Below are 121,235 nucleotides of genomic sequence, written 5' to 3' on the forward strand. Positions count from 1 at the left end.
TGTGGATTTGTCCTTGCCACAAGGTGTGGTGTAGTGTGGATTGGTCCTTGCCACAGGGTCCAATTTCTCATCCACTAATTAGTGGGTGTGGACTGATCCACACTACACCTTGTGGCAAGGACCAATCCACATTACACCACAATCCATAGCCGTTCTAAATTGTGGATAGATTGTGTGGACCAAACCAATCCACACCCATGGTGGCGTTCCATAGATGTGGTGTCTACACCATACTTTTTTATTCCATGTATCTCATATACATTTTATGGAAGATCTACATAATCGATCATAAATGTCTAACTTTTGCATTTTATATGGTAAATAAATTGAAAAAACAAAGGCATCAATATGTAGGCAACAATTACACTTTTTAAATAATTAAATAAATATTATTTAAATATTAAAAAAATATTATTTTATTAATAAAAATAATTAAAAATAATTTTTAAATAATGAAAAATAATATTGAGAAAGAGAACTGTCGGATTTGTGTTAGAATTAACATTAAAAATTATTAAAAGATTAAATAAAATGAGAGTAATTGGACTAACGTAATACAAGTGCGTTACACTGAAATCTTCCCATAAACTGTTCATGCCATAGTGTGGACCATCCAAAAAAAAATACTGTGAATGATAAATTGGGGTGCCCAAAACCTGTCCATGCTATTTTGTGGATGGAGACTATCCACACATAGCAAAATATCATATCTCGTGGATATGACAAAAATGGTCTCATCCACAATATTTACACACTATCAAACACCACTTAAATTTACAAGTTAAAATTAAAAATAACTAAAACATATAATATATTTATTAATAAAATAAATTAAAAATGAATTTATAAATTTACGACAAAAATATGATATTTAAATCAAATCAGTTTTACTAATAAATTACACACCATAGTAGATTAAGGGATGGGATAGAGCATGGTGCACACGAATCGAGATCCATTGACCTTAGACGTAGATCGGTCTCCCTTTCCGTACTAATGATGAGTGGCCATTCCAATTATCAATTTTTGGTTACCAACAATTCAACCTGTGTCTTTTGGGCAATCAATATCAGAGTGTTCAGCTTATCTCTTAGCAAATTGCACCCGGTTGAACTACCTATCACGGTTAAATATGCTAATTCTCACTGTGGGCTCTATTTGAGACCCAGTTATACTGAACATTGGCGTGTTTAACCATGATAGATACTTCAGCCTAGATCGTGGAAACCAGGGATGCCACCCAGCTGTACTGGTCGCACCGCCTATACTACTCTGCTCTATACATGGTTGCACCTCAACGTTCCCTATTATTAGAAGCTTTTTTTAAGGGAGGTTCAAAAAAATTCATGATATTGGGATTTGTTTTTCTTTTTTTTTTTTTTTTTGGTATATTAGGTGATATAGTATCAATATGCTGTCCAAAATAGATTCCAATGTATATTTTAATAGACTAAGGCTATATGATGAGTATATTTTGGATAGGGTCGTTATCACTTTTTTTAGTGTCTTGAAAGTTTTTCAACCTATAATGTTGATGATTTTTTTCTTTACTAGATAAGATTAATTGAATGCAATGGTTATTCAACAAACTGTAGAACTAAAAATAGCGTTGGACACAGCGGTGGAACCAAAGTGTGAACCAAGGGGAGTCATGGCCCTTATATGATTCAGAAATCCCCACATTTAATTATTTTTCCATGCTGGCCCATCCATAAGTTTTGCCCCCCCCCCCCCTCATAAAAATATAGGGATAACAATCATTCAATCTCTCACTATAAGCCCCATATATTTTACAACCTAAATAATCTTACTAGACTTAGAACATGGTCTGTTTCTCCAGATTTTTCTTACATTTGTACTGACTATCTAGCGAAATGAAATTGAATATGGGGTCACACAGCGGTGTGAGCAGCAGATCTCACTTGCTAATTTGCTATCAATGACGCCAGGTGGTAGATTTTTCTAGACGTGAACAGCGCAAAGAGGTGGTATGTTACACGTCATTATATCTCCTCCACCCCGTCATCATCGTCATTATATATCCCCGTCAAAATCAATCCCTCTTGTTATATATTATCCCACCATTTATAATACGCAGGCCAACCGAACCACTGCCAGAAAGACAACGACGAAAATTAATCAAGGTTACTGATAACTTGCCAGATGTAGTAAAGGGTGGCACTTTGCTCTAATACTATTATTTATCCAATTATTTCTTTACCAGCTGTAATCTTATGTGTATAACATTAATTCTTATATCTGGCTTTAAGAGAAAAAAACGGTTTTAACTATTAAATCTAAATACTTTGATAAAAGTAAGATTAGTAGTTTGAGGCGATTAGTTGCATGAGGATCATCTTATCCATTTCATTTGATAGTTCCGTATTTGGTTTTCTTTACGTTTCAATTTTACCCCTAAGCAGATTCTTAGCTACTAAATACTTCTATTATGCCATTCAATTTGATAGTTCCGTATTTCCGTTTCTTCTTCATATTTTTTTCTCCATATCATCCGGTCATCTTTTTTTTTTTCTTCTTTATATATATATATATATATATATATATATATATATATATATATATATATATATATATATATATATATATATATATATATATTTGTATGCTTTATCAATGTAATCCAAGTTAATTGTGCATTTATACATAGCATTTGTGCCACACCTGATGAAAGTTTCATTTTCATTACCCCCGTACAAAAGTATAAAGTTGATGTTCCTATTTTGTCGCATATTTGCAATTCTATCTTTGTATTGGTTGACAGTCTTTCTCATGACTCTTCCTTGCATTATGGGAAACAACTAATGAAGTCGCCCCAATTGCAAACATCTAGTGGAGCATGGGTCGTGTGGAATTATCATTGATTACACAGTCATCACTTTTAATAATCCAGACTCTAGGATTCAAGTTAAACTTGGTAGGAAAAATATAAGGTTTGAATTCAGGTTCAAGCTCAACTTAATTTAAAAACATAAACTCAAATTCATTAACTTGATCCAAGTTCAACAGTTAACCAAATTTCATATAAAAATAAAAGGAATCACATATATAAAATTATTTATTATTATATATAATTAAAAATATTATATATAATATAAGTTCAATTATGATTTCAAGTTTCACAAGTTGAGTTTCACTGGATTTGAGTTTGGGTTAATTAACAAACGAGTCTATGCTCACCTCAAAGCTTGATATAGGCCAAACTCAGCTCGAATATCTTGTAAAAAGATCAGCCTGTGTATATCACTAATGAATTCCAAAACAGTACAAAATATCATTTTGGAGGTGGGCATTTCCATTTTTAGCAAGTAATTAATAAAACTCCATTTAGCCTAAAGAATCATCCGATTGCAAACTACATTAACACCCCTTTCCTTCTCAAAAAAGAATGTACATCTCTTTCCAACAGTTACAAAATGATTTCATTGGGCGGCTTGATATGGACAGCAATTCCACCATTTTCGTGAAGTGGATGTATCATTTATGGCCAATTGGCCACCGACCAAATATGGTTTTGGCATGTCAAAGAGTTTGATGGTTGGATATGGATAGAAATGTCATATCAATTATATAAATTAAGTGTTTGATTGTATTGAATTCATTATCTTAAATCTAAATCTCAACCAATCACATTAAAATTTGCTTGTTTTTCATTAATTTATGTTTCATAAAGTATAGTTTTACATTTAGGCCCTGTTCACTTTTTTGTGAGTTACTTATTCCGGTAAATGTTTCCTAGGAAAGATGTACCTAGGTAAGTGCATTTATCCATGATCTTTATTTCTCACGTAAATAAGGCAATGACCATTTTAGCCTTAAAATTATATTATTAGAAGGGGCATTTTTGTCCTATTCAAGTGTTAGAAATTTTATCACTTATCATCTGTAGAGATAAGGTAAGTGATACTAGGGAAATAAATTTTTCCTTGTTCCCACATAAATCTGGAAAAAAAAAAAAGGAGCATAGGCTTCTTGGTCAATGAAAATCAAAATCCCATTGACCAACTTTCCCCCCTCTCAAAATCCAAAAAAAAAAAAAACACTCCCTTAACAATATATACTTACTATCACATCTTTGTTGTATGATGATGCAATGGATGCAACATAGATTTTGCCATAAATTAATTATTCATCAACTTTTGTTTCAAAAACCTAAATAGTGGACACGTGATGTACGTGCAAAAATAAAGGATTAGGAAAATTATTTGAATATGTGATTGAGTAAATAGAAAGTGTATCATCAAAAGGTAAAAAGAATTCCTCAACTTTTACACATGGAAAAGAAAATTTAGAGAGGAAATTAAAAAGCAGTTAAAGTGGTTCTGATGAACTTTCTGTCTCTACTCCAGCATTCTTAGTAGCATAGCCAAACCAATGGGGAAATTGCTATATATATATAGTTGGAACTGCTAGCTACTTGACGCTATGGTTTTGATGCAAGATTTAGCTTTGATGATCCAGCTGCTAGAATGGGTCTGCTATCCATGGATTCAGATTGTAGAAATAAAGAGGGGATTTATAGAAACTGATATTATCTTTATCAATCATTTACACTAATACCATCAAATCCAGCATTTACCTAATTAACATGGAAGGGCTTATAAGTTATAACCAATAAAGTTTGACTCCAAGTTCTAATCCATTGGCTGATCTTAGTCTTCAATGAAATAAGGTGTCCTGTTGCCTCCACTTCAACAGTAACACCAGGAAAGCAAACCCAGGCCCAATTCGGGCCTACATCTTTTATATAAAAAACTAGTGGGGTTCTGTGTGATGCACTAGAAAACCCAATATTTAATATGGCAATAAAAGGGATTCAAAAGAAATGTAAACCGTTATCTCATTTGGACTAGAAAATTTAATAATGGAAGAAATTATAGAATAATGAAAACCGCCACAAATATCTAGAGAATCTAATTGAGCCACCGTCAATCGGTTTGTGTTTTCCTAGTTATTATATGTTTTTTTATTAGAATAAATTTTCTAATTTAATAAGTAGAATATTTAATTAGTATATTCAATAATGTGAAGTATTTATATACTTTCTACTTTCATATATTTTAAATTAGTTGATATACTCAATACTTCATACTATTCAATATTTTCTTAATTATTACATTTTAAATTAATTATTAGATTCAGTAATTAAAAATATTCAGCATTGAATCAACAATATTTAAATTTGGAGAGAATAAATACTTTTAATTTATTTGTATTAATATTTAGTTGTTTTAACCCATCCATAATAATTGTTTACTTATTTTCTAATTCTCACACATATAATCCCATATTTTTTTAATTTTTCTTGAGATTAAAGCAATGCATATAACTAAATAAGATCATATATTTTAATTTACACATCACTATTATAATACATCTAATCATATATTGCTAACTAAATAAGATCAAATGTATATTTCACTAAATCTAGAAATTATCATTAATAAGCATAATTTAAGGTTAATTAGTTGAAATTATGTATCTACACTAAAACTTACTATTAATTGCAATTATGGTTATTTAACAGAATTTTAATTCACGGTTAATTAAAACTGTGCTATTAATTATTTAACAGAATTAAAATTGTGCTATTAATTATTAAAATCTTAATTATTTAACACTAAAACTTACTACTGCTACTACCACTACTCATAATTTCAAAATAAGTATTTCTCATTTCTAGTAATTATTTTAATTTTAGAATTTCAGAATTTTCAGTATTTTGAAGTTTCAAAATAATTATTGAGTAATTAATTTGAATTTCAATAATTTTCTGAATTTTCAGAATTATTATAAGTAATTATTCTTCTTCAACAACAATGTAAGAGATGCTAATATATATTTTTGGTATATTTATGATGATTTGTTTGTAATTTAAATATTTTGTTATACTTAGGATGATATTATAAATGGACCCATTCCAATTGGATGATGGAACCGCTATGGCAAAATTTCTGATGATATTATATTTATATTCAATGTTGTTTTATTTATGATGATATTATAAATTTTTCCTAGGCAAAATTTCTTCCATTTTCAGTTTGACTTTGAAAAGATTGGGTTAATGTTAATGTCATTAATTAGGTTGACATTATTTAAAGTTAATTAATTAGTTACTTAATTTAAGTTTTCATTTAACTTAATTAAATGAACTAATTAGGGTAATTATGACATTCAATTTAATTAGGTAATCAAATAAACAAATTATTAATTAGCCAACTTCAATTAATTAAAATAAATTGTTGACTTATTTTAATTAGGTAACTTTACATGTAATAGATAATATCTAGAAAAAGTTAAAGGTGAATTAGTTATTAGGTTAACAAAACTTAACAATTAAGATAATTAATTTAAGGTAATTTAAGTCAAATAATTATATAATTTTGCATGTAGCATATGCAACCATAGATGATTAGAGACAATAATGACATAATTTTATTTAATGGGCCCGTCATGTTTATGCAACATTGTTTTAAAAAAGGACCATCTAACATAGGCCGGTATGTGAGAATGGGTTGTTTCAAAAATGGGTCACATTTGACCCGTATTTATCATCCTCTTCCCCCACAACTGTTATATATCATATGCCCGGTTTTAATTAAAAACCATTGCTTTGTCAAGCGACGAAAGTAGCACATCGGCTTAAGTTTCTTTTGTCCAATTAACACTTGCAAGCAAGATTTAATATTGAAAAAAATAAATGAAAAGAAAGAAAACATAGCTTAGAACAATTGAAGAGCTCTTTTGAAATTGACCGAAGTGAAAAAATAAATGATAAGTAGGAAGATGCATTCTCAAAACTGATCAACACCTTTTTTCAGTGTCTTACCGAAGAGTAGAAATCTCTCTTTCAAAGTAGTTGCTTGGACTGTGGCAAAAGCATACCATTCAAATCAGAGAATGGAAAACCGAGCAAATATAGATGATAATGGTCGCTCGATCTAGATGGGATAATGATCTCCCAAACCTTGAAAAAGCTTTTCCTGAATGAATGTAGCTGGAGAATACCGCTTGGACGCTGCCAAAAACAGGAAAAGAAAATACTGTGGTTATTACTTTCAAGACTTTGGTAGGAATTGAAGTAAAGGAACATTGTGAAACGTGGGAAGATGATAAACATGTAAAAAAAGTGGGTTGAAAGTGGCGTGCAAACAGATAACTTTAAAGTGGATGATGGAAGCCAAAAAATTGATAAAATAGGAGATAAATTTATAATTTGAAGACATTCCACATCCGATAGGCAAGAGTGGGAAATAAGGTTGGCGATACTCTTCTTCTATTGGTTGTTTTAAAAAAATAAAAATTTCAGAAAAAGGGGGAAAAATTCCTACACTGCCTTATTTTAGTATATATGTAGATTATTGCACATATATAGTATTTTATGATAAATAGAATATAATATGTATACAAATTTATTTATATATTATATAATATAAAATATAAAATATATTACTTTTTTTGTAAAGTAAAATATATTATAAGTGTTATATATATATATATATATATATAATATAGTAGTTTATACATATGTATAAAGTACATATATTTAAATATAGAGTAAAATACAAAAACCTCCCCTAAAGTTTCTGACAATCATAAAAACCTCCCCTAGATATTTAAATAATTCGACAAAAACCTCCCTTCTCTCAATGACCATGACCAAAAACGTTAAACCATTAATAATTTTTCTCAATTACCTATTTGACCCTTTTACAAATTTATATGCATCTATTTTTACTGAAATAATACCCTTCTTGGCATGTTATGCTCTTTCCTCTTGTGTTGTCCTCTTTACCCCTAAACTCCACTGTCTAAAGCACTTATGTTTCATGTCTTACATTTTGTTTGTGTTTTTTACATGAACCTTGATCAAAACCATGGAAGCAAAAGCCAAGAGGAGAGTTGTTACTGACAACGGGGATGGTGGAGAAGACATGACCATCCCTGCACAACACCAAACCCATTATTCATCTCTCTCTGTTCTTCTCCTTCCTCATCACCGTCCCTATACAGCACTGAATCGCCCCCATACAGCCTGAATCTCCATCGCCAATACAACACCACCGTCACAATCACAGTTGGAATAGTACTGGATTAATTTCATGTTCTCGGGATAAAAAGAGAGCTGGATTAATTTCATGTTTTTGTTGGAATGCAACACCAAACCGCCCCCACACAGTGGTGGTCCCAATGGCGGTTCACAGCTTGGTGTTGTGTAGGGACGGTGAGGAGAAAGAAAACTAAAACTTTCTTGAGGAATCTCTCTTCAAGTTCAATGAGGCATCTTCAAACATGCTTACCATGAGGGCGCCCTTACCATGAAACAATTCATGATGAAAAGACCATCTTTGATAAGATCTATTAGCAAAAATAGATTTATAGAAACAATCAAATCAACAGAGGAAAACCAGCCTTCCTCCTCTCAAGAGTTCATTATAATATCCAAATCATGAGCTAAAACAGAGAGATACTTGAACAGAATGATGCCAATCAATCATGAAATATACGATGAAGAAATATGAATTTTCTTTTCATGAAACCCACCAATTAGTAGGCAAAGAAATTTTGAGTTGTTAATACTCAAGAGAGCAATAAATCTGGAAAAAAACGAGAAACAAGGGTTTCTTCTTTCGGGTTCATTGAGTACTCATAGGTGAAGGCAACAGACAATGACCCTGTCTTTCAAGCAACAACATTACACAAAGAGGAAAAACCGCCGAATGAAGAGAATCTCCCATTGAACTACTGGTCCTCTACGCACATGTACATACTCCTTTGCCCCAACACCCAAATCCTTAGTATTTGCCTCTACGAAACATGCCAACAGGGGTGTTTTGATAAAAATATATGCAAATAAATTTATAAAATGGTAAAATATGTATTTGGGAAAAGTGATTAATCGATTTAACATTTTCCGTCATGATCATTGATAGAAGGGAGGTTTTTGTCAAATTATTTAAAAATTTGAGGGTTTCGATAAAATGAAACTATAGGGGAGGTTTTCATGATTGTCAGAAATTTTATGGGAGGTTTTTGCATTTTACCCTTGAATATATAAAGACCAGACATGAAGTTTTAGGCCCAAACACATCCAATTTGTGGGCCAGAATTTTCATGCCAGGCTTGACTGGGCTGTGCCGAGGCAGACAGAAATTATCACCTCTAGACTCTAGTTGCATGGTTACTAAAAACCATAAAAAATAACTGCAGAAGCAACGTCATGTATTTATTATATTCAAGAATGGAATTATGATATGGAAAAGATATGATATCCGAAAAAACCTCTGACCAATCAACTGCAAATTGCCCAATCTCGATCCTATACAGCTAGGTTTTAAAACTGAATCGGTGATCGAACCAGTCAAGGGTCCGGTTATTGGTTCAAACGATCCGACCGTTTGACTCAAACTGTAGGCCCATTCTGACAAAAAATTAAAAAAAAATATTAAAATTTTGAAAATTAGTCAAAACGATTTGAACGGTTAACTGAATGATTCAGCGGTTTGCTGACTAAAATCAACAGTTTTGAGGAAAAAAGCAAATTTAGAAAAAAATGAAACCAATCATGTGACCGATTCCTAATTTTTCCAGTCCAGTTTTAAAAACCATACTACACAGATCTGGGCCAAACACCCCATCTTTCTTGGCCTGGCCTAATGATCACATCATTCATCGTCTTATTCTGGATTGGGCCGGGCTTACGAAAAAGGCCTAATCCCAGGCCCAGAAATTTGCGGAACAAATGGACTGGGCTTAATAATGTTCACCTAGATTCTATAGAAAGATGGCCACAAAGCACAAAATAGAGAGGCTAATAAATAAGGTAGTCGTTATCCTGCTTTCTGTTAATAAATTTTGTTTTATTATAAAAAAATAAAGATATGAAGTATTGTCCTATAGAAAGGATCCAAGAAGATAAATAGGACAAACATTTGATAATGGCCTTCTTTTAGATTATGTTTGGTTTGAAGAAAAAAGTTAGGAAAATGAAGGGAAAGGCGAAGAAACCAATACAAGGATTTTAAAAGTTTTTCTACCTTTCTTTAAACCTAACATAACCCTATCGAGATAATTTAAACCAAGTGTAAAACCTCATGAATAATCAGTGTTAAAAATTGTGAACATCCAATGTCCATCTTAAATGCATGGGCTACGATGTATGCAACTTTGACAGCTCCTACATACTTAATAAAATTCAAACCCGCCCCCCAACCCCTTTAGGGTTCAAAAGATACCAATCTGACCTGATCCGCATTTTTTCAATTGTATTTTTTATAATGCATTTTGAAACCTAAGACGCATTGAATTAGAATTTGGTGTATGGGTTCCGAATTGTCACTTCGTAACGAAAAAAAAAACAACAATCAAAACAAATATAAAAAAAATAAAAGGTTATTTACTAAAATACCCCCATAGCTTTATAAATTTCTTAAAATCTACCCTATAGTTTGTGTTACATCCCTATACTTTGTAATCAATTCACTTAACCGATTTTCCAGTAGTTGAAAATGGAAAATGACAATTTTAACACTAACATTCATTCAAATAAATTTAATCAAAAGAAACTATAAACAAAAATATCATTTTTTGCCTTTAGTAAAACACAAACAACCACTCCATTTTTTCTATTTGGTCAATTTTGTTTTCTATATAAACAAGTGTTAGAGGTCTTAGAATAAACAACCATGGATCCATACAGATCATACCCTTGAAAATTTTCCACTTAGTTTAGGGGTACTTTTAGAATTAAAAACCATAGGCCCATGCCCTCAAACATTTCCACTTAGTTTAGGTGATCATGTTACAATTTTCATATGTAAGGTTCAAAGTATTGGCATAGGTTGATATATCGATTTGGTGTATCAGCCTATATCGGTGCTTTTTTATGTTTTATTTTTTTTTTCAAAACCAATTTAGAGGGGTCGGTTTAAGTCTCGACTACCCTCTGAACCATGGTTTGACCCAATACAGTCCCTGGTGGGGTGATACAACAACCCCTAAAGGGGTGTATCAGGAAGCCATCGACACAAGGCTAAACCTTGGAATAAACAACCGTTGATAACACCTACCTGCTAAAAGGCTTAAAGTATTGGTGTGAGGCTTATGCCTTGAAGCAAGGCTATTTGAATTTGCCTCAAGGCTAAAACTTCACAACTTTTGTATGAAGTTTAAACCCTTGTCAGAAAGAGGTGTAAGCCTTAAAAACCTATAATAATTGAATTATTTGATGATATGTTTTTTAAGTTTAAAACATATGGAAGGGTATTTTGGTAATTATGGACAATAACAAAAGATTAAAATGAAAATCTAATAGATCAAATAGAGTTCCTACATTATTCTCTTAGGCTCCACTTGTTTACTGATATCCAAGGTTTAAAGTATCGGAAACGTAAGATGTATCGGTAAGATAATTTTAAAAGACGTATCGGGATACGCTTTGGATATATGTATGGATACGGACGAAAAATCAAGTTACACATAAATATGCTAAAAAACTCAAATAAATCCTAAAAGGTATATTAATAATATAGTCAAATTTTAAATGATTGTAAATAAGTTATTTAAAAGTAAAAAAAAAAAAAACTGTAATTTATTGATATCATGACACACTTAGTAACTATTGACAAATGATGGAATAACTAAAACATGAAAAAACAAAAAAAAAAACTAAATTGTATATTGATATATATTAGTTTTAAAATAATCAATATAATTTATCTTAATATTTATTGATACATAAATTTTAATAATTAATTCTAACATTTATTGATAAGCATACACTAAGAAAAAAGAGAAAATTTACTTAAAAATAAAAATGCATAAACCTATAGCAAGCAAATGGGCGTGGTTTAGTGGTGAACCTCTAATTGTTAAAGCCTAATGTGCAAGGTTTGAATCTTGCTATTACTAAGTTTGTAGTTTAATACTAACAAAACGAATTTAATGAGAAAGAGGGTTATTAATTAACAAAATTAATGAGAAGAGAATTCTAATTAGGCGCAAAAATTGAAATTGAATTTTAAAATTATTCATTAATTACAGGAGTAATTAACTAATTAATGAGAGAGAAATTGCACTTAAATATAGGAGTAAATATAAAATTAATGAGAGGTAATTTGGCTCTAAATATAATTTAATGAAATTAATGAGAGAGAAAGGGGATTTGTATACTGCTTTGGAACTGTATCGACCGATACAAACCTGAAGCAGTCCAATACCGAACACTGGCACTAAAAGTTATTTAGGCAACTTTTGCCCAGGAACCACTTACCTGGGTGAGCGCACTATTCAGGTGAACAAACAATGCCTTAGTGTTTTAGAGGAGTTCAATGCAAGAAAAGGCCAAAAAGAACCTTCATAATTCTTTCTTCATTCTTGGTCAAATCAATCAGGATTTTTTTCTTATTATTCTACACTTTTGGGTGATTGTAAATCTAACATCATAAGCTTGTCATTTTTTCTATGTTCTCCACAAGAAAAATACTATATACACAAAGTTTGCCTCTCAATTTTCTTCTTAATGTCTCATTTGTTAGGATTAGCCTGAGTGTAGAGTAAAATGAGTGGTTGGGGCAATGTGCACTTTATGGCTGGTGTGGAGCAAAATGATTGGTCCCACAAACCAGTAAAGCATAGGGGTATGGAACTAACCTCAAATTAGCCTTGAATTTACCCTACCCAATTTGTTATCATGTAGGTATGGTTCCAAATTCTTTGAAGCAACTCCACCTATGCCAGTTCTAGGGTCTAGGGGTTTACCCTCCCAAAACCAATCTAGAGAACTATCCATGGTAGAATCGCCCTTGGTTGACATTGGTGAAACCAGCCTTGTTATCGAGTTTGCCTTGGAAAAAGATCTCATAATACTTTAAGGATGTGAGTATTTGAAACCAAGCACTCATTGTTACAAAGACCATGGTCTATCTTAACTATTGAATCACTTAAACGATTTTATCATTTTTTCAATATAATATTTGTATATAATAAATAATGTAAAAAATAATATTTATAAAATTTAAATTGTAATAATAAGTTTTGATCTATATATTATTATATTATGATAATCTATAGATTAAACTAATCAATGTAATCAATAATGAAAAATACAAGTTTTGAATTATATACTATTATTTATTGATAATCAAGTTTTTGAAGAGGGGGGGAGGGGGCAAACCAATAATAGGTTCCCACTAGTAGAACTTGGAAACGACCCTAGAACTGTAAAGGTCATAATTGACCCTAGAACAGATCTTGATAGGGTAGGTTCTGGTTCCAAAAATCTATTACCTAACCAATTGAATCTAACCAATGTAATCGAACTGAACGTACCCATGCTCACCCCTAGTAAAATAGCTATAAAATCAAACTAATAATTTCTCACTAATTGAATAGATGAAGTTGGTGTTCCATTTGCACCCCAAACATTTCATTTTACTTCTTAAAAGTTAACAAGTTTTCAAAGGTCAAAGCATTTGGTAAAATCACAAAAGAACCTCTAATCGTTGATAATTCGAGATTGGATTCAGTCCTCACAAAACGGTGCTCACATTGTACTAGTAACCACTTGTAGTTGTGCATTCTAAATATCTCTCAATGAATGAAAACATACAAGTGAAGAGATGTTCCATGTATGCACAATATGTTTCAATGAATGAAAACATACAAGTAAAGAGGTGTTCCCAATACATTGTTGCAAGTGGTTGTGAGGACGATGTGAACACCATTTTGTGAGGACTAGATTCAAGTTTTGACCGTTGACCATAGTGGACGACCTTTCCAACTTTATTTTGACAAAAATGTTCTTAGCCAAATGTTTTAATAAGTAAATAATTAATTAGTTATTACTTATATATTTAATTCGTTATAATTAATTATTTAAATAAATATGTAACTACAAATTTTAAATTATTAATTAAGTATTAAATAATAATTGAATCGCAATTAATTTAAGTGCAATCGAACAAGCCTTAAGTGTTCCGAGCATCTAGCTATTATTTAGTTGATGTAGTAGGTTGGATGGATTAAATTCATGTTAGTCTCAACACATGAAACTATACCTGCTCACGGGTCGGGCTTCAGGCCTGACTTTACATTATGTTGGGCTCGGGCTTCGGGCCGGATCCATTCAAAATTTGGCAAAAACCAAGCCCGAACCTAGCCCATGAACAGGTCTATTGAAATCTAAAATAAGAGGTTCTTACCAAAAAGAAATGGCAGATGTACTAAGAGCCCATCTATACTATTATAAAAGCAAATACTTGTCTTTGATTTTGATGCATGTTATAAAATTTAAATTTGATTTTATAAAACCACATTATATCTTTATCCTTTAATTACAACCTATGCTTATGACATTGCCTTGCACTAGTATCTAGTGATCACGAAATGTGTGTATATACAACACGTACGGCCAGAACATCTCTTCTATTTTTTTATTGTCAGTTGTTCTTGATGTTTGATGTGTGTTATGTGCCTATGAATGTGGTTAGGGTTTTGTGATCTGCGTTCATGGGTATGACTGATTCTAAACACCAATAGAAGAATGGACAAATTTCTTAAACTACCCTTATGGTTTAACTAATTGACCAAGTATACTCTTACTGTGTGATTATTGTCTAACACTATCCTTATTGTTTTTTATAATTGATTAGTTCCACCCTTATCGTTAACATCTGTCAATATTCCATCAAAACCCAAGCAGACGTGACATTTAAATTTTTTTAAACCGATATTACCCTTGTCCCCTTCCTCTCGACTAGTAGGTCCGGAACCCCCTTCCTCCTCCGACCTCTCTCTCTTTCTCTCTCTTCCCTCTTTCATTCTCTTTCTTCATTTTCTCCTTCTTCTCTTTCCAAAACAAGACACCCTCCTCCAACCTCTCTTCCCTCTATCTAAATCTGTAAGATAGAAGAGCAACAACTGTCACAACAACTACAACAAATGGAGCCACCAAAGAGATCACGACAACGGAGAAGAAATCATGAAGACCATGTTCGAGTTGGAAAAATCCTCTCCTGCTGAAATATTCTCTCAACCCTCTTTCCTTTTCTTCATCTCAGTAAACCCTGGATGAGATCACGTTTCTTCTCCATAATCATAATCTCGGATCTTTAAAACCCTAGATCTCTTCCTCATCGTTCATTTTACTCTTTTCCCACCATTTCCCTCTTCCCCCCTCTCTTTCTCTCTCTAAGAGAACAAGTCAAGAGTCGCAGAGAGAGAGAGAGAGAAGTCCTTGATTGAACTAGTTTGATTTGGGGAGAGATGTGTTAGATTAGGGTTTAGGTAGGGAAAATGGAGCTCTACAGTTTGAAACCCTCCCCAAGACTTGATCTTTACACTAACAAAGAAGAGGAGTGAGTGCAAGAAAGACCCTAAGCCTTCTAAGAATTCTATTAGTGGGGAAAATGAAGCAGAGGTAAAAGTAGGAAAAAAATCTCCTTTTTTTCCCCTGTTTACAGCCTATGTCCTACTCATTATTTGCTCTATAAGAAATCTTCGGCACTAAGCTCTAATTCCACACCAAGGAGGTTCTTTTAGAAGCCTTTTCCACCACCACCTCTTGCCAAGCATATCTAGGCAGTGTTGGCTCTTCTTCAAGAACCTCCCTTTCTTAGACCTCTCCATTTTTGTTTCTACAACCTTCAATCCTCTTGGGTGGGATTTGAACAGGTTAGAGAACAAAGTGTGTTGCTAAAGAGGGAGAGGGGGGAGAAGGGACGCAACAGTGGCAACGGTGATTTTGTTGTGCGGAGGTGAATAAGAGAGAATGAGAGAGGTATAGGAGAGAGAACTGTTTTCAAGAGATTTAATGGAAGGGTAAAATTGAGCTTTTAGCCCTTCTATTAATATTAAACGGCAATGGTAATTTTTTGAGACAGTATGAGTAGTGCTAGACAATAGTCAAACAGTAAGGATATACTTAGTCGATTAACTAGACCATAAGGGTAGTTTACGAAATTTGCCCCAGAGGAATAACGCACAACATAAAGTGCAAGAGAAGGATTTAATAATTTACCCTGCTATCATGGCTGTTGATGTGTTGATTATTGTAATATGAGACCCATGAATGGTCTCACATACTATTGTAGGCTACATAGCATGCATTATTCTAAGTTATATGATAGACAATTCCCTCGGTATACATAAATTGATAAAAGCATGTGATGTAGTGCAATCCGGTCACTCCTACCTGGCACTCGTGTGGCTCCTAGAAGGCACCGGAGATGGGGAAGAATAAGAAGAATCCCTTGGGGGGCTGCCCGGCGGGGACACTCTGATGCTTAAGTCAGTACTCGATAGAAGCAAGGAAAAAACGAAAGGCTAAGAGTGTAGATAGCGTATTACCACTATGTTCAAGAGGTCAAAGATTCAAGAAGAAGTTTCTCTCCTGCCAGGGCTGCGCAGGTGACTGTTGTGGCGTACGTCTCGCCCGAGTGAGTGACACGTTTCCAAAGTGGCAGGCATGCCTTTGCCTGCTGAGAGACGTGGATGCAGACTATTGAAAGGACAGGGACTGTGCCGTCAGTAGAGGATATGGCGCAGTCTGACCGGTACGGCCTGTCAGTCGGAAGCTTCCTGAAGAGCGCTAGTGCGGCTCGTTCGCAAGCTATTTTGTGGCGAGCTTGAAACACTCCAGGATTACCCTTAATGGAATTGGTCCTCGAAATGACTCATCCGCTAGGGAGCTCGGGCGAGCTAATAACTTTAGCTCGCGAGCTGTAGTTGCTTCGAAGTCTCTTTAAAGATAGCACAGGGAGTCTGGAGTTCGCATCGCGGTGGACTCCTCCCCTCGTGAGCTGTAACGTAGCGAACTGCTTCGTGGGCCCGTCACTTTGTCGCACCGGGCTTCAACGCTGGGCTGTCGCTCATGCTAAGTCAGCGTTCACGTGTCACATTTTCATAGGTTGGGTCAAATCATCCTTCATCAGCATGGTTTTCAAACTCGGATCGGATCAAACCAAAAAACCCAGGATTTGGTCAGGTAACTAGTTCCGTTTTACTTTAAAACCAATTTTTAGATAAAAACCACTGATTTGATCAACGACCAGTTGATTTAGGTGGTCGAACCATAACTTTGACAACGTTTTTTGCGCCTTATTTATTTATTTATTATTTTCAGTCAGAATGGTCCATCCGTTTGAATCAGATGGTTTGACTGTTCAACCCAAGGACTGGTCCCCAAAGCGGTTCCTTGTCCTATCCAGTCTGACTAAAAGCACATTCGTAGCCATAGGATGGGACCGATGATAATGATACATCATCTGGAAATCTTTCCAATACATGACTGAGATGTGCTGTGGGCAGTTGTAGGGTGCCCCCTTGGGGCTGATGTGAACTCTCTAGATGAATACGTTCAAGATTGTAACAGTCAAATCTGATTGTTTTGTTGACGTACACATGGTATAACGAAGTTCACATATGCGCCCTCACTCTGCACGCCCCACAGGACATCTCAATGTGCATTGAGAACTTCTCCCGTATTTGTCATTGGGAGATGTTCCCAATACACAATTGAGATTGGCTGTAGGGAGTTTTTGGGGCACACTCGGGGCACAAATGTGAATTCGAGACCAGATCTGCTCCTTACACTTGGCACCTCACATGCACATCCTATTATGCATCGGGAACATCTCCCGTACTTATTGGCTATTATTTATGGGAGATGTTCCCAATGCACTGTGGATGTGGCTGTGGAGATTGGATCTACTCCTCACACCTGGTGCCTCACAGACGTTTTACATGCACATCCTACCATACATTGTGAACATCTTCCGTACTTATCAATTATTATTCACGGGAGATATTTTCAATGCATGATGAATGTGCCTGTGAGGCGCCCATTTGTGAGGTGTAGATCTTGTCACTATGAATTCGGTATAACATAACGTCTACGAGGCCTCTAACCCGGGACGGGATCTGACATCTCCCGTGAATAATAATTTATAAATACCCCAATGAATGATAAAATGTGCATGTGAGATCGGCGCGAGGAGCAGATCCGGACTCCTCTAACCCAATGGATATGGTTGGCGCCAAGAAATTTTGTTTCCCGCGAAAATGATATAGGGCGCGAAAGCCCCACATTCGGTTTAAGTACTATTCAGAATAACCGAAGAACTCGCCTACAGCTCTTTCACATCCTCTCTTTCTCTCTCGGTGCTCGCTAGTCGCTACTACGCATTCTGGCCATGGCTACAGCGACAACCCTCAAAAGGAGAAGAACGCAAGCCCCAGCTCCTCTCTGTCCTCTGTCATTGACAGATATAGAGGAAGGTGAAAAAGATTATAGTGATGTCTATTGCGAGGAATGCCGGTCCGGTGATGCATCTGACGAGCTTCTCCTCTGCGACAAGTGTGACCGGGGGTTTCACATATTCTGCCTCCGCCCCGTCCTTGTTTCGGTGCCAAAAGGGTCTTGGTTTTGCCCACCTTGCTCTCGCCATAAGAAGTTCAGAAGTACGCCTAATGGCTTATTGCATATCTTTCCATATAATTTGTTTTTTTTTTTTTTTTTTTTTTTATGTGTATGTATTCACGTCAAAGGGCTAATGGATTTCGTTCTGATTTGCAGAGTTTCCTCTAATTCAAACTAAAATCGTCGACTTCTTTCGGATTCAGAGGTCTTCGGAATCGACCCAGAAGCTGAATAACGGTATGGATCGTTTTAGTTGGATTCAATTTTCATAGGTTTTTTATTTTTGTAAAAGTTCTGGATGGATGGACTGAATGGTATGAGTTGCTTTAGATGTTAGGAGGAAAAGAAAGCGCGTCGGAAGTTTAGTGATGTCCAAGAAGAAGAGGAAACTTTTGCCGTTCAATCCCACCGAGGATCTTGCAAGAAGATTGGAACAGATGGCATCTTTGGCAACGGCATTGACAGCGACCGGTACGAAATTCAGCAATGAGCTTACTTACATGCCCGGAATGGCTCCCAAATCTGCAAATCGGGCAGTTTTTGAGCAGGGAGGAATGCAGGTAAAAGTTGATAAGTGTCACGGATTTATTTTATACACAAACATGAATAGTTGGATTCAACCACCTTGCTTCCTGAGTAGTGAGTCCACCCAATTTGATGGGAACATTCAAAACTACAATAATCTCCGCCGCCCTACTGGGACAAGCAAAATTTGCTACCACCCACAGTTTTCAGTTCACCGGACAACAGGCAATCAGATAAATTCTGACTCCACCATGTCTGGTTGAACCAACTTTGGATGCTATAGATACCTTGGAGAGACCTATTATATAAAATTACAACAATGCACGACTGGAATTTGACACTGGCTAGGAACTAAATTAAGGTAATTTACGTCAATTGTCTTCACATAGTCAGATCACAAATAAAGAATACTAACCTGTATATTATAATATATTAGTATTTTGTTAAGCAATTATAGTGATCGGTTAAATTTTATATATATATATATATATATATATATTTATTTTTGAGGAAAATTGATGAAGATTTTATTAAGCAATTATAGTGACCGGTTATAGTTTTCTTCTCATATATCTGTTTGTTACTTCGAGTTAAATCTCTGAGAAATCATGCATTTCAGGTCTTGTCACGAGATGATGCCGAGACATTGAATCTGTGCAAAAAGATGATGGAAACAGGGGAATGGCCTCCACTTTTAGTTGTTTTTGATCCCCAAGAAGGGTGAGTTCATATTTTTATTTGACAGGGATTCTCAGTTCTGTGAATTTTCCTTGCAGTTCTATTTTTCACTTTGAAATGTTGGCTTAGTGAGCTTACTGTCGGTACAGGTTCACAGTGGAAGCAGATAAATTCATAAAAGATTTAACGATAATCGCAGAATACACTGGGGATGTTGATTATTTGAAGAATCGTGAACATGATGATGGTGATAGCATGATGACCCTAGTTTCCGCTGCCAATCCATCGCAAAGTCTTGTCATATGTCCCGATAAGCGTGGTAACATTGCCCGCTTCATTAGTGGCATCAATAATTATACTCCGTAAGTTATCTCCTGTTTAGCATAAAAAATTTCTTCCCATTCATCAATAGTTTTGCCCCCATTTAATGCTTCCTTCATGGGTCTTCTACTTTCAAACATTCATCTGCTGGGATGATCTTACCTGTTTGATAAATGGACTTTCTCTACACTGCTCGCATCTTCATGATTATATTCAAGAATGTAGTAATTTATGTAATTAGGATTTATTTATCTGGTTGGATCAACTCCTGGGTAGTGATCTTTTAGGTGAAAACTGTTGTATATAGCATTTGCGATTGAAAAGAGCAAGAGCATAATGGGTCTTTGCTTTTACTGCAATTTGACTGAATTCGATGTTTTATATGAAGCAGGGATGGAAAAAAGAAGCAAAATCTGAAATGTGTGAGGTTTGATGTCAATGGAGAATGCCGGGTTTTACTGATTGCAAACAGAGATATAGCAAAGGGAGAGAGGTTGTATTATGACTATAATGGACACGAACATGAATATCCAACCCAGCATTTTGTGTAATTATTTGTACATTGGTTATACCACTGCCCAACTAAGCTCGCGGAAAAAAAATGAATTAGTTTGGTAAAATGCCAACAAATGTTCTCTGAGGACATTCATCGTGTGCTGCAGTTCAAGCTTTGGAGATTCAATTTATCCAAATCAATCACTCATCAAACAGCACTAAGAGCTCAAGTGGGTGGAAAGTTCCCCCGATTGGTCATTGTATTGCCCACCGATTCTTGTTTTTTGTTGTATCTTTTTGTTAATCAAAGGTTCCTCATTCAAAAAGAAAAAGGATAAAGTGAAGTTGGTTTCAACTGCAAAGAATTGCAAATTTTCCATTAAATCTAGAAGAGAATTGTTATTCATCCCTCTTTCTCTCGCCAGGTGTTACAACTTTTTCCTAGTGATTAAAATGAAAAGAGGATCAGTGATATCCGGAATGATTCCTTCGTGAGTTGGTATATTCGGTATATATTGTTTGTTACAAATTCAAAGTTCGAATTCAGTATTTGTCTTATATTTATCTAATGTAAACTTAAAACCAATATCTGTTCACTTGATATGTCCCATTTGATTTTGACTCTTTGAGTGTGATCGGTTGCGTGCTGGGATTCTCAATAATAGGAAGATTCTGCCTCAAGGTGTCTTTCTTTCTAGCTTTCTTGGTTGGAATAGGGGAGATGGTGTCTTGTTTCAGGGGTTCATCGTCTAAACTAGCTATTAAGCATTAACATAAAATGCTAAAGGTCTAGCCTCCAATAACCAACCACCTGGCCCTAAGAGAGATTTCTCCAAAATGTGTCTTTTTTTAAAAAAAAAAAAAATTTCCTTCAAAGCTGTCTGGTGTCTGGTCTTGTAGCCATGATTTTTATGTGTAGGGGTTCTTCAACATGAATATTTTTGGTTTCTGTTTTCTAAATATGCTATTTCATCTGAAAAGCAAAAGCAAATTCTTGAACACATGTTTTCTCAAAGAAAAGTGAAAGCATTTTCAGTTTGATTACTTAAATTCTCCCCACTTTTGAGACGTACAAAAACATGCTTTCAAAAATAGAAAAAGAAATAGAAACATATTTTCATTTCCAGAAGTCTAACTTGTGTTGACACATAATGAAGTTTCTTGTTGGATCTTTTCTATTAAAAATGTGTAAAAATAAAGTGTTTTTAAGCTTTCGTATTTTGAGTTAATTATTATTTTATAAAATTAATTATATATTTCCATAAACTTTTAAAATAAACATATTCTGAATTTAGCTTGCTCGATTTCTCTTGAGAAAACTCGAAAAGACATCTTTTGTGTTAAACTTAAACATCCAGTCATCCACCGTTTGTAAAGTTGAGGTTTTCTTGTTCCTGTGTCCCACATTGCTCGAGAAGACTTTGAGAAACTAACAAGGTTTCAACTTCTCTAGTTTTCTATAGTTTGATAGACTTCTAACTAATGATTTACAATTCCTGGAATTGATAGAACCATTGTGGATCGTCAGAACCATCGCTTGGTCTCTAACTTATTTACATTTGAGCCCCAATGATGAAGAAGAAATCATAACAACATTAACTAGGTTCATTAAACATTAACATTTTTCCAAGGGTCCATTTGGTATGTGGGAATAGGGGTCTGAAATTGGAATCAGAATGGGCCATTCCCATGTCAACTGTCTGGTTGGGAGGAATTGTAATCCCATTCCCATTTCTGGAGGAATGGTGGTTCCCCACTTGAGAGATGATATTCCCTCTCTTGTAAATAAAATCCTATTCCAGTTGATTCCAATTCTTATGGGAATAGACCATTCTGATTCTGATTCCAACAGATTTTTTATTCCAATTCCAATTAGGAAGCAAATGGGCCCTACTTTATTCTTCAATCATTTCATTTCCTTTGCATCAAAATGCCAATTTTCTTTAGAGTCTTGGAGCAGTTCACTGCAAGATATTAGCAGTCCAATTATGCTCATTTGTTTGAACAATGTAGGTAATTCAATTAAGGGAAAATTCCTGATTAGTACCATTTACTTTGGGCCTAGTGCCACTTTAGCCCCCGAACTTTAAAGTGCGACAATTTACTACCTGAATTTTCAAAATGTGCCAATTTAGTACTACTATTAGCCATCTGTTAACCAGTTGCTAAGTGACATTTGAAAAAACACAAATGCTATTTGAGTGTTATCTAATTTTCTTTATCAACCATCCAAACATTGACAAAAAATGAACAATTACAAATTCTTGCCTCTTCTATTCAAGAAAGTTGGTGTCACCAAAATGTTCATTGAGATGTGACCCCAACTTTCTTGAATAGAAGAAGAGAAAAGGATTTGGGACTGTTTACTTTTTGTCAATATTTAGATGATTGATAAAGAAAATTAGATGAGATTCAAAGAACATTTGTATCTTTTCAAATACCTTTAAGAGATGGCTAACATTAGATACTAAATTGATATGTTTTGAAATTTGGGTACTGAATTGTTGCATTTTAAAGTTTAGAGATCAAAGTAACATTAGGTCCAAAGTAGAGGATAGTAATCGAGAATTTTCCCTTCAATTAAGAGGAAAGCTCAGCTTGAGGAGAAGAAGACAAACAATTAGCAATGGATTAGTATAGTACAAAGGGCCTGACCAATTGGACGAATGAATTGCATTCCAAATTGTTGTAGTGACTAGACTAGTGACAATAAAACCCTGCGTTGTATAGATCTAAAACCTTTTCAGCTTTTCTCCCAGACTTTTGTTATTTGGTCCTGTTGGATCATGATATAAAGCGGTGCGGGTGGTCCATGGGGGGCGCACCACTTAATCAGTCACGGTACAATTTCAGCCCAAACTCAGCCAATGGATATACACGTGGCATACAGATCTTTGATCCCGCGGACTACTGCAGGGAGACCATACATCTTCGTCGTGTATTAGGAACATCTGATGATATACCAAAAATTTTGATGTCATCATCAGGAAGATATTCCTAATACATGGCGGAGATGTTCTGTGGGACATTGTGAAGGACAATTTTATGGGGGCTGATTTGAACTCTAGTGCAAGGGAGGGGACAGAAAATAACTCTTGAGAGAGAGAGTCAAAAGGTCAGTGCGGGGCTGCGGGCTTGGGGCCTTGGGCTTGGATAATGCTGTTTGCAGTTTCTTAGATGGTTGGGTTGAGCCCACGAATCTCAAATATGACCTATCCATCTCTGAATTGACTATTGAGTGATGAAAGACTAATTTGTACTGGGAAAGAGAGAGATAGAGTAGAGAGAGGACCACTGGCACTTGATGGTTAGAGACAAAGTGGAGGCCCAACTTATTAAACTTTTATCAGAGAAATGCAGCTATCAAAGCCCCCACACCACACCAACAACCAACTCCCCCCAATGTCGCCCATTCTCTGGTCCAAAATATCGATCCCCCATAACCTTGATTGCCCTTCAAATCTTAAAAATATCCAGCCGTGGTACTTCTAATCTGGCTTCACACACCCACATCATTATCATGATCAAAGTAAAACATATATATGCAGTGGTTTTCTGCCCTGCTTAAAAAGAGAAACTATCTTGGCTTTAGTATTTGTTTCTTACACCATACAATGTCCCTTCTCAATGTTTGTTTGGATGAATCCATGGACTCTACATACTAGGCCCAAAGTCAACTGGATCCAATGATTTCTTTCCAGTGAAAGGAACAATGGTTGGATGGCTGCACACATTCAATGGGTTGCATCCTTTTGGACCATCAAAAGAGAATATAGCTAAAATAAACTCGGAAACCAGCAGGGCTGAATGGTTGGATCAATAAGTTTGGCAAAAATGCAACAGCCCAAGATGCCAAGACCTCATTTTTATGGATCTGCGATCAAATTGATTAGAACAATATCGACTAAGCAAGCTAAACAACAATACCGTACAATGAAAGGGGAACATTTTCTTACTTCTTTGAAAACAGCTCTGAAATACAACCAGATTATGCAAATTATTTACCCAAATTAAGGGTTCATTTGATTCTCAATCAGAACCGAAATTAAAATCTTTTGAAATCGAAACTGGAATGGTGATTCCTATAATCTGTTTGGTTCTGACAGAAATCACAATCAAAATTGAAATAAACTGGAATGGGATTTTATTTTCAAGGAAGGGAGAGGGGAACGACCATTCCCTCAAATGAGAAAATGTCATTCCAAGAGGAATGGGAATGAAATTCCAATTCCATGAAATAAAACATCTGGATCATTCTAATTCTAATTCCAATTCCAAACCCCTATTTCGCGAACAAATGAGCCAGGATTTGGGAAGCACGAACCATTTAAACTGAAAACAACTGTAAACCAGATATTTGAAAGAAATAAATAAATAGATAAATTAGAGATAACCCGGTATTAGTATTTGATTGTATATTATTTCTAAGGACTTTTATTAAATTAACATGAATTTGATTTTGATGGGACGACAATGCTGTAATAAGAAATTAGCAAGGCCTCTTATATGTTATTTAATGAGGGATCGAGTTGTTTCATAGTTCATATCGATACATACTGTCGGCTGGGGAGTTAGAAATTTCAGAACATATATAGCCACACACACATAATAATAAATATAGTAAAGCGCTGTGGATTTGGTCGGTGATGAGCCATATTCAGGAGTGATTGGAGGAGGAATTCATGTGGACCGCACAACCCAGACGTGAGTCTGATTAAAAATAAAGTAGTACAAACAACAGAACAGATGAATTGATTCATCCACTCCTCACCCACCCAACCTTTTGCTTTTTTATCTGTTTTTTCTGTCACTGAATTTACATGTCTGATGAATGAAGAAGCACGAGCAGCCACCGCATCTGAATTCTGATGGGATATAGGGTCTGTTTGTTCCCAACTCCAAATATGAGTTGGAGAGGAGGACCCACAACACAAATTAAAGAGGAATATAGATCTAGTGGAATTTGCCAATTTGGGAGTCTTTTAATCTTTTTTTTTTTTTATATATAAAAAAGATAAAGATTAATTTAAGCTCTAAGGTTAGATTAGAATAATCTGTGGCCAAACATGCATTGGAAAACCCCCCAAAATCATGAATCCAAGATGTGTTGCTTAAGAAGGAGACAAGACAACCCAACGAAATCTAACCCTTCTTAATTCATGCTTGTTCTTTTATTTTGATCTAATTAAGTCGTTTCTAATCCTTAATATAGAATGGTTAATTTCTATTTTGTGCTGGTTAAACTGAAATTCAGAAAATGCACTTGAATACTTGACTGTGCCGTGGGACTAACAACCTGTCGCATTGTCTCTCCTTTGTATGAGTCCAAGCATTCCAATTACTAGATGGGTCTTCAACATAAGGCTATGTTTGGGTTGACAAAAGGGGAGGGATTCTTGACAAATTTTGTGAATTTCATTAGGATGAACTTCATTTTCTTTATTATTTTCTATCAAGCCAAACAAAGCACGGCCTAAGAGGTTGAGTTGGTCAAATAAGAATCACGTAATAATAATAATTATGCTGATATCTGTGTGATCCATCCCAATTCTCTTATTTAATTAGATGGATGGATGGATGATGGATTCATTTGTATTTCTTAAATGAGATGATGTTAAAAAGGCAGAACTGTTAATCAGAGTTTAATTTACAGGAGGTCAAAACCGTCCCTGAAATTGTTAGAGTTATAATGCAGTCAATGGATGTCGGATGCTTTAAGGAGAAACAGCCAAGGCAGGAGTCCTAAAATAAAGCAATTGGGAAAGGGGACCATTTTTTTTCTTTCTCCGTGAAGAATTATTTAATCATCATCATCATCCTTATTTATTATTATTATTATGGCGCTCGTTTTCTATACGCATCTCGACTGAATTGGATATATATAGATTGCATCAAAGAAGCAAACATGATTATTATAAAATGTATCAACCCAATTAGTATTAACTATTAAGCGGCAGTTGGGAAACAAAGCTAGGACTGTTGTCAGGCTGTTCAGAGTCTTTACAGGGAGGGAACATCACATTTTACTTTTAATATTTATTACCATTAATTCATTATTATAATTAGACATTATTAATAAACAATTACTGAATGATGCAATGTCTTGTATACGCATATTTCACACTTTGGTTTTTCTTTTTCTTTTTCAAATTTTGGGGTAATAAAAGAAAACCATTTTGGCCTTTGTTCAACACTAGTACAAGGAAATTCGTGCATTCGTATTACTTGCTGTCCTCTGGATTAATTAATCTCTGAATCCTCCTCTCCTCTATATATTTCCAAGTTTTTGTTGGTATATCAACTTAACAACCCACCAAAGCAAAGAAAAAGATGGCAGCACAAGGAAGTTTCACCGGACATGCCATGTGGCATAATTATTTGATGCCAAGTGGCAAAGTTGTACTTTTCTTTTACATTTATTCTGGTTTCGAGGGCTATTGCAGGTTTACTACGTGAACATATCAAATGATCAATTAATTAACCAAAGTGTCATTTACTTGGACAACCCTTATTAAACATCCTCCAAAGTTCATTTCCGTTCGTTTGAAATACGTAGGCCTGTTTTTTTTTTTTTTCAAAAATCGAGTAGAAAATGTGAAAAGGAACGGTCCTGGGATTCTTTTTTTATTTAAAAAAAAAAGCTCATAACAGCTCTAAACCTGGGGTAAAATTCATATGTTGGTTTGGTTAATTATGTTAAATGGACGTCAGGGTCAAAAACGTCATTTCTTATTTCCATCTGCACCAACAGTTACAAAGTACAAACTATAGAGGGAAAATGATATGTAAAGCAAAAGTATAGGGCAGGTTTTAATAAATATGTACCTCTTTTAATGAAAATAATAAGTAATAATAAACAACAATCGTTGGGTGTGGGGAGTGAAACCATAATTCAAAGTTAAGGATGCACTGGGGCATAACGGTCACAACAGAGAAAGAAAGCCCATGTCCTGACCTGCACGGATGCACCTGTTCCTTCCTTGTCGTTATATGCTACGCCTGGGTTTCTTACGGAGGCGGCAATTGGCAAGTGGAATTCCGTTGTTCATTACTACTTATGAGGAATGCCAGTGAAGGAAGGTTTCATGCAACTTTGTAATTTCATGCAACTCTCACATTTGATTTCTTCGCCCTGTACTCTAGGCTAGGCAACTAGCTAGACACAGTGGCCTGAAAAGAACACCGACACCGTGGAGGTGGAGCGAAGTATTTATGAATTGCATATATATATATATATATATATATATATATATATATATATATATATATATATATATAGGAGCAGCATTCATCTGTAACGTTGAAGGTTTTACAGAGAAATTAAATTAAAGCAAAGAAAAACAGAGAAAAGGGAGGGGGAGCGGTGGACAGTCGTGACAGCTGACGCAGCTTTCAACATTGGCCGGTGCAATCCGCACAGTTGACCAGCCTCTCGATCACGCTTTACATTATTTTTCTTGTCTCGAAGCTGATAATAAGCCTGAAAAATAAAATTTTAGAAATAGTAAATCGGTTATCGCGCGCGCGGATGGTGGTAGTGAGTGTGACTAGTGAGGGTGCCCAAGGTCACGTAATTTTCATAAAGTCTTCGTTTGTTTCTGCGTGGAATGCAGTGTTAATTTTTTTATTATATATTATTATTTTCGTTCTCTTTAAGTCTTTGGTGGAAAAAATCAGAAAACTTGTTTGTTTTCCGCTCCACCTATCCTGTTTTTCGTTTATGTCTTTCTTAAGATCAAACAAACGCAGCTACGACAGAGAGAGAACAATAAGCTCCTACCAATAAAGTGATAAGCTCATTCGGTTATTCCACGGTTAGAACTGACACTTTTTTGATCCACCTATACCCATCCATCTCTCGTGCGGGTCAATATGGATTAAGCAACCCATTGATCTCTCTCTCTTTCGTTCCACAATCTCTCTAGTATTCATAGGATCGTAGTTAGGGTTTGAAATTGAGGGAGGGAACAGGGAGACAATGATGCAATTGAAGTTTGGAGCAATCCGCTCCTCACAGTGCTACAACTAGGGGTGCAATTTGGGTTGGGTCAACCCGAACCCTAGCTGAAAAATTAGGGTTGGGTTAAAGATTAGATTAGGGTTAGGGTTGAAAAGTATGAACCTGATTTAACTTTAGGTTGGGTTAGGATTGAGGCCCTGACCAACCTCAACTTTACTTATCTTTGTATTTGCATAGATAAATGTTATATAAATATATTTTTATGCATGTAAATACTTGTGGATAAGTATATTTACTAAATACTTATGTATAGTTATCTACTACGTTTTATATTTTCATATAATGGAAATATGTATTTATGCATGTAAATACTTCATATTTGCATGTATAGTCACTACAAATAGTTATGTATATGCATATTTATCTATCAATACATTATGCATGTATATTGGATGTCAAAGATTTTAAGTTTAAAGGCATTCTTTTCTAAAATATGCTAACTATGCTCTTTTACATATTATAATGCTCAACTTAATATTTGAATTAACATAAACCCTTAGAGTCTAGGAAGTAAGTAAATTTGGAAAAAGGAAGTAGAGAAGTCGGGCCAATCCAACCCCAACCTAAGCCCAACTCAATCCTAACCCAACCCAAAGTTTTAGGGTTAGGGGTTCAACAACTTGGGTTGGGTTAGGATTGACCTCAACCCGACCTAACCTACCTTGACTTGCACCCCTAGCAGCAACTCTATACCTCTGTCCTTTTTCTCACCAATCTATATCTGTTTGCTAAAACCCAGTTCTAAATAGAGTTCAACTCAAATATTGGTGGAGTCCTATTAGAACTAGGGAGGTCTTCACTCTCCTTGACCTCTCTCTCTTCCATCGCCCCTTCGTCAACACCTTTTACAACCTAGTCACCAACATCTATGAGTGGGGTTGGGGCCAATATTCCACTTTTCCCCTTCCATCCTTGGCAAATCCCATAGGGATGCTACTTGTCACACCTGAGGGAAGGGAGATCCATCATATGGATGGTCGAACCATGTAGGGTGGTTGGGCGAAATTTCAAAAAATTTCTTTCTCCCTTCTAGGAATCCTATTCCCTGATTTAGAAAAACCATATTTTTCAATGTTCGTTCTTGAAACAAACTGGATTAAACCTAAAACCAAGATTATGGGAGGGATATACCTGATACGAAATCAACAGTAGTTCCCAATGTAGGTGTTCACGCCCAAAGAGTTCACCAAATCTATCATCCACTGAAGATGACACAACTTAGGTTGAGGCAAGATCAACAAAGAGATTCTTTAGTAAGAACCCCAAATTTTCAACAAGAATCATGCAGGGATGTGAGCACGACTTCAAGATTGTTTATTCCAGCAAGAAACAATATCAAGATCCAGTCCTGATCACTCTAAGAACTTGAAATCGAACAAGGTAGGGCGGTAAGAGCAGGGGGAGAAAGTAGATTGCAGAAAAAGAATGAATCTCTCTGTAGAATTCACCCCCTTAAATTCATATCCTTTCAAGATCATCTTCCTAATCAAATTAGGAAAGGGTTCTTTGATCCAAATCTTTATTTGGATCTGGACTTTCAAGTGGACAAGACTTATTATCCTCTTGTTGATTCCTATCCAAATATAAACCCAAATTTGCCCCTCTTAATTAATCTCATTAAACCTAGTAAGAATTGGGCTTTAGGGCCATTAAGCTTTTAGGCTTACTTCTTTTTAATTGCTGGCTACCTTAGCTCTCTTTGTATGACGTGGCACCCTAACATTGATTTCCACAAAAGCCATATGGGTTCAGCCTGGCCTCTATTACAAGGCTTGGCCAAGTTCACTACTGAAGACAATGAACCCCTCAGCCCATCAGTATAGGCTCCTAGTAGGCCCAACATTTATGCTAAATAGTCCCTGGGTCCAACCACCTTATGAAGGCCTAGGGGCTATGGACTTAAGTGAGATTAGCTCATCAGGTAAAAGCCCTAAATGGTCTTACACTTAACCTCTTAGCCCATAATGATCAAACACTGCCCGACAAGAGAGGACTTCTCCCTTGGCTACAAGGTGCAGTGTTGCACTCTCTACTCACATGGATCTCGGGAATTAAAACCTTTTGCAAACATTTTGTGAAACCATAATATATATGTATATCTCTATATAAATATATTTTGCAAAAACAAATCTCAACAAGTTTGAAATCAAATGTCGGTAGTTTAGGTTTCCATCAGAGACAGTGCATTCCCCGATTGTTCACTTTGTTCGACAAAGGGGCTGATTCTATCACTATGATCACTCACTCAGGTGATTTCTCAGACTGCCCCAACATACCCAAGTTTTGACCCCCACTAAGGATCTCACTGATTGGCATATCAAAGACAATACCATCCAACACCTAGTGCAGTACCATAATTGAGTCTAGGGGTTAGGTGTAACTTTCCAATTTTGCCCATCTGTCTCCAAGGCCCTTGGCATAACTAGAAAATGGTCCAGTTCATGGTTTCAAGCAAAACCATATGTACCTTGGTAGTTGAGACAAGCCACCCCAACCGAGTTGGAAGCACATTAGTGTCAGCCTTGGTAGGATAAACCTTCCCAGGTCTATCCCACAACTGTGAAGATTCTAAACTAACACGAGTCTCTTAAGTGTCCAGTTTAAGGGTATTACATAGAAACACACAAAAATAACACGAATCAATTATGCACTTTATTCATTTACAATAAATGTCAAAAAGTACATCAATCTGATTGAAGCTAAGGGTATGCACTATCTAACAACACCGTCATTCTTTTGAAAGCCAGTTCTCTACTTGAAGGGGAAATCTGATTGAAGCTAAGGGTATGTACTTGGCTCTCTACTCGAAGGGGAGATCAAAATAAGATGCATCGTTCAAAAGACCTTTGAGGACTGTTGAGCCATGAGATCCATACTAAGAGGTTTCATGTTTCCATCGATAAGAGAGATCTGTCCATGGATGTTGACTTCTAGTTCTAGTTTGAAATAGAGGCAACTAGGGCACTATTGATTTGGTTAAAGATGGAGTTTTGTGCATCTTTTGTGATGGGCTTTGGCACTGATAGAGTTGTCGTCAGTTGTTAGAGTTGTTGCTGGCATAGGCTCACCCCCTTTGGTTCGAACTTGAAGCCAAACCCCCATGAGAGAGAGAGAGAGAGGAAAAGGGAGTGCCGCTGCGTCGAGATTGGGAAAGTACAAAGTGTTGGAGCAAGTTGAAACCAAGAAGCTGTCCCCGATGTCGAGGATGGTGTGTTTTGCTGGCGAGACTTTTTGAAGCTAGTATGCAATACTCTCTCTAATGTTCTTCATTATTGGCCTACTTCTGCTGATTTAAGGTGATGAGAAGACAACTTAACAATCTTTGGCCTCGCTTAGGTCAAAGCTCCAAATTCATGGTGGAGGAAAAGAAGAGAGGGACGAAGGGATGCTTGGAAATCCTTGCTCCACCGAAAAATTGCCAATTTCTAAATCGCATTATCTAGTTCTTTTCCAACCCCTTGTTGCTTCCTTCCTTGGCTTCATGCTCGGATGTTGCTCCAAATAAAAAATAAAAACCTCCTCCCTCCTCTAAAACGTTAGAACTGAAAATCAATGTAAGAGTCCCACTCATGGGCAATGATTTTTACTTGACTTACAGAAAAGGGACAAAGGGTAATATTGGGTTTTAAAAAAAGTTTATACGTCATCTAGTGTCATGCGTGTATGGATTTTGACAGAACATTAATGGATGCTAACGACAGGGGTAGAGCTAGTCAATTGTCAGAAACAGTAAGGGTGGTTTAAGACAATAGTTAAATAGTAAGGACATTATTTGACAATTAGCTAAATAGTAGGGATAGTTTAAGAAATTTTCCCTATTTATATATAAAAGACATAGGGCCAGAATCTAGCCCGATGGCTGGGATTGTGCTGGTTCAATGCGTGATCACCTCTAGAATGAAGGAGAGTTCATTAGTTGCTACAATCATGAACAATAAATTTCTCTCTGCCTGATCAATTCAAATTGGGGTGGGGTATGTAGCTTGAACCGGTTCCTACAAGAGCAGAGGTCTGATGGGGAATTTACCTTTGACATAAGACTGGGATGGTAGGTAGACAGCTTAGTCAGGAGGGGTTTATAGGTTGGGAGAGTCTTAGAGCAATTAATGCTGATGGTTTCTACTATCTTCTCTCTCTCTCTATACCTCTCTTTGCCCTCAATGTAGTCAGCTAGAGAAATTTATAATCTCCTTGCCCCCTAACCCATAGGCTATGTTCGATTTAAAGGAAAAGATAGGGAAAGGAAGGGAAACCCATGCAAAGTTTGTATTCATTACCTTTAATTTCCTTACTACCTAGGTGCACATCAACATCTTTAAGTATTTTCGGAATTGCTAATGGCATCTTTGCATTCTTCTTTAGGTGTTTCCAAAAATAAATTTTCTCCTCATGCAACCATGCTGCATTAATTATGATTAATCAATGTAGGTCACAAACTCTCTTTGAGGAGATCAAATAAACCCCCCACAAGATTGCCTCCAACAACATCTCACAACACATCCCTGCCGTATATTGGGAACATCTTCCAATGATAATATCAGAAGTGATGATGTCATCATTTGGAGATGTTTCCCGTACATGGTGGGAATGTGCTGTGGGACGTTGTGGGGGACTGATTTGAGCTCCTCTTTGAGCATTAATGACATGGTGACATGGCATTCCATGTGGCATGGCCACGTAGCATTTTAACTTGCCAAACCTGACCTGGGTCATCATGTCCTTTGAAGGGGGTGGTCTATCTAGTTTTGTCAAACAGACATGACCATAAAGTTGCCCCCTAACTAATGCTACGCCATTAATGCTTCAATCCTCCTTTAATATCAATGTTTTTCTTCTCCTGCGACTGAAACACTTGGGCATGCTTTTTTTGTCAGATGGGTATCTCCATTTCTAGTCCCGAAAATTTCAACTCAAGCAAGCTTTTGGATTCTTCCATGACCAAAGGCACTTCTTAGCAACAAACAAATTAAAAAAAAAGTTGTAAAGATATAGCCTAGAAGCTTTATTTTGTTATATTTGATTTGATTTTACTTTGTGATCTTCTATTGATGAAGATTGTTTCTTTTGAGACTGTCGGCCGTTTTTGAAATGCTTAAATCTGCAAAAAGGTTTTACTGCAGAACTAAATTATTTACTGGTGTTTTGTTTAGAAAATTGGAGGTCCATTCTGTAAAGTTGAGTTTAGCAAATCACAAAGTACTTGCAATGGGCTGCAAATGGTTTGCGCTTAACCAAATTCCAATTTGAATTCGACCCCATTAAGGGTGACATGAATTTGATCCATTTATAGTTGGATAAAATATGGATCTACCCTTATCCAATCCAATATAATCAGATTCGATATATATATATATATATTCATAGGTACTTAAAAATTATATTATGTCTATCATTGAAGTTTGTCTCAATGTTGTATTTTCACTAAATTATCACATGTTCAAGTTTTTATACAAGTGATTTTCAATTCATTTTTGTTTATAAAATATAATATGAAAGTCAAATTGAACTCATTTTGTTAATAATATTAACATTTTGATAATTTTTTGTCTAATTTATTTATGTTATTTAATATCTGATTATAATCTGAATTTGATTCAAATCCGTTAGATAACTAATGGATACGATCCGATTTGAATTGGAATATAAACAAATCAATTTGGATATATGCATATTACTCAATCCGATCCGTTTGCAGCCCTTGCATGCCTATAATTCATAAATTTTATTTTAGTATGTTAATTTTGATTCTTATTAAGATTTATTAAAATTAGTTTTCAGTAGCTCTAGCTTTGTGCTTTCTGTATATATTCATCTTTGCAATTTGTTTTGTATTTCTTTGCACCTTTTTCTTATCATTTTCTATAAATTTATCATTTTCAAGGCTGACTCGACCAAGATCTATCACATGGCAGCCAATAAAAGAGACAGAGACATTTTCTCTTAAATTTCTCGTTTTCAGATATATGGGATTTGATCCAACGGGATCTTACCGCGTAGCAACCATAAGAAAGGACAAAAAACCAGTCTTAAATTTGGGTGTGCGGATCAGTATGAATAGATTAGTATGCATTTTATATATGGAATGGAAGTGCTACTTTTGCTTTACTAATTGCGTTGCCTTGATTTCCCCATCGTAAAACAAAATCACAAAAGAATTGCTAAACGTGGCGATTGATAGGAAGATAATTAAAGAAAGTAATAAGAACATTTCTAACCAATTTTGTAAAATCAGTATTCTCTATTTTCTGTCAATCCAAATGCAGCCTTATAAGAAAAACATGAAATTTTGAAAGTTGAACCGCAGCCGTCAATATAGAAACCAATGGATCGATCTCGGATAACATTCCAGTCAACCTTCCCGTGTTGACCCTTTTGGTTGTCTTAACTCTTAATCAGTATCAATAAACCCCTAATTATATGTTATTTACTCTAAAGCCCCATTGTTTGCTCTCAAGTCTCAACGAGTACCCTCATCTCAAGTGCCTTTTACTCTTTTGATAGAAAAGCGAGAAAGTGTTAAAAAGAAGCATTTATACCACTTAATTAAGGTGATGTTTCGCATCCATTTCAATTTTCCAGAAACCAGTTTCACATCAGAATCAATGATTTTTTCTTTATTTGGTTGATTAATTATGCCAATTTTAAAGAATTCAGCAAAAAATCAATCTCTGAAATTGGCCTGGGCAAGGGATCATCATATTCGGTGATTCCCTGATTTTTAGGAGATCTCGGTTTATATTGAACCCGGATCTTTTGTCCACGAGAACCCTGTTCATTTTTATCACAGTCATACATGGAGAACATCTAATCCTCTGCATAGTATTATGCAGGGGGAGATACTCCCAATTCACGGGAGATGGTGTATTGTGGGTAGACGTGGGCAGAAGATCTGGAGTCGCTTTTAATAGGTGATGTAATCACCGATGCCAAAAAAAATCACAATCGGTTTTTATTGGGTGAAGTAATCACTGATTTTTAGAAGATTACTGATTTCAGTAATCACCGATTTTCAAAAAATGAGGTATGAAGAATTATATATAACCCCACTTCTTCCTTCATGGTTTGAATGGGATTATAAAAGAATTTTCTAGTAGTCTTCAGTGGTTAATACTTTTTTAGACTTGGGATTAAATGCGGTTGTTGCCTTGTAGGTTGGGAGGTTATGACCATGGGAATGTGCTAGTCCTTTGTGTACTTCTTATGAAGCCAATAACTAAATATATACACATAATTAACGACACACACTATTTTTTTCCCTGAAATCCATTTGTAGTCAGCAAAAACATTTATTAGGATATACGCTTAAGTTTATTTCTGAAAAGTTTTGTTTTCAGAAACTTACAAGTCTATATACACAACTGGAGTTCAAATCTCCACTCCACATGGGGCCACCCCACAGCTTCTTATAGAATATCCTCTTTCTATATTAAGAATATTTCTGAATGATAGTATTAGAATCGATGATATCATTATTAGGAGATATTTTCAATGCATGATGGAAAATATATTACCAAACATTGTAAGATGGAGATGTGAATCCACACAAGTATCAATACAAAAGTAGTATAGTGGTGGACATTCCACGAATATGAATTCAACAATGAATGGGTGATTATCCTTAGTATTTGAGCTATATCATATTCACCAATAACATTTTCAGACACTCACCCTTAATTATTATTTTTTCATGCTGCCTACACATTTTTCTCATTATACTAGTCACTTTTGTGTCTAAAATCACTTCTAATCTCTTACTTGGGAACATCTCACCACGAATGACAAAATGCACGCCTGTACTGCCTTGTGTGTGGGTATTGGGTATGGATGTCAGTAGAATATCTGAGTTTGTCTAAAATATGAATTCACATTTGTGATCCACAGCATATCCCAGAACATTTTTCACTGACAACTTTGAAAGATGTTTTGAGAATTATTTTTAATACATGCTAAGATGCATGTGCATGTGGGGCACCCTTTATGTATCATCGGAAGATGTACTTAATACAAGGTCGGGATGTGCTATATGGCATTGTGGAGCGCAGATATCAACTCCCTTCTATTGGGCATGGATGTGATCTCCTAAAATGGAAGGGATTTTAGGGGCAATCTGGAGCATTCATCCAATAAGAGTCCCTTTGGATTGGCCATGTGTCACGTCTATCAATCCATATCAGACCTACTCCATCCTTGAATTAGGGTTTTTGTTGGATTAACAACACCTTCTTATTCTTCTCGAGTTTTAATTTAAATTTGTGCAACAAGGAAATAACATTTTTTTTTTGTTTGATAAGTAGAAAGAACTTGTATATAAAAAATGGGAATATCTTTTAGCCAAAATCTTTCTCTCTATGGGGAATGCTAGTTTACACACATTTGAAAATAAAAATAATAGAGAGCAAGTACATATATATATATATATATATATTTATTTATTTCTATATATATATATATATATTTTTTTTTTCTAAAAGTGGATTATAAAAACATTTAATTTTATCAAACATGTAAACTCTTTCACTAAATGGACACAGGGGATTAATTGCAGAGCTCTGTCGGAAGAGCATTATATTCCTCCATGGACGGTCTCAGACAGCAATTGCCAAATTGCAGACGTCTTCTTGCCGGTATCCATTGATGCTCAATTCTGTTTGTCCTTAGATCAGCAAATTAGGCTGCTCACTCGCTTACTAAATTTGTACTCTCTACTTCTCATATATGTACTTGGTCTACGATTCCATCCTTTCTGGAGGATTGTATTGTTTCTGATATTTTACTGACCACTTAATGCAATCTTCCACCTTATTATTCTTAAAAAAAAAAAAAAAGAATGATCAGCAATCTAAACCACGTAGGACACTTTTTTCTTCGGGTGTCAATTGACCGGTTTTGGGTTGGATGTAATTCGAATAGAAACTAATCAAATTGGATTTGAATGGTCCACTATAGAAATTGGGTTGGATTAAATTTAAATAAATTTGTCCAAATTCTTATTGGTTTAAATTGGACTTAAATCAAATCTTCACAAAAGAATTGAAAACCAGAACCTTTTTGTGTTTTACAGGTCCTGGTTGACAAAGCATATGTGGGGGAAATTTTGCAAAAGAATCGCTTTGGAGATAAAAAAAAAAAGAGTAATAATCTATGGTGAAGAAGATTAATCTATAAAATAAATAAACTAAAAAAAAACGTTTTGTGAAAAAAGCTTTTATTTAATGTTTCAGATTTTTTTTTTATTTTAATATATTTTTTGAAATTTTAATTTCTACCAGCATAGTTGTTGGATTATATAAAAAAATTAATATTTCATTCGATTTGGATCAAGTTAAATCCAATCCAATCTGTTTACATTCTAATCGGTTGAATTGGATTTGGACTGAATTGAATCCGTCCATTTGTAAATAGATTTATATTGGACTGGATTAGATTGGACCAAATCCAGTCCAATTGACACCCCTAACTTTTTCAAGTGGCAAGGTGGTTTATAGCTCAAAATGACCCTACACTATACGTCTTGTTGCCAATTCTCTATTAAAAAGGTCACCAATTGTCCAAAAATAACTGATTTTATTTTTGGTAACTGCTATTTTGAAATATTTATATACTTTTAACGATCAATGTTATCACAGAATTAATGGTGGTACAGTTTGGAAAGAGTACAAATAGAAAGATGTACGGTGCAAATATAAATACAAATATGTTACCACGGTATAAATAATGTGCAGAGGTTTTGGTTGCAAGAGATCCCGTCGCATGCCATTCGGCAATTAAAGAGTTTGTCTCTTATTTACAATTGTTTATTCAGTAAATGACAAAGTGCAAGCAATTCAGCCGTTATCAAAACGGTCGGCTTAATTTTATTAAAAAAAATTAATGGATGGTAGGGTATGGTATAGAGTATCAACTTGGATCAGATTGAAGGATTGGACAGGTGGCTATTCAAGAGTTCCCCTACGAGAAGAACGATGATGGCTCAGGTGTTTAACACCACCACGTGTAGAGATGACGTGGCAAATCGAAAGTCTAAACCATCCACCGCACAGGGTATTAGATTATTAATGATGATGAGCAAACGTGATGATAAACGAAAATGGTCATGATTCTGAACTAGCTTTTCCCATGACCCATTCTCAGTTTTTACAAAAGAAAGTTCCCAGCTTAAAATGCTCCTTTCACGGGGGCTTTTCACGTTGTACATACCAGTAAAATAATAAGAAAAGCACCTCTCAATCTCAATCATCTGTTACTAAACTCTCTCTCACCGTTCTTAATGCTGTGTTTGGTTTAAAAGAAATTATTTCCTCTGCTTTCTGTTCTGTCATCTCATCTGTGTCTCGTTTATTTCCTGCCTGCTTCGGAATGATTCTAAAATTGCTCCCTGTACTCATTAAACAAAAAAAAAAATAAAAAAAGGAGCAGAATCACAGGTGTAACTCCGTCGCTGCTGATGTTTCATTGATAAGAAGAGGCAGGCCTGAGGACTGAGGAGGTAGCGTCTGTCAGTCAGATGGGGATCGTAAGTCCAATACATACATACATACAAGTCAAGTATCATCTCACTTTTCCTATTCGTGCAAAACAAGTTCCTAACTGTAAATATGAGGGGCATTTTGGTCATTTAATACGTGAAGGATCCTAATGTAATTCAGCGGACTTGGGTGGAGGATGTCATGGTAATAAGGCAAAGTTCAAAGTTCAAACAGCGTTTTTACGCCATTACGACGACTGAAGTCTTTATTTATTAGCGTGTGTGGGGACCCAGGGGCAAACTCGTAAATAACTGAGAACTGAAAATAAGAGAGAGAGAGAAAGAGAGAGAGAGAGGGGGTTTTTCAGAGGAAGAGGAAAGAGAATCGAAATCGGATGAGATTTGGGGGCAGGGAGAGGAAGCACAGTAGTACGCAGTTACGCACACACAAAACACCTCTCCTCTCGAAGTCTCGTTTATCGGGCCGTCTGTTCACGGATATCGAAGCTTTTTTTCTTGCTTTTCTCTCCCATATATATATTTATTTTGGGGGTTTTTTAAATATTTTATTTTATTTTTTTAGTCTTCTTTGATTCTTGGAGAGAAGAGAGAGAGAACGTTGCAGTCTTGCAGAGCTGAAATCCCCATGGATGAATGGATATTTTGGGTTTGACGGATATTTCATGAAACCCAGGTGAGTAAAGCCTACAATGAAATTACCTTTTTTTAATATATCTCTTTTACTCTTTCTCTCTCTCTCTCTCTCTCTTTCTTTCATTGTCTTTTTGTCTTTCTAAATTTTGTTCTTTGTTGTAAGAGTTGTCTTCTTGAATTATCTTTTTCTGTTATTTGTATCTTCAAATGCTGTTATCTGATTTCTATATCTACTTGTACGCTTTTGGTCCCACTCTGTGATTTGATCTATGCGAACTGACTAGTGTTGGAGATTGTTGATTTGTTACAAACTAGGGTTTCGATTATTTTTCTTATTCTGAATTAGGATTTTATTTTATTTTATTTTATTTTTATCCATGGGAGATTAGGTTCAGTGGGCTTGGATTGGGATCCGTGTTGAATGTTTTTGCTCTTCTTTTCTTTTTAGTTTATGGTGTGCTGATAATCGACTGATCTTGGTTATTGTGTTTTCTTCATTTGCCCTTTCTATTCTGGGGGGGGGGGGGGGAGGATTCAGGACATAGCATATGGTAACAAAAGCTGACTCTTTTAAGGTAAGCTTTCATGGGTTGAACTCAAAGAATGATGGGGAGTTGCAGCGAAGAGGAAGAGGATCGTTTTTTTGATTCCCGGGAGGATTTAACGCCCTTATCTGATTCCGGCTCGGATTGCCCGGAAAATATTGACTCGAATTCCGGGCTGCTTGGTTGGGCATCGGGTGGCTTTCTATACGAGGTTTGGACTAAGAACCCATTGAGCATTCATGAGCGCCGTGATAAGTTCCTAAAATGGATGGGTTTAAGTTTAGATCGGACTGTGAGGGATGATTCTAAACATCTCCTTACTGACGAAATCGAAGTTGAATTGGATAGAATTACCGAAAATAGCGGGGCCGTCCTGAGACACTCTGATTCCGAAGATGGGTTTTCTTCAAGTCGGTCTTCCATTTCTTGTTGGTCCAATGATGCTCCAGATTTGCCAGAAGATGTGGTCTTGGAGGAGAATTTTGTTTGTAGGATAAAGAACTTGGATGATGGTACGGAGTTTATTGTTGATGAATTAGGCCAGGATGGTATGTTGAGCAGGCTTCGTGAAGTGGGTTCAAATCGATTAGTTACTGTAGAAGAATTTCAGAGGGCTTTTTGGTTTTCCCCTTTGGTTCATCACTTCATGCGCAGAGAAGTTGCAGAACCTAGCAAGCCGGTGGGAATAAAAAGAGAGTGAAGAAAGGATGGCTAAGGAGATTAAGTTCAATTGCTTGCATTGTGGACACACAAGGGAGAGGTGGTGATTTGGATCCCTGTGATCCTGATCCATCTATCAAGACAAAGGTTCAGAGAGTTAGGGCTCGTTCTTACAGAAAGCGATCCAAGGAATTATCTGCTCTTTATATGGGACAAGAGATCCTGGCCCACGAAGGTTCAATCTTGACCATGAAATTCAGTTTTGATGGGCAGTTTCTGGCGACAGCTGGTGAAGACAGCATTGTCCGTGTTTGGCAGGTAATCGAGTGTGAGAGATCAAATGTGGACGACATTGAGGACATTGATCCTGCGTGTATATACTTCACTGTAAATCATTCTTCTGAACTAAAGCCCCTTGTATTGGACAAAGAAAAAATTGCTAAACGTAAGAGTCTGAGGAGAACATCAGAATCAGCTTGTGTCATTTTACCTCCAAAAGTATTCCGGATATCAGAAAAACCCTTGCACGAGTTCCATGGACATAATGGTGAGGTCTTGGATTTGTCATGGTCAAAGGATAAGGTTAGTGAACACCTCCATGAACTACTAGATTTCTTCTTTTATCCTGTTACACGATTTATCTCATTGTCTTTAAAACCTCTGCAGCTTCTGCTGTCATCATCTGTTGATAAAACTGTTCGCCTGTGGCAAGTAGGATGTGACCAATGCCTCAAGGTTTTCTCCCATAATAATTATGGTGCGTCCTTGTTGCTTCTGTTTTCTTTCTGACAGTCTTTTGATTAATGAGGAATGGTTTAAGAACTTAATATTGATTTATTTGTTGGATCATGATCTTGACATTTTCCCAATATTTTGTTAATAATAATTACATCTTGTTTGTCTTTTTTTGGTTCATTATGATTTGATGCAGTGACATGTGTTCAGTTCAACCCCATGAATGATAATTACTTCATTAGTGGCTCAATAGATGGAAAAGTCCGCATTTGGGGAATTGCTGATTGTCAAGTTGTTGATTGGACTGATATAAGAGAAATAGTCACTGCTGTATGCTATCGTCCTGATGGACAGGTTTGTCAACTTTCTTGGTTTATTGTCATCATCTTTTTAATTGAAATGCTGCCTCAAAATTCTCAAGGGTTTATCACTTAACGACGTCTACGCTTTATCTTCCCAGGGAGGAATTGTTGGCTCAATGACTGGCAATTGTCGTTTTTATGATGCATCAGGTACACCTGCGCCATTGCTGTAATTTCCATTTTGAAACTTGATAGCAGAACCATGTACATACTTGTAATGATTTATTTTCAGACAATCTGCAAGTGGAATTGAATCATTTATACATTGATATTTGCATGGGTAAATTCTCATTATTTGATGCTCTTGTAAGATATAACATTCTGGTGTAGTATATATTTGAACTGATTTTTTTTTTCTTAAATGCAAAGTTATGCATAGAATGTTGTAGTTATGCTAACTGTAAAGGCTTTGTATGCATATGTGAAGACAGATTCATATATGTATTCTTCTTCCTGTATGTATTTTCAAAAATTTATCCTGACACACTGGCTGGCAATAAGCAAATCAATTTTCTAGCCTTAGCTACCAAGATACTGAGGAATCTGTCAATGCAACAATTAGAACACAGAAAGACCAAACAGTGGGGACTTCTGCATGAAGGGCATCAGTTTGCTTTGTGGGGACTTTCTATGCATTTCCTACGGTAGAATGAAAATTATAAATCCAATTATAAATAAGTATCTCACGTTTTTCCATAATTTCAAAGTATAATGTAACATCATAAGAGGGTGGAAGCACTCTTATCTCAAATCAACATGGATCTTGATGTAGCCCAATGGTTGGACAAGATTCATGTAGTAAACCCCAAGTTGTTGGGACTAAGGCTGAGAGTTAAGCTGTGGGTAGAATAACCTGCCTCCTCTCTTGGGAGCTGTAGGTCTTGTAAGCATCCCAAGTTAAAAAGGAATGATAGTGGTCAATTATCTTGAGGTTTACTTAAAGTGTAAGGATGAGTTCATGGAGATGCTTTTCTTCTCTATTTCTTTAATGAACATTTTATGGAGTGTTCTGTTTAAACTTCTTATTGCTACAAAGAAACTGGTTTTCTTACTATGAGTATAATCTTGTCCTTTGCCTATTGTGCTTTTAAGTGCAACACTCTGTATGTCCATCAAATATACCTTGTAATGCTTATTGGAGAAAAAGGAAACTCACATGTCATTTAAGTCCAGTTATTCTTTTCTTTTCTTTGTTAACTTCAAACTGGAGTGACACTGGATATGCCTTTTTTCCCCTAATGAGAAGATTTGCAACTACAACATCAACTCATTTATGTTTTTGCATGGATCAGATAATCATTTGCAACTAGTCAAACAAATTTGTTTACAGGGTAAAAAGAAGTCTCCTGGCAAGAGGATAACTGGCTTTCAGGTGGTTATTCCCCTTCTTGTTTGTATCAATTGAACTCTGTCATTTTATCATACAAACATCTTAACAAACTAATTATTTTCTGTTGTGTTATGTCTTGCACTCTTCAGTTTTCCCCTAGTGATCCAAGCAAATTAATGGTCACTTCTGCTGATTCACAAGTCCGAATTCTTGATGGCTTTGATGTGATCTGCAAATATAGAGGTGGGTGTTTAGTATATTAATTTGTATTAAATTCTCTATTGACCATGTTACTGCCTTCACACCCTAGATTCTGCAACTCAAATTTTACTGAGCTAAAGGGCAGCCCAGTGCATGTGGCTCCCGTCAATGTGGGGTCTGGGGAGGCACAGATGTAGGCAGCCTTAACCCTGCATACAGAGAGGCTGTTTCCAAGATTTGAACCCTGATCAAATTTTACTTAGATGCACGATGGAATCTTGGTTGAAGCTGAAATCTGTGGTGATCACCCAGTTTTAATTTTCTTCAACTTTTTCCTTAATGTTTTATCTGCTATTCTATCCTCAGGCATTCGGAATGCCGGAAGCCAGATATCCGCTTCATTTGCATCAGGTGGAAAACATATTGTATCAGCAAGTGAGGATTCTAATGTTTATATCTGGAACTGCAATAGTCAGGATGGACCTGCACCCTCCCAAGTAAAGAGCATTTGGTCATGTGAACGTTTCTTCTCCAGCAATGTGTCAGTTGCAATACCTTGGTGTGGCATGAAATCTAGTAACTTTGTTTTGTCTACTGCATTGGGAGCTCAATCAACCCTTAAAACACCAGAAAACATAGCAGGAAGTAGCCAAGCAAATGGAGGCTGGCATCATTGCCTCTTGGATGAGAATTCACATAATGTATTGTCTTCATCTTCTCCTGACCGTTTTTCTCTTAGTCATGGGTTCTTTTCAGAGGCTTTGCCCAAGGGCTGTGCAACATGGCCAGAAGAAAAGCTTCCCATGTCAGGATCTCTAGCTGTGTCATCCACAATGTGTAAATCCCTATATAAATTTCTAAAGGCCTCTTGCCATGGTGCACTCAATTCTCCTCATGCATGGGGTCTGGTGGTTGTAACTGCAGGATGGGATGGACGGATCAGATCATTCCATAATTATGGATTGCCAGTTCGTCTTTGACATTCAAGGTTCAGTATGGTGTTTAGAGATGATCATTGGGCATTAGAACATGCATGGTGCCCCCATGGTTGAAGTGGATGCAGTCAGCTTCTCATTTGCCTGGCCGAAGTATGTGAAAGCACAGTTCAGTTTTCTGCTTGTTAAATTTCAACATGCGGCGTATGGCATATGATGCTAGTTTGGTGGACTCAGGGGCTGGATTTCAGCAGCATCCGGAGCTGCAGCTGGGTACCAATATGGATGATTATATAGGAATGTGCAGTGTAGATGAAATTTGAGAATTGGTTCTCTGATGGACCACTTGGCGGGATATGGAGTTGTATCTTAAATTAGATCACGAAAGGTGGCGACATACCCATGGTTCTATAATCTGACCTGGCATCAACAAGTGGCAGGCGTTTGTTTATCTGGATATTAGATATCCAGCTTAATTATACAATTCATTTATTTTTTCTCTTCGAGTTGATGGCTGCCTGCATACAGAGAATCCGGGGTCGTGTGAGGGCCAGTTGAGATACATATAATTAAGTTGCCCATGGCTTGTGGGGCCTTCAGCGCATATCTTTTTCTTGTAGTGAGTGGAGACTGGAGAGGGGTGAGATGTTGGGTTAAGTTTTATCCATTGAAAATATGGTGGGGACCTCACCTTTCAAAATATGTTGGCTGGTCTGAATGATCCACTTATTTGTTTCCAAAGTGTGCAATTACCCTGTTGAATCAGCTTCATGGTGGGTGGGTCATTTTCAAGTGGACTTTCCTCTCTGGAGCCCCGCATTTGATACAGATGTGGACAAAACTGTGCAACTTCTCGTTGATCGCATTGTATCTGGAAGGCGATTAAATCAATCACCAGGTTCCTCCTATCTGTACTGCAGGTAGTCCTTCCTCATTTTATCTCACTAATCAAATTGAAATGCATAATGATTATATCATTATTTTTTTTTGTTGGAAAATCTTGAATACTAGTGATCGTTACTTGATGTCAGATTTTAGTATATGTATATTTGTAATTCACATTCAGAAGGGGATTGTTGTCAGTTCTCTCATGATGATGTGCCATGCTTTTTGCTTTTTTGTTAAGCTCTCCTCAACAAGAGGAAAAATAAACAAATTAATGAAGCATATCACAAGCTGGTGGTTAGTTCATATTTAACATTTACAGTTTCATCGAAAGATCATTGTGGATTACATAATCAGGAATTCATGTATAGGTGAAAACGCCCAGCCGGTCTGGTTATTAGGCTATTCCATACATTGATTCTTTGTGCCAATTAAAGGACAAAATTATCATGTGCACTGGTTGGTTTAGAAAGGTAGTCCATGTTCAGTGGTTTCTATTTTAGTGTCCAATTGTTCCTTGGTAACACGCACAATCAGGGAAGAGATTGAGACTCTGTATTCTGTGCCTCCAAACGTTGGACCCGTCACACCCATGTGCTTGCACAAATCACTTTCAAATGTTGCTTTGTGGGATTGGGCCAGAGGCACGTTTGTGACGAGCACATGGGATTGGCCCAATCCATGATTTGTTATGGTTGGCCTGCGATTAATTTGATGGAACCGTTTTTACTTTTCGGTGGTGTTATGATCCTGGAGTTAAAAAGAAAAGATATTATTATTATTATTATTTTTTTCCAGCAAGAGCAACTAGGTTTATGTATGATTAGGGGCCTTCACAGCTTGAATGTTTTTTTGGTTTTTTCTGTCTTTAAAATCACTGCATGGCAAAAAAAAAAAAAAAATGAAGCATGTTATTGAATTATGTCTTTTGTTTTGAGAATCAAAGCAAGTCGGTTTTGCTTCAAAAAACATTCCATGTTTTAAAACCAACAAAATAATGGTTTCTAACACAAGAAGATTTGGAGTACATAATCTATGAAACATGATATCAATCATGAGATGAAAACATGTTCTTTATGTCAGAAATTTAAGAGCACGTTCCTTTTTTTTTTTTTTTTGAAGCAACACGTACACAAACAAGAACATGCTTTATTGCTTTATGTGTTATTATTTGGAGGACCAATTCATTTAATAATCGGATGGTTTTGATTTATTTTTTTGAAATATACTAGAAGAAAAACAATTACATTGGAGAACACTCCCTTGATATGTTTAGGTCCTTGCATGATACCGTTGGTGGTGATACAATTAGAGCATGAAATGGGCTGGATCTGGTTGTGGCTCAATCCACACTTGAATGTGAGAGACGGGTCCAAATGCTACTTGTATTTAATCGGGTTTGCTTTGAAATAAGGATCTTGTGAGGGTCTAAAATAGCTAAAATATGGATATGGATATGGGAATATGTGAGATCAACCCACTCTATTTCATGCCCTGAGCAGTAGTATGATTTGCGACCGGTCTTAGCCTCCTAATTTTGGTCAAGGACGGCAACATGCGCGTATCCAACGTAAGTTCTTTCACGGGTTGAGTTTGAACTAGGGTTTTCTTGGGTTGAGGCATAGGGTAGCTGTAGCTCAATTCACGGCTGAAAGCAGCAGTCCAACCAAATCCAATCATGTCTGACATTTTACAATATATCCCTTTTATGTTTATAAGTTGATTTTTTATATCATGTATATGTATATGTTAGTGGGACCCGTGTGGTGCACAGGATTAGTTAAGCAAAAGCTAAACAATAAAAACACATGATACATTGATATATATATATATATATATATATATATATATGCATGCTAGCGGGACTCGTGTGGTGCACAAGATTTGTTAAGCGGAAGTTGAACAGTTGAAACACATATCGTTTTATATTTTTTACTTTTTAAATAATTAATAATTATTTATATTTTATATATTATTTTTAATAAATTTTTTACAATACAAAAATAACAATAATTAATTTCATATAGGGTTGTTCATTAAATTGATGAAACTAACCAATTCAACCAACTCGACTCAAGTTGATCGATTTTTTAGTATTTTTGATCATTTTTGGTTCAACAATTTTCTAACATGACTGGATTGGATCAGTTTCACTTTAACCATTTGTAAATTGAAAAAAAATGAAACGACTCGACCATATATATATATATATATTATATTTTTAATATAATTTTTTAATACGCAAAAGTGAAAAAATTCTCATATTCGTTAGTCTAAAATATTTTATATCATAAATTTAATTTTTAAATTTATTATTTTCAAAAATGCTATTATATTTTTTAAAATTATATTAATTTTTTCAAGTTTAAATATTTTGAACCGAATGACCAAACTGATACAACCTGAGTTAGTTGGCTTTCACTAATGGTCAACCGGTTTTAGATGATTAATCTCCAATGACTATGAAAATTTATAGCAAAAATACATGATTATTGAAAATATATTAATAATGAAAATATAATAAATAAATATTAAAATACATTAAATATTAAAAATATATTTAATTAGTGAATAATTAGTGTAATATCAAATAATAGTTTAAGAGGAAAAAGGGCCCCGATGGTAAGGTTGAGACCTACAAGGCTCGTCTTGTGGCAAAATGGTACACTTAGAAAGAGGGAATCGATTATGAGGAAACCTTTTTGCTCGTGGCCATGCTTAAATCTATTAGGATCATGTTAGTTGTAACAACATACCATGAATACGAGATTTAGCAAATGGATGTCAAGACTGCATTCCTGAATGGAGATTTTACTGAAGATATCTATATGCAGCAACCACAAGGTTTCATAGCTGCAGGTCAGGAACACATGGTATGTAAACTCAACATATCCATATATGGAATTAAGCAAGCTTTTAGGAGTTGGAACATCTGGTTTGACTCTACCATCAAACAGTTTGACTTTGAGTAGAATCCAAATGAGCATTGTGTTTACAGGAAGACCAGTGGAGATAAGGTTACATTATTAGTTCTATATGTAGATGACATTTTATTCATTGAAAATGATGTAGGAATGTTGACTAAGGTGGAAGTATGGCTTTCACAACAATTCTCCATAAAAGATATTGGAGAAGCTTCTTATATCTTGGGACTTCGACTCTATAGAGATAGATAAAAAATGATGATAGGATTATCCCAGTCTATTTACATTGACAAGATAGTCAAAAGATACAGTATAGAGAACTCTAAGAAATGAAATGTTCCTTACACATGGAGTCACTCTCTCCAAGGGTATGTCTCCTAAGACACCTGAGGAGATTGAGGGCATGAAAGAAGTTCCTTTTGCCTCTGTCGTAGAGAGCATTATATATGCCATGCTGTGCACTCGACCAAACATTACTCAGGCCGTGAGTGTGGTAAGTAGATTCCAATCTAACCCAAGACAAGAACATTGGACTGCTGTGAAAAACATACTAAAATACTTTCAAAGAACAAAAGAGTTTTTTCTAGTATTCGATAGTAGTTCACTTTAGATCATTGGGTATACTGATGTCAATTTTCAATCTGACCCAAATGATAGAAAGTCTACATCTAGATACATTTTTACGATGTTGTACTGTGCAGTTAGTTGAAAAAGTAGCAAATAAGGGTCCACTGCAGATTCCACAACTAAAGCCGAGTACATTGCCGCAAGTGAAGCTGCCAAGGAAACCGTATGGATGAAAAAGTTCATTGAAGAATTAGGAATAGTTCCATCTAGCACATCGCTTATTCCACTATTGTGTGGCAACACTGGAGCCATTGCTCAGGCTAAGGAGCCACAAGCCCATTCGAAGTCAAAGCACATCGAGATGAAGTATCATGTACTACGGGAGATAGTTGACAGAAGGAACATCCTAATTTAGAAGGTAGCATCAGCGAAAAATGTAGCAGACCCATTGACTAAGCCACTAACATAGAAAGTGTTTGAGAAACACGTGGAAAGTATGAGACTCTGGCTTGTACCCGATGGAACTTAAGTGCAAGTGGGAGTTGTTAGATAGTATATGCCCTTAGCTCCAATCAACATGATGTGCATTATGACATTTACTATAAATAAATAAAATACATATTTGATTCATGTTATTGTGGTGTGTTTCTATATAATACCTTTAAACAAGACACATATGAGACTCGTGTTAGTTTAGAATCTTCACAGTCGTTGGATGGATGTAGGGAGATTCTGTCAAGGTTGACACTGATGTGCCGCCAAGTTGGTTGGGGTGGCTTGTCTCATCTGTCAGGGTGAGACCTTAGGTACATGTAGTGTGAATTTTCTTGAAACCTTGAATCAGACCAAAATTCCACTATTGCCTTGGACTTTAGAGATAGATGGGCAAAACTGGATTGTTACACCTGACCCTTAGACTCAATTATGATACTACATTAGGTATCAGATTGGGTTGTCTTTGATATGCCAGTCAATGAGATCCTTGGAGGGGTCAATGTTGGAAAGTTTTTGTATGCCCTTAGGTTCAATCAATTCTGATGTACTTTTGATATTTAATGTAAATAAATGAAGTACATGTTCGATTCATGTTGTATGGTATACTTCTGTGTAAGACCCTAAAATTGGACACTTAATGAGACTTGTGTTGGTTTTAAATGTTCACAACCGTATATGGGGAGATTTATCCTGCTAAGGATGACACTGGTATGCTACCAACTATTGGGGTGGCTTGTCTCAGTCGCCAGGGTGAGGCCCAAGGCACACGTAGTGTAGGATTACTTGAACCCTTGAACCGGGCAAGATTTCTAGTATTGCCCTGGACCTTAGAGATGGGTAAAACTGAAAAGTTACACCTTACCCCTAGACCCGATTATGGTACTACACTAGGTGTCGGATTTGATTGTCTTTAATATGCCAATCAGTGAGATCCTTAGCGAGGGTCAAAACCTGGGTATGTTGGGACGGTATGAGAATTCATCTGAATGGGTGATCATAGTGACGGGATTAGCCCTTTTGTCAGACAAAGGTAATGATCGGGGATGCACTCTCTTTGATGGAAATCAAACTGTTGGCAGTTGATTTTAATTATTGGAATTTTGTTTTGCAAAATTTATATATATATGATATATACCTCAGTATGGTTTCAAAATATTTGTAAATAGTTTTAATTCCCGGGATCCATGTGAGTAGAGAGTGCAACACTGTTCCTTGCAGTCGAGGAAGAGGTCCTCTCTTGTCGGGCAATGCTTGATCATTATGGGCTGAGAGGTTAAGTGTAAGGCCATTTGGGGTAATACTCGATGGGCTAATCTTGCACCTGCCCATAATCCCTGTGTTTTTATAAGATGGCTTGACCCAGGGACCACTTAATGTAAGTGTTGGGCCCATAGGGTCCATGTGATGGGCTCAAGGGGTTCACTAGGCTCTCCAGTGAATTTGGCTAGGCCTTGTAATAGAGGCTGAGTGAAACCCATGTGGTTGGTGTGTAGATCAATGCTTAGGTCCCACGCCATACAAAGAAGCCCAACTGGGCAGTAGTTTGGAAGACTTTTGAGCACTTGATTCTTATTAGGCCTAAAGTCAATTTCGAATTGGGTTGATTTTATCAGTCATTAACAGGGGGCGGATCTGAGATTAGGATGAGCCCAAAAGCTTATCTAATCTGCAGATAAGATTAAGAAGAGTTCTAATCCAAATACAGATTTGGATAATGGCAACTCTTGATATGATTGGGAAGTTTTCTTAATCATTAAGCAACTGGAGGAAACCCTAATTCGAATTACAAGAATTCGAACCCCAGGGATTTTCAAAGAACACTCTGTAGTTTCGAGATAGAATCTCAGAAACCTTAGAGAAGAAAAAGCAGTTCGCCATCTTCTTCTCTAGCCCTCTCCTCCAGTAGCCGCCACCATCTACTCTAGTTCGTTTTCTCTGTCAGAAAAAGTTCAAGAAAGAGTTATTGATATCAGTCTTTGTTGAAAGACTGATTCAATTCGGTGCTTATTGCTTCCAAAGGATTCTTGTGAATGATTCAGTGTGTAGGATGCAATCTGTTGGTTCTGTTCCACAGTTGTTGTGTCATCTTCAGCAGGAGCGGATCTTGGTGTCTTCTTTGGGCGTGAACACCAATTTTGGGAGATATTATTTCTCTGGATTAGGTATAATCACTCCCTTCTCTTTTGGTTCATATCTGGTTCAGTTCTGGTTCAAGTAGGATCCTTGAATCTTGATTCTAAAACAGTGAATACGATTCCTAATTGAACCAGAACCGATTCCTAGTTGAACCACATCTCAGTTAGACTGATTTTGCCTTCAGTTCTTTTTCTTCCTGCTCATGCTGCCCTATCATGTTCGATTTTCAGTTCTTGGATCTGATCAGGATTTGATTTTGATATTGTTTCTTGTTGGAAGAAACAATTTTGAAGCTGCGCTAACTACTTCATTTGATTCTTGCTGAAGAATCACAAGTTCTTGGTGAAGAACTACCTACTAATCCTGTCTCATCCTAAGCTGTGCCATTTTCAGTGGAGGGAGGATTTGGTATAGTCTTTGAGCGTAAATACTTACGTTGGGAGGAGCTTTTTGTGTGGATTCTATATCAGTTATATCCCTCCCTAATTTTGGTTTCAGATTTGGTTATAAGAACGAACATTGAAAATGTAGTTTTTTAAATTAGGAATAAGATTATCAGATGGGTGTAAAAATTAGCCATCCATATGATGGATTTTCTATCCCTTCATTATGTTGTTGGTTCTTTGCTAAGCAACAAAAACAAGGAAGCTATGCTATAGTAATATACTTACCCACAGAAGAAAAAGGACAACCTTGCTATGCCACCCGAATATACTTGATCAGTAGGGGTGCAATTTGGCATGCTGAGTTAGGCTTTTGTAAAAATTTGAATGGGTTAGGCCCAAAGGCCAGAACTAAAAGCAGCTAACTTGGGCCAGTCCAAGTTGCACCCCTATTCCCTATTCATCAGTAGGTGTTCCTTGTAGGCTGGGCTATAACCTAGCTTGTTCTCCTTTCCTATGAACTTCTGCTTATTTGAAGAGCTTATTTCGTTGAAGAATTTTGAAGGATTCTTCATATACATCCCTGCAACTTTTTTGTAGAAAGCCTTCTTGTTCAGGACTTTTCTTCTCTCCTACTGAATGGGTATTTCGTCTTCATTATCGTTCATCAATCAAGTCGAATTGACAAATAACATGGAAATATGAGCAAGTTGGGCAAGTCAGGTTCCTGTTGTATGAATGCCGAGTTGTGTGGGAAGAGTTAGTTGGGCCAGACTAGGAGAAGCATAATCTGAACCCACGTCTCTTTTTATGAACTTGAGAATTTTTCTCATCACACAAATGGCTAACAAGAGAGAAGAAGCTAGTTACTTCGAGGGAATCAATATCTCCAACAATTGGGATTTAAGGGTTCATTTGATTTGCAGTTGGAATTGGAATTGAAATCCTTTAGAATTTGAATCAGTGTGGTCTATTCTCATAGTCTGTTTGGTTCAGACAGGAATGAGAATGGGAATTGGAATAAGTTGGAATGAGATTTCATTCCCAAGGGAGAAGGAATGAATGACCATTCCACCAAAAATGGGAATGGGGCGCTGGTTCCACCCAACCAAACAGTTAGAATCGGAATGGACCATTTTGATTCCGATTCCGATTCCAGATCCCTATTCCAGCAAACCAAATGGGACCTAAGTTTTTTGAGTTAAGAACAACTTGGGTCCCTCCATCTAGAGCCTCTCATAAACAGAACAATCCCTCCATGAAGGTCGCCCATGTAATCCCCTACAACCCAATAACCAACTAACTCTAAAAATCCGTTGACCTTTAAATGGATTTAAATATACATTTTGACTCTTTTACCCTTTATTTTCTTTCAAAATTTCAAAAAGAACAAAACAGAAGACAAATTCATATTTATTGGCCTCCCTTATTTATCAATTTCATGGTAACCTTGAGGGTAATCTTGCAAAATTTCCTCAAGCTCTTCGATTTCCAATATGGTATCTATTCTATATCCTCTTCTTCAACGAAGCATTTCTTCCCACATTTGTATTGTTTTGCCAATGTTAAACTCCCTTGCTTTAAAGAATATCAACATTGCCAATGTTAGTCATCATGCTTAGGTGATAAGAAGTCCTTGGGTAGGAGTTTTTGATACAGTTCATGGACTACAGTCTACTCTTCTGCATCTTGATATCCTCTATTAAAATAGAAGAAACTCTGTAGTCAAATTTCCTTTTTTGTTGTTTTTTTAAGAGAATGGATGAACTTGCTGGAAGCATTTTATGGTTTTTTTTTTGAATGATAGTATTAAACAGAAGCAATCATAGAAGTATAGTTCCAGCCAAGAGGGTACCACCAGGGATCTTGGTCTACAGAAAACTTATCCTATTGGGCTAATTTGTGTGCTACATTATTAACAGATCTAGGGATATAGTTAATAGTAACAGCTTCAAAAAAATAAACCAAGGGACAACTGAAAACTTCCCTGATAGGGCCTCTACAACTAATTTAGAATCAGACTGAATAAACAAACATTTCCAAGCCTGTTTTTGCCGCCGCCCCCCCACCCTTCCCAAAAAAAAAAGAAAAAAAAAAAAGAAAAAAAACAAAAACAAAAAGCAAAGGCTTGTAGAGTGGCTCCCAATTTGGCTCCAAACTATGCTTAACAGCTTCAAAAACACCTCAACATCCTTTCGTTGGGATGGGATAATGGGAGATGAACTCTTTCCTCTCTATGCTAAGTAGATGACCAAAACTCTCATCTGTTAAAGGGCATAGAAGGCTAAAATAGAATTTAAAAAATGTTAAATGATTTCACAACTTCTAGGCTGCAAATGAAATCAAATTAGAATCTAATACCTTGATCCATCGTTGTGTAGATTGAAATTGAGTATTATTAGTTGAACTAGGTGTTAGCTATCAAAATTCATGGGTTGAGCCTAGCACGAAAAGGATTCCTTCCTTGAAGACCATCGCTTCATCTTCTACAAGCTAAGAAAACAAGAAGGTAACGACCTCTGCATGTAATATGGGATCAAAATTCATCTCGGATCACAACTCCAAATCCTGACTCATATACTATTTGTCATCTTTATGGGGCTGTTAACAAAGATGTACATACTCTTGCTCCCGTACTCTTTTTTTTTTTTTTTTAAACCCAAAACAAGGCAATTTCATTGCATCAAATCGACATCTAATACAGGCCTGAAAAAATCAGGAGGGTGAGACCAAGTGATAGTCCTAGAGATAGAAGAACCAAATTTAGAGACAAAATGAGTTGCCTGTACGAGGAGCGAAGGAGATGATATAATGAGCAAAAGAATTCAGAAGGTCCCTTCAAGATGAAAGTGAGAATCACCTATTTCACGGGCCATAAGTGACCCAGCTCTGAAAGCACAGGCTTCTGTATATTCAGGGTCCGTGCGCTCCATTGGGATGGCTCTAGCAAACAAAAAGCCACCAACATGATCTCTTAATCTCTTATCACAATACCAAGCCTAGAAACAGAATTACCATTTGCTCCATCAACGTTTAATTTGATATATGGAGATGAGGGAGGTTCTCGATGAGTTAGAATACTGGTGTGAGGTGAGGCTGTTAGAATTTTGGGCCTAAAAGAAAATCAGCCCATTGATCGATCTGATAGTGTGCTGCATTAATAACTGATTCTAGGGCTAACAGAGATTTTTGGGCCTTAAAGAAAATCAGCCCAAAGAAAAAGGACGACTAAATAATTTATGTCAGATATAAAGTGATTTGGGTCTTATATAGATCCAAAGATGTGGTTCCAAATTATCAAAACAATGTTGTTCCCAAGTCATTAAAAAACCCAATAGGCAATAGCTAGACAAATCCTTCGTGGTTGGAAGCAATTTAAACAATGGGAATCCCTCTGAATTTTTGAGAATACCAGCTGAGAGCTGATTGATTATTACTTTTATGATGCGAGATTATTAAGAGGGAAATTAAACCATGAATAAAACATGGGTTCCACTATAATGCGGGAAAGACGATACCGGAAAACATGTCTCTCTTTTTTGGTATTTAACGCAACACAATAACAATTCTAGAAAGTAGGTGGTAATAGCGGGATTAGATTCCACATATCGGCTGGAGTACCCAGTTATAACGTACCAACTGAGCAATTTTCCATGCCCCCGCCCGTAAGCTAAGACACTCTATTCTGTTCCTACCCCGCCCCTAAGGGTGGGGTGGGTCTGGGGTGAGGCACCCATTCTTTGTTGGGGATGGAGAATTTTTAAATTGTTCCTACCTTGAGACAATCATTTAAAAATTTTAATTTATGAATATTTTATAAATAGGATTATAAGAATTTGAAGGTATTTTATGAATTAGATTATAATAATTTAGGGGTATTTTATAAATGAAATTATGGGATCGTAGGATTATAAGAATATAACAATTTTCCATGTAGATGTTACGGCCAGGGGTGTCAATTGGATCAAATTTGGTCCAATCTGATCTGCTCCTACACGAGTCCATTACAAATAGATCAGGTCCAATCTAATCTAATAATACTCTGGAATATTTTGAATCAATACAATTGAATGTTTGGATCATTCAATCTGTTCAAATTGGTTCCAATGCTAACCTGATCCATTGACACCTATATTCTTATCTTTTATCAATGAAACTGGATATTAGTTGAATCCGATCCAATTTAATATAAATCCATTATGGATGAAGAGATCCAATTCAATCCAATCCAATAAATACTTTAGACCATTAACTCTGGACCAGTCCAATTTAATATGTACTATTAATCTTTCCAATTCATCCAAATTGATTTTTATTTGAATAGAGTCCACCATTGACACCCTGACTGCGGCAGTTGAAGTGGAATGAGACTCCATTACTGTTACTAAATGTTTATTGGCGAAAAGCTTAGAACCTCCTGGGCGCATTAATAAGTAGTCTAATAGTGGATTGCAGACTGCTTTTTCGGAGCTTCTCTAGGTGCTTTTTTAGGACTCCTCATCGCAAAATTTGCTGTTTTGATTCCTTTATACAGTAGTAGTGTAGTACTAACACGTTGTCCTCTGTTTCTGATTTTTATTTTTATTTTTTACATGGAATCTTAACAGCTGATCTGATTGTATATCTGGGTCGAGCGTGGTAATGCAATTCTTAGGTAACCTAAAAAATAAATAAAATTGACGTTTATTTTCTTATAGATAAAGGGTATTTGTATTAATTTACTAAGGTGGCATTGGCAAATATGCATGTTTTAATTCCTTCACCAATTTTCCTTTGTTTCAACCACTAAGATGTATGCCTCTTTTCATATATAATATATATAGCTGCTGCGGAGTTGTGTGGGAGTGGGAGTGGGAGTGGGGTCTTTTCTTTGGTATGCCGTCCAATGTGCACTCAACTCTCTAAGTATTCCAATCTGACGACATGTTTTGAGATTATGGGTGACTCTGCTTATTGGTGCATGATCAAATCAATCAATACCGTCAAATCCCTCAATCACGTGGCATGCTACAACGTGCAATTTATTTATTATTGACGATGATATGATATGCCATGCGTTCCTCTATGATACCGAAAATTTATGATACGATAAAAATTTCTAACAAATCATTTGATTGATCAAACTCTTCCGGTATCATTTCTTTTTGGAATCATTGATTTTTCCGGATACCAGGATTCTGACTCATGTGAAAACATGCATTTAGATTTGCCTTTATTCTGCCTTGTGTCGGTGGAGCGAATCACCTCTGGACTCTATTGTTCATGTGATAATAATCATATTTCTTTCCGTTTTCTCTTTAAAAAAATTTTGCATTGTCTTCTTCCTTATATTTTATATATATATATATATTCGACGAAAAATATAAAAACATGTGCATAATACAAGTGCACATAAATATTAACTATATGGTATTTACATATTATTTAATTTTTATGATTCACACAGAACCCAAGACATCTATCTGTTAGATGCACATTTATTATATATACATATATAATAATATTATTTAAATATTATTGAACATCAGTTTTTTAACTTCGTTAGACTACAGGAATAAATTTCATATTTAATACATAATATATTAGGGGCCAGGTCAAACTATGTTAGACCAGGCCCGGCCCTAAAATTTCCTAGCCCGACACGAGTCAGACTGGACCTGAATCCACATCAGAAGTGGACCTATATAACCCACAATAGATTCAACTTATTTAGCAAAAAGAAAAAAAAAAATCCAACTTTAAACTTTATACATACTATTGAATTTGAATAAGGACAAACTGAATACGGTTTCCAGATCAATGTAAAACGGGTCAAAATCGAATTCAAATTGAAATATTTGATATCGGTTGGATATTAAATCGAATTTAAATATTAGTGTTCATAATCAGTTTTAAGTTCGAATATAGCCTGATTTAATTTGAATTCAATCCGTTTACATGCCTAGGTATGTGTACAAATAATGATTACAAATAAGCATCTACTTCATAATAATATAGATAGTGGAAGAATCATACTTATGTATATAAAAATGGATTTGACTATGATATGGAAAAGATATGACATCCAAAAAACATCTGACTTGGTAGTGAATCCGGTGCTGTTTATCAAAATTCATGGTTGGGTCTTGATTGGTCAGAATTCTTTCTGTTATCATATCACTTCCATTAAGACTGTATTTGGTTTGAAGGGAAAAGTAGGAAAAGGAAAAAAAAAGTAAGAAAACCATTATAAATCTTGTATGAATTTTCTTACATTTCCCTTCCTTTTCTTACCTTTCCTTCAAACCAAACATAGCTTAATAGAATAAATTTATGTTGATTTTTTTTTCAAAAAATCCAGAGAGTACAATAAATCACATGGCATAGGGATTTTACTGAATCTTTTCTTTAGTGAAGAGAGGGAGGAGAATGAGAGTCAGTCCACCATCAGCATCGTCTCTGCCTTTTTGATCCATGGGAATTGGGACGGGGGGACCCTCCAACCATTATTTTTAGCGTTAATCACTCTCCAACCCAATGCAGAATTGTGTATGATATAGACGTGTTCTACAATTAATCAGAAAAATAATCATACTCCAAACAAAGGTGGAGGACATGTGCTTCCTGCTGATTATGATATGGACGTGTATAAGAGTGAGTACATGCATGCATGTTTTTTAAAATTGGATCAGACCGGACGATTGGATTGGAAAAATTGGGAATCAGATTTCCCCCAAAATTGTTGATTTTGGTCAGTGAATCATTGAATTGGGTAGTTAATTGTTCGAATGATTTAACCGTTTATTATTATTATTATTATTTTTTATGATTTTTATTTTTGTTTAAATGAGCCAAACATTCAGTTTGGATGATCAAACCATTCGACCCGGTAACTGGACCCTTGACCGGTTCAGTCACCGGGTCGGTTTTAAAAACCACGCATACATGACCCATAACTAGGAGAAAATACCAAATCAATTGATGTGATGCCTTTGATCCAACAATACTTGTATTTTATAGAGAGACTGGATATGCTCCTCACAGAGAGGCCTCACACTGACCTTACACGCACATGTTATTCATGGAAAATGCTCCTAATGCATGTGCCTCTGAGATCCCGACATGTCTCTGGATTGGACTGTCCTGATAACAGGAAATGCGAGCTTCCATTATAGACACCACACAGTAGATGCTAGAAATAGCCGGCACGGGTTCACCTTAAATGAGTTCAGGTATGCTGCGATCATGGTGGCATGCAAGCCCAATGAAATATGGGCACATCAATATTTTGAATAAATTGAAGAAATCAAATCAATTGATTTTTTCCTTTTTATTCTATGATTAAAAGCCTCTATTATTCTATAATGATCAATAAAATCCAATTAATATTCACAAAGTTTTCCAAGAGAAAAGAATAAAAAAAAAAACAATTTTTTTCGAGGTTCGGCGTTCAAAATCAGAGTCACCATAAAGGGCCGGGGGAGGCAAATTGATTAGGAGTTGCTGAGAGTAGGCAGAGAATGTCGTAGGTTTTGGGATGTAGTCATCTGCAAGCAAAGGTGGTCGGTCTCATAGGGAATCAGGCTGGGGAGACGAGAACTACAAGGGGATCGAACACCGGCACCGGAATTGTAGGGGTTTACAACGCCGATTAAAGGGAGGGGGTGTAGTCGGTGGAAGAAGGCGTATTTTCGTAGTTTTCTAGTGCTAGGAAAGGTGATGTGAAGGCAGGAACATATATAAAGAGAATGGAAAGTAAACAACACCCAAAATGAGGAAATAAATCTCTGTCAAATCATCAAATTATCAAATCAAATGATTAATTTTGATTTATGACCAATAATTAGAGCACAGGAATCAATTTTTATTCTTACTTGACATATACACATGCCCAATATAAAAGTAGTGAGATAAAACTGTTTGGGAACTCTAATCCTACCTTCCCCTATTCAGAGGATATATATTTTTTTAATTTATTTTGATTTTCGGTGCCATGCACCATTAATAACTTCTCCTTGATTTTTTTTTTCAAAGTGCTGATAGTTGAATTTTATTTTGCATAAACATTAGAATAAACCAGCTAACACACCAATCAACCAACCCTAAATTGGTCCCTATTAAAAGTTGATAGCGACCTATTGTCTACTATCCCAATGAACTTCCTCAGTTCCTCTGCCACATTAAGAGAAAATAATATGGAAATTTATAATCAAACATATTTTCGTCTTAGGAACAACACAAACAATGAAAATCGTCAACTAGTTTTCACCGCATAGAAGAAAGAAAGGGGAAGAGGGCTTTATTCTAGACTAAGGAACATATATAGGACTTTAACACACTGAATATAGTACATGGAACACGGGACTTCATTCTTTCGTGCTTCAAAAGAAAATAGATATTACTTTTAAAAAAGGCTTATGCAAAAAATATGATATTTTATTGTTGATGAGGGCTGATTTGGCCCGACCTATTAGTTAGTTGACATGTGGATGCGACCTGCTAACTGGACAATGACTTGGCATTTTCTGTCATCTCAGTTGGCTAGGTCACCTCGGGCACCTCGAGCACATCGGCCAGGATTGAAGTCCAAGTAGCTCAGGATGGCCCAATTTGCCGAAGTGACACGTAGTGGACTTCTAGAAGTCCACCTCCTGGTGTGGAGCGGACTCCTAATAGTGCGGACCAAAGATTTCAGAGGTGTTTCGTGAGACCTACGACAACTCACATATATAAGGGCATCTACCCTAATGGCACAAAGTAGACGATTTATTGCATTCTAGCTTATTTGATATCAAACTTTCAACTCGCATATAGAGAATATCAAGTTAATCATCGGAGTGCCCACACTGAATTAGCCACCTCGGATCCTCTAAGCTCTGCTTCCTGGCAATTCGACCGATTAATTAAACAACCAACGTCTAAACTACCTTCCAATTAGGAGCGTCCAAATCACACACCATCAATATGAATATAAAGAGATATTAACATAACCCTGGGCAATTGTTGCAAAGAAATGGGATCCTTGTGATCAAGTACGGGTGGAATTATTTTATTAGATTAATAGAGAGGATAGTAGAATTTGGGTAGTAGGAAATCGCGACTGCCATTGCACCAAGGCACAACTAAAAGCGTCCAGTTCCTGATTTTCCCGACTGCCCAGCTCAGGTATGAAGAATAGTGAAAATCTCTACCTAATCATGTTTGATTGGTTAGAAACAAAATAAAAAAAATTCAACGGCAATTTGTTGGGTACGTCCATTATTGTTGTATCATGGAAAGGTATGTGTCACATCCTATAAATATGAATAAGGAAATTTGTTGGGTACGTCATTTTGTTAAGATTAAATTTAGGATAAAATTTTTAAACTATCTTTACTATTCTATAACTAGTAAAAGGAAATTTGTTGGGTACGTTACTCAATTTCTGGCAATTTTGACTAATACTTTCCTAGCGTCTGTTAACGGAAAGACAAAAAGATTTTATCCTTATTCTTATTCAAAATTTTAAAATAAAACCTTTATCGTCAAAGTCTAAGAATAAGCATCTTTTGCTTTTTCCGCTGAATATTCTGTCAGTCATGTGATGCTACAAACAACGGTTCACTGTCCTGTTCCGCCACTGCCGCTGCAACTCAAACCAGCGGCGGTTGCAGTCCCTGTCTTCTCCTTCGGTCTCCTTTTATCATTTTCTCCTGCCTCTCCTTCATCCCGTTTCTCTCTCTTTCATCTTCCCTCCTCTCTCCCTCTTTCTCTTTCTTCTTCTTCCTCTCCTTCTTGTTGGTGACCCTTCAACTCATCCTCTACCTTTGTTTCCTCGTTATAGAAGAGAACCAGTCCAGCTAGGAGAGAGAGTAAGCAAAGAGAGTGATAGAGAGGGAATAAGAGGGGAGAGAGCTATGGTTCGCCAATACCGTAGGTCGCAGTGGCTGTGGTTGAGCTTCAGAACGAGTGAGCAGAACAGAGGAGTAGTTCTAGGACGCGATCATGGCTGCGGCGTCGATTTTTTACAGATGGAAAATAGTGAGCAGAACGAGTGAACTGTTGGATTTTAATCTCATAAGAGATTAGATTCAATGGGTTTGATTGGTCAATTACACGAGAAGTTGCACCTGTACACTTGGTTGAAAAAATCAGTTTTTCTCTTACAACAAAAAAAAAAAAACCCAGTTTTGAACTTGTCCCACATTGGATAATTACAAGGTTTGCTTTCAGTATTTCAATAGGAGCTGAGACACTTTAGAGGTGCACTTTGCTCGCACTTTTCTCGTACCCGCGTGGCTCGTGATGGGCGGCTCTGGTTTTGGTGCGTTGATGAGATCAACGGTCACGATTCGACCGGGTGTGATCAAGAGGCACAATTCAAAGTTAACAGTCACAAACTGCTAACAACTTTTTAAACAGTCACAATGGTTGAAATTGTAACTGTTCAATGTGCATTATCTAAACCAACACTTACCTTTTCCTCATAACTCTTCACAAATTATTTAAGGAGCATGAATTAGACTCTAAAACACACAATTTCGAAATTCACTATCTCTTTCTCTCGGTCCGATCTGCTACAGTCTCACAAAAGGTTTCTTTAGAGACTCTTCAACTTTGCTGGTTATAGATTCTCGCCCAATGCTCTGTTGTATCCTGGGAATGAATTTGTCTGTAACCCAACAACAAACTCAGTGAAATGAATGGGGACAAATAACGTTCTAAAGACACTGTTTTCAGATGTGACTCAGAGCTTCTCCTTCTAAGTTCCAAGACGCGATCATGGTCGCCGGCGTTGATTTTTACAGATGGGTCAGGTTTTATACAAATATTGGCTGCCGGCGTTGATTTTTTACAGATGTAAAATAGTGAGCAGAACGAGTGAGCAGAGTGAACACCAGCTTATCTGAATTCAAGATGTCAACATCTCGATATTCCGGCTAGACAACCTCACATTGTCCGACACCTCCGTTAACAAGAACATGGATTTCTCCTTGGGATCAATTCCCCACTTCATCGCTGCCATGGAATCTTTCGTTTTTGGCTTATCGAATTTATCAGAAAAATCCTCCACAACAATCGCATTTATTGCTGCGCTGGATAACGCCATCGATATAGCCAACCGCTTCTCTTTCCGGTTGATCTTGATGCTCCAATCCTTTGGCTTCGAACCGAAAATAACACCTCCACCAGGCCTGATAGGTGTTCGTTGAGACCCACGCCCGGCCCGTCCGGTCCTTTTCTGTGTTTAAGGTTTCTTACCACCTCCACGAACTTCTCCTCTCGTTAGAGTCGAAGCTGTTCCCCTTTGGTTCTGTTGATCAGTGATGATAACGACGGCTTGGGCCGTCTCTGGCGGTACAGTTTCCAGGTCAAGATGGGTTTCACCGATCTTCTCACTTTCGAAGGAGAGGATAGAAAGCGTTGCAGCTTCCGATAGAAAGCGTTCCACGTCAAGAGGTTTTAGTCACAGAATGGCTTAAGGTTTGGAAATGAGAGGGGTTTATTTAAGCGGAATTTTCTTAAACTACGCTGTATCGTTTAGCTAATTGATGAATTCTATCCTTACCGTTTATATATTGTCTCGAATATCCCTAGTTTTTCTTATAAGTGACTAAAACCTCTCATACCGTTAATTTTTCGTCACACTTTGCCTCATGTGGCACCACGTGACTATAATATTTTAAAAATTTTTTTTAAATACCCTCCTATTTTAAAAATCGAAGATAAAAATAGAGGAATGTGGATTGGAACTTGGAAAGCGACGACAACCCACTAACAGCAACTCATGAATACATCGGCTACGTCCATTTTCTCGAGTCTCAGTTTTCTTTCCTCATTGTTGCTCACCTTTACTCTTTCTTTCTTACAAGGTCTTTATTACTGTTGCTTTATTTCTCCTAAAATCCTTTAAAAGAGCTTTCTCTTTTTACACTTGTCCAGCTTTCCTTCTCGTTTGACCTTTGCTAGGATTCGATTGTGAATGATGATGGGTTCTATGCGATTCAAAGTTATATGTGGATCTTCTCCATTCGTGCTCGGTTTTTTAGCTAGGTGTCTAAATGGGTTCCTACTGCTACTGCCCCAAGATAGAGAGGGAAAGTGAGGGAGGTCTAAGGACGATGAACAAGCCCTTGGGTATGAGGACGTTGAACAGAGAGAGGTAAGGCATTCCTTGTGTATAATCCCACTGTAGAGCCCTTGAGTATACCCTCTTAATCCTTGAAGCATTAAGGATATCCTTTACAGCCAAAGGTATTTTAGCGGGAGCCACCTCTGAATAATTAGATTTATTGGCTCAAAATAACTTCATCAAATTCATCATCATAGGTGAAGGGATGGGAGATTCATCATATGGATGGCCGAACCCAGTAAGAAGGTTGGGCGAAATTTCAAAAATTTCTTTACTCCTATCCGGGAATGCTATTCCCAGACTAAATTTAGAAAAACTGCATTTTCAATGTTCATTCTTGTAACTAAATCGGACCAAATCTAAAACCAAATTAAGGGAGGGATATACTTGATACGGAATCCACGCAAGAATGCTCCTCCCAACGTATGTGTTACGCCCAAAAAGAGTACCAAATCCTCTCTCCACTGAAGATGACACAGCTTAGGGTGAGGCAAGATCAGCAGGTATTTATTCACAAAGAACTAGTGATTCTTCAGCAAGAATCGAATGGAATAGTGAGCACAACTTCTAAATTGTTTATTGTGGCAAAAAACAATATCAAGATCGAATCTTGATCCAATCCAAGAACTGGAGATCGAATAGGGTAGGGCGACAAGAACAGGAAGAAAAAGAGTTGAAGGCAAGAGCAGTCTAATTGTGTTGTCTTCTCTCTGCATTCAGTGAATATATCTTTGGAAGTTTGCCCTGCTCTCTTATTTATAGCCTTAAAGAGACAATTTCCTAATCTCATTAGGGGTTTTTTTTTATCAAAATCTTTTATTTGGATCTGGACTCTTTTAAGTAATAAGGATAATCCCTTATCTTATCTGCAGATAAAGATCAACATTCCTAATCAAATTAGGAGTTTCTTTAATCCAAATCTTTATTTGGATATGGACTCTTTAAGTGAATAAGGTTAATCCATTATCTTATTTGTTGATCCAAATCCCAAATCCGCCCCTATTTAATTAATCTAATTAACCTAATTCGAAATGGGCTTTTAGGCCCATTAAGCTTTTAAGCTCACTTCCACTTTAATGTTGGCTAGCTTGGCTCTCTTTATATGGCGTGGAACCCTATCATTGATCTACACATCAACCACATGGGTTTAGCCTAGCTTCTGTTACAAGGCTTAGCCGAATTCACTACTGAATACCGTGAACCCCTGAGTCCATCACTATGGGCTCTTAATGGGCCCAACATTTTCACTAAATGGTCATTAGGTCCAACCATCTTATGAAGGCCCAAAGATTGTGGACATATGCTAGATTAGCCTATCAGGTATAATCCCCAATGGTCTTATACTTAATTTCTTAGCCCATAATGATCAAGCACTGCTCGACAAAAGATGGCCTCTCCCTCGGCTGAAAGGTGTAGTGCTGCACTCTTTACTCACACAGATCCCGGGAATTGAAATCCTTTTGCAAACAGTTTGAAACCATAATACATATATGTATATCTCTATATAAATATATTTTTTTTTACAAAAATAAATTTCAACGGTTGAAATCAACTGCCAACAGTTTAGATTTCCATCAGAGAGAGTGTATCTCTGATCATTCACTTTGTCTAACAAAATGGCTGATTCTGTCACTATGATCACCCACTCAAATGAATTCTTGGACTGTCCCAACATACCCAGGTTTTGACCCCCTCTAAGGATCTCACTGATTGGCATATCAAAGACATCACAATCCGACACTTAGTGCAGTATCATAATCGAGTGTAGGAGTCAGGTGTAATATTCCAGTTTTGCCCATCTATCTCCAAGGTCCAAGGCAATGCTGAAATTTTGGTCTTGTTCAAGGTTTCAAGAAAACCCACACTGCATGTACCTCATGTCTCACCCTGGCAGCTGAGACAAACTACCCCAATCAACTTGGTGATACATCAGTATCAGCCTTGATAGGATAAATCTCCCCAAGTTTATCCAGTTTAAGGGTATTATACAGAAACACACAATAATAACATAAATCAAATATGCAATTTATTTATTTACAATAAATGTCATAATGTTACATCATGTTGATTGGAGGTAATAGCATATACTATCTAACAATAAGAGCAACAATGGAGAACACACAAAACATCCAAAAAGGGCACTTGGGAAGCTTATGGTTGTAGCCACAAAGGCTAGTTTCGAGAATTTATCCATTGCTTATGATGATCCCCAATGAAATGTTGAGATGAAAAACCCCAAAAACCAAGTAGACAATACAAAAAAAATCAACCTAGTAATCCTAAAGGTAGAACAACGATCGCTTACGCTTTGAAATCCAATAGAAACAATCTTGCCATTTGCACCTTTGGGTTTCTTGAACATGATGATGAGTTTTGAACTCGTTCTGCATGGTTCAGTGGCAAGAATCTAGAACTAGTGCCAATAACTTTACTTTGGGTACATGATTCTCCCTTTTTGGGGCCATTTATGTGAGGTTGGGTTTATACCGAAAGCAATTGATGTCTTCATCGTAGTTTTATCAAAATTTTCCATTGAAATTCTAGGTTTTCCATAGATTCCACTTGAGTAACTAGGACATGAGAGAAGTAACAGCCGGGAATTGAAAGAAGAAGCTGCCATGCAATGGGATGGAGAGCCTAATAAGCAGTTGCTGTCCAAACACAAACCATTTATGGGTATGAAATATATATGTGGATATAAAAAGCTGTTTGTGCGAGCTTAAAAAAGGAGTAAAAATAAAACACAAAATAAAAGAGGCATCAAGAACAAAAACGTGAACTAGTTACCTTCTTTAAAGATTTTCTTTTGAAGGGCTTCGGCGGACTTTTTTTTCTGACTCACTGGGCAAGTACGAAAGTGGAGTTGCAGGACCCCGGACTCGACCTTGAAGGATGGCCTCTCACGATTGTGCAAAGGACAATGAAGAGCGAAGGATGAGTAGTTCCACCTACCTTGCAGCGATGGTTAGGACGAAGATTGGAGGGGGAAAGTAGTTCCTCTTCATCGAAGAAGGAGAAGAAGAAGAAGAGAGAGAGGGGGAGGAAAAAGATGGTGCCAGTTCCTGTTGGGAGGATGCATACCACCATTTTCGTCACTTTTGAGGTTTGAATTACCGATGTTAATGTTTCATTTCAAAAAATTTTCATAAGAATAATGAGTAAAATAGTCGTTTTCATTCTTTCGTTAATAGACGTTAATAATAAGGGAGATTTAGTTAATTGTCATATGTCAAGAAATTTGTCCCAACTTTAATTGGGATTGTCATGTTAAAAGTGGTGGGACAGACTGTATTGGGTGTAGCAAGATTTGATCTGATGTGGGTCTCTTTTTATGTTCCTGCAGGTGAATTAATCTATTTGTATTTATATGTGTACCGTAATTGAAGGGGGGTGTTCCATGTCTTTTGCTTTTATTTGTTTTTCAAATTGCCATATCAGAAAAAAAAATTCTTGAACTATGTTTTTTATTTTAAAAAGAAAAAAAGCAAATTGGTTTAAAAGCAATTCATGTTTTTGAAACCATCAAGACGATGGTTTTTAAATAAAAAAGGGATGTTGGAGTACAAATATGTATGACCACAGAACCACAGAACCATGATAACATTTGAATGGTTGAAAGAGTTTGTGCTCTCTGTTTGTTGGTTTTGATTCTTCAACAACAAAATATGTATGACCAATCGGATCCACAGAACCGTCTCTTGCAGCAGTCTCCGGTCACGAGGGTGCATGGACGAGTTGATCTATGGTGTCTTCAAACTGGGTTTGGCAATCACGCAGTGTGGCCACAAGAAGAAGATCACCGTTGACCTTAGGGATAAGCTTCATGGGCAAAAAAGCGAGTCTTGAGAGCTCGATAAGGGCAACTTGGAGGGAGAGCTTGAAGAGCTCTTCTGCATCTGTGGTTTTCTGGGCGGCCAGTGAAGAAAAGCTTGAGAAGCAAGAATTAGGGTGCTGTTTGTGTATCTGAGGTAAGGTAAGGGAAGATGAACAATACTTTTTGAATATTTATTATAAAGGTAATTAAGGGATTAAAACAGCAGAAAACTAAGGAAAAGAAATCTTTGTCTTACAGTAATAGTACAAGGGGGTTTTTGTCGCAAAACAAAGTACAGGGAGAGGAGGGGTCTTTGTAATTTACCCTATTATTTTTTCAACCCCCTCTCCCCAGAAAAATAAAAATGGGCTCTTTACTGTTTGAGTTTTAAGCAAGATGAAAAATGCTGAGATCAAAGTCACTGACCTAAGGGTTATTGGTAGGGTTTTATTACATATAAAACCAAAATCACTGAAAATTCATCAAAACCACCTGATTGATCAAACTCTCAAATGTAAGAAATATTAAATTGGACCCATAAGACATATTAAATTAAACAGTACCAATGGTCCAAAATATTTATTGGATTGGATTGAACTTAGTCCATTCATAATAAATTTTTATTGGATTAGGTTGAATTTAACTAATATATGATCCATTAATAAAATATAAGAATATAGGTGTAAAAGGATATGATTTAAATTAAAACTAAACTAAATCAAAACAAATTTGAACAGAATGAATGGTCCGGTCATTAAATTGGATTGGTTGTACAAGATATTCATTGAATTGAATTGGACCTGATCTATTACAAATGGATTCACATTAGACTAAATATATTGAATCAAATGTTGTCCAATTGACACCACTAAATTCGTAACTACCAACTCTCACTTATAATAGTCTGATTCTGATCAATAAAAAATTACCATGTACGTAAATTTTGATAAATTTTCATTAATTAATTGATGATCTGTGTACACCTTAATACAAAGAAAGCGTCACTGCTTTGTGGGGAGTTCAATTCAGCATGTGAGGGCTGAGGGGTGTGTAAGTAACTAACACGTCTAATGGAAAACCTGTTCCATATTGAATGAGGTGATAAGTGGCAACTCATCATCCCCTCGTGAATATAATAATTGTGTTGCCACTCCACCTGTTCCTATTGTCAAGTTTTATATGGTAAATTAATTAAACAAGGAAGAAATACCAACGGAGTGGGCAGATGAAAAAAGTGGAGCCGCAATATTAACAAAGTTATATATATATATATATATATAGTATTTATATTTATATATACGAGTGTGTGGTTTAGGATTTTTGGCACTAAATAATTATATATAAATATAAATATGCAGTGAAATAATATAAATATGCAAGATGAGAGAAGGGCAGATAGCAGGCATGGACATGGGAGGACGAGAAGGGTTGTTGAGCTTGCCCTCTCAGGTATATTAATTTTACCCTCTCAGTCTCTCACACACATATGGGTATTTAATATAAAACAAAATAGAAATTTAACGTCGAGACATTCAATAATGTGGACACCTCTCTTTTTTCTTACAGCAACTAAACTAGGTAAATACAAAGAAATGTTCACGTTGTCGAGACATTCAATAATTCGCAACTTGCTTCCCTATGGTTTAAAAAGGGAAACTAGTCTCTCCTGTTTTGTGCTTATTCGGATCATATGCCTATCTTTCTTTCTCTCTCTCCAATGGCCTTCACTATGGTTTAAAAAGGGAAACTAGTCTCTCTCTCTGCGCCCTCTGCCTATCTTTCTTTCTCTCTCTCTCTCTCTCTCCTCTCTCCTTTCGTTTCTTTTCTCACACTCTCCTTGTCTCTTCTCTAAGGACTCGTAATTATAACTTCCCCCAACAAGGTCAGGGAGATGGGAAGAGCACCCTGTTGCTCTAAGGTGGGTTTACACAGAGGTCCATGGACTGCTAGAGAAGACACATTGCTCATCAAGTATATTCAAGCCCATAGTGAAGGCCATTGGAGATCTCTACCCAAGAAAGCAGGTAAATAGCTACTAGCTATCTAGTTTCATTCATTAGTCATGATTCTCTTTCTCTCCAACTCCAACATTAGATGCTTTTGGGTTTGCTTTGATAAATAATGCTTCCAAAGCTTTTATTGACATTTTTTATTCTTCTACATCTGTATCTATTAATCTATAAAATGGGTTTCCTTGTTGAATTCTTTGCACCCCCATCACAGCCACCAAAATATTCAAGGAAATTAAAACAAAAAAAGAAAAAGAAAATTGCCCATTGTCTATATATGTTATCAATTCTCAAAATACTTGTGTCTTTTTCAAAAAAACAAAATATTGGAGTTGGACAATATTTCTATAATAATAGAAGGTTGCAGCAACCAATCTCCTGCTTTTATCTTATTATATATAGATAGTGAATGAATTTCGTTAAAATTCATGAAAATTAAGCTGATGAGATAATAAAATCGGTTTCTGCATCAAGGACTCCTAAGATGTGGAAAGAGTTGCAGGCTAAGATGGATGAATTATCTAAGACCAGATATTAAGAGAGGGAACATCAGCCCGGAGGAAGAAGACCTCATCATCAGACTTCACTCACTTCTGGGCAACCGGTGGTCTCTCATCGCAGGGAGACTACCTGGTCGAACTGATAACGAGATCAAAAACTACTGGAACACCCATCTCAGCAAAAGATTCAAAAGCCAAGGAACCGACTCAAACGCCAAAACCAAGGCGGCAAAAAGATCCACCGGAGAGCCCAAGAAGAGGAAGAGCAACAACCAGCAAAAGAAGGAGAAGAGCATCAGCAGAGGGAATAATGATCAAGAGACAACCAAGACCAAGATCCATCTACCAAAGCCCGTCAGGATCACCTCACTCCCCATCTCCAGGAACAACAGTTTCGAGTACAACACGCCATTAAGCCTGCAAGGAGGAGAGAAAGGAGTAGTAGTTTATACAGAAGATTTAGAGCTTCCATGGCCCTATCTCAGGGATGGTGCTACCACCCTTATTGAGGGTGATCAAGGTCATAATCTCGTCGTCGATGGGTGTGATCTTGGATGCCAATCTCAGATTCCAGTGAAGGATAATGGCATGTTAGAGAAGCTCTACGAGGAGTACCTACAACTCGTCAACACAGACACAGAGGAGGATCATCAAGCTGAACTAGATTCCTTTGCGGAATCTTTATGGGCCTGAGAGCTCGAGAAACGTAACGGAAAGGAGGAGAGAGGGAAACAGACAAGGCAATTAAAGCATTTAGTGTACCACAATCTAGCTAGGACACATGTCCGATCATGGAGACATCTTTCTAACGAGAGCGAAGCTCACCCCACGTCAAAAGTGGTGACGGAAGCCTCGCCTACTTACTCTTAGTCCTAGAAGGCTAGACTAATCTCCTCCTATTCTTCTACACAATCAGTTCACGCGCTTAATTACTTTCCTCCCAGGCTCCCACCTTTCTAGATGTTGGCCATCAATTTAGCATCTTTAGCCAAGTAGGGAGATGGGGGCAGCTGGATGTAGCATGGTTGGTCCAGGTGCCATAATTATCCATAATAAACTTGCCTAAGTGAGAGAGAAGAGGACCATTTGGAGATACAGGGCCAGTGTGTGTATGTACTCATATACCAATGCCTTAATGTCTGATGATGATGATGTTTTGTAATTCTTTTGGGGGGATATTTATGGTTTTTCTTATTATATATTTTTATTAGCCTTCTGAATGCTCAAACCCCACCTATTATCTTTTGTATTTTCTCACTTATGATTATATTTTCACTGTTCCAACTTAATCGTACAAACATGAGATGGAATTAATTTATCCATATATAAAAACCCTTATTATTCTTTTAACACCTTCACAAATCACTATCATAATGCAAAGCAGCTTATGAAATATGATGGAATTAATTTTTTAATTTTTTAATTTTTGTTGTCAGAATAGGCCGTTCATTTAATTCGGACAGTCGAACCATCAACCCGAAAACCAGTGGCCATAACGGTTCAATTTTTGGGTCGTATGAGTCACACGCTTGAATGACATAACACGCATGATATTGCTTAATGGACCTCACACACTTAATTTTTTGTCTGTAATTTTTGTTGTTAGAATGGATCATCCGTTCGAATCAGACGATCAAACCGTTGACCCGAAAACTGATGGCCAGAACGGTTCTATAATTTTTTTCTTGTAATTTTTTGTTCTCAGAACAGGCCATCTGTTCGAACCATATGATCGAACCATCGACCCAAAAACTGGTGGTCATAACGGTTTCGTTTTTGAGTTGTATGAGTCACATGCTTGAATGACATAACACGTATGATACTACTTAATGGACCTCACAAACTCAAATTTTTGCCTATAATTTTTGTTTTTAGAATGGACCGTCCGTTCGAACCGGATGATCAAACTGTCGACTTGAAAACTAGTGGCTAGAATGGTTCCGTAATTTTTTGCTTGTAATTTTTGTTATCAGAACAAGCCATCCGATTGTCGGAACGTTATTAACAATATTTATCAATAATAGTAAGTAATTATACTATTTAATTAAATAATCATTAATGATAGTTTTAATATAAGAATTCAAAAATTATAGTGGATTGCATACTGTAAACCAAATTAACTAATGCATGTTTCACTTATCCAATGTTAAAATAAAAATGGGAAAAACTGAAGTGCCAAAGTATGCAAGAATTCCAGAAGGTTTCTTGGTTACCTAAGTTGAGCGAATGGTCTTATTGTGTTGGGAGAAGCCTAGAACCCGAGTTGAGCGAATGACTTATTGTGTTGGAAGAAGCCTAGAACCCGAGTTGAGCGAATGACTTATTGTGTTGGAAGAAGCCTAGAACCCGAGTTGAGCGAATGACTTATTGTGATGGGAGAAGCCTAGAGCCCGAGTTGAGCGAATGACCTTATCTCTAAGCTTCTAAGAAACGTATACCCAGTAACATATAAACAATAAGAGAGGGAGGTTGGCAATTCGAGACTGAAAAAAAAAAAAAGAAGAAAATACATAGAAGTATACATGAGTTGAGAGACTACAAACAATAAGAGAGGGAGATTGGCAATTCGAGACTGAAAAAAAAAAATAAAACAAAATACATAGAAGTATACATGAGTTGAGAGACTACAAAGAATAAGAGAGGGAGATTGGCAATTTGGGCCTGAAAAAAGAAACAGAGAAATGTACCTGAGTTGAACGACTAACCTTATCTCCACAAATGGCTTGAGTGAGTGATTCGATCTTGATATATAACTTAAGTTAGTAACAGGATGGAGACAGTAACAAAATTGAAAACATTCTCTAATGATTTTTCAAAAGTCAGTATTCTACCGTTATAGGAAACAGGACTGGCCTCTTAGAGATTTCTTAGAATTAAATCAGAGCAGGCCTCTTCAAGATTTCGTAAAACTCATTGTTCTACCGTTACAGGAAGCATGACCAGCATCTTAGAGATTTCTTAAAGCTACTCAATGTTCTCCATTATAGAAAGAAAGATCTTAAAGAATAACTTGTATCAAAATCGGGAAGAAGTTAGGTTAGGTTAAAACCCTAGAAAAAGTTGACCCTGTAAATGGAGTTTCGAAAAGTAAACCTGGTTTATATGAAAGACAAAGTGATGAGGGCAGATTTGGCCCTCCAGTGGAATTCTGACACATGGCACCTCATGCCAACTAAGCGTGGCCTCTTGACAACTCGCCATAGGTAGCTCGCCACAGGCAGCTCGCCATAGGCAACTCACCATAGGCAGCTTGCCACAAGCAGCTCGCCATAGGCAGCTCGACACAGGTAGCTCGCCATAGGCAGCTTGCCATAAGCAACTTGCCACAGGCAGTTCGCCATAGGCAGCTTGCCACAGGCAGCTCGCCATAGGCAGCTCGCCATAACTCACCATAAGCAGCTTGCCACAGGCAGCTCGCCACTTGTAGAGTAGCTCGGTACAGGAGTAGTTTGACGTATCACAAGAAGATCTCTTGCCTGACGACCTGGCCTAGACATCGACCCACCGACTGACACGGGCGCCGACCTGATGACCTGGCCCAGACACTGACCCGCCGATTGACACAAGCACCGACCTGACAACCTGGCCCAAACACTGACCCGCCGACTGACGCAGGCGCCGCCGTGACAATCTGGTCTAGGCGCCAACCTGACGACCTCAAGGAGTTCACCACCGCACCCCGGTTCTGATGAAATGTGACGAGTCTTATCGTTTGGAAGCTTTTCACCCACCTAACCCACAAGGACTCCGGTATATAAAGACCTCACCCCCCAAAGGGGAAGGGGATGGAAAAAATGTGAAGGTAATCCCTGCTCTCTAGCTCTCTTGTTTCTCCAATATTATCTTCAAAGCTCTCTACAATTAGAGTGCTAACTTAAGCATCGGAGAGCCCCCGTCGGAAAAATACCCTCAGGTCCTCTGATTCAGTTCTCGTAGGTCCCTCAACTCTCGCCGCCTACAAAGAGGAGGAAAATATGGAGTTCCCGTAGGTCCCTCAGCTCCCGCCGCCTATAAAGAGGAGGAAAAGATGGAGTTCTCGCAGGTCCCTCAACTCTCACTACCTACAAGGGAAAGAAGACCATCTCATGCAGAGGGAAGTCGGGTTGTGCTGCACCAGGGAGCTCCACCATTCTCTAAGTCACAGGCCGCCTAGTAGGGAGTTCGCCACTAGGTAGTTCTCCGCTAGGCAGTTCACCACCAGGCAGTTCTGCACCAGGGAGCTCACCACTAGGCAGTTCGCCACCAGACATTTCGCCCCCAGGCAGTTCTCCACCAGGCAGTTTGCCACTAAGTAGCTCATCACCAAGGCACGACACCACCGGGTCAAATAACGAGGTACTTAGCCAAAAAAATTTATACATCACAAAAAATGGTACGTGGCCAAAAATGGTTACATCAATTGGCGTTGTCTGTGGGAACACGCTACAAAAAGCTAAGTTCTCATCATACAAAAGCTAAGTTCTCATCTTACCAAAGCTAAGTCCTCACTTTTTAGAAATTGAAGCTATTGCTTTATAGTTTACATTTTTTATGAACCCAAAGACTATGCAGGGAGCTAACGGACTAAGTAGCTTTACCAACCTTATTTTCAATTCAGATAATGCCTCATCAGTCCTCTCCGCAAGGTCTCCCTACAAAGATGAGCTCTTCGTGGCTTCTGTGGGAGTTGACAGCCAATAGACTACATAGGCGCCCTTACCGGTTGAGCCTTCCAAGGCTCCCGTGTGAGTTGGCAACCTAAAGTTAGTAGTGCTGCCCCCGAAGGTCGAGCTCCTAGTAGCTTCTTGTAGGAGTGGATGACCGGCATTACGAAGCTGATACAGCACAATCATAGCTCGACACCTCACAGGCAAAGGCTACGGGCCACATTACTACTTAAGACCCAGTCACCTCTCCGGCATGGGCAAAGTAAAAAAAGAGTAGACTACGAGTCACTCCCAAAGCCTAAGGGCCACATTACTACTTAAGGGCGAAGTAAAAAAAGAGTAGACTACGAGTCACTCCCAAAGCCTACGGGCGACATTACCGCTTAAGACCCGATCGCCTTTCCAACACAGGCAAAAGTCAAAGAAGAGTAGATTACGAGTCACTCTCAAAGCCTACGGCCACACTAGGAATTGGATCAACACTTACTAGCTCGTCGACTTACGGGCCAAAAAAAATCCTCCCTTCGTTGAGTTACTCTCAGCTCTGGAGTGGGGGGCAATTGATGAGGGCAGATTTGGCCCTCCAATGGAATTGTGACATATGGCACCTCATGCCAACTAAGTGTGGCCTCTTAAAAACTCGCCATAGGCAGCTCGCCACAGGCAGCTCGCCATAGGCAGCTCGCCACAGGCAGCTCGCCATAGGCAGCTTGCCATAAGCAACTTGCGACAGGTAGCTCGCCATAGGCAGCTTGCCACAGGCAGCTCGCCATAGGTAGCTTGCTACAGGCAGCTCGCCACTTGTAGAGTAGCTCGGTACAGGAGTAGTTTGACGTATCGCAGGAAGATCTCTTGCCTGACGACCTGGCCTAAACACCGACCCGCCGACTGACACGGGCGCTGGCCTGGTGACCTGGCCCAGACACTGACCCACCGACTGACACAGGCGCCGACCTAACAACCTGGCCCAGACATTGACCCATCGACTGACACAGGCGCCGACCTGACAACCTGGCCCAGACATTGACCTGCCGACTGACACATGCGCCAACCTGGCCCAGACACTGACCCGCCGACTAACGCAGATGCCTCCCTGACAACCTAGCCCAGGCGCCAACCTGGCCGCCTGACACAAGTGCCAGCCTGACGACCTCGAGGAGTTCACCACCGTACCCCGGTTCTGATGGGATGTGACGCGTCTTACCATTTGGAGGCTTTTCACCCACCTAACCCGCGAGGACTCTGGTATATAAAGACCTCACCCCCCAAAGGGGAAGGGGATGGAAAAAATGTGGAGGTAATCCCTACTCTCTAGCTCTCTCATTTCTCCAATATTATCTTCAAAGCTCTTTACAATCAGAGTGCTAACTTAAGCCTCGAGGAGCCCCCACCGGGAAAATACCCCCGGGTCTTCGATTCAGTTCTCGCTGGTCCCTCAGCACTTGTCGCCTACAAAGAGGAGGAAAGATGGAGTTCCCGCAGGTCCCTCAGCTCCCGTCGCCTACAAAGGGGAGGAAAAGATGGAGTTCTCGCAGGTCCCTCAGCTCTCATTGCCTACAAAGGAAAGAAGACCACCTCATGCAGAGGGTAGTCGGGTTGCGCTGCACCAGGGAGCTCCACCATTCTCTAAGTCACAGGCCACTTAGTAGGGAGTTCGCCACCAGGTAGCTCTCCGCCAGGCAGTTCGCCACTAGGCATTTCATCACCAGGGAGCTTGCCACTAGGCAGTTCGCCACCAGGTAGTTTTCCACCAAACAGTTCGCCACCAAGGAGGTCATCACCAAGGCACGACACCATCGGGTCAAATAACGAGGTACTTAGCCAAAAAATTTTATACATTACAAAAAATGGTACGTGGCGAAAAATGATTACATCACAAAGTGCTTACCACACGGAGAGAGATAGACGCTTAGCCATTTCAAATTAGAGAAAATGACGAGGGCTGGGGAAAAAGAAGATGGTATGGCAAAGAAACGTTGAGCAGAGGGAGAAAATGGTTGGGGAAATTTTTTCCTCCAAGATAGGAGAGAAACACAAGTGCTTAGCCATTTCAAAATAGAGAAATTGATACAAAATGGGAGAGAAGAAACAGAGGTGCTTAGCCGTTTCAAAATAGAGAAATTGATGAGGAGAGGAATTAGCAAACGTTGAGTAGGGAGGAGAAACGGTGGGATAAATGATGTAGCAGTATCAACTATGGGGTTATTTTCAAAAAATAAAATAAAAGAATACCACACATGTGAAAATGGAGAGGTCAGGAAAACTCATGTAAAGTTTGTGATGAGACCACTTGCCTCTGACAGGCCTAACACAAATTTCTGAATTCTACGCGACACACGTTTTTCATGTGACAAAAAAAAAAAAAAAGATTCTGTGGGTGAAGAGAGGAATTAGAAGCATAAAAGTAATAGTTAGAATCTCTTCCGGTGTCAATATAAAAATCGCTGCATATAATAATAAGTAAGAAAGAAGTATAACCACGTATAGCCAATAAGTAATAATTGTTTCGGACCGTTAGGCAAACAAGAGCAGGCACGGATCCGATGACAACCCATGGGCCTGAGTACAAAAATAGCTGCCATGAGTGGAGTTTGTATCTGGGGCTGTGCAAACACTTACACTTGCACTCCATAAAGGAAATTGGGAATGGGGAGAGTACGCCCTCAGGCATAGAAAAACAAATGCATTTCTTTGGCTGTGCTTACTCAACCATGTGCTTTCTGAACTTGTCCCTGGTGATGTCGTCATTTTCTTTGTAATAGTAATTATAATGGTCCCGTTTACAGTGGCTGACAGATATGGGCCCCCAGACCAGGCCCATATAAATTCACATGTTGCAATTAAAAGATACAGTACGCGCTCATGAGTTCATTCCACAAGTTTCAACTTCAACTTTGGGTCCTTATTGCCAACTACAAATCAATGTTATTTCATCACACACGTAATTTTATGTTAGATGAACTCGTGACTAACTTCACTTCCTAAACTTTGGTTCGACTTTTGGTCCCGTTCTTGTCTTGTTCCACTTTAATTAGAAACAAACACTTACCGCAAATTTTACATTTATATATATTTTTGTTTTTGTGGTTTGTGGCCTTCATTTCATCGATAAACCAAAATAGAGTTTATTAGTAATTTAATTATAGTGTAGGGCCTCACTTTTCTTTTTATTCTTTTCTCATCATGTGGGAGTGGTGGGACCATGGTTCAAAGTATTCAAAAATTTTTTAATTTAAATATACTTATTTTTAACGGGCCATATTCTTTTTCTTGTTCTTTCTACTTGGGCCCATGTGTTGATAATTAAACTAGGGGAAATCTATAATGGCGGAAGACATGGTAATCAATCAAAACCTCAGTGAATAGCCATCTGATTGGTTAACTTGTTTATGAAACGATTGATTCCCTTCAAGTTTTCAGACATGGAATCTTTCCGTTATCAATGTCAAACCATTGCTTCTTTAAAAACTCTTTAAATGTAAGCACATATGCTTCGCTCAGTTTAGAAGGAGTACAAATATAAATATGTATAGTATAAATACATATAAAATAACATAAAATACAAGGTTTTATATTTTAGAACTTTGTATTTATATTCTTCTCAATGAATACAAATGCAGATATATACAGTATAAATACATACAGAAAAATATAAAATATAAAGTTTTACACTCTACGCATATGTATAGTACAAATGCATATAAAATAATACAAAATGCAAGGTTTTGCACTCTACGTATTTGCATTTGTACTCCTTATTGATATAAAGTATGTATTATAAATAGGATTTTGAATCCAGCAAAATGCCATTTGAAGAGATTTAGGGGGATTTCTATATTTTCTACTGTTTTCAAACTGCCATTGACTTGGATGGCCAAACCGTTCGGCCCGGGAACCGTTTAGACAACCAGTTCCATTTTACCCCAAACCCTGTCCCTGGCCAAAAACCGTTGAAGTGGTCAACGATCCATTGACCCAGGCAGTTGGACTGTTGACCCGTTTGACCCATTCAATGGTTTTGGATGTTATTTTTTTATTTTAATATTTTCAACTTTTTTTATAAGAACACGTTCATTCAAACCAGTGACCAAAGCGATTCCAATTTTGGGTCAGTTTTCGACCGGTAGTATAAATAGGGGTGCAAACAGATCGAAATCGAATTGGATCAAGCAATATCCAAATTCGAATCCGATTATAAAATCCAATATCCGATGGATATTGAAAATTAATATTTGAATTTGAATCCGATTAAATATTTGAATATTCAATTTGATTCAAAATTGATTAATTAATTATTTTAGATAATTAATAAATAATTTATTGATATAAAGTAAATAAATCATTTATACAACTTAATTATTATATATAATTTAATTATTATATATAAGAATTAAATAAATCGACTGAATTTGAATATTTATCGAATCGAATCAGGTTATATCCGAATTTGAATCTAATTAACAATTCGGTAAGAATAGAATATTCGAATTCGACCGATTAAATATTTGAATTATCCAAATTCAATTCAATTATATCGAATATCAAATTCGAAACCAAATTTTCGAATAACATTGACACCCCTAATTATAAACATATTAACCAACCAAATAATATTTATCCAAATTCACAGGTGGAATTTGATTTCCCACATAAAAACATCTACCGATAGCACAAATCTATGAGATATCTAACATCCGTTACTGGTATATCGGTTTCCCATCTCTAATTCAATCCCGCACAGTTGCCTGTTGGGCTGAGGTAAAAGTGTAAAGAAATATAATATAAAGACATGTTATAAGCCTCCAATAATTAATCAACAAGCGATACATAGACACAAAACACCTGATGATTCCTGTGGAGCAATGCAAATTTTAACTATTTTATTAAAAAATTAGAATGAAATAGAAATGAAAAAATAAAATTAATATGACAACATAAAAATGATGGGGAGTGGGGGTGTGGGGATCCCCGTGGAGATAGGGATACCCATTGGAATGGAGAAATCCCCTGTCCCTGCCGGACGAGATGAGGACGAGGAAGAGGTTGGGGTTTTTAGTGGAGGCAGGGATGGGGGATGGATTCCCATCCCTATCCCGTCTCATTGTCATTCCTTATTTCAGTGCGGATGGTGATTCTAGTTCTTTGCTGTCTTATATTGTATAAAAGGCTCAGTTTGAAAGGAGTACAAATGTAAATTTGTAGTGTGTAAAACCTTGTATTTTGTATTATTTTACATATATTTGTATCGTATATATTTATATTTGTATTCCTAAATTGTAAAAAAAAAAAAAATTCCTGTCTGCTTCTAATTCTCTGAAACAATCTGGCCAAATTGAGTCCTTACATGGCAAACTCAATTTTGAACACCTGTGATTCTCTTTAAGACCTCTGTTTCAGTGGACGATGTCTCAATACATTTGGATTGACAAATACAATGTTCATGGTGGACTTGCAATTGGGGAAATCAGAAAGATAGATATTTTTGCAGTATTTTAAAAAACTATTCAATGATTAAACCATTTTTGTCTCTAGGTCATGGGTCAGCGGTTCAATCATCTGAATCTGATAAATCAAAACCATGACACGCCATCATGTATATTAACAAACAATACATATCCATTCTACATGTAAAATATGTGTGCTGCATTCAGACTACCCTTGATTTTCATCGGGCATCTGCTTTCATCGATTAAAAAAAACAGAGTAAAACAACAGATCTCAAAAAGCAATACCAATTCAGAAACCTCTTTTAAAAGAAAATGAAACGGAATAGAGACAAGATAGATTGAAAGAATTATTTTTTTTCACCCTTTCCGTTTTTTTTTTTCTTGGGTTAGTTAATTTGGAATTATGATCAAGAAATTATAACATTTATGGACACAACAATTTCCAGACTGAAATATTTGAGCCATGTTTCCATTCATTTTAGCATTTAAATCAAGAAATTATAACAAGGGGCAGCTCTGATAAGTTTCAGCCCGAAAAACTTTACATCCATTCTATGAATTGAAAACAAATGGATTTCTTCAATTGTTTCAACTTTCAACCAAATTAAGATAAAGAGAAGCCCTAAAATTCAGTGACTCTTTTTCTTTCTTGAGGTCAGCCATATAAATCTGCTCTTGGGTTTCAACCACGGTCGCTGCAAATCAGAGATTCATGCAGTGCCCGTGATCCCTCATCTTCGATCTTCTAAGGGCAAACTGGATATTTAACAATAGCATCATCCTCGGGCTTTCACCCAAAGGAGTGTAGGCCGAATCTGCATCTGTACCCCACATAGTGGAGTGTAGATCACCTGCCAACACCCTATCAACATGATCTGACATCACACATTTTATACAGGACAGGTTTCATTTTTATGATGAATTCCATCTCATAGTGAGATGTGTGGTGTGGTGTTAGATCTTGTTTGTAGGGTGTTGGAACTTATTTTATTGGCAGGTGATCTGGGCTCCATAGAGTGTGTCTTACAGGCGCATCATATCACATCACAACTGTATTGGAAACTTCTTCCCATAACAACAATAGGAGATATTTCCAATGCATGATGTCAGTGTAAACTTGTGTAGGGGCCACGATGTTATAAACCTCGAGGGAATTTTCTGCCGCATGTAAATATCAAGTAGGAATTGGACCATGATACGGAAAAGATATGATATCCAAAAAAGCGACTAGCCAATAAACTAGAACCATAAAGGTGATAGTGAATCCTATATTATTTATCAAAATTCATGGATAGATTTTGATTGATCAAAACTCTTTCCATATCATATCTCTGTGTATCAAAGATTTTAGACAACTTTAGGGAAAGTTTCACCAAATTACATTTTTATTAATGGGCAAATTTTTTAAACTATCCTTTGCTAATTGACAAACTCCATTTTTACTGTTCATAAATTGTCTTACAGTACCCTCGACAATTGTTACGGTTACATTGAAATGTCCTTTCTGCCCTTCCGTTTAAAAGAGAATCCATCATTGTCCCAGCACTCCATTACTGGGTGCTAAGATCACCGGTGCAACCTTTGGCCGGTGGTTAAAAAGAACCTTTTTGTAGTGGATCTGAGAGGAGTGGCGGTGATGGTTCGAGAAGGGATTTTGTGTCCACCAGGTCCAAATCTGCTGCTGCAGTGAGTTGCAGATTGGAGTAGCGACAGTGATGAAAATAGTAGGGCGAAGAGAATGGTGATGAAAACAGTTACTGAGAACAAGGTCCGCTGCTAAAACAGTCGAAAATTTCACAGTTCCCAACTCCAAATCTATAAAAACCCACATTCAAATACCTGATCCCAGGATGGATTTAAGGTCATTAGTGGAGGGCTGGAGGTTTCTGCTCCCCGGATGATTTTAAGTATACAACGATGATATTCACCTCAACTTCCAGTGAAGCCTGGATGTGGGCGGCAAGGGGAACGAAAAACAGGGGTGGCGGTGATGGGGAAGAAATTGAGAGAGAAAGATAAAATAAATGAGAGAAGAAAGATATCACCGTTGCTGGTTGTAGTTGCAGCGGCAACGGTGAGGTCTTGCGACAAGCTCTTTTTTCTTCTCTAATGTTTAACATCATAGATCTTGTAAGGAGAAGCTTGGAGTAAGAGGGGTCAGACCAGGCATCTAAGTAATGGGGAATATACTACTCAATCCAATGTTCGATGGGCTTTTCTTCCTACAGGGGTGGACATAGACCACCCAACATGTAATCCATTCGGTCCCAACGACAAGAGCCTCAAAGGGGTGGAGTTCCCGAAGAGTCTAGTGGTGGTGGCAGGTCTGGACCTTGTCTAGGATTGACAATTGGCCTACACTGAAGGGTTGTAGAAGGCTGGCCAAGATGTGAAGCTCATCTATCTTGAGCATGCCACCATTGGTTTCTACTTGTTGCCAACAAAAACCATTTCTATACAGTCATGGAGGAGATTAACTACTGACAGACAGGCAGCCAAAGCCATAGATGACAGAAAAGAACTTGACATTTCACTTGGGGGTTGTTTTTTTTTCTTCTTCTTTTTCTTTTTCCTTCTCTCGCGTATGGGGTGTTTGTGTGCAGTTTAAAGTAATTCCACTTACAATGATGCAATGCAATGAGGTCTGTAAAGCTCAGTGGTTCAGTCGGATCAGAACTCTTGCCACTGAAATTGGGGTGGCTTTGTTATGTGAAGCTATTAATAGACTACTAGTTTACTACTAACGGTAGGAGCCTTGGTTTGGAAGATCCACCAAGTTAAAAGCTTACCCCTTCTAACTTCTGAATCATGAAGAAGGGGGTGACTGGAGTGTGGGGGTAATGTTTGGTGGGAGCTCGACTGTCGATGCCCGTCTCATTTTAGGGGATATGAGAAAAAAAGGAAAAAAAAAAAAAGACAGAAATGGATGGAGAAACCTCATCCACTGTACTATGAAACATGTATGTTATGGTTGTGCTGTACAATTATATGTTATTATGCACATGGTTTTCAAAATCGGACCGGACCGGTGGTCGGATTGGAAAATTTGGGAACTGGTCCGTTTTTCTTAAAAACCGAAATTTTCTCCAAAATCGTTGATTTTGGTCAGCAAACTGCTGAAGCGGGTTATTAATCGTTTGAACCATTTGAACAGTTTTGACCATTTTTTATTTTTTATCAGAATGGGCTAAGTATTCAGTTCAAATGATCAGACCGTTTGACTCAATAATTGGACCCCTGACTGATTCGGTCACCAAGTCAGTTTTGAAAATCATGATTTTACATAAAAGAGGGGTCAGATCTTCTAAAGACCAAAGAAGCAGATGCAAGAGCAACAGCAATTTCTACAGCTACATCGGTCTGAACCAGGAAAGGAACAGAAAACATATGCAAGAGCAGCTACATCGATCCGAATGTGGAAAGGAACAGAAAACAGAGGACGGGAATAAACACAATCTGAAACAAAAGCTTGAACATAAATGGTTTCCGAGATTAGCGGTAGCTTTGAGAAGGTAATCAATGGCCTAACGAATGTTTGTACAAAGGATTGTCATTGTCACTAGCTCTCTCTCCCTCTGTTGCTCTGAATGTCTGATGAATGATTGATTTGTTTGTGGTGGTACTTTAAATGGGATAATAACTAGCTTGACTGCATTAGAAAAAGGAACCGTTCTTTCTTTTTCTCCATACATTTGATTTGACAGAGGGTGCTCGTATTTCCTTTGAGCTTTTGAGGGTTTGGGTGGTTGTCGCTCGCAAAGAGGAGTGCTTTGATTTGTTGGTTGAATCATCCGATGGAGTATCCGGCAGCAGCTGCAGTGACGATTCCGTCAGCTGATGTCGTGAACCACAGTGGCACAGAGGTTGAGATTCAGAATTTTCAACCGCAGTCACCTTGCAATCACCGGAAACAAATTATTTGATTTGTGAAAGGCATAAAGATAAAGAAAAGGGTAATATTGGGTTTTAAAAAAATTTATAGGCTACGTGGTGTCACATGTCCACAGATTCTGACGAAACATTAGTGAAAGCTAATGGTAGAGGTAAAATTAGTCAATTGTGAGAAATTTGCCTTTTATTAATCAATTAACTAAACCATATGAATAGTTTAAGAAATTTACCCTTTATTAATTTACAAGGCAAAAGAGTTCAAATTCCATAAGTTGCTTCTGGAAGCAGAACACGAAAATAGCTTTTTTTTGTCACAAACTGTTAACGTGATTTACAATGAGGTTTGGATCATTAGATGAATTCGGTCCGATCCTCCCACCTCTTTTCTATTTTCGGATTATTCGTTTGCTTTCAATAGCTTCGATCTTTCCACATGTTTGTGAACTTCCCACAGGCCAAAAAACATGTCAGAAAAGGATCTTTTAACGGCTTCCTCTCTGTTATGTAGGCTGTGTTTGATTGCAATGCAAATAAATTTTTGTACTGATACAAAATTATGGTAGTACAAATGATTTGTGTGTAAATTTAAACTTTTTTTTTTTTAACTTTAGCTTATTTTATTTGATTGCATTACAAATAAAATAAAATAAAACATGATGCAGAATAAAGTAAAACCCAAAACTAAATTAAACCACAATTTACTTTTTTTTTTTCATTTACACTCCCATGCATTTATGTTAGTGCAAATAAAATTGCACTACAACCAAACACAGCCGTTGTGATTTTGGATATCTCCTTATTTAATTTGATAAAAGGGGGCATGCTCTGAGCAATTTTAACTTCTTAAACATACAAATTTGCTTTTTGTATGCATTTAAAAATGCATCAATCACCACGACTGGAATATGTTCATGGGTCCCAGAACAGCTGAACCCCATTTATAGTCTTCCAGATGAATGAGGTTACGACTTGTGGCTGCGTTTATTTTTGGTGTAAACTCCATCAATGTAAAATTCAATTGATGGAATTCAAATTTGATGATTTAAAATTTTATGAACCATTGGAACATTTTTAGACGTGATAATTGATATAAAAGCATATTGATAAAATCGATATATAATTTATATCGATTATCGATGGAAACTCAGCTGATGGGTGCATGAAAATATGGGTAAATACAAACCGATGGTGGAATTTTGCACTAAAAACAAATACGGGTAAATACAAATCGATGGTGGAATTTTGTGTCGATTCACGTTTACACTGAAAACAAATACAACCGTAAGGTTCATAAAAGAACAAACATTGCCACTATAAAAAGACATATGTTACCACCGCAAAGTGCAAACTGGCTGGTTGGTAAGGTTCTGCTAGTCGTAGGCTTGTAGCGGAGACTTGGGGTTTGGGGGTTATGGATTGAAGATTGAGCTCATTTTTGCTTAGAAAAGCCCATATGGCTCTGATCATGATTGTGCCCTATTATGGGTTGAAGATAAGCATCACTTAAGAGGCAATATGCAAAGAGGGAGAAGAAAGATCCACCAACCACAGTCTTATACAATTAATTAATCGATACACTGTAGGCCCAAGAAGTCACGAGTCACGACTCACGAGCAAAAAGTAAAAGTAAAGCACAAAGCACTGGATGGGCTTCAACTTCCCCGATCAAACGGCAAGGAAGATTAATAGCTCAGCCCATAACAAACTTCTTTGTGATCTTTAATGACTAATGACGCTACACCAAATTAAATCACACAGCAGCAGTTGCACAATCTACATTTATTTTCGAGTGTGAGATATTCAGTATTTCTTTTCTTCTGAGCATTATTATACTTGTTCTTAAATTAGGTATGGGCAAAATTCTTGTTATGAATTCTATTAAAGCTTTTCCTAATATATCTCCATACCTCTAATTTGAAAATGGATGTTCCTCTAATAGAACAGATGCCAATATTTTGTTTTCATAGTATTTAGGCCTAGACAATTACACAAAGACTCAAAGACATAGGTACAGGTAAATAACTCCCAAATCCTTCCTAACAGGAGTAAATAAATTAGGTAAAAGAATTCCTAAATATCACTCAAAAACAGAGGTAAAAAATTCTTCTATGCAAGAAAATCAAGAAGACAGAAGTGGTTAAGGGGAGTTGGGTAGGAAATTCCGTTTGGGTTAAGGGTCGTTTCTTTGGGAAGAGTTTCAAACAGCGGGGTTACTGGATTTTGGTTTCACCTACCAACAACGTCTGTGAGCCATTGGCAAATGGCAATGTCAGTGACACCGTCAGTATCGTATTGGCGGCCTCCCTTCACCATATGGAGCGAAATGGAGGTAGGGTTTTGTTCCTTTTGGATTATACATAGATGCACAATACAACGTGCGTGTGTAGCACTAAATTACTTTCCAGTACCATGCATGCTCCCAACAGTGTGCCAATACACCACTACAGTCCCACATTGGGAACATCTCCTTTGTATTTATGTTTCCAGTGCGGATCTGCCCCTCACAAATGGATGCTTAATTCTCTTCACAAAGAATGAAAAGAGTAATATCATAAAGAGGGTGGGCTATCTATTGTTATAAGAGCCATCGCATTTGACAACATAAATTAAAATGCTGCATTACATAAAATGGGTGAATTCGTCTGTCCGTTAATCTTCTACTTTGTGAGTCTCCCCTGACTTTGTTCTTCTGTGAGCAACAGACGTAGAAAATATATATTTAACTGCACCAATAAACAATAATGGATCATGGATTCTCGGTGGCCTGACATAGATAGCACTGCACCAATAAGCAATAATGAATAATAATAGTTTTTCGCTGGCCTGACATAGATGAGACCCCACGTTCATGCTAACGCAGCTGAATAGACCAGGCACGCTTCGATCATATTGCTTGTTCAGTTAAACAATGTTGCTCGTGGTCCTAATAATTTGCTATCAAGGAGAACCGATGGGTGGGTCCAGTCCCAATTCAGTCCCATTCGGCCATCCACTGTCTGGTCCAATCTTATCATCACTTTTTTTTTTTTTTCTTTTTCCTCTTTCCAGAATTGGAAGACTAGACATATGTAGAAGGAAAACTTGGCTGAAAGCGTAGAAGAAAAGGCATACCCAGCGTTTTTCTGATACACAAAACAAAAAATCAAACAATCTACAGGATATGAACAAGAAGAGAACAAAAGTAAATTGTTTCTTGCATTTGCATCCAACGTAACTTCGACCTACCACCCACCATCACGTTGAGAGAACAGAAAGAAAGCAATTTTCTTACGATGAGTAGTGTAATAACAAAACCCATATTGGGGGGCTTCCATAGCAGGAAAAAAAAAAAAAGGAAGGCAGCTCGCTTTCAGTTTCTCCGTTTAATGTGATCATGAGAGAGTGACAGTGTTGAACAGTATGGACGTTTGGCACCCGAGTGTCCAAATGCGTGCGCCAAGTGATGAGTTGTTCTAAGAAGGTTGGCTAGATTGGCCCAGAACTAGAAGGTTGACAAGTGGTTTTTTAAAAAGAAAAATAAACGACCGGAATCAGGCTATCTTGAGTTTTTTTTTCTTTTCTTTTCTTTTGTTGTTCCAATAATTAGTTGGAGGATATTGATGAAGTTGAAATTTGTACATAAGCATCATCCCAGTTGCCGAAGACAGACACAACGGGAGAATTGATTTTAACCATCCGATTGCAAGAATGATCGAGGAGGCGTTCCTTAACATTATTCAAATATTCTTCTTTTATTCATAGAAATAAATGCAATTTGTTTGAGGCTGATTCTTGAAAGAGGCAATCTGTTAAAGTGGTTCAATTCACTGGATTCAACGAAATGTTCCCCTCAAGTTAGATGGTCAAGGTGCCATGAATGGACCCTAATTACAATTTATATTTTAAACCTAATTTATTTCAATGCAAGCGAAGCTGTATTTGGTTTGAAAGAAAAGGGGAGAGGAAGAGAAAGATAGAGAAACCTGTACAATACATCAATAACGACATTTATGGGGGCTTTCACCAATGTAATGGTTTGAAAACTATTCATTTCAAAAACCACTTCTAGGATTGGTACCGAGTGGCAACATTCAGCCCAGCCCAGAGTTAAGGCCAGCTTGATCTCAGGATATTGTACCAAGCGATTAGGGATAGTGGTGTAACTTGAGTGGGCCCAATCTAATCCTGGACTGACCCATCCCGTAATTTTATATGGGCTGGGCTTGAAATTTTGATCCTCAGGTTGGACCTTGGCCCAAAATTTCAGGATTTTATATTTTTTGGGATGGGCTAAGGCATAACCCTTGGTTAGCCAAATCCAACCTGACCTTATTTCAACCCAAGCCTAACCAGACTGAGATATATGCATACATATAAATGCATATTTGCATATATATAACATACTATTTTTTTGGTAAACCAAAGATATATGCAAATTACTTCAATTTTTAGCTTGGGATGATTGACCAACCCAAACTCAATTGAAATGCACCAAAATTTAGTGTGGGCTGAACCCGAGTCGAACTGTTTTGACTTCACCTTAGAATGGGACCTTAGGCCCAATTATTAGGATTGGGCATGGGTTGAGCACACACACCCGACCATCCCGCCCGACTTGCACCCGTAATTAAGGACAACAATGTGTGGGGCATGGGTTGAGCACACACACACTTATTCACATCTCCCAACTTGGTGCTCTCCACCTTGCGCGCAAATACGCAATGGTCGAGTTGTGGTCGGTGGTTCAGCTAGCTCCTGCCTCCTGGTCCTGGCCGGGCCGGGCTGGGCTTTTCAGTCTTTAGTGGGTAGCAGATGACTAACTACGCTTGAAATGATAATGATTCATTGACCATGAAATTTTGTCAACTGATTCACGTCTTGTTGAATTGTTAGTTTCGAAGACCATGGCAGGATTGTATTTGTGCCCACAGTTCTAATTTATTCTGCTTGTGGCACCGGGGCCACTGCCACGTGCACATTTCCTTAAATAAATTGGAAGCATCCATCCATTGGCGCATGTTAGTGGACCCGTATATAATATAACAACAACTCATTAGATACAACATCTGAAATCAGCATTCACGTCATCACGTGGTAACCACATGAACCATATTTGATGCGCCAATCCCAGAGCCCATGTTCTAATTACTTCTTCACACATTTTCTCTTTTTATTAATTGGACAACACCCATCCTGACCCTTTTCAACTCTACAAGATTAACAAATGCCCATTTATATTTCTAATGTCCCTAATTACATACTAATGAATAATTAGTACAGTAAGATTAAGATAGGTACCGCTAGCCTTGAACAAGGGCTTCCATCAGCTTTCCTATTTGTATAAATCGATATATATGTAGATATATAATTATTATATATTAACCTCTTCACTTGTATCTAAAGCTGATTGGTTGACTAATCATCTCATTTATCTGTACTTGAGACGGCGTACACGCTCAACAGTGTTAACTCCGATGCATGCCCTAAGCACATGATCATTAAACTTATCTAGAGACTCTCTCGGTTCCGATTGGGCTAGTCACATTCGGTAGATCGTTTCCGGTTGGTTCAAAAATTGGTTTTAAATCTCTCGGCGGTCATGGCTTCGGAGGCGGACCATAGCCTTGCAGCTTCGTGCGCGTTCGACCCCAGTTTTGAGCTTTTAGCTTCGTTACAGTCTATGAAGTACCTGCCTGAGACATCTACCAGTCTTGGATGAGTGGCCACGTAGCAAGTTGTCGCAGCAGCCTGAAGATAATACATACATATTCACCTCATCAGATTAGATAGGTTCACCCCATCATAGTTCGGGACTGTGGTTTGTCGATGAACAGTTAAAAGGTAAGAGCATTACCTGAGGAATCGTTTTCAAGAGCTTCGAAGCCAAGAAGAACACCAGATCTGAAAATTTTTATCAACAGAACCTTTCAATGCTTGAAATTCGGAATACACTAGAATATCGTTAGATATCAGATTATTAAAATATGTAGTTGACAGCTCGCTTCACCTGTAACGAGGCCTTCCCGATCTCTGGTTAATCTTGTTCTTACTATCCCCGGATGAACGCAATTCACAGTAACATTTGCCTCCATTTTCTGAGTAAAGAACAAACGAATTCGGTTAATTCTGCGTCACAGACTAATAAAAACGAAAATAAAAGGAGAAAATAACAAAATTTCTCTTTTGTTTCGGATAAAATAATCACCTTTAATCTGAGTGCCAGTTCCTTGGTGTGCAGAACGTTGGCGAGCTTCGAGAGAGCATAGGCACGTGTGGCATCGTAGTGGCTGAAGATGGAGACAAATTTCAAGAGAGGTCAAAACCATTTGTTTATTTTCTTCAATCAATCCAACGAGACAATCTGACAATTTCCGATTCACTTCCTTCTTACCTTTTCTTTCTGGTGATAATTTCCAGATAACGGATTGCATCACCGGAAAACCAGCTGTGGACCGTCGACGACACGTTTACTATTCGGCCTTGAATGCCAGTAACTTCTGCCGTCTCAATCATCTTCTTTAGTAGCATTTTAGTCAACAGAAAGTGACCTACAAATGGCAAAAGAAATTAGCTAAGAACAGGGAACAGGAGAGACGAAGGAGACGGAAACGGAAAGAAGAGAAGAATCGAAGAAAATGGAAATTGTCATTAATCCCTGTACCCAAATAGTTAGTGGCAAATGTCATCTCGATTCCATCTTCGGTGACTGCATGTTCGTGGGAGAATTTCCCAGCGTTGTTTCTGAAAACGAGAAAAAGAGATCGTTCGTTCGATCGATCGAACCAGATAATAAAGTAAATAATAAGAGGAAAAAAAATAGAACAAGTTTAATTCTCTTTGACTTGGGTGCTGACATGACTCACATGAGCAGATTGAGAGGCAAGTCGAGAGATTCAAACTCGGAAACGAAGGTTCGAACGGAAGAAAGAGAGCTGAGATCGAGAGCCATGACGAAGATTCGAGACTCCGGAAACTCAGTCAGAATACGAGCCTTGGCTTCCTCGGCGGCTTTCAGGCTACGAGCTGGGAGAACAAGCCTGACACCACGTTTCGCTAAAACCCGTGCCGTCTCAGCTCCGATCCCAGAGGTGGCGCCTGCAGGTAAATCAAGTGGTTTAAAAAACAAGAGAGGAGAAAGACAGAGAATGCCTGTTAACGTGAGAGTAATGTACATGAAACTAGGGAAGTGGGGGTTACCTGTGATAATAGCGGTAATGGAGCGGAGATCGGGACAGGCTTCGGTGACCTGCTCCGTCGTCGACTTGGAGCCGAAGCCGCTGGGGCCGACCGAACCGAGAAGGTATTTTACTGTGTCGAGCATTTCACTATTATTACAAAAGGGCTAAGGAATGAAGGAAAGGGTTGATGAGGTGGTTTGTTTGTCTGGTTTGGAACCAAGTCCAAACTCGAAAGAACGATATAGATGGATTAGAAATAGTTGGAGGAAGGGGGAGGAGGGGGCGTATCGACGAAAGAGATGGAGGGAAGAAGACTGCCTCTTTGTCATTGGCTTGATTGATTGACCAAGATGAAAACTTCGATGACTCAAAACTCAAAAGCTTCTATATTAATTTATTTATGGCAAGTTAATATAATTTATCGGAACTAGTAAACTAAATCAGTGTTAGTAAAGTAAAATATAGTGTATTCTATTGTAAACTTAGAAAGTACCCGATTAGTAAGTCCTTATCTTCAAAAAAATAATAGGATAAAATACAAAAACCTCCTCCCAAATTTTGACAATCATAAAAACCTCCACTATAGAAACGATGGAAAAGGGAAAGAAGCGAAGAGGGAGAGAGTAGAGAGAGCCCTGAGTCTCTGTCATCAGCGGGTCCCAAGTGCATTGTTTAGAATGTAGATAGTAATAGTATACCATCTCATTCCCATTTACCCAATATTTGTTTTTTTCTTTTTTTTTTTTAAATCTTCCTGTTTTAGCTTTTTAAAAGAAGTTTAATAAATCTGTTAGGTCTAATGATTATCCAATCAGGCGGATGCTTCGTGCAATTATAATCTGTTAGGTCTAATGACCATCAGTTGGAATGCTTAGCTTAGACGGTGGGGGTCCCATCTATTACTCTAACCACCTCCCCGCCAAAAAGAAAAATGCCGGAGGATAATTGGAGAAAACCGTTGGTATTGGTTGGTTATCTTATGATCGAAATGGAACCAGGAACCTTGAAACTCAAATCATGAATAGGAGGAAGAGGCCGTAACCACGTGGGCCTTTCGTTATTGCTACTTGGGGGACTTTGAATTTGCTTTGATTATAGAAGAAAAAAAAAAACTAAAAAGCAGCCATCGGTGTCAGTGGTATATCTTAACTTAACTGCTGCTATACTTTAATGAAAACCTCTTTGGATTAATTACTTGTTTTTTTTGGGTTTAAAAATAATAATCCGCATTGTTTGGTTTGGCAATTGGGCCCTGATAGACGTTAATGCGCATCTAGCATCAAATTAGCCTCCTCCAGGTGTCCGGCAACCACCTTCGCAATATGTTTCATTTTTTGTATTTATTGTGTTTTTTTGTACGGCGACACCACCAATATCCGAGTCTTGATCTTCTGCCCACGATAACTTTGCCCCGTTTATCCACATGATCGCAGCCACACAAGAAAACATCTCATATTATACAAGGGTAGTGATATCTGAGTAGACGTGGTCAGAATTATTATGGGCAGGAGATTTGGATTCCCAATTTTTTTCCCACTGTGTGAAATTGGAAAGGGATTAGAAAAGTAGAGCAGAGCAGACGCAACGCCTGTGATATGTGCGAAGCAGGTCTGAATGAAAGTTGTAAGGAGTGAGAGTGCTGAGGTGTGAGAAGGGTGAGAGAGGAAAGTCGGCAACGGTTAAAGGCTTCGAGTATTTAGCACGTGACGTGATTGTAGGGGAGGAAAGAATGAAATACAATGGTGGCACCGTGGCACACCTGTCGTAGGAAACAACGCCAACGTGATTAGCCCGTGAGGGCTTCCAGATTGCAAATTTGCAATTGATGGGTTTGTCATCTTGCGGAGGGGGATTGGTCAAGTAGTTAATTCCATTCCACGGGACCACGGCCTTGAATTCGGCACTTCTGACCAGGTGCCGGTGCCGACTGCCGACTGCCGACTGCCGAGCCTCCTGGAGGGGGACTAAATGCTACAGTACAGCGGTACAGCCTACAACCTACAGGCTACAGGTTTTGATCTCTTTCGTTTCATTCTCCACTCCATCCTTCCCTTCGTCTTTTCTTTCCGACCTCGATTTCATTTCCCTGCAAATTGAATTAATTGTTCATTTCTAAAATGACATTCCTACCCTTTCATCTATCTTTGGAGCCTACAAACCGTTCCGGTTCTCAAGAAAAAAAAAAAGTATTTTACTACTCACTGACCTCGCCCCTTCAACCTAGCTAGCTAATTTCAGCTAGGGTACAGTCACACTTTAGGGCGACGAGCCCGGCTCTCCTGCCTGCAAGCCCGAAACCATAAACTCTGCTCAAATAGCATTAGAGCTCTGTTTGTTTGCAAATTGCAATATAAATCTTAACCAAATGCAAATTTTGCATCTGTTTTTTATTTATATTTTATGTAATACATTTTTTTTTATTTATTTTTATTTCATTTGCACTTATTGATAGTTCAAATTTTGCACTTCATTTTTTCCTATTTGTTTCTCTCTCATATAAAGTGAGAACCATATCGATCATTTTACTTTCATTGTCTTATTAGTTAATCCTAAACTGAGTCACAATTGTATATGTCTTCCAAGTGTTTTAATTTTCATGCAAATTGAAGAGGCACAGTGATGTGCAAGAATGATGACTCAATAAATATAATTTGAACTATGACCCACACATTAAAAAAATTGTCATGCTCAAAGTCTCAGTATTCCAGCTAGAATGATATACGTGCCCAAGCCAAGAAAAGAATGGAAATCTGCATGCTTACCAATCAGCTGATTGGTTGATTGGTAAGGTCCCCGCCTGGTGGTAGCCCTTCAAAAGATATCAAAAAAAAAAAAAGAATGCAATTCCTGATATTCAAAATAACCATATCTCAATTGTGGTTTGCGTGTTGAAAATATGTAGATATGTAATTCTCACGCTCTGTTTGTTTTATTAGAACGGAATAGAAAATTATGGGAAATCCAAAAGAATAATTCATAAAATTCCTTAAAAACTTTTCTTCAGCTCTTGAGTTCTCTCTTATTTTCTAAAAAACCAAACAGGAATTCATATGTGCCTCATGAGGACATATGGATCAAAATCGTATCATTATTTTTTAATAAAAAAAAAAAATTGGTATCATTAACAATTTATTTTGGGGGGAAAAAAAACGAAAATGGTTCACAGTAAACTCTCCTTATTCTCTTACTTTTTGACGCACTCAAGAATTTCACTTTTGTGAAGAATATCTATAAGAGATTAAGTAATAAACCAAACACGGCATTAATGATGCACAATTTCTCAGATATTTATTTTATCTTGGAATAATAAACAAAGATGATGGAGTAAGAACTTTACAGTCTCGTGCCGGGCCTTGTGATATCATATGCCATCATCCACAACAAAATATAATGAACAAATATACTACGGCTATAAAATGGATCAGATCTGATCACATATTTTTGGAACCAATTTTGATTCATTAATTTGAATTCAAATGTAATCTTATACATCCAATTGAGATATGATTAAATTTGAATTTGGATATTGAATAATATCAATAAATTAAATTAAAAATTATTAATAAGTGAAGTAAAAAAAACAATATTATGTAAATTTGGATATTGATCCAATTGTCATCAGTAAAAAACAACACTGAAACTATCTTCATTAGTAGATATAATATAAATTTTATGTAAATAGAATTTATCGACCTTAATTAGATGAAATTCAAGTTCTTCCAAATCTGTTTATTATCTGTAACTTATGTATCCATCTAATTAAACCTCCACAAAATTTGATCTTTCCCTATAACTTACTTCCACTTATATACTATTTCTAGTATATCTTCATTTATAGGATTCAAAACTTCAAAACTTTTGACCTTCGGGATATCCTCTAGCCTCTTGTTTCCTTACGCTCCACTTGGTTTATGAGATATGGGAAAGGAAAAATAAAAAGTAACATTCTCAAATTTGATGTCATATAATGGGATTACTCTTGGGAAGTGAATCACATCATTCTGGAAAAGGAAGGGGAAATTTGTTTAATATTAAAAAAAAATCACCTTGTGGTATTTTTAAGAGTTAACATTAGACTCATGACCTATTAATAATTTTTTAATTATTTAATTAAATTAACTAAAAACTAAATGAAAGAATATGATTGTTATCAGAGACAAAGGAATGAAGTAAGTGTAATTCAAGTCATATTTACAGAGACTATAGAAGGATATTTGTACCCGTAGAGATGGACTATAAAAGGTAAAACTATAAAAGGCAATTTGGATTACACTACGATTGTCACAATGAATGGTTGTGGCTGTGGAATGTTGGACACCCATATCTGTTAATAACCAACGAAGTCACAGTAGTTCTGAAGTGGTGTCAGTGAGGGCACAATATTCTGCTTCTGTATTAGATCTAACAGTGACAATTTGCTTTTTTCTATGCCAAAATATAAGAGAGTCGTCAAGAAAAAAAGCACTAATCCGTGGTAGAGCAAGGATAAGTAAGATCCCTTGCCCAATCAACATCTGAATAGGCCGAAAGCTCAAGTGTAGACTGAACTGAAAAGTGAAAGCCATGAAAAAGTGTACCTTGATATAGCGTAAGATGCTTCGTACAGTTGCATAATGTGTGGAGCATGGAGCTGACATGAACTGATTAACTAAATGAACTGCATAGGCAATATCATGGCAAGTAATATTGAGATATACCAGACTGCCAACCAATTGTCGATAGTGAGTAGGATCATCATGTGGAATGCTGTCCATGGGAGTTAGCTTCACATTCGGTTCAAGAGGTGCAGAGACAATTTTTCTATTTGTTAATCCAGCACGTGAAGTAAGATCATAAGTATACTTTGCTTGGGAGAGAGCGTAGCCTTGAGGAGATGAGGACACTTCTAGTCCCAAGAAATAGCTAAGCGGTTCAAGATCCTTCATTTCAAATTGATGGCTAAGAAATGACTTGAGATTAGTTATGCCAAATGCATCATCAACAGAGATGATCGTGTTGAAATTTGTTGAACGATGGCTAAGAAATGTGTTGAAATTTGCATTCAGAATGACCGTTTTGTTAAGAGGTGCCTGAACAAGAACGTTGAACGATGGTGCCACGATGTCACGGGGCTAATCGACGGGGCCCCGTGCAGCACTCGATTGGGGTCGAAAAAGCCTACAAATGCAAGTAACCACACACAAAAGGAAACAAGAGTGCACACAAATTAGACAAAAGGCAACTTGTATTGCATTAATCAGTGGTAAGCACAAGCACACAGTACAGTGTCGAGGGGATCTCGTGCTTAACCTTTACACGCTTATGAGCTCACTCGACTACCTACCTCCCCTCAAAGAGTACGTTAAGCTTTTGGGGGAGTGGCAAAAGGATACATCAAAATACTATACATTCGTACTACTAATTACATAATTGCCATGGGCATACCCCCCTTACAAAAGAGTACAAGGACCCAACCCAAGACACTTAGATGGCGTGCTGATGGCGTGTTGATGGTGGTTGAACCATCACAGTCTCCCCCACTCAATTCAATCTTCGTCCTCGAAGATTCTTCCTCAGGTACTCGTCCAGCTTCACTACAAACGGAAGGGGGTCTACTGCAAGCTCCCAGGTGTCTTCTTCTGCAGGTCCCTTCCACTTCACCAGGTACTCCCATTCTGATGTTTGGGAGGATTGGGACAACCTATGGTTGAGGATGGAGTCAAGGGATCGGTTCTTGGGTGGTCGATAGGATGGGTGTGGGCGTTGACTTTGGTTTTGGGAGGTGTCTTGGTTGTCGGCATGGTAGGGTTTAAGTTGGCTTACGTGAAAAACAGGGTGTACTTTTAGCCATGGAGGTAGTTTGAGTCTGTAGGCTGAAGCTCCTACTTTGGCTAGGATTTCGCAGGGTCCCTCATATTTTCTCACAAGCCCGGGATGAACTCTTCAAAAGAACCTAAGGCAATGGGTATGGAGTTTTACTAAGGCCAGGTCACCTACTTGGAAGTTCTCGGGTCGTCTACCCAAATCGGCCCATTTCTTCATTCTTTTAGAGGCTTTCTCTAGGGAGGCTCGAGTGATGTCAAGGCATTCTTTCCATTCCCTGGTGAAAGTGAAGGCTCGAGGGCTTCTTCCATGATGGTCGTCGACGATGCTGTGCGGACATCTTGGTAGTTGGCTGGTGATGACTTCAAAAGGACTTTGATTGGTGGAGGAGCTCTTCTGTGTGTTGACGGAGAACTGCGCAATGTCCAGCAATCGAACCCAATTCTTCTGTGTAGCTGATACAAAATGGCGGAGGTACTCTTCAAGGAGGGAGTTCATTCTCTCTGTCTGCCCATCTGACTCTGGATGACTGCTGCTGGAGAAGTTCAAGTTCGAGCCAAGAAGCTTGAATAGCTCTGTCCAGAAAGCACTAATGAATCGGGGATCCCGATCACTAACAATGTTCCGTGGGACTCCCCAATACTTCACCACGTGCTTGAAGAAAAGGTATGCCGTGTCTTCAGCTGAAAGGTGCTTTGGTGCTGGGGTGAAAGTGGCATACTTGGAAAATCTATCAACAACAACAACAATGGATGTATAGTCTCCCACTTTAGGAAGATCGCTGATGAAGTCCATGGAAACACTCTCCCAAGGTTGTGAGGGAGTTGGAAGAGGTTGTAGGAGTCCAAGAGGCTTGGCACGTTCGGGCTTGTCTTGCTAGCAAATCAGGCATGTCCTTGTGTATTCTCGAACATCTTGCTCCATATGAGGCCAATAGTAGGCATGTTGTAGAAATGCCAAGGTACGCTGCCACCCAGGATGTCCTGCCCATAAGCTGTCATAACATTCACATAGGAGAGTCTTCCTCAAGTCTTCAACTCTCGGCACAAATATCCGCCTTCCCTTTGTCAAAAGAAGGTCTTCTTCAACCCAAAACCGCCTAGTCTTCCCTTCACGAGCCACTGTCAATAGGCTCTGAGCAATGGGGTCCTTCTGGAGTCCTTCCTTGATGAGCTTGATGAGGTCTAGTCTGATCTGGCTTTGAGAGGGACCTTCACCTGTGGATAGTGCTGCAAGCTCGGCCTTCCTGCTAAGTGCATCAGCAACCCTATTCATCGGCCCTGGCTTGTACTCTAGAGTCATGTCAAACTCCGCTAAGAAATCTTGCCATCGCGCTTGCTTAGGGCTCAGCTTCTTCTGAGACTGAAAGTAACTAGTAGCTATGCTGTCAGTCTTGACCACGAACTTGGAGCCAAGCAGGTAGTGTCGCCATGTGCGGAGGCAGTGGACGATGGCTGTCATCTCCTTCTCTTGTACAGTGTACCTCCTCTCTGTATCATTCAATTTGCGGCTTTCAAAGGCGATGGGATGTCCTTCTTGCATCAAGACCCCGCCAATAGCAAAATCAGAAGCATCTGTGTGTAGCTCATACGGCTTGCTTGGGTCAGGCAAGTCGAGGACAGGTTTTGCTGAAACAGCTCTCTTCAAATCATCAAAAGCTGTTTGGCAACATTCACTCCAGGTCCACATACTAGTCTTCTTTAGTAAGTTGGTGAGGGCAGTGGCTCGTGCTGAGAATCCAAAGATGAATCTTCTATAGTAGTTCACGAGGCCAAGGAAAGAAGTTCGGTGACCCTGGTGGGCGGTACCCAATCTTGAATGGCCTTGACTTTAGCTGGATCCATACTGATTGTGCCGGCTCGGATTATATGACCGAGGAAGGCCACCTCTTCTGTGGCGAAAGAACATTTCTCCTTCTTAACAAATAGGTTGTTGTCCCGCAAGACCTGTAAAATAGTGCGGAGGTGGTCAACATGTTCCTCCAGGGTTCTACTATAGATCACAATATCATCAATATACACAACAACAAATTGGTCTAGGTAAGGATGAAATATTTTGTTCATCAATGTACAAAAGGTGGCTGGAGCATTGGTAAGCCCAAAGGGCATGACACGAAATTCAAAGGACCCATAACGGGTAACACAAGCTGTTTTGTGTTCATCTCCTTCGGCTATACGCACTTGATAGTACCCCGACCTCAGGTCTAGCTTGGTGAAGTACTTGGCCCTGCTGAGCTGGTCAAAGAGGTCGGCCACCAATGGTATGGGATATTTGTTCTCGATGGTAAGCTTGTTGAGAGCTCGGTAGTCAATACAGAGCCGAAGAGATCCATCATGCTTCTTCTGAAACAGGACTGGTGCTCCAAAAGGGGCCTTAGAAGGCTGAATCAATCCAGCATCCAACAACTCATTCAACTGTCTGCGTAGCTCGGCCAGCTCAGGAGGAGACATTCTGTATGGCGGGCGGGCCGGTGGTTTGGTTCCAGGCTCCAACTCAATCTTGTGGTCAACTTCTCTCCTTGGGGGAAGCTTCTTCGGCAATGTGGGAGGCATGACGTCCTAGAATTCTTCTAGTGCCATTGTAATCGCTGGCGGGATATGCTCGGTTGGTGGATCAGGCAGGTCGGAGTCCACCAATGTGGCTAGGTAAGTGGTCTCTCCTTTCCGCACTCCATCCTTGAGTTGCAATGCTGAGAGCATCTTGGGGGTGGACGTGGTATCTGGCACAACTGGAACTATGCAAGGAGCCTGATCTTCAAATATGCACACTTTATTGAGGAAGGGCATGGGCACCGCCTTTACTTGAGTTAAGAAGTCCATGCCGAGAACAACCTGAAAATCATCCATGGGCACGACTGAGAGGTCTATCATCCCTTCCCAGTCACCAAGTTGCAAGACCACCCCATGAGCTACACCTTGTATGGGTTTGGCATTAGAGTTCACAGCCTTCAACCATCCGGCTTCCTTGGTAGGTGCAAGTTCTACTCGGGATGCCTCCTCCATAGAGATAAAGTTGTGGGTAGCACCAGTATCCACCATGGCTCTTGTGGGCTTACCATTCAAGCGAATGTCTACATACATCAGTCCCTTCGGCTTGAACTTCGATGCTCCTTGCGGGCTCGTCTTTTTCTTCATTGCATTGAGTCTTCGTAGAGCCCCCATTCTTGTCTCCCCCGGTTCCTTCTCCTCCTCGCTATGCTCATCATCACTAAGCTTTGCAAGCAAGGCATTGAGCTTCCCCCGACTAGGACAATCCTTAGTCCAATGCTTTCCCTCACAGATGAAGCAAGGTGCCGGAGGTGTTCTCTTCACAAACTGGCCACCCCTGTATCCAGTGTCTCCTTCGGGTCTCCTGTAGAACTTATAAGTGTTGGGTTTACTTGGCCCAGAGTCTCCCTTGGGCGCGTAGTAAGGTTTCCTGTCACCTCCCATCTTGCCTATGCCCTGATATGAGTTGGGTTTGGGGCCATCTTTGCTTGGTCGCCTGTTGTCTACCAGTTGTTCAGCAATGGCCATGGCTGTGGCGAGGTCCTTTACACCTCGTCTCTGGAGTTCGAGCTCGGCCCATTGTTGTAGGCCGTCCATAAAGTTGAAGAGAAGGTCTTTGTCTGACATGTCCGTGATCTCGAGCGATAGTGCGGAGAACTCCTTCACGTACTCATGCAATGAGCCCGTGTGTTTTAGGTTCTTGAGCCTCCGACGGGCTTGGTATTCCACGTTCTCTGGATAGAACTGGCACTTTATCTCGCTCTTGAACACAGACCACGTATTAATGGAGCATAATCCTCGCTCCACATCGGCACATCTCCTGCGCCACCATAACATAGCAACATCAGTAAGATACATAACAACAGTACGCACCTTGGCCGCCTCCTCGACGAGTTCGGCGGCAGTGAAATATTGTTCCATCTGCCACAGGAATTTGTCAAGCTCCCGGGCATCGCGGGTCCCTGCATATGAGGTAGGCTCGCGGACTTTGATCTTTGGAGGGGCTGGAGCAGCGGGTGTGCTGGCTGTACTGGCCATCAGCCTCTTCAGAAGGGTCACTTCGCCCTTCAAGTCTTCAAGCTGGATCTGTAGGCACTTCACCAGGTCTTCTAGTGGGTTATCTGGCCTGTTGGAGCTGTCACCGGACTGGTCCTCCAATCTTTCCACGACCGATGCTACGGTCTCAAGGTTGATTTGAAGCTCGTCCACACGGTCACGAGTTTCGCCAACCACTGCTTCACAGCGCATGATGCGCTTGTCCATGGTCGCAAGCCTGTCAACTGACTTGTCACGCTTGCTATGCTTTGAGCTGACGCCTTTGTCCTTGGGAGAGCTACCTCTAGGCTCGTCCTCATCATAAACCCGTGAGACCCCTTCCTGGATCTCCTCTCGCGTGTCACGATTCTTCATCCGGCCGGTGTTGTTGCGGGGCACGAAAGGGACTCGTTGCGCTTGACAACCGCTAGTGTCAACGAGGCTCTGATACCATCTGTCACGGGGCTAATCGACGGGGCCCCGTGCGGCACTCGATTGGGGTCGAGAAAGCCTACAAATGCAAGCAACCACACACAAAAGGAAACAAGAGTGCACACAAATTAGGCAAAAGGCAACTTGTATTGCATTAATCAGTGGTAAGCACAAGCACACAGTACAGTGTCGAGGGGATCTCGTGCTTAACCTTTACATGCTTATGAGCTCACTCGACTACCTACCTCCCCTCAAAGAGTACGTTAAGCTTTTGGGGGAGTGACAAAAGGATACATCAAAATACTATACATTCGTACTACTAATTACATAATTGCCATGGGCATACCCCCCTTACAAGGGTACAAGGACCCAACCCAAGACACTTAGATGGCGTGCTGATGGCGTATTGATGGCGCTGATGGTGGTTGAACCGTCACAACGATGCTTGAGAAAAGTTTGAAATGAAGTGTCAAGATATTCCATTGCATTATCCATGCGTAGTATTTTGATGGTCTTAGATAACTGTGTTTTTAGCAGGCAGCAAAGGTCATGTAAATTTGAGGCAATTTAGATCAGTGCTTCATAAGATATAACCAAGTAAAATGGGAATGATCATCATTAAACACAACAAAATACCTACGACCTCCCATGGTAGTAGTAGGCGAAGGTCCCCAGACATCAAAATGTATTAATTCAAAAGGAGTATGGAATCACATGTATTAAAGGATAAAACGGGTTATTTAGAAATTTGACAAGGTAAACAATCAAAGGTTATTTCCTTTACTGATCCTAACAAACCATTGGAAATTAAATGATGAACACTACTTATAGAGTTGTGACCCAAACGAAGATGTCAAAGATGTAATGAAGAATTTGTAGTAGCAGTTGATGTGAGAAAAGGAGTTTTGGATGGTGGTATGTGAGATTAGATGTGGAGACAACCAACATGACTGACATGCATAGGAGATCCATTTGAAGTTTGTATGATTACTGGATGAGTTAGATAGAACCTATTTAGGTACGACTTCCAAGTCATGAAGTGAGATAGTGGTGAGGGTGTGGAGTTTTCATTAATGGATTCAGTAGCTGCAGCAGAACGTGTAATAGAACTGGAGCTATTTCCAGACTTGGAATAATTTCCCTTGTACCGATTAGGTCTAAGAGGTCTAGTGGGAGAGTTTTCAAGAATATGCCCCAGTTTGTGGCAATAGCGGCATTCGACTGTAGAGCATTCAGAGATAACATGACCATTCTTTCGACAATTTTTGTAGAATTTCTATATCCACTATTGGTTTGCTAATATTGATTGTTCTTTTGGAATTGAGAGGAAGTTGCAAGGACCATGTTGGTGTACTGAGATTTTAGTGTGCCCAACCAAGTTTCTTTAGAGATAAGTTCAGAAACAACACTTTCAAGAGTAGGAAGAGGGCTTCAATGAAGGAGAGTGACGCGTAGAGACTCAAAGTCAGAGCACAATGCCATGAGAAACTGAAATAGGCGCAATTGATCTCGATGCGTGATGTATTTGATAGCATCCTCACCACACCCCAATCGGGTTTTGATTGAGCTAGTTGATCTCAAAGAGATTGCATTTGTGCAAGAAAATCATTAATGGAATGTCCTGGCTCTTGTTTCAGATGATGAAGATTACCCAAGAGTTGATACTAATGGGCTAGATCAGTGGCTCTTGTCTTTATATCACCAGTGACATAATGCTAGAGCTTGCGTTTTTTCAGAAAACTATGCATTCCTTGAGCCCACATGTTGTAGTTGGACTCAAGGTTTAAAATTTCGATACGATATGCCCGATACAAGGCTATCGTATCGTATCTTTGAAAAACCGATACAGAATACATATAGAAATCAAACATTTCATTTTTTTTCATGCATATCAGGGCATATCGGGGGTATATCAGGACGTATTGGTAGCGTACTGACAAAAAAGATACGACCAAAACTAAAAAAAAAAAATTAAAGAGGGAAAGCAAGCTTCTTTTTCTTGAAATAAGCCTTATTTTACCTCCAAATGACTCTAAAACTCTAAACTTCATTCCCAGAGTGCTAGATTTGCAAAAGTTTACAACAAACAAGTGTGAATCGTTAATTTTTATTAAAGATTTTTCTAATTTTGAAAAAGTACGGCAAAAATAGGTAATTTTTTTTCAATCTTTTATAATATCTCGTGATTTCTTTTTTTTTCTTGAATGTTTAAATTTATTTTGATCTATAATTCTTACATTCAAAATCACATTTTTTTGTGTTATCAGTAGATTTATAGAAATTTCATGAAGATATTTGGGGAAAATATAAATTAATAAAAAAATTAAAAATATAGTTTTTTCTCTACCTATAAAAATCAAATATGTTTTAGATCTATGGATTTATCTATGGTATCCATAGAGCAATTGAAATTTCTTGTTTAATATTGTTTTTTCTTATTTTTTTATTTTTAGAATTAAAAAATAAATAAATCATAATTAATTATATTTTATCATTTGATCACAACAATTGAATATTTTATGATTCTATGGATGATCTACCATGTCCACAAACCAATTGAAATTTCTTCTTTAATAATTATTTTTTTTTATATTTTTAGAATTAAAAATAATTAAATAATTAATTATATTTTATCATTTGATCACAATGATTAAATATATTATAATTCTATGGATGATCTATCATATCCACAAAGCAATTAAAATTTCTTCTATAATAACTATTTTTTGAATATATTATATAATGTTTATTTGTTTTTATAATTTTTGGAAATGGATAATAAATAATTATTAATTATATTTTCACATATAAATTGTGTCAATGCATGTTTTATGGTTGGACAGGAGAGTTCGGTTTTTCTCATCCCATAAAACATTAAAACTTAAGAATTATAATTTATAAGTTATATTTAAGCATAGGATTTTTAATGAAATTACAATTAGCTATAATATATTTTGTTCATAAAACCATTAAAAATATATTAATTAAGTTAATGTATATACACCTCATTGAAGTCTTATATTTAGTATCGTCGGTGTATTTTTATGATTTATTAAAGTATTTTTAGTGTTTCCAAGCGTTTCTATGCATATCTTAGTTTTTCTCTTATATGCATGCACATCCAAGGTGTATCCCGATATATCTCTTAAAATTTCCTTTCCGATACACTTGACATTTCTAATACTTTAAACCTTGATTGGACCTATTCAAAATGGTGGAAATAGGCTGAACAACATCTGATTTTTCCATGATAACAGAGCAAAACAAGGGAGAAGAATAATGAAAACTAGGGGTACTAACCTAAAACTTTGGGAGATGGTGGAGAGAAACATAAGTGTGTTTTTCACAGATTAGAGATCGATGGCTCTGATACCATGTTATCAAAGACAAAGGAATGAAAGAACTTTGTGAATTATATTGCAGAGTAAGAGTAATTCAAGTCATGTTTACAAAGACTATACAAGGGTATTTGTACCTGTAGAGATGGACTAAAGGGCAAAACTATACAAGGTAGGATACAACTTTGAGGTTAAACGAATCTCCCAAGAATCAAGCGGAACCAAAAATCCAGTTCCTAGAATCATGTAATCACGTAATCATGCTAACAATAATTAATAAAAATAACAAAGTATTAATTAACTAATAAAGTGAAAAATATAATGCAATCAATGTTAACAATTAATTAACTAACTATTTATATTAATTAATTAATAATTAATATCTAATTAATAACTAATAGTAAAATTTAATTTTTTAATAACTAACAACAAACTATTAAATAATTAAGTAATTAATTAAATAAATTATTAACTAATTGATAATAAAATAAAAATAATAAAAACATTATTTTATTACTTCATTAATTAATTAATGCTTGTTATTAGGGCTAGTTTACTCACTATTTTCCCTTTTACAACCAAATAGTAGAACACAAAAACAAAAAAAAAAAAACAAAAAAAAAACAAAAAATCCACCCATCTTCCCATTCTCATCTCCATCCCATCCCATCCTTTTCTATCTAACCAAATTAAAATCTTTTCTCAAACTAAATACAGCCCTAAGAATACATGCAAAGAATAGAGAAGAAACTAAAAAGAAAAAGAAAACTCAAAGATGTGCCTGTTAAATCTCCTCTATCTATGTTGTTGTTTTTGTAAACTCAGATTCATTCGTTGCTGATTCCTGAGCATAAGATATCAAAGGCCACTCACAAACTGTCAATTTGGTGGGTCCAGGATGTAGTAGGCACGTTAGGTAAGCACAATGAGTGAGCATATAATAGTTGTGTGACACATGTCTTAGTTAATGTGTCTTTTATCCAAACGTTTTTGTTCTGTTAGACAGAAATTGTCCATTATTTTATTTTTTGTCAAAATAATTAAAAATAAAAATAATGAAAAAGGAAAACGTAAATGAGTCCCAAATCCTAACACGTTTAAGTTTTTTTTTTTTATTATTTTTATTTTTAATTATTTTGATAAAGATAATAAAATAATGGATAATTTTTATCTAACGAAACAAAAACGTTTGAATGAAAGGCACTGGGGCATGTGTCACATAGATATTATGTGCTCACTCATTAAATTTACCTAGCATGCCTACTACATCCAGACCCCAATTTGGTAGGGTATAACAATCAAGGTTTATAAGATCTTCGGGATATTACCACAACACTCTAACCAACTAAGCTAATAAGCCACATGTAAAGCTGTCAACGGGTTGGGTTTGGGTGGGATCCAGGTATAACCACTCCTGAATTGATTATTAATCAGGACACTACCATATACCCAAAACCGTCTGGATTAATAGTTAGGTCTACCAAGTCAAGACTCGATTATACTCAAAATTATATTGTTTATTTAAATAATAATTTAAAATTTAAATTTTGATAATATAACCTTAAAAATAACAATAGAAAAATATGAAGTTATTTATATGTTAATAAATTAAACATTTCTAATTAATGCTATCTAACGAATTTATTATTTCAAACATAAAATATGATAAAAAATAATAAAAACATTATATATATTTTAAAAACTACTTGGTTCTAGATATGAACCAGTTCAGAACAAGCAAAAAATGGAACCAACCCATTATTAATTGGGACAAAACCAAAGCACTAAAACCACTATAATCGGTTAAGTCAGTTCAGGTGTACGAGGCAGACCCTACCCATTGACAGCCCTAGTCACACGAAATAATCTTCCAAGTTCTATAGACTGATAAGTTTTTTATACCGGCATGCACGTCTACTTTTTTTTTGGGTAGAACCGTAAAGAAATACAAACGGGACTGAACAAAGAAAACAACAGAAACTCGCCAACAAGCTGGAACAGAATCAAACAGCTACCACCTAAACCCTCTTTAACAAGGCTCTACCCCAAGCATGGAAGAAACAGATGGAAGAGCGGCTTTCATAAGATGTTGAATGCTCCTCACGAGCTAGATTCGCCAACACGTCCACTGAATCCAATTCAGCCCCCTATCTTAAGGTTTGGATATGCTACCCTCACACTGTTCTTACACCCTTACCCATGGGATAGACAGGGCTCACACCCTATATTCACAGCAGCTAATAATGGTGTATTGGGAATATCTCTCTATTATTGGAAGAGATATTTCCTATGCACGGCTGCAAATGTGTGAGGACGGTGTGATCATGGTTTGTAATTACTGAATCCGAGTTCTATCATAACACCCTTCCTTCCTTCCTTTGCCATTTGCCAGGATTGATGTATGCGCACGTGTTTACTTTGCTTTTGAAAAAAGGGTAAAGTGGAAAATCAAAGGAAAAAAGTGTTTTCCTTTGACCGCCGCGTCTTAAAGTATTGTCTTGACTCTTGAGCTCAGCTGAGCTTACAGCGAACCGGCGGGTCCCGCCATTTGTGATTTGTCCAACCGAAGTTGATTAATAAGGCTAATCAGATTTTTTAATATGGAATTTTATTTTTTCCAACGTTTGGAACCACGTAGCGGGGTGACTTGTGCTCCACGTAAGTTTGACTGGAAAAAAAGAAAAAAAAGAAAAAAAGGCCCCTTCGATTAAAGAACCACTACACTATCCAATCAACAATTAACGAACTTGTTTGGAATCAATAAAATGAAGACAGATTAGGTGATAGGTCCTGCCTGATTCGAAATCGGAGAAAAAAATGATAGCACCAAGGAAAAGCTTTGACAATTCTAATGGGTAATTTCATCTTTTTTAAAGTGGATTTTTGATGATTAAAAAAGGGTCTATTTTATTATCTTTGTAGTTTTAAATCTTTGATATTAAAAAAAAAAGGGGGCACCGGCACTTGCATGCCATTACCTTAATTAATAGGACAAAAGAAAAGGGTATCTTTTTTTCTCTTGGATTGAAGAAATTTGTTTAGCAAAATAATGGAATAGTTGAAGGGGGGCAGTGGAAAATCTTTAGGGGATGGATAGATGATTGGATGAGTCAATAAGCAAAGGATGGATCTACAGGAAAGGGCCTTTTTCTCTAAAGGCTAAAATCGTTTATTATTAAGTGAAGGGCCTTTCTCTCTTTATAGTTTTTTATTAATAATAATTAATGAAATTTGAAACTATAATCTATAGAAGGTGTGACAGGACAGGACCAACACCCTGATAAGCCGGTTGTCCATGACTGAAGAATATGCCCGCCGCTTGGCAAATGGAATGGCAGTAGCACTTGCTAAAAGTTGATACTATCTTAATTAATTATGCTGTGACAGGACTTAAATGGAGGCAGGCCATCTATGATCTACCCATTTGGAAACCTGTCTCCGTGTCTCGTCGCGGCAAGGCAACGTCTAATCAAGGCCGCTCTTGAATCTTCATAACCTGTAATATATATATATGAATCGATTTAATTTTAGGTTGGGTTTAGATACACTTGAGGCCTCGAGAAATTCTGTCATTCTCTTCTCTGTACGTATATATATATATACAAACATGCTACTCTTAAAAGTTAAAACACCGTAATATTGTCGTTGTACATGTAATAGTCACCAATGAGCAGTTTAGTTACTTGTACCCTTTCGTTTCAAATCAAATTATCTGGCCCTGATCATCCCAATATCCCCATAGTCAAAACTTACAATGTACAGTTCTTATTATCTCATGATTCATGATTCCGCTTTCCGCTTTGCATTGCACAAGTAACCGACTATTTAATTACTCGCTCAATATCTTGTTTTGGATGATTCGGGTTGAATACTTGATCCAATCGGCCCACTTAAATCATTGTGATCATCATCAGCACACATACAGATAAGGAAGTTTGTTGGGTACATTACCACCACAGGTTTGACGCACTATATATGTACATTGTAGCAGGACGGACGGTTGATGAAAGTTCCAAGTAATTCAGTGGTTCCTTGGAAATAAAAGACAATAGTAATATGTTCAATCAAATGCAGTGTGTGTTAGTAATACCTGTATATATAGACAAAGTGCGAAAACAGAAAACATTAAAAAAGCTCCATGCATGCATCAGGGAATTTGGATCCTGAATAAACATCCGGGTCCGGATCTCTTGCACTTTCATTAGAGGTCGCCTGTCACAAATTGACTGAATAATTGCAAGAGAAAGTGGAGGAAAAAAGGTGTAGGGGGAGATCCGGAGTCTTTTTCCTCCGAATTTGTCTCGTCTCATGTACAGAACAGATAGATCATAGATGCACCTGGAACTAGACCTAGCTACCCATAATATCTGTTTCTGCCTTTAATCCTTATATTTTATTCATCTCTCTCTCTCTCCCCTCTTTTGCGTTCTAATAAATTTCTAAATATATATTCAGTATTCCATTAGCCCCAGCCTAATTTTGACTAGTGAATGAGAAAGGCTTGAGGGAATCTAATTCGAATCCCGCCAGATCTGACCTCCATTTGTAATTGAATACTGCTACTCTTCAATCATTGACACGCTTCTCTTTTCTGTGCAAGCTCCGAACGTTGCCCATGGCCCATGCCCCTCTTCTCCCTAAAACTAAAATAAAGCCATGGTTACACACCTACCCTAGACGAGGACGGAGGACCTTTTTTTCTTCTTTTTTAAACACTCTTCCTTTCCTAAACATGTCTTAACTACAAACTGGGTTGGTGGTTGTCACTTTACACTAATTCTCTTTTTAGTCAATTCTCCTTTTATTCCTTTCGGTTTGGCGCTTTATTTGTATTTGGATTTCCTGTGGTGCTTTAATTTGGGTAGTGAAGCCCATCGGATTGAAAGTAGAATTGCAAATCGGGCTGCCTGACCTTCAACACAAGGTTTTTAAAAACCCGACCCGAAATCAGATCCATTCTGACCATCAGTTCTCAGTCGATGGTTCGATGATCTGGCTTGGATGGACGACTCATTCCAACTAAAAAAATTAAAATAAAAAACGGCCAACGCCATTAAATTTGGTTGAATGAATCAACAGTTACATTGTCTAGGTCAATGGATTGCTAATCAATTCAGCAGTTTTTGGCTAATTTGGAGTAAAATAAAACCAGTTACTTGAATGATTTTCGGGTCAACCACAACTTAAAAATACTGCTTGAACGAATTTCCCAACCCAATCCCACACCTTGTGAGGAATTTTGGTTGCTTCTTAGCTTTCTTTCACTTTCCTCCTCTTGGAAAAAATAACTGATGGATGAAAAGAATGAATATAATATTTTCAGGAACAACAATGCTAGCGCTATAAATGGATAAGATCCGATCACATGCTCTTGACTTCTTGAAACCAATTTTTATTCCTTAATTTGGATTCAAGTGTAATTTTATCCATCCAATTTAGATATGATTAAATTTGAATATTGAATATTATCAATAAATTAAATTAAAATTTATTAATAAATGAAGTAAAAATCACTCTTATGTTGTATATCCTCAATAAAATGAGTTGAAAATAATTAACTTATATGAGACTTGATCCAATGGTCATTAGTAAAAAAACAACATTTAAACTATCTTTATTAGTAGATATAATATAAATTTTATGTAAAATAAAACATATATCAATCTTAACTGCATGAAATTCAAGTTCTTGCAAATATGCTTATTATCTTTAATTTATGTATCTATGTAAACATCCACAAAATTTGATCAGTTCTTGTATTACTTCTACTTCTACTTGTATACTATTTCTAACACGTATATCTTCATTTGGAGGAATTTAAAACTTTTGGCCCTCGCAATATCTTGACTCTCTGCCTCTTGTTTCCTTAGACTTCATTAATTAATGATTAATATCTAATTAATAACTAATATTAAAATATATTTTTTTAATAACTGACAACAAACTATTAAATATTTAAGCAATTAATAATACAATAAAACTGTTATTAATTAATTAATAATATAATAAAAACAATTAAACCATTATTTTATTACTTCACTTATTAATTAATACTTGTTATTGGGGCTGATTTTCTCATTGTTTTCCCTTTCACAGCCAAACAATAGAACACACAAAAAACAATCCACACATCTTCCCATCCAATTCCATCCAACCAAAACCTTTTCTCAAATCAAACACAGTCGGACCTATAAATTGATCAAATTCGAATCGAATCAAGATAGATTTGAATTCAAAACCAATTATGAACACTAATATTCAAATCCAATTCGATATTTGACAGATATAAAAAATTCTATTTCCAATTCAATTTTGATTATCAAATCGAATATTCGATTTGATTCAAATCCGACCGATAATTTAACTTTTTGAATATGAATCCAATTTGATTAATTGTAAATCATTGTAAAACATTATCTAAATCAAATCTATTCTAAGGAAAATGAACATTGTTTAGACTTTGGCATTCAAAAATCAATTTACCATGAGAAAAGAGGCAAGGGATTGAGATGGAGACCATAGACTCTATGGGCGATGGGCCAAGTGTGATGGCAGCAATCGTGCGTTCCACCATTGGGACTCTCACAATCTTATTGGTATTCTTGGATTGAGTAGTGGTGAAGTGATGAGTTAGAGAGAGAGAGAGAGAGAGAGAGAGAGAGAGAGAGATGATGGGATGAGAGGTGGTGGTGGCCGATGACCAATGATGGTGGTTGCTCAGGCGGTGGTGAATGTGCTATCTGTTGAGTCTAGACACGAGAGAGGAGAAGATGAGAAGCAAGAGAGGACTAAGGATAGACAAAGGATGAGGGTGGTGACCAGTACTCGACCCCGAGTCGTTGATGTGGCCAGTGATGGTGGTTACTCAGGCTACGGCGACGAAGGGAGGGTTAGGGTTTGAAAGTTGAAAGTAGGATGACTTTGAGAATGAATGAGAGAGATGGAGAGATTCGATTGAATCAATGAGAAAGGAGATTTGAGAGTCTCGAATTTACTTTTTTAATCGGTTTGGATCAATGTATGTCTGAATTCGATCCCATTACTTAATCGATAAAAAAGTAATATTAATATCCAAATTCAATTCAATTATATAAAATCTCATATTCAAATTCGGATTTTCAAATAATGTTTACAGGCCCACCTAAGAATAGATACAAAAAATAAAAGAATAGAAGAAAAAAGTAAAATAAATAAAATAAAACTCAAGGTTGTGTCTCTTAAACCTCCTATGTCTATTGGTGGAAGAAGGAAGATATCAAAGGCCACTCACAAATAGCCATTGGCCCATGCAGGTCTCGAACCTGTGACTTTCGCGTTATTAGCGCAATAATAGGCCACATGAAATAACCACCCGAGTTCCATAGGCTGATAAGCTTTCTTCTACACACATGTATGGATTGTTTTTAGGGTACATTTCATAAACTATTCTTATGGTTTAGCAAATTGATTAACTCTATCCTTAATGTTTGAAAATTGACTAAGTGTACCCTTACTGTTTCTGACAATTGAATAAGTCTACCCTTAACCGTTAAATATGGACAGAAAAGGTAAAATGTCCATTATACCCCTATACAAATCTTCTTCGCAAATAGGAGAAGATTTCTCCTATTTTCTTCTTCCTCCTTGACACCCCTCTTTAGATCTGGGACGTTTCAGAGAGAGAGAGAGAGAGAGAGAGAGAGAGATTAAATACAGAGGAAGAAACGACTTTGAACAAAGAACAGAGGAGGAAAAAACTCACCAACCTCTGGCAGAAGTCCATGGTGGCTCCAGAACCGTTCGTCGTTGGCTGGAGTTGATTTCTATTGAACCTTCGCTGTTCGGTATTTGCAGTGACCGTCGTCGATGACGATAGCGATGGCAACCTGTCTGAGAGGGATTGAGTTAAGTTAAAAACAGGGATAAAAATATAATTTTGCATTGGGGTATAATGGGCATTTTACCTTTTTCGTCCATATTTAATGGTTAATTGTCAAAAACAGTAAGGGTACACTTAGTCAATTTTCAAACAGTAAGGGTAGAGTTAGTCAATTAGCTAAACCATAAGGGTAGTTTAAGAAATTTACCCTTGTTTTATTTCTTCATCCCCATAAATAAGGTGCTCACGGGTTCAGTTAACTATACCGGTTTCATTGATTTTTTCATATCTCTAAACTGAAATTGAACCAATACCACCAGGTTAACTTGTTGATCAGTTTTAATTTTTGAGTAGTTCAGTATTTAGTTTTTTTATATTTATAATATATTATAAATATATATATATATAATATTATAAATATATGTAATATATGTAACATATTTAAGTATATATTACAAAAATAATATATGTATATATTTATATATAATATATAAATAATATGTGAGATATATTAAATATATGTAATATACATATAAATAATATATTAATTTGTTTAATTAACCGCTGATTTTTTCTAAGTTAATAAAAACCACATTGATCCTTCGTTTTTCAGAAATACCAAATTGAAACCAAATCGATCAATTTGATTATGCATATTTTTTGTTTCAATTTATTCAGTTATTTTTTTATGAGCACCCCCTACGGCCTATCCAAAATTCTTTTCAGCCCCATGTCTTACCACCTTTATCCTTTGCCATTTACCGGCGTGTGTTTTCTTTTATTTAAAAAAGAAAAAAAAAAAACAAAAAAAAAAGAAGGAAAAAGTGCTTTCCTTTGACCGCCACGTTATAAGCTACCGTCTTGAGCTTAAGCTTACTTTATAGGTGAACCGGTGGGTCCTGACATTTGTTTAAATGGATTTTTCTGATCCTGGACTGAACCGTTATTCTCCCTTTTTGTTTTTCTCAATTTTTGGAATCAGGTATCAGGATGATTTGCTGTCGACGTAAATTGTCAGTATTTATAGAATTAGTTTTAAAATGCCTCATTCTCTTAATTCTTGTTAATTCTAAGTAATAATGGACAAGAATGAATAACATTAGAATATTGAATAAGGTGAAGAATATAACATTGTTTGAAAATTTAATTTCTCCCTATGTTTGTATCTTGAGTTCATATTTTTAAGTCAATGAATTTATAGTTTTTCTTCTTTTCTCATGAAAAAACTACAAGTAGTAACCTAAACTCTGATTCTGGTGCTATGTAGAGACAAAATTTTAGGATTCATTTGATTTGCAGTTAAAATCAGAATCAAAGTTCTTTGAAACTAGAATGGGAATGATCTACTCCTATAGTTTGTTTAGTTTAGATAGGAATGAAAATAAAAATTAGAATCAACAGGAATAGGATTTCATTGTCAAAGAAAAGGCAGGGAACAGCCGAGGCATTCCCTCAAATAAGGGAATGGCCATTCCTGCAAGAATTAATGGGAATGTGAAATTCGCTCAAACCCAACATGTTGACCCCATCTTCATCCTCCTCTTCTGCCCAAACCCAAAACAACACTGTATACCAGCAACTGTTCCAGAAGTTGCTATTGTAACAAACCTAAACTTGACTGCAATTATTGCTATAGCCTGATTACTATGAAATTAGATCGACACAACTAATACTGAAAGGATTTTATGCTGTGAGATTTGTTGATGGATCGATCTGTCCATCACCGAAATTTTCTTCTGATGAAAGGAGACTCTGCACAACTGATGAATCCAGACAATGCACTACGAATAAATTTTAATTTCATATAATACATACAAAGCTCGGTAGAACCCCTTTTTTTTTCTCTCAAGATTCCGCTGTGCATTGCCTCCCAATTATTTAATTGACATGCCTCTCAATTCCGCTTTAGCTTTGGACAGAATTCCACTGGTCTGCCGCATCTCTAATTCAAATTCAGCAACTGGATAACTCGTTCAATCTCTTCGCTTTCTTAATTTCCCCTGGAGATCAATAAATGGGTCAGATTCAGATTCGGGTTGAATACTCAATCCAATTGGCCCACTTAAATCCTGTGATTATAAACAACACAGTTCTTCCTTAGGTACTTTGACCACATGTTTAACGCACCATGTAACATTGTTAACAAAACGGTTGATGAAAAGTTGAAAATTCAGTGGTTCCTTGCAAATAAAAGACAATAATATGTTTAATCAAATGCAGTGCTAGTAATCTAGATCCTGAATTGACCTCCGGATCCGGATCTCTTGCACTTTCATTCATCTCTGACGATCCGACCACATGAGTATTTACACACATCAGAGGACACTTGTCACAGATTGACTGAATAATTGCAAGAGAGAGTAAAGGAAAAATGTGTAGAAGATCTGGATATTAATGTTCGAATTAGAATTCGATTAATTAATTATTTTAAATAATTAAAATAATTAATAAATATTTAAAATATTTTATTTATATAAAATATATAAATATAAATTATTTATATATTATACATATAAATTAATTAATTGATCAAATTTGAATATTTATTCAATTAAATCAGATGATATCTTAATTCGATTTAATATATGAATACAATATCCGAATTCAAAATCGAATTTTCAAATTCGGTTTAATTATGTCAAACCCCGAATTCAAAATCGAATTTTCAAATAATGTTGACATCCCTAATAACCATTAGCCCTCCTCCCTAAAATAAGGCCCAGTTACACCTACCTAGATGAGGACCTTTTCCTTATTTATTTTAATCTGATTAGTCCTTTCTCCTTGTTAACCAAAGTCTTTCCTACAAACTGGGTTGGCGCTTGTCAACTTTACACCAATGGCTGAAGAGAATAAGACGGCACCGATTTCAGGCAAGGCATGCGAATAAATTTCTAAAGTTTATTGAAGATATGAATACAGAAAGAACAAATCTCTACTGCTGGAGAAGATTTGGGATTACCCTTGGGTTCCGGGGCTGCTTGGATTTAGGATCCAAGGCCCGAGTGTTGGTGATAACAACATTAGAAGGGTTAGGGATCTGATTGACCAAAGCACTAGACTTGGAAAGAGGGGTTGATGAGAAATACTTATCTCCCTTTGTTAGCAGACAATTCTGGTTATAAACCTTCCCCAGTTTGAGAAGGAAGATAGGCTGTTTTGGTTTCCAAATAAGAAAGGTGTGTTTACAGTTAAGTCCGCTTACTGTTTAGCAAGACAACTGTCTCTCCCCAAATTTAGAGAACAGAAGTCTGTGGGCCATTATGTAAAGCCTCTCCATCCCTCCAAAAATCAAAAACTTTGTTTGGAAGGCAATTCTGAGAGGGCTTTTTTTCGGACTTTGGGAGGGAGGAAAGTTGGTCAATGGGATTTTAGTTTCCATTTGGCCAATAATCTCATGTTCTTTTTTCAGATTAATGTGGTGAACAAGGAAAGTTTATTTACCTGGGCCATCTCCTAGGTGGATAAATAACTTTCCCACATAGTAAAAAAGTTGTCAGCATTTGAATCAGACAAGAATAGCCCTTTTAATAATGGATTTTTACGACTAAAATGGTCATTGTCTTACTTACCTGAGAAATAAAAGAACATGGGTATGCACTTATCCAGATAAGTATTTCCCAAAAAAAATTTACCCAGATAATTGCATTTACTCAGATAAATAATTTACCGAAAAACAAAGATGCCTAAATGCTTTACCCGTCAGGAAAAATCTCCTTCGTAAACATATCATTGATAATGCTACCTGCCCCATATGCCAAAACATATCTTTGTTCTTGACAGGTGTTAGTTTGGGAGTCAATTGTGCCTAAGATTCCCCTCCGATGGTGATGACCCAAACTAGAAGTGTCATGGTTTAATTTGTGTTCAGCCCAAAAAGAAGAAAAGAGAGACCTTCTGTCTTTTCCGGCCCTTGTATTGTGGAACATATGGCTCATGCGAAATGACCTTTCAATGGGAATAATCCAAATATGTTCTTAATTATTGACAGGATTCAGAGGTAGTGGCAGAACCGTCAGGATCTGAAGGTTATATCATCACAAACACATTCCCATTTTACAAACGAGGCTGGGTGGATCTGCCCCGATGAAGGCTGGAAAAAGGTCAACGTGGATGCAGGTTTCTTAAGCCCAGGTTCTGCAAGTTATGGAATTGTTGTTAGAGACTGTTCTGGTCGATGTTTATCTGCCAAATGTAGTCCTTTAAAAAGCTTGTTCAGCATTCCAAGCTGAAGCTCTGGCGTGTTTTGAAGGTGTCCGCCTAGCAAAATCACTCTTTTGATCAGGTCGGGGAGGAAAAAAAACTGTGGCTCATGGCCTGGCTAAAAAAGGCTGCGTTTTGGTTGGTTTTTGGATGGCTGATTATCCAAGTTAGTAAGTTGGTTGTTGAAGCTTTTGCAATCTGATTTGCTGCTTTCTGGTTAAAGTTATGGTTTTTCTGTGTTTTCCTTAGGTTTTTTAGTTTGCTTGTTTGTTTCTGATTGTTTTGCTGTTCTGTTTATCGTGAATATGTTTTCCAACAAAAAAAAAGAGGATAGAACAAAGATTGAGCATGATACTTTTTAGGCCCTGTTCGTTTTTCGATATGTTATTTACCTGAGTAAATGCAGTTACCTAGGTAAATTTTTACTAAGAAACACTTATCCGTGTAAGTGCATTTATCTATTCTTTTATTTCTTATATAAATAAGGTAATGACCATTTTAGTCATAAAAATCTATTATTAAAAAGGGCATTTTTGTTCCATTCAAGTGTTGGCACCTTTCCCCTTAGGTGGAAAAGTTATTTACCCACCTAGGAGATGGATTATCCAAGAAAATAAACTTTTCTTGGTCCCCATCATGGTTTTCAAAACCGGACCAGACCAGACAGTTGGATAAAAAAACCGGATTTTCCATAAAAACCGTTGATTTTGGCCAACAAACTGCTGACCTGGGTGGTTAACCGTTCAAATCGTTCAAACAGTTGACCGGTTTTCATTTTTTAATTTTTTTTCTAATTTTTTGTCAAAACAGGCCAACCGTTCAGATCAAACAGTCGAACCATTCGACCCAATATGCTCCTAGAATAGAATTTAGGCTGTGCTTTGTTTTTAGGATGGGAAGGGGAAAAAATAAATATTCTCAAATATTTTTCCCTTCCCATTGTTGGCCTGTGGTATGTTATGAGATGTCATGGCTTAACTCTTGGGAAATGGACTCGCACCATTTTGGTGTGAAAAAGTGGGACAAGGGGAGACTCGTTTGACATAAAAAAGCACCTTTCTTACCAACCTAAAAAATGGAACCACTTTTCCGTCTAGGTGATGAGCTAGTATGATGAATAAGAAATTAGCAGAAAATATAATTAAATAATAAAATTATAATAAATAGATAAAATACAAAGCAATTGAAAAAATACAGTAAATTTATAGAAAAATTGGATATATCTATAATATTATATACTTATCATATTAAACAAAAATAAGTACAACAATTTTGATTAATCATGAAAGTGGATGAAAATACAAAAGAAATTAGAAAAAAGAATTAAGATTTACCCCACGCCCTCTTCCAGGTCAAACGACTCAAACAGTTCAGCAGTGGTCAACCAGATGGGTCAGATGGGTGAAGATATGATAACCTAATAAAGTTCTAAAAATATAATAAATAGATTAAGTGTCAAATAAAAATTATTTTTATATTCATCATAATAATGAAAATACTATACAAAAACCCAAAAATGAAGAGTTAATATTTGATCTCCGAGCCATTAATTGGGTCAAATGGTTGTTCAGTTCAACTGGCTAGTCATTGGGTTGTCAAGTCAACTTTTTGCAAACAAATAGTTCATCAATAGTGAAACGGACCTGAAATTTAGACCAAGTGTTAGGTTAATTGGTTTAACAAACTGTTCAACTATGTTTGAATATTTCTTTGAGGATGTTTGGTTCCATTTACGTTTATTGAGTAAATATTTTATACTTGTGTGACTGTAAAACCGAAAAATGCAATTAATAAGGACATTTATGACACAGGTGCCATTATACACTACGTCAGCAAATTGCCAATAAACGCCTACCCATTTCAGAACAGGAGGCACAAGAATCGATGTTGGCTTTTGCAAACACAATTCTTACAGATGAAATTAATGAAGCCTTTGCTCACGGAATGCTTATGTGGCAGGATTTACTCAATAAATGTAAACCGAACCAAACACATACTTTGTTAAAGGGGATAATGTTCCCACTATTTTCCCTTTAGCAACCAAACGATGGAATGTATGTAAACCCATTTTCCCTTTATCAAATGTAGCTTAGAGTCTTTCAACAATTCAGTTCTCAGAGAGAAACAAGAACCAAACCAAATAGCTGCTGCAAAAGGGTACAAGAAGAGCATATGCTCAATTCTTCCTCCTGACCTTGACATCTTGGAGAGTCTCAATCCACCCTAACATGCTTCTTAACCAACAAGTTTCTCACTGCAATAGCTGCTGATACGCACCCTATTAGAAAATCCCTAATTCTTCAAGGCATTGACAACCCCATATTATCTCTCATAATAGATCTGACTAATGGGTAATCTTGGGCATTAGTTCTCTGTTCAAATGACACGTATAAGCATCAAATGTAAATGTAGTAACAACCTCTTCCACCCCCCAAACATCAGCTTCAAACATTCACATTCAAAAGAGAACCACAAGCACATCGCAAGATCATCTCATGCCCAAAAATACCCTAATATCATAAACTGGATTCCATCCAGTGCCAATCACAATCAGATCATTGTATGAGCAAATGGTGATTTTTTTCTTCGAAGAAAAAGAAAACTAGAAGAAAGGTGACAAGAAGTCACCTGAGAGAATAGCACAACACGACCACTAAAAAATCCAACCCAACCAACAATAGAAACAATCCACCAACCTCCCTCAAGCCTTTAACATGATATACCAATGAAAGAGAAACCAAAAACTCAACCTTGGCCCCCCCAAAACAACACCATTCCAGATTCCAGACTAAAAGGACCCACCCCAGCTGAGAAGAAAAAATAAAATCCCCCACCATCCACCCTTTGAATCATCTGCATGACTCGAGAAATCATAACCACTTCCACCCCTCAAAACAACCTTGAGCTCAGATACTTGACTCCTGAAGAATCGCCTTCAACAAGCTTGCTTCCTTTATTGTTGAACTTCTGAACTTCTTTACCTTTTTGACAGGCCCTACACCAAATGCGCTTCACATCAACCTTGCAAAAGCTTTAGACACTGAAGGTTTGTCGACACTTTAACTTTCAAAAGTGTTCCACTGTGTGACTATCTTCTAAGGTCATGATCATGAATTCCACTTCTTCACCCCCTTCCCTATCAACCACCCCATCAAGCCCCGTAATCCCAATTTTAACTTGACTCTCCATAACCCCTAAATTGAAACCCTCCTCATCATAAATCAACTTCTTTTCCACTCTTTCCCTTTCCCCCGTCTCTTTAAAAATCTTCATTGCAAACTCTTCTCCTCCTAAAAAGGATAAACCTAATCTTTTACTTCCACTTGTTCACCAAATCCAAATCAACCAAACTCATCACAACATGTGTTTCATCCATTGTAACTTCCTCTTCTTGATTTTCTTCCCCTTCATTTTCAGATCCATCTTCCCTTTCATTCAAAGGACTTGTTCTGAACTTTTGATTCCCGTTAGCCAACTTAGCACAGCCCACACCCTTACTCTCTTCCACCAATTTAGATTCCTCCCCTGCCACAAAAAACTCTTCAGTGTTTGTAATGACCATTTGTCCACCCCAGGAGCATTCCATCCATCTCAAGTTGAACATTTTCATTACTGTTCCTATCAGCTTCTTCCCTTTCCACCCCTCCTTCCCTTTCGACGAACCCACATTGAACAGCAACAATCACTCTTTCTCCCTCTGTAACCATCTTCTTTATCTTTTTCTCTTACATTCTCCTGTATCACATATCCTATCAATTTCTCCCCTACAAATCATCCACCTCCCTACTAACGTCCCCTTGACATCCCTCCTTTTTCAAGTCTACAAATCTCCCCCCCTTCCTTGCAGCCCCACCCTCTCCATACTATTATCAGAGAACTCATTTTGGATCCTCTCATTGGAAGATTCCATTCTAGGTTCCAAACATGCACACTGATATTAACAGAAAACCACCCCCCCTCAGTTTTCTTTCCAGTTGGATTGACCCTACTTAAACCCCACTCTTTTGAACTATGGTTCAAACCAACAGCCTTATTGTTGTGGACAACCCTCAGCTTTTGTACAAAAACTAGATACCCAACGCTTGAGTTTCCAAGCATTGGTGATTATCAGCTCTGCCACACAGAATGTCAAGTGTTCTTCCTTCCAAAATTTGCAAGGGTTGAGCTAATACATAAAGCATTCCCAATGATTACTGCTTTTCCAATATAAAGTTCAGTACATGAAGAGTTTTCCTGTATTGCCCAGGCTTCACCAACCGTCCTAACAAAATAT

General features: G+C 37.4%; 3 protein-coding genes, 1 long non-coding RNA gene and 2 pseudogenes across 5 annotated transcripts; 3 read left to right on the forward strand and 3 right to left on the reverse strand.

Moving 5' to 3' along the window:
* Positions 1 to 17,993: 17,993 nt before the first annotated feature.
* Positions 17,994 to 20,810, forward strand: ATXR6 (TRITHORAX-RELATED PROTEIN 6). Its single transcript, XM_088974583.1, has 6 exons — positions 17,994 to 18,477; positions 18,593 to 18,673; positions 18,767 to 18,996; positions 19,581 to 19,681; positions 19,789 to 20,001; positions 20,352 to 20,810. The coding sequence occupies exons 1-6, from the start codon at positions 18,210 to 18,212 to the stop codon at positions 20,509 to 20,511; spliced, it is 1,053 nt and encodes a 350-aa protein (XP_088830709.1). The 5' UTR covers positions 17,994 to 18,209; the 3' UTR covers positions 20,512 to 20,810.
* An 18,684-nt stretch (positions 20,811 to 39,494) lies between these two features.
* Positions 39,495 to 45,453, forward strand: LOC148864387 (uncharacterized; annotated as a pseudogene). The gene is made up of 8 exons (XR_016110316.1): positions 39,495 to 39,634; positions 40,133 to 41,381; positions 41,466 to 41,556; positions 41,731 to 41,888; positions 41,995 to 42,046; positions 43,189 to 43,268; positions 43,376 to 43,469; positions 43,794 to 45,453. The product of XR_016110316.1 is annotated as an uncharacterized LOC148864387 (transcript).
* Positions 45,454 to 62,114: 16,661 nt separating this feature from the next.
* LOC148864388 (large ribosomal subunit protein uL4c pseudogene) lies at positions 62,115 to 63,174 on the reverse strand (annotated as a pseudogene).
* A 2,676-nt stretch (positions 63,175 to 65,850) lies between these two features.
* LOC148864389 (uncharacterized) lies at positions 65,851 to 67,003 on the reverse strand. The gene is made up of 2 exons (XR_016109996.1): positions 66,631 to 67,003; positions 65,851 to 66,494 (listed from the first exon to the last, which is right to left on the reverse strand). It is a non-coding gene; the product is annotated as an uncharacterized LOC148864389 (long non-coding RNA).
* Positions 67,004 to 69,192: 2,189 nt separating this feature from the next.
* Positions 69,193 to 71,394, forward strand: LOC148864390 (uncharacterized). The gene is made up of 2 exons (XM_088978507.1): positions 69,193 to 69,681; positions 70,141 to 71,394. The coding sequence occupies exons 1-2, from the start codon at positions 69,549 to 69,551 to the stop codon at positions 70,857 to 70,859; spliced, it is 852 nt and encodes a 283-aa protein (XP_088834633.1). The 5' UTR covers positions 69,193 to 69,548; the 3' UTR covers positions 70,860 to 71,394.
* Positions 71,395 to 89,346: 17,952 nt separating this feature from the next.
* LOC148864391 (short-chain dehydrogenase TIC 32 A, chloroplastic-like) lies at positions 89,347 to 91,695 on the reverse strand. The gene is made up of 8 exons (XM_088974166.1): positions 91,327 to 91,695; positions 90,993 to 91,224; positions 90,791 to 90,870; positions 90,521 to 90,677; positions 90,335 to 90,416; positions 90,137 to 90,224; positions 89,984 to 90,030; positions 89,347 to 89,877 (listed from the first exon to the last, which is right to left on the reverse strand). The coding sequence occupies exons 1-8, from the start codon at positions 91,448 to 91,450 to the stop codon at positions 89,698 to 89,700; spliced, it is 990 nt and encodes a 329-aa protein (XP_088830292.1). The 5' UTR covers positions 91,451 to 91,695; the 3' UTR covers positions 89,347 to 89,697.
* Positions 91,696 to 121,235: the final 29,540 nt, after the last annotated feature.

The sequence above is a fragment of the Nelumbo lutea genome, chromosome 3, assembly GCF_056320005.1.
Source record: "Nelumbo lutea isolate HS-2025 chromosome 3, American lotus-T2T, whole genome shotgun sequence".
Classification (NCBI taxonomy): Eukaryota; Viridiplantae; Streptophyta; class Magnoliopsida; order Proteales; family Nelumbonaceae; genus Nelumbo; species Nelumbo lutea.

Coding starts and splice junctions, on each gene's coding strand:
- ATXR6 (XM_088974583.1), top strand. CDS start 18,210: ATGGCTACAGCGACAACCCTCAAAAGGAGAAGAACGCAAGCCCCAGCT. Junction 18,674..18,766: donor GACCCAGAAGCTGAATAACG/GTATGGATCGTT, acceptor GAGTTGCTTTAG/ATGTTAGGAGGAAAAGAAAG. Junction 19,682..19,788: donor GTTTTTGATCCCCAAGAAGG/GTGAGTTCATAT, acceptor CTGTCGGTACAG/GTTCACAGTGGAAGCAGATA.
- LOC148864390 (XM_088978507.1), top strand. CDS start 69,549: ATGGGAAGAGCACCCTGTTGCTCTAAGGTGGGTTTACACAGAGGTCCA. Junction 69,682..70,140: donor ATCTCTACCCAAGAAAGCAG/GTAAATAGCTAC, acceptor TTCTGCATCAAG/GACTCCTAAGATGTGGAAAG.
- LOC148864391 (XM_088974166.1), bottom strand. CDS start 91,450: ATGCTCGACACAGTAAAATACCTTCTCGGTTCGGTCGGCCCCAGCGGC. Junction 90,031..90,136: donor TCGGGAAGGCCTCGTTACAG/GTGAAGCGAGCT, acceptor AAAAATTTTCAG/ATCTGGTGTTCTTCTTGGCT. Junction 89,878..89,983: donor TCTTGAAAACGATTCCTCAG/GTAATGCTCTTA, acceptor TATTATCTTCAG/GCTGCTGCGACAACTTGCTA.